This window comes from Podarcis melisellensis (assembly GCF_964234715.1).
Source record: "Podarcis melisellensis genome assembly, chromosome: 3".
NCBI classification, from domain to species: Eukaryota; Metazoa; Chordata; class Lepidosauria; order Squamata; family Lacertidae; genus Podarcis; species Podarcis melisellensis.
The window spans coordinates 47,654,935-47,798,361 of NC_138530.1; the positions used below are offsets into that span (position 1 = coordinate 47,654,935).

Sequence of the window (143,427 nt, forward strand, 5' to 3'; positions counted from 1 at the left end):
ACTGTTGTATTTTGATGGCCAGGGGCAGTGTGTGTGTGTGGAGGGAGAAGAGCTTTTCTGTCTCAGGTGCCAGAATACATAGGAACAGAGGAAGATGTCTTCTACTGAATCAAACCATTGGTCCATCTTGTTCAGTATTGTTTACACTGACTGGCAGTGACTCTCCAGGGTTGGAGGCAGGAGTCTCTCCCAGTGCTACCTGGACATGTCTGGGATTGAACCTGGGACCTTCTGCTTGCAAGACAGATGCTCTGCCACTGAGCTGTGGCCCTTCCCTGTCAAGAATAACTCGACTGGCCTTGAGCTGCTGGAAATTGGAGTGGGCGAGGTCTCTGATTCTTGCTGTACTTTAGACAGTCAAATGGAGACTGTTCCTGGGGAACCTGCGGCCCTCCAGAATAAAACCTTGTCAATGTTTCAATACCAGGAAAATATGTTTTTTTCCCCAGGAAATTGTGCAGCATCAGTGATATTGTTAAATCTGGTACAGTGGTACCTCGGTTCTTGAACGGCTTAGTTGTCAAACAAATTGGCTCTCGAACGCTACAAAACTGGAAGTGAGTGTTCCAGTTTGCGAAAGTTTTTTGGAAGCTGAACATCTGACACGGCTTCCACAGCTTCCGATTGAGTGCAGGAAGCTCCTGCAGCCTATCAGAAGCCACACCTTGGTTTTTGAACAGGTTTTGGGAGTCGAACGGACTCACCGAATGGATTAAGTTCAAGAACCAAAGTACCACTGTGTGTGTGTGTGTGTGTGTGTGTGTGTGTGTGTGTGTGTGTGTGTGTAGTGACTTAGGAGCCCTGCTGGATGAGGCCAGAGGCCCATCTAGGCCAGCACTCTGCTGTAACAGCAGCCAACCAGATACTGGTGGGAAATCTTCAAGCAGGACCTGAGCCCAGCAGCACTCCCCCCACTTGTGATTTGCAGGATACTGCTTCTGACAGTGGAGACAGAACACAACCATCATGGTCAGTAGCCATGAATAGCTTTATCCTTCATGAATTTGCCTCATCCTGTTTTAAGGTGCAGTGGGATTTAAGTTAATGGCAGCAAAGCTGTGTCATTAACTCAAATGGGATATAGTTCTGATTAGCTTTAGCTGAATAACAACTAATGTTTTGGCACTTTCCCTAAAATCTTCACTCCCCCCCCCCCACTAGGAACCCAATTATGAATAAATATTGAATTATATGAGGTTTTTACAACTTATTTAAATGCTCCTAAAGCTGAACAGCATCCATAACTAGACTTGTTGGGGCAAAATAACATCAGGGTAATATTATAGCTCATATTAGAATAATATGCTTGAGTATGTGTCAAGGATGAGCCCTAGACTAGATAGCTCTTAGAGGTGGACCTAGGAATTGCCCAGAACCTGGAAGACTTGGTTGCTCAGGCAAAGTTCCGGACCAATTAGAAAGCCTTTTATAGCCCTTTCTATGCAGAAAGGCCCAGTGGAATTCCTGGTCAACACCAATAATAGGATGAAATAATGCACTCCTGAGGTGATGCAATGGATGTTACCACTTCAGGCTGGAGGTGAGTCCCAAATTTCTGAAGGCTCCTTTATTTGTTTGTTTGTTTGTTTGCTTGTTTGTTTTTAAAAATTGTTCCCTACAAATGGAAGACTTGCAAAGTTCAGATCAGGCCTTTCCCCTGCTAGGCTGCTTTTGTTTCTGTTTTACAGCACCCCCACAGTCCACTCTGTTTTGAATCATGTGCAAAGTAATTGGAAGAATCCTCACAAAGAAGCAACAGCAAAAAGTGGAAGGCAAAGACCTCTTAGAGTTAAGGTCCATTCCTTTTCCTCCCCAACTATGGCAGTTTGTTAGACCCGTAGAGCCAAACACCCCATCTCCTAGGTGAAATCATTCTGCAGGAGAAAATAAGCACAGAGATCGTATTTCTCAGAGTCACACATTTCTTGGAAGGCTCAGTTAGCCATGTTAAGATTATATATTTGCCTGTGCTACCTTGCAGTCATTGCCCACACTGCCTGTTTGCAATCCTCCGGGATAAGAGATGACAACAGCTGGGCTGTGTGCTGCGTCGCGTGGGAGGGAGGGAGGCATGCAAATTTATGTGTCAGTGTGATTTTGTCAGCCGTAGGCTGCATCTCTGCCAGCGTCAGAAAGGGAAGGATGGTTGGCCTAAAATAGGGACTCCTGAATGACCCATTTGAAATATGTCCCAAGAGGGACAACAAATTGGCTTTATTAGGGCAATGGGGGTGGTGGCATTCAAAGGATGTTTGGTACACCCAAGTTCAGTTTAAATACAGTGGAACCTTGGTTTACAAACTTAATCTGTTCCTGAAGTCCGTTCTTAAACCAAATCTGTTCTTAAACTGAGGTGTGCTTTCCCTAATGAGGTCTGCCGCCGCCAGTGCCCTTCCACCGTCCAGCTTCCATGCATAGACTGAGGTAAAGTTTGCTAACCGGAACACTACTTCCAGTTTTCCGGAGTTTGTAAACCGAATAGTTCGTAAACAGGACTGTTCGTAAACCAAGGTAAAGGTAAAGGGACCCCTGACCATTAGGTCCTGTCATGGACAACTCTGGGGTTGCGACACTCATCTCGCTTTACTGGGCATGGAAGCCGTCGTACAGCTTCCGGGTCAAGTGGCCAGCATGATAAAGCTGCTTCTGGCGAACCAGAGTAGCGCACAGAAATGCCATTTACCTTACTGCCGGAGCGGTACCTATTTATCTACTTGCACTTCCTGCTTTCGAACTGCTAGGTTGGCAGGAGCTGGGACCGAGCAACGGGAGCTCACCCCATCATGGGGATTCAAACCACTGACCTTCTGATCGGCAAGCCCTAGGCTCTGTGGTTTAACCCACAGTGCCACCCACATCCACTGTACTATTAAACTTGAATGTTCAATTGATTTCAAAGGAAATATAATGTGCCACCTGTCTAAACCGGTGCTGTTCTAAGAATAGTCCTACGCAGATCCTTGAGTTCTGTCTGGATCATCTGCAGATGACCAACTGTTAGGCCCTGAAATTGTGTCCAACCCCTCTGGTGAAAATTGGAGCCCCCTCCCCTTGTATTTTTACTCTATCTACTTGGATATCTTTTCCACAAGCAGATGATTGGGACAGAATGCTCAATGGGCACAGAATGCTGATGGTCTGTTGCAGGGTATGCGAAGGATTAAAAACTGGGAGGGAGGAGATGGAATGGAAGGGGGTGGAACCTTGAACAGAAGAGTTCGACACTGCAAAACATTGTTGCAGCTCCCACTTGTACTATGACAGCTAGGAATAAAAGTGTTAGTGGGGTTCATAGTTTCTGTAGCAGTCCACTCTGTTGTCCCTGAATTGCCCCTTGTCTCTGAATTTCCCCACTGAAATGGAGTTCAAACAATATGGAACATTTTCTCCCAGTCTATTGTTGTTTCATCATATTGCTCTTTTGGTCAGTATCAAGAACAGCTTATTTACTAGGAATCCTTCCAAATGAATATGTATTGTGGGTTCAGTACTGCTTCTGTTTTCTCCAGCATCTATGGGACTTTATTTGCATCAAAATGCCAGTATATATTTTTTTTCACCAGTTAATCAGGATTTGCCCAGTCTGTGGAAAAGCTGGTAAGTTTTTGTTTTTTGTTTTTAAAGGCTGTTGCCAATGACCTGAGTATGATATCTGAATGACCTGTTGGCAGTCTTGGGCATCAGTCTGAAAGCACCCTGTCTAACGTGAATGAACTCAATAAAAACAGAGTATGGTTTCTAAATATAGCAACCATTTGTGTGTATTCTTTGCTCCGAAGGAAAGAGTAATCTCCTCTTTCATCTCGCCAAGTAAATTCCTGGAATGGATTATAAAAAGGCATAGAATACCTTGGTATAACAATAGCATGCAGCCTGCCAGTTGAGATTTTCCCTGCCTCTGGTGGAGATCTGCGCTTACGGATGCTTGAGATAGAAATACCAGAAGTAAACATTTCATTCCCCTCCTAGGGCAACATTTAATGAGTAGCAAAGACCTCTGTCCAGCTCAGAAGGTGACACTCAATCATAACAGGGTTTATAAACGGAATAAATGGATTTACATACTTTAATTTGTTCACCCTTGTCCTGAGTTCCATAACAACATTCCATAAGGTAATTGTTTGTAATTTCCTCAAGTTATCTGGAATTTAGGGAACTTGATTGCCCTTCAACTTGTAACAGGGGACTCCTTTAAAAAAAAGCACAATTTATATCCCATATTTCCTCCAGGGAGGCATACTTAATTCTCTCACTATCCATTTTTTTATCCTCACAACAACTGTTTGAGGTAGCTTAGGCTAAAAGACAGTGACTACCCCAAAATCACCCAGCAAGCTCCAGGGCCAAGTGCAGACCTGAATCCGAGTCTCCCAACCTAGTCCAATGACTACACCCAATTAGCATCACATCCAAGCCCTGGCCGGACAATACAAACATTCCCCAAGTGGCCATGTTTGTAGGTGTGCCAGTGAAGAAGCATGCAGTCCAGCAGGTGCAACTGAGGATCACTCAAATGGTCGCAAAAAACGCTGGAGCATAATTCTGGGATTGCATAGCACACGGTTGTGGCCTAGCAAAAGGGCCTTAGGGTACCTTTATGGGCAGTCCCAATCCCAGCTTCATGGCTTCACTCCACTTGTCCTCCAACATTCTAATCACCATACCCATTTCCTTTCTGGTGACCGTGATGTCAGTTGAACCCAAGGATCCTACCACCAGCACCTGCTTTCCTCTCCATTCTGGTACAACTTGAAAGCAGAGGTTCTTATTTATTTAAGAAGGCTGGACCAGATGGGCCATTGGCCTGATGCAGCAAGCTCTTCTTATTAATGTGACTATGGCCTGTAAGGTCTTCTGCCATAAGCCAAAACTTCAAACCCTCAGAAGTGTAGAGTCAGAAAAAGCAGGCGCTGCCGCAGTTAAAAGGAACATGGATCACTCTTTAGAGTTAAGTCATCCCTGCCCTTTTCCAGCACAGGCAACCTTGCAGTCTGGTTCTTTTTGGTCTGTATAACATCCAGCCATTCATCAGCGATGACCACAAATGTGGCACATCTGTTCCCTTCTGGGCTTGCGGCCTCAGTGCTCTGTAATGCTAAATGGCATCCCCCACTCAGCGTCTCTGTCTGATCAGCTGTCACGTATGGGACACCCCCTTATGAAGCTCACTCTGTATTCCCAAAATAGAAAAGCACTAATGGTAGCTCACAGTGAAGACAGATTCCCAGTAAATGTTCCCATTGTATTCCTTCACCTGGTGTGCTCCCTTCTAGCTATGGCCACCACCCCAATTTATCTTGGAGGTGGGGCTTGATGATGATAAAAACAACCTTTGCTGTTGTTAATCCAAGTGGAGTGGCTGAAATGTTGTTTTGTTACTGGGAAGAGTGCAAACCTTTCAGCTTCATGGGTTAGGCACCTCAAACAGCAATGTACACTTTTCTGATATAACTCCGCCAGGGCTAAAACTGGCGACTGAATCAAACAAGTATACATCATCAGGCATTAGCAATGGCACATACCTGCTTTCTTCCTTGACTTGCATGAACATGTACACAGACTCTTTGGTTCGGCCAATACATTTTTCTGCCCCAAGTAGCTGCATCAGATGAACTAACATATTGTTATAAATGGGGGTGGGTGGGCTGTATGCCTGAACCCCCTTCAAATTCCTGGATCTAGCACAGATTCAATTCTTGGGATAGCCCGGTTAGCTTCCTGATGAGTTAATGGCCTTAGTATGGTTAACAAAGGTACCTAAGAAACAAAGGATGTAGCCAGAAGACAAATGCTCCCCTCCTCCCCCAAAACTTGCTGGTACTTAGAAAGACAAAGGGCAGAGTTAAGGTGGGTGAGCTAGAAGCTAGAAGCAAAGGTGCAGGCTGGGAAGCCAGAGCGAGAGACAGAGCCATGCCTGATTTCTGCTTGAATCCAAGGTTGTAGCTATGGGAGAAGCAAGGCCATCTTGGGGTGTTAATGCCGTGAGCCCCTCCATTGTAGGCTCAAGTTGTATATATGTGTAAATAAACCATATATCATAAAGACACCACAGTCTCCGCTGCCCCTCATTCCAAAAGAAACACAGATTCTTGGTAAGTGCCTGGAACCCTTGAAATGGTGCCCCAGTTGGAAACGGGGGTGGTGTACAACATTATCATCTAGTTTGGCCCTGAAAGAGCAATCTACTATGAAGGCTAATGTCCTAGCATAAGGCAAATATCTTGGCTACTATATTTAAACTACTCTGAAATAAAAGTTTTGAGGCTGCCTCTATAACCTACAGAGCCTTATGGTAATCCAGTATGAACTGCAATGTTGCCAAAGGTCTACATGTAACGGAGAACTTCTGGTAATCCTCAGGTATCTTTTTTTGTTGTTGAAAGGTTTCAAGCCACAGAAATGTTCTCAACACTCAGATTCTCATCAACACAGTAACAGCTTGGTGGTCGCCCCAGGAGGGGGAAGTGATTTTCATATAGAATTCCCTTGTGCAAAGAAGACTTGAGACCTCCAGCTAAGCAGTGGCCCAGCAGAAAGTTCAGGAGCTTAGAGCCTTTGTATGTGGTAAATTCCTTTTTATTCAAGCTAATATCCCAGAAGAGCCTTAGATTTCAGCTTACGACCTATTGGTTTCCATAGAGGCTGTTTCCCTATCCTGGAGACTCAGGCTGCATATACGCACTATAACTTTAAAGCACATTCAAGAAACATTCCTCCCCTGCAAAGAATTCTGGGCACTGTAGCTTATTCCCCATAGAGCTACAATTCCCAGCATCCCTTAACAAACTGCCTTGGCAAACAAGAGAGGAGTGTGCCCAGTGCCCAGAATTCTCTGAGGTGGGCAGTGTGTTTCGACTAGACTTTAAAGGTATAGGGCCAGATTCGGCTACTCAGTTCCGTTAGTGAATGTTAGCCCAAGGACTGTTCCTAGCACAATGGAGCTTCCCCTCACTCTCCTCTCCCAGTGCAGCCGCACGCACGCCCCCCGATCTGCTCTGGAAGGTTGTGGGAACCCCCAGAACAGCGTGCAAGAGAGAGGAAAGGGGAGATCGTTTTGCCAGTCAAGCAGAATTCTTATGTTGACAGAACGTTCTCCTTAGTGCTACGCTGAATTCATCTGTAGTGCTTACACTGGCTCAGCGTGGGCTCTGGTTTGTTTCTAAATGGATCTTGTGACAGGCGATGTAATTTGCTCCTCCTGGTCCTGATAAAGCCAACTCTGATCATTTCAATTGGAGGTGTCAGAAGCTGAACTCAGGGCCTTCTGAATGCAAGTAGGTCCTTCTGCCACTGACCTGTGGACCCTCCATAAATGTTGCACGCAGTGCAAGCTGATCTATTCAGCCTCAGGCAACCCCAGCCCGCCTGCCTTCTTACACACAACGGTCCAAGGGGTGGCTCCTTCTTAGTCTCCAGATTTTCCTTGCAGAACACAGCATGGAGGAGCATGGGGACAAAAAACCCCCAGCACTGTTTTTTTTTTCAAGAAGAAAGGCACTGGGCTGAAGGCACCTTCCTTCCTTTCCATATATATCCCTTCAACCAGCAATGCCCTCCAGACTCAGGAAGGGTGATAGGAATAGCAGGGAGATTATGCAGCTCTATGGTCCACCAATAAGCACAGGTTGACTTCAAGGAAGTCTGGGGCCACAAGAAGGGGGCAAGCCAAACGGAGAGGGGCAAGCAGGGTCTGATTCTGGAGACATTGCTCCCTGAAATAGGATGGATTTACACGTGCGCTGGATGTACGGCAACTATCCGGATAATGTGAAGATTTGCACAATGAAATTTTGAAAGCAGGCGGCAGACAAGCAAGAAGCTCCTGGGCAGCTTTCCTTGGGAGCTGCATTTTATGGTCTGCAAGCCAGGCCTCTCTATTTTTAAAAGCCCTGCCGCCTTGCTATATCTGACTTGTGAAATAAGCATTCCGCATGTTGACGGGAAGCCGGTGGCATATATTTGCAAAGCACTCTTGGAATACTTTAGAGAAGAGCCCTACGGTCTGCAGGAGGGTTTCTCCTGCGTGTTCCAAAGATCCCAGAAGCAGGGCTGCCCCTGTTCTGTGGAATAGCAGGCCTGTCAACATACAACAGGTGCCCACTCTCTGCACATCCCCAGAAATAATTGAAAACATTTCTGTTTTTTGTTCCAAGCTGGATAAATAGGTCTTCACCAAGTTCAGCCTGTAAATTCTCTGAAGCCCAGGAAGAGACATTTGGCGCTCATATCAGCCCTGTGATATAGGAGAATGGGACACCCTAGTAAAACTCAGGAATAGTAGGAATAGTAACAGCAGTCATTATCGTTATATTTGTATAGAGCTTTCAAGTGTTCAAAGCACTTCCCATGCATTTTCTTCTTGCAATCCTTAAAAATTGCCCTGTATTATTGTAAAGCACCAAATTCCTCAGTTCTGCTCCCTTCCAGTTTGCCAAGGTCAGCTTGTCTGACGTACGTGTTGCCCGGTTAATAGAATCACATTCCATTATCTGTCACCGGCATCGGTTTACACTGTATGTTGCTTCCCAAGAATGCACAAACTTTTTCCCCAGCTGTGACCCTCCCAAATGTTCCCCTCTGACGCAACTGGGCTTGAAAACAGCCACCAGGAGTTTTTCTTTTTTCATTCTATTTTCAGCACTGGAGGGTTCCTCTTGAGCTCCACTCCCCCATTAAAATTCCTGCTGGCTCCAATGGGAAGCTGTTGTTTAAGCTAAATTGCCACGGGTTGGGGAAAGTAGGTCAGATGAGGAGGACCCATGGGCTAGATCTACTTATTTCACACCCACCCCAAGAATAAAGGACACAAGTCACTGGGAACATCTCCTGCATGCGTTTCAATGGAGGGGCTTTGCAGGGGTTTGGAACAGATGACACTTTGGGTCCCTTCCAACTCTCCACAATTCTATGAACTGCAGAAGAGGTCGGCTTTTGTTCTTGTTTCTTGCTCCTGAAGTTCTGTGTGGGGCTTGTACGGGAGGAATCCCGTCCAGCTTCTGCAACTGCTCCCACTGTTGCTGAAAAGAGAGCAAAAGGCGCACAGCCTTGCGAAAGTATCACCTTTCCCACCCTGTGTCATCGAGACATCTGTCATTTGCAGCATTTCCAGCAAGGCATCTGAGAAAGCTGGCTTGATTCATTACCAAGCCTGATGATCTGAGCTTGTTTTACTGAATGTGTCCTTGTGTTAGTCTCCTCTGGCAAGGGGCCTCTGGTCTGCACCTGCTCTCTGCTTTTGACATACAGTGGGGCTAAGCTGCCAGGGATCCCATCACCATGCAAGGACTGCCCACTTGCCCTGGAAGGAAGATGGGAGCAGGATTTCTGCGAAGGCTCTGCAAGTCTGGTTGCTCCCACCTGGGCTCAGTCCATCTTTGTGCTTCCTTGCGGATGCTTCAAAGCCTGTTTTACCTGCTTGGAAGATGCTAAAGTTAGTGATGGGCCCCAGCCATCTATGGATGGTCAGTCACAGATCCATGTGTGGGATGTGATTTGGGAAGCCAAGACAGGTTTAGATCATACCAGGCTTTGCCAAGAGGGGTGTGTGTGCAAGAGCGAGGTAGGTAGATGGGTGAGATGAAAAGGTACAAAGGACAGGCAAGTTTGCGCTGCCTCGGGGAGGATGGAAATGCTTCTAAGAATCCAGAGAATGGGAATGATGGAAATGGAGGGCTGGGCTGTCAGGTCAGGAAGGAGTTTCCCTTTAGTAAAGCCAAAAGTGCAAGTGATTTCCGTTTTAAACTCCTTTAGACTGCAGGTCTTCCAAACAGGAAATGGTTTTATGATACCACACTGTAACCTGCTCTGAGCCCTTGGGATGTGGCAGGCTTTTGGCTGAAGTAAAATGGACCAGATGACCTTCAGACTCTTTCCAACTGAGCCCAGAAAACATTAGCGAGAATCTAATGCAATTCCTTTAGAGGGAATGGTAAAGAAAAGAACAGCTGGGAGCTGCAAGTCCCTTTGCACACCAAGTGTGCTGTGCTAATCTGTCCTGCCCTCTGGGGTATTTTAGGTCCTTGGCTCAGTTAGGTTTGACACCCAGTAATTGAAGGAGCCATAGCTGAGTGGCACAGCACATGTTTTGCATATGTAATATCTCAGGTTTAATTCCAGGCATCTCTAGCTAAAGGATCTCGCATAGCAGGACTCTTGGACTGATCTTTGGTGGAAACTCTCCAGCAATACAGATAGGCAAGAATATGGGCCATTAGTCTGAATTAGTAATAAGGCAGTTGTGGATAGCCTTAAACAGTGCCTCTGAATTCTGCAGGAAAACAACTTTTATCTTGTTATGGAGTTTGTACAATGCAAGGAAACAACTGGGTCTGTTATGAATGTTATGCATCTTTGTAAAACTTGATTGTGAGGACAGAAACTAGGTTTCTTTAGAAACACAAGAATGCAACTGAAATTATTTTTCTTATTTAGAAAGGATTTCCTCTTTCCATCAACACTCCCGAGAGCCAGTGTGGTACAGACTGAGAGCATGAGATTTGAATATGAATTAAAATCTCTGCTTAGCTATCACTGGGTGACCTGGGGTTAATCACTCAGTCTGACCAAGCCATCTGTAATAGAAGCTCTGTGTATATTTTAAGCATACCCTCTTCACAGAAACTGTCTGTGTGGATTTCTGGAAATCAAAGTCTCTTTATAGAATCCCAAATCATTATCATATGGGTTCCCTTTTTAAAGCACCTCCCCATCCCATTTATGTATTGCAACTACTTGAAAGAAAAAAAAGCCAGAAGGCTTGAAATAGCACAACCCACAGCATTTGAGAGCAATAAATCACACGAAGCCAGCTGCATTGGGGCATGACAGAATGACTGATGATTTAATGCTTCTTGAAGTATTTTTTTGTTTTTGGTTTCCTTCCACAGGGCTTGGTTTGAAAAATAACAAAATGAGGTAAAATAAATTAATTTTATGTACACTTTACATACACTCAGTGTCACATGGCGTCTGCAGCAACAGCAACAAAGACATTGTTACAAAATAGAACGTTGAGGTGGCTGTTGCAGGTGTTCAACAGCCTGCAACTCACAATGTCGTCATCCTGAGAGTAGTAACCAAGTAATAATAATGATCCTTTTTTTTTTTTTTGTAAACATGTTTAGAAGCATTTACGGTGGACAATGGATGGGCCGGCTTCATCGTATTCCTGTTTTGTGATCCACATCTGTTGGAAGGTGGACAGGGAAGCCAGGATGGAGCCACCGATCCAGACGGAGTACTTACGCTCAGGTGGGGCAATGATCTGCAAGAAGAAAAGGAATGATTCAGTTGGCAAGCGGGGGGAGGGCGGGGGAGATACAGGAGTCCCTAGATAATGACAGAAGAACTCTGCAAAAGGTGTCCTAGACGGCAGCATCCTTTATAAGCAGTGGCACCACCTCCCACCATTTGGGTACTGGGAAGAGGTCTGCACCTGAAGTTATACAGGAATACTAATCCAGTCCTCATACAATAAGGCATGGCCCTCCACATTCCCAGATGTAGCTCCTAGCAACACCTCTAATACTGTATTAAAAATCCAGTTAATTAGGTGGCATCGTTTGTATTGTAATGATTGTACAAGCAGAGAACAGGGTGAGCCATGCAAGAGTGGCCCTCTCAAGGTGATTAAATTCTGTTCTCCTATTTCTCATGTTCTTGCATGGAGATGCCTTCGAAAGCACTATGATTAGAAGCGTGCAATTGCCCTAAGCATTAGGTCTCCCTCTCCTGCATGCCTAATGCATACGAGTTGTGATTCAGTAATGCATGGAATTAAGCCCACCTTGATCTTCATTGTGCTGGGAGCCAGAGCGGTGATTTCCTTCTGCATGCGGTCAGCAATACCGGGATACATGGTGGTACCACCAGACATGACATTGTTGGCGTACAGGTCCTTTCTGATGTCAATATCGCACTTCATGATGCTGTTGTAGGTTGTCTCATGAATACCAGCGGATTCCATACCTGGTAGCATAGGGAAGGTGAAGGAAAAGTGAAGAAAGCCACTCGCGCCACAGGCACACAAAGAATTCTTTGTAGAAGAGAGGTCAGTGAGGAGGACACTCAACAGAGAGATACATACCAATGAAAGATGGCTGGAAAAGGGTTTCTGGGCAACGGAAACGTTCATTGCCAATGGTGATGACCTGCCCATCAGGCAATTCATAGCTCTTTTCCAGGGAGGAGGAGGAGGCAGCGGTAGCCATCTCATTCTCAAAGTCCAGAGCCACATAGCACAGCTTTTCCTTGATGTCACGGACAATCTCACGCTCAGCTAGCAAGAGAGAAGAGGAAGAATTTAGAAGCCTGCCAAAGGAGAATCCCACCCAGGAGGGGAGAACAGCCAATAGGCACATAATAAAATTATGGGCACGGCACCTTGTACATCAAACTGAAGCTCAGTTTTTAAATGTTTAAAAATCCGCCACTAGAGGGAGAACATGGGCTAGAAACTCTAGCCTACACTTTTTATGAATGAGGCCAATAACATAAGATAGGCAGGCTGTGGATTTTAAAGTTATGGTTCCACCGAACCTGGCATCAGCCTCCAAGCTCATCCTCTACTTGATGACCAGACGCAAAGCTCAGCTTCCTAGAAATTACTCAAAGGCCTCTGCTAGTGTATTAAGGAGCCAAGGGCCTGTCGGAGCAAAGGGCATTGATGGTTCTAAATCAGGGTGAGGAGGTGTAAGTCAACGCTAGCGCAAAGGCTGAGGGCTGGAGAGGCTGCGCTCCTTACCGGTGGTGACGAAAGAGTAGCCTCTCTCAGTCAGGATCTTCATCAGGTAGTCAGTGAGGTCCCGGCCAGCCAGGTCCAAACGCATGATGGCATGGGGCAGAGCATAACCCTCATAGATGGGCACGTTGTGGGTGACACCATCGCCGGAGTCCAGCACAATACCTACAGAAACAAGAAATGGATGCGAAAGTTAGCAAAGGAGGCTGCAACACCTGCTTGCTGTGTCAGGTTGATACGGGACACACAGGCAAGGGAGGAATGGGACCTTGCTGACATCTAGATGAGAAATTGCCAGGCATCACAGGCAGTGCTAGCAGACAAGTGTTCTCCCTCCTTAGTGGGCATCCTAGCTAATGGCTGGGTGTGTAGGGGGCCTCCATCACTGAACAGTTCATGCCAGTGGCTAGGTTCTTCCTTTTCTTGACGGTCTTAGTGCCAGTAAAGGCATGTAGGAGACTCAGCAGCAGACTACTGTAGCAGCAGACTACTGTACAATGACTGTTATCCTGATGCCAGTCTATGTAAGAACATCAAGAGAGCTCTGTTGGATCAGGCCAAAGGCCCATCTGGTCCAGCATCTTGTTCTCACAGATGATACTAACCGAGAAGAGCTAGTGGCACAAGGCAGTTTCCTGTGTACCTAAACCCACATCAGTGGCTGGGCACCCCCTATTGTAGTTGGATTACAAGTATCTGTCTCTCTCTCTCCCCCTCTGCTTGGACTCGCAGTGTTCCCTGGACATCCTTCCTTTTCTCTTCTCCATTTCTGGTCCTGTCACTCACCAGTGGTACGGCCAGAAGCGTAGAGGGACAGCACAGCCTGGATAGCCACATACATGGCAGGGACGTTGAAGGTCTCAAACATGATTTGGGTCATCTTTTCACGGTTGGCCTTGGGGTTGAGGGGGGCCTCAGTGAGCAGGGTGGGGTGCTCCTCAGGGGCCACACGGAGCTCATTGTAGAAGGTGTGATGCCAGATCTTCTCCATGTCATCCCAGTTGGTGATGATGCCATGCTCAATGGGGTACTTCAGGGTCAGGATACCTCTCTTGCTCTGAGCTTCATCCCCTACGTAGGAGTCTTTTTGACCCATACCCACCATGACACCCTAGGAAGGAAGTGGGAAAAGCTCTCAGCATCTTGTTGCTGTCCTCTACACTAAGCAAAGAGCTATAAGCTATTCCTACCAAGGCCCTAAGACTTTTCCTTCATAACAGAGAATAAAGTACAAGGTGCAGGAAGGAAACACCCAGCAGCAGCTGTATAGAATATATTTAGGGGAACAACAAACAAAACTCTATCCTTTTTTTAGGAAAATGGGGAACATTGTAACAGACTGCTAAGAACAGCTGATTTCCTCTTAATGTATTCCTATTCTGTTTCAGAGATAGTATAAACTCATAGGCTATGATGGACACACCCCACATTTCAAATAAAAAATGCTTACTAGGGCAATCATTTTGTTGATATCCCTATTTCAAAAGACATGCCCCTGGGAAGTCCATAAACTGAATGCCACAGCTCTATTGACATTTGTATTCTGTAGAATTCTGTGGTACATACACCCAAGTAAGAATTAACAGAATTGTAGACTTAATCTTTCTAATCCTAGGAAGTCCAATTGGGAGTGGGGGAAAGAAAAGAGAAATGCTGTGGCCCATCTCACATATATATTATTTCCTCAGTCCCACTCAGGGTCCAGTAGAATGGGAATTTTTCTAACAGATGTTGCCATGTCTCAACCTGCCTATAGCTGGAGAGGGGCATGGCTGGCAGAAGAGGCTAAAATACCTGATGACGTGGGCGGCCAACAATGGAGGGGAACACAGCCCTGGGGGCATCGTCCCCGGCGAAGCCAGCCTTCACCAGGCCGGAGCCGTTGTCGCATACGAGCGCGGTGGTCTCATCCTCATCACACATGGTGTCGGCTTTCTAGAGATGAAGCAGAAGCAAGAAGAGTTCACAAGAGGCAACCAGGCAGCAGGCATCCACTCACAAAAGCTTAGAGGCTACAGGCAGAATTCTTATCTATGGAAGTCTGACAGGGGGGTCTCCCCCATGGTGGGGGAGTATAGGCCATCAATCTGGAGAAAGCAGTTCTTACGCTGGCCACAAAGTAGATTATTTTCTGTTCCCCTTCTACCTGCTTACTTTATTGTTAATAAAGATCTGCAAACTAAAACACCAAGTAACAGCTGAATCTTCAGCACAGTTAGATGAACTTATTGGGGTCGAGAAACTGAATCACATTTACTTAGGATGAAGTCCCATTTGTCTCCAGTGACTTCCAGAGTAATAGGTTAGGCTTTACAATGCAACTCAACACATTTTGAATAAGGAAGCTCTACTGAATTCAGTGGTACTTGGTCTATAGTAAATGTGGTTAGGGTTGGAGCTGTACACTTTGAAAAATCAAATTTAAATCAAACTCCCTCTTAAAACATGTGCAGGCCACCCACTTCTACATCCCCATATTAAGACGCTAATTACAAGGTATTATGCTCTTGTACCTGGAATTAGAAGTATGCTGAAGAGCTTTAGCAAAGGCATCACCCCCAAACTTTTGACACATGTCTAAAGTGACTAGCACTTTCAGAGAGTGACAAAGTTGAATAAAGTTGGTCCATTTTACATCTCAATGGAGATAACCCAAACCTTGTCACACAATCTGAACAGCACAACACAGCGTGCAACAGCTCACAAAATAGGGGATATTTTCCCTTGTGGAATATACGGTTTGCAAGGAAAAGCTTGAAGGCTTGCTTCCTTGAGAAACCTTCTGGGCATACCTGTACTTCCAGGCAGCACTAACCACTCTGAGCTGTAGTGCTGCTAATGAAGGATTGTCCTTTGTCCTGGGGACAAGGGGACCCCTGACTTTCTTCAGGACTAGCTACACCCTACAGAATCCGGCTTGGTGTAACAGAGGCTTCCAACTGGGTAAGCCCTTTCTCTGTGTATGAAACCTTCAGGAATTAGGGAAGCAAAGGATGAAAAAAGAATAACCAAAATCATCCTTCAAATAAAACGGTTCCTGTCCTTTGTAGCTCAACACCCTGTGCCTAACACACAGTAAAATTACCATTCATTCAGTAATATAAAACACGGTAACAAAAGGTCTGGATCCTTCAAAGCCCTTCTAATTTAATGATAAATACCAATGGAACCAGTTATGTTCCAAGTGAGAAGTGGATTTGTTCATCCCACGCAATTTATAACTTGGCAGCTGTCAGTTCTAGCCTCCCCTCTCCTTCAGAGTCCCCTCCAAGTGGCCAGCAGCGACTTGTTGAAAGTCACAAGAGTTCCGTGGGTGGCAGAGTCAAACCCTGAGCCCGCATCTCAGAGATCCTTGCCGTGGGACTCTGCAGACTACGGATAATTCCATTTTACAATATGAGCGTGTGTGTCAGAATCTTCACAAGTCTCAGTAGCAGCCTAAGCCAAGTGAGAGATTATGCATAAATTGAAAGCTTGCTCCCGGGTTGGTTTAAACTAAGGCTGGATGCAGGCAGGATCTCTTTTATAATTTAATGTAAAAAAACTTTTTTTTAAAAAAAAATAGCAGTGGCAATTGAAGAACGCCAGGCGGAGAAGGCTGGATGCAGCTGTTTTCTGCTCCCCGTTGCCCATTTCTGCTTTGCACCGGAGAGGAGTTGGAAGGCTCCCTCCTTTCCGGGCTGGCTTTGCGATGTCTCCACCTTCCCTCTCCCGGGTATCCCCCGGGCCGCGTGGCTGGGAGTTCCCCCCACATCATGTGGTCCTGCCCGGATCCATCCCCCTTGCCCGCCCGCTCCTCACCTTCGGGTTGGTTCCTGGCTCTTAGCTCCGGTTGCTGCTTCTCCCAGCTCTTACTGCTCGGTGGGCTTGCGAGGAAGCCCGGTGGGTTTTATATAGGCTCCCGGCCGGGCTCTTCCCTCCCTTGCCGCCGACCCACAGGAATGTCTCCATATTTGGGTGTCGGGCACCGAGCGAGCCCGGGCGGCCTGGCCGGAGCCCCCCAGGCCCCTTGCGCTGCCGCGGGGCTGCCCAAAGAAGGAGCGCCTGGCCCGCGCCCAGGTAACACGGGCCGGGCCGTATAAGGAGTGTCTGCCGGCCGGGACCTCCTCCGCCCCCCGGGCCAGGAGGGCTCCTGTCCCAAATAGTCCCCCGAGCCGCCATGCCCTGAAAGGAGAAAGAAGCCCCCGGCTCGGGGAGGGGGGTGCCGGGCAGGCAGGCCCCGGGAAGGAAGGAAGGAAGGAAGGAAAATGGGGAGGAAGGAAGCGGCCCGGGGCTGAGGGCGGGAGGGGAGGCGAGGCTGCGGCCTACGCGCCTGTCCAGCCCGCCGCGTTTCCCTCTCGGCCGCGCCGGGAAGGAGCTGGCCAGCAGCGGCTCTGGGACCCCCCTCGCTCAGCCTCGTCCCGCCTGCGGAGCGGGAAGGGGAATTGGCCAGCAAACAGGCCTGCTTTGTTCAATAGGCTTTACTCCCAGGTAAGTCAGGGCGGGCCAGGACTCGGAGCAGGGCCGCCTTAGCTGTTCAGGGAGCCCAAGATAGGTTTGGACCCGTGCTAAACCCAAGTACTTTTTACTGTAAGGGTGTTCACAGTTGCATTCAATGAGTGCGTAACCTGCATACGGAAACAGTTGTACCGAATTGTTCACGTGTACATTCTTTCACATACGCTTGTACCTGTGTTTGGTGCAAGGTGTGAACAAGGCTGGGGTCAACTTGTGCATGCTTACTCGGAAGGAACTCATTCCCTGGTTAGTGTGATAGGATTACAGCCTTAAGGAGTGTAACTTTGGTTTTTTCGTTTTCTTAAATCCGGCCGCTAACACATCTCTCCTGTCTGAAACCACATAAACAAGCACACCCTTTTTTCTCAGACTAATGCTACTTTTTAGAGCTCTTGTATCATATCCCTTCATTCAGGATCAATTATTGTGGTCTAGGGCTCATTCATAAGATCACACGCTTTTGTTGTGGGTTAATTTTAATCCGATGTAGGGCACATTTCATAAACTCGCATTCTTCCAGTATAGGATTCTAAGATCACATTGGGAACAGGAATGGAAACAAATGGGTTTATTGTACAGGAAAGTGTTTAAAATTGGATTAGGACACATACAGAAAATCTCTTTTGATCTGTTCTGTCTACCCCAGAATTACTGTACCTCTTGTGTTTGCAGTGGCAAACAATGCCACGTTACTAACAAAGACATCAGATGGATGTTTTTTTACTGAAATCAGTGATTTGCTTCTAAGTATTAGGATCAGGGAGGTATCACAGGAAAAACATATTAATTAGCAGGCTGGTTCAAGGTGTTAATCAGTTGCTAATCAGTTGGACCACATTCACAAAATACAATATATAGTATACATTGAAGGGAATAAGTTTAAAACCATTTTATAACTCTATCCTCACTGGACTGTGTGGATATTGAAATGTGATCTTTCACTGCAAGTTTTGTATAGATTGCCATGTCTAATCTGTACTAATTAACAGTTTATTAAACTCCAGCTGTATGAACTAAATCAATATTTACCAACGTTTACATATGAAGAACAGTTTTACATGAGGAATTAGGATGTGCCCTAGACAATCATGGCCGAACTGGGCTGATAACCTAGGCCTCTCCCTTCTGGCTGGCAACACCAGTTCTCAAGATATATGCCATTTAAATGGGGCTGTCAGGTAGACTGGAGTGCAGTGAAGTCTATTTCCATGCAAGATTGTATGAGAAAGGCTTATTGAAAGCCTTGTACAAGATCAGCTCTGAAACATATCAGGAGAGACGTCAAAGGAATTTGTTATTGGGGTAGGGGAGCTTCTAACCTTTTTCTCTACAATTCAAGATGCTGTGCAAAATCAGTTTTATATATAGAGGATGATAAATATCTAAGGGTCTGGCTAGCTGCCAGACTACACTGAACAGTTACCATACACCATGGGCCCTGCCGCACTTTAGGCTATTTATACCGCTTGGGTACACTGACTTTAAAAAAAAAATCTAAAGAGATTCATATCTAGTTATGGTCATGGAGGTGGTTAATGGCAGTTTTGGGATTGGAGAAAGGGTGGAAGTCCAGTCCCCTTTAGGATGAGCCAGGGCACCAGCCACTTATGGAGAGGACTGGACTGAACAGATACCTTAGGAGGACAGTACAAACACCCTGCCAGAAGTAAGAGGAAGTAACAGCTATACTTGCAGCCCTTCGAATAGACGCTGATTATTTTCAAGAACTTTGCAGGCAGGATTGAACCAACTCAATACTGTAACTTTAAATTATGTAAAAATAAATGCATTTGTCTAATTTATCCAGGTCTTGCTAACCATGGGAATATTGCAATCATCACCAGCATTTATTTGTCACTTTCTACACAAAGAGTGACTCAAAGCAAGAAAATTAACAAGCATTTAAAAAAACAAATACATCAAGAAAATGCAACAAAAGTGCACATTTTATGTAAAAAGTATTCATCCAACAATACTGCTGGGACAAAACCTACCCTTCCAAATAAAACCCCTAAATCAGACTCTAAGTATGATCCTATTTAACAAAAGCCTAGGTGAACAACAATGCTTTGCCTAGCTTCTGAAAGTTGACAATGACAGTGCCAGACATGTTTCCCTGGAAAACACATTATACAAATGGCGACAACACAGGACAAGCCCATTCTTTTAAAATAATTTTAATTGAGTTTTGCTTTACATACATACACAGAAAAATTCTTGCCTTGCCACCTACCACACCTCTTGTGGTAGAGGAGAGGTTAGGCACACAGAGACGGACCTCTGATGGTATTAGCAGGATCTGGGTAGGTTCTGATGGAGAGATGCAGTCCTTAAGATATTGGGGTCCCAAACTGACAGCCAATGCAGTTGGACTAGAACTGTGTTGTATGCTTTGACCACCTGGTTCCAGTCAACAATTGGCTGCTGAATTCTGCACTAGCTGTAGTTTCTGAACGCTTTTCAAAGGAAGCCCCAAGTGTAACGTGTTGCAGCAATCAGAGGTTTGCTGAGAGGGTAACAGCATCTGTATAGCAGAGGTTGGCAGGTTGTAGGCAACAAGTGAAATGCAATAAGGAACACTGAAGCCTAGTCCCTTGCCTCCATTGCAACTACTAAGCTCCCCCTGCAGCACATCTAGTTGGAGATTTCACCAGCCGTTGTGCATATGCCTGTTTAAACTTGTTTTCACAATCATAAAGACTCACTAGGAAATTGGTATGGAATCATAGCCTTATAGAGTTGTAAGGCACCTTAGAGATCTTATAGTCCTACTGTCTGCTCAATGCAATCTTGCAACTGCAGTATCCCTACACACCACAGTAGGCTAGTCTCTACACACAGACACACAGACACAGACACAGACACAGACACACCTCTGTTCTCCATGCAGGCAAGCAAAAGGTGTTATTGGAGTTCAAGGCAAAAACACTTGAGGGTGCCAAGCAGGACATGCGAGGGACAGTCTTAGTGGGGAGGGCATTTGGGGGGGGAGAGATCAGATAGAAAAACTTGGAGGGCTGCATTGGGACGCTGTCCCTGCAGTCCCCCACCCCAATATGAAAGATTTAAAGACACCATAATCTCATTGAAATTATGCCATGGCCTAATTTGATATGTGCACATTGCATGGTTAGTTGTGCTTGTGTTAGGCAAAATAGTAGTAATTCAGGATTTCCCATGCGTCTTTTAGAACGGAAATGCACATATATATACTTTTGCATTTTCAAAGTGAAGGAAGTATGGGACTTTGGACCTTCATCCCCTTCAACCTTACTGAAGACATTCATTCTCTATTAAAAAACCCAACACTTTATTTGTAGTTCCGGTTAGAAAGTGAGGCCATCTGTGTCCCAGATAATACCCCAAACTGCTTTAAACAACAATATACACTAATTAGGTTGGATTATGTATCTGAATTGCATTCCACTGTGATGCTATGATCCACTGCACTTCAGTTGTGTTAATCTGTATGTAAAATAGACACTTATTTCTAAATGTTCACATCTGGAAACATTTAAATAGGGTTGTATCCTACAAAGTCTTTTTGCTGGTGCTGGAACTTCCACTTGTGTAACAGAACTTCCTCCCTCCAATCCCCGTGTGCTTCCCAAATCTGTTTTGGGGAGTTCCCTTGATCCTATGGAGCATATTAAGAGTGCACAGTGAGAGAAGAGGAAGGGGAAATCTCATGGTGGGAATAAGTCCTGGTGGGAACAGGATGACCTGGATACAATCCACAGTTCTTGAGCCATACCACTAAAAGCAGTAAATTTTTCCCATGTGTTTTATTACATATCATTCCAGAACATGATTTTGGGAAGCATCTATATCTCGAGAGTAGGGAATAGGTGATAAAACCTGCAGCAATCACATAGTCTGTGTGTCAAAAATTTGTTAAATTACTAACAGTGCCATCCAATATATATCTACACAGAATATTTTTATACCCACTGAATTAAATGGGGTCTATTCTCTAGAGAGTGGGTATAAAACTGCAGCCTGGTGGAACTCTTTACTGTATGTTTTGATATAGTTATTTGAAACATCCCAACCAGCATTCTGTGCAAACTTACTTTATATTAACAGCATTAATGCGAATCTCACAAGAAACCTCTAAATTTCAGTTGTTAAGAGATTACAGTTACCTTTTTCTGAACGTATCTAGTCTTACAAGTTTGTCATAATACATGTCAGTGCATGCATGCTCAAACTTCAAGCAGACACATTTGGGCAGCTCAAACTGGTGCATTATTAATTTCTACAGAACTATGCTTGAGAGTGGCTTGTGCATTGGTTCATATGCTGCCTCCTCTTCTACTCTGCTGGACATGTAGATGTATGGTGCAGGGGTGACCGAAAGCTAAGTTTGGGGTGCACAATCCCAATTTTGTTCATTTATGCATGTTTTGGGTGTTCTTGGCAACACCTGCAAGTGTCTTGCACCCAGAGCACACTACTGAGGTGTCTTACAGATGCAACTCCCCTGGAGTTTTGGATTCATGATGTGGGATGGCCCGAGCTTATCATGATGCATAAATCCCCTGTTGTGTATTGAATTCTAATCTTAAGATTGTAAACTTGCAGGGAGGTTCTCAGTTCTATATTCTATACAGCCTCTTATTACGCCCCCGCCCCCAAGCACTTAAGAATGAATGAACATGTGGAGCCTGCAACAAGTGGAATCTGTTGCAGTGGAAAGTGTTGCTGTCTAGGGTTCCAGCCGTGCCTTCTTCTCAGACACCCCATTCCCTGTTCCATTCGTTTCCCACAAGTCAGCCAGCATCCTGTGGCTACTGTCCATGCTCAGAGCTTTATTGAGTCCCATTTTTATATTTTGGCAAGCCATGGGATTTTCCCAAGCTGGCTGATAATGCCTTTCTTCAGCATGGGTGATGACATTTTACTGGACAGGGATCCACACTCAGAAAATGAGGTTGCTATTAACATACAGGATTACAGGCAACCTCCCATTTACACACCTTCAATATGTCACAGCTGTGCATGTGTATTGGACTGAACCTGGAAGTGACCAAAAAACATCACAAAAAGGGATGGGGGCGGAATGGGGTGTTTGCAGGCTTTTCCGATGGCATTTCAAATATACACTATTTCACTTAAACGTGCGGTGCCTTGGAACATAACCCTTGCATAAATGGGGAGTTGCCTGTATTATAATTTGTTACCTGCACTCAGATTGTTAACGTTGATCATACCAACCAAGCTACAGAACATAAAAGCAGACTTTGTGATCTTCAGAGTTATGCAAACTTCTGACACATTGTTGCCTTATGAGGCATGTCCTTTTACAAATATCCATGCCAACAGTATATAAACTAAATGCAAAAAATGACTAAACATCAGTTTTTCTGCTCTCTCCAAGCAAGTGGTCATTTCCGTTGTAAACATTCTTAGGGATTAGGATGTAGGAAGATAGGCATGAAGGATTAAACTAATATTTTGTTAGTACTCAGCTATAACAGAGACAAGGCAGGTCAAATTCCAGCAACGAGAGCTGGTGTAAGAGTAAAGCCGATCTCCATAGGAGAAATTGCTGTATGTTCTCAAGTCTATCTAGATGAAAGTAACAACTTTACACTCTTGCCTCTTGCTTTAAATCATAGGATGTTTTCAGAAGAGTCATTTGTAAGGTGCAACATTAAAACAAACTGCCACGTTTGATAGTTATCTCACATACTAATCCAACTTTTCCACTCCGCTAAAGAATTTATCGATTGAAACATCCTATAGAAATGAAATTCCCCAATTCAGTAGAGCTGATCAGTATAATGTGCTGCAAATGTTGCCCTTTTTTGTAATATCAGTGGATTGACATTGAAGGAATACATATAATGTCCAGTAAGAGGAATTCATATTATTGATAAATCTTCCAAAAGTATTCTGTGGGTATATTCAGATGACCCATTTTATCATCACATAGTGACTTCTTGCAATTGCTATTCACTAGATTCATGCTTACAGAAGCCAAACCCTAAAACAAAATCCACTCCCTAGCCCTGCGGTCTTTAAGCAAGGTGACTCCCCACTGGAATCATTGTACAGTGATGCACTAAAACATAATGGAATTACTCTTCCTGATTTCACACTTGTGAAGACTGTAACCCTATGCACACCTTCATGGGAGTAAGCTCATGTGAGACTTGCTTTTAAGTAAACTTGCAGAGGATGGGACTGCCTATCTCTTACGAAAACTATGAGCAACATACTCTCACCAAATGTATTTTGGTCAATAAACAGTGACATGGGATGGCGGAACCTCCAATTGACTCCGAGGTCTTCAGACAGCAGTAACAGAATTTCCAGCAGATGAGGGTTAAGCAGCACTCGTCAGTGTTAAATACAACAAAGCAAGCTAAGTGGGTTTTAGAGACAACGGGAGGAAAATTCTAGCAGAACCTTCAGTCCATATTACTAGACACAAAGCCAAGCAGTAAAGTCTAGGCAGAGAAATGGCTTCATTTTATCACTATCCATTTTAAGTCATATTTTTAACTCCATTATTCTCTAGATAATACCCAAGATACGCTGCTTAATTCTTGCTATCAAGTACAGTGAGCCCCTCTCTGCTATGCAGAACTTTGGATCTATTTCCAGTGGTGCTAATGCATTTCTTTTCTACATTGGTTTGAACATGTCCAGATAAGTCTATTTTTCCGAACACATTCAGCTCCTCCACTCTTAGCGCCGTATTAGCACAGCAAGAAGGGAAGCCATGGAATGATAGCAGGGCTTTTAAAACTAGAAATTGGACTCTCTTCAACTGATTTAACTTATGACCTTCTCAGCTGTTGGATCAAGTTCTTCTAATAGGCATTTAGCCAAGGCATAAAGTAAAATGTGTGGGGAGGCAAGTTGCTTTGCAGTCAATCTGTGCATGCTTAGCAGTCTGTAAGAAAGATTCTCCGTGACATTTGTCAGATTAAAGCCACTAAGACTAATAAAGTTAGCTATCTACTCTTTTAAGCATTAGAATGTATAAATTCTGTGGATTGTACAGCAACCCAGCAATTCAAAACAGCCTGGTATAAAACAGAGAAGAGACTCTTCCAAGAGAGGCAGGCAGAGAACAGCTTTCTAGTCTTCATGCCATTACCTAGATGGTAGTAGAACGTGATACCGCAATGTGGTGAGCACCAAAACTTTCATTATTTATGTATAAAATAATCTGTGGGCCTGCAGTGTGTTTGTAACTGAATAAAAAGCATTCTTCAGGATAAGATTGAAAATGGGATGGATTATATTCATTTACTTACAGAAGTAGAGCACAAGTCAGAAGTTGGACTACTGAAGCAAGAGGAGATGTCTGTTCCAAACCATGTTTTAAAGCTTATCTTGAGAGTGCACAGAACAGTTTTCTTAAGCTTTGTAATTTTTTGTCTTTGTCAGATGGAAAGGCTACCAAACCTTCTAGATACTTAATGAATTCTTTACCATTTTAAAGACGGACATGTTCTTAGTTAACAAAGATTTTATTGCCAAAAAAAAAAAAAGTGTACAAAAAGTTCATTCTTTAGAAATGGTCTTTCTAAAATTCAGAATTCTCTCAGGTCTGCCTATAGACATAAAGTTCGTAATTTGCTTTAAGTACAAATTCTAAGTACGGTTTGCATGTTAAGTGTTCAAGTTCATCTGCTTGCATTAAGTCTTTTACCCCAGGTAGATATTCGCTGAGCTGAATTCCTAAAACAGAAAGAAGTTATTAGCTACTGTAAACTGCAAACATTGAGTGATCATTGAAATGCGTACCTACATTTCAGAATAACTTGTCTAGGCCCGGGATACAGTGATAATTTTTCGAAGCACTATCATCAATGGGTAAGTTTTATTTTCAAACCACATTTGGCAAATCCCTTCTGCCCTTAGCAAACCATGCCTTATTTTCAATTTTGCCTGCTGTATTTATATCTTGACTACTAATGATATTAACGCCATTTGATGTAAATATATGTAAAGCAGAGAACTCACAAAAACCTATTTCTGAGCATATTTCACACAATAATATCTACCTTCTTTGAACAGCTTTTGTAGAATTTTCACAAATATGCTGTCTTTAGATGCTTCAATTGGATCATCTTTGCCTTCTGAACTACACCACCTGTAACCAAAAAATAAAAGTTAGTACAAATAGAATATATATATTAAAAAACAAATATATACAGTATTAAATCAGAATCCCCAGTGTCACTTTGTGTGTATTTTGATTATTTGTGTATCCTTTACTCAATTTCACATCTTTCAAGGCCGTACAGTATTAAGAATGCTAAAATGTATACGCTACTTGACAAAGATTAAAGTAAAAAATAATAATTATATGTGCCTCACTATGGATAATTTTTATTTTTTACAACTAATAAGCTACACTTCCAAACACTGCAGGATATATACATAGAGGTGTTAGTACTGGGCTGTCCCCTGTAGTGGGATTAGCAAACAATTTTTCAGAGTGACCTATGCCACAGAAAGAGACTTATCAAGTATTAGAAATGGTGTGCAACCAGCTTTTTATTTCAATATACCTTCCGATTCGGTGTTGTTGCATTATGCAAACAGCATCCATGCTCCAAAACATTGTCAACAGAGGAAATGTCCTATTAGCAGATTAACTCAACTATCAGCCTTAATTTGCCCTATAAGCAGGTTTTCAGAAGTGTCTCATTTGCAGGATGCTGGACCAAGAGAACTCTGAAATCATGTTTAGAGTTCCATTTCAATACAATCAATAAATCCATTTAGCATGTCTTTCAGTAATGCATTTTTAAAAGCATTGTCAAAAGAAGACCTTCCGTAATTTCCCTTGCCACTACCATTTACTTCAAGAATTTCCTAGGCAGGTGAAAATGGATGCGTTAAACAACTATGCATGCTGGGAAAAGGATCTATTTCCCTACAACTTCCTTTGCATTTCTATTCGCTACTTCACCTTCATCAGGAGGGCACAAAATGTAAGAGAGAAACACAGTCCACTACCATATAAGGAAGTCACCAAGTGTTCCCCACAAGCCTCAGGGTACTACCCAAGAATTCAGTTGCCATATATAGCTATGAAGCAGGGATGCATAAAGGATTATGCACAATTATGCACATTCCTGAAGAACAGGTAGTTCAAAGTGTCCAATGCAATGATTTGAAGATGCATCAAAACTCAAGATGACATATTCTCATGAATAAGGATTATTCCTGCATAGCTATTTTATCTAAAGCTCAATCAATTGGGCATATCTATTGAAATGCTAAACATGCTATTCAAATGAAGATCAGTTTCCAACAAATGTTTCGGCTGCCAACTTGGATATCAAACCTTGACAGATTTATATTTAACTTGGTTCGCTCAGAGTTTATATACTATTTGTGCATAGTGATCCCTGTTCAGTGAATCCTTAAATTGTTCTTAGTATAGTAGGAGAAATAATAAACTCCAAAATCCTAAACATTCCATGTCACCACCTGACACAAATACAAAAAAAACACCTTCAACTATCTCTTGATTTAGAGCCAATAACATTTAGTTCAAATGCTATTGTAACTGCAGGCAATTCCTTAAATGGAACATGTAGAATGGGCACACACAGCCTCCTGGGGCACTCTCTTTGGCCCACTGGCCTCTCCTCCCATGCCCTGCCCACACTGCAGCGCCATTTCCCCACTACTTGGTTGTTTCTGCCAACCAGCTAAGTAGTGAGGTGTGGCAGGTCATGAAACCCAGGTTCTCACCCCTGGTGCCCAAGTGATCAGTGACGGCTGAGTTGCAGGAAAGGGGGGGGGAACTGCTGCAGAGGCCTGCTGCTGAGGGAGAAATAAATCTCTCTCTCTATCGGAAGCCTGCTGTGTTTCCATGTTGTGCCCTTAGAGAAAGAAGCCTATTTCGAAGCATGTAGTATGGAACACAAGCAAGCTGTCAATGGAGAAAGATATTTTGACCCCGCCCACTACTGGCCTGTGGTTCCTCCAGATTCCCCCATGATGGAAAGTGCCTCTAGGGCTGGGAAAGGTTTACTACCCATAATGTAGCATATTACCATGAAGAAAATGAAATCATCAATCATCGGAAGTGTAAAAGAAATGTACCACTGCTGTGCCGTTGGCCAGAGAACCAAAAAAAGCTGGCTTGGCATAATAGTTAGGAGATTCTAGTTGCCCACAGTTCAAGTCTCATCCCTGCCAAAACCTGTTGGGGATCCTTAGGTAATCTTAATTTAGCCCCCCCATCTGTAACAGGGGGGAATTATTAGCTTCTCTGAGGGCTACTGAGGATGACCAGGTTCACACATCATATTAAACTATGGTTTACTGTGAATGTGTAGTGTGCACTTGCATACTACTGAAGTTGCAGTCTTTCTGCTTCCTGCTTCCTGCTGGGAAACAAACTATGGCCTGGCTTGTCACCTTGTCCAAACCCAGGCTGATGGTTTGTTCACCCCAACCAACCAGGAGTAGTAAAACGTAAGGACAAAATTTGTTTGGAGAGACACAAATCATGAGCCGACACAGACAACCTATTATGGATGTGTTTTCAATAGAGAACAGTTGTGTCTAAAGTGCATCTTCCCCGTAGCTATACAACCTGCTAGTATAATTTGAGAGGCACCACACCCCATATTAACTTGTTCTTTATCATCATTTACCAAGACCCTTTGACATGCACCTCCTCAATTAAACGTAAGCTCATCAAGGGACAGTCTCGGCATTCTTTGCAGTGATGCCCTGGTTGTGGAATGCTCTCCCTTAAGAATTTTGCCTGGCACCCACACTGCTATGATTTACTGATTTAACCAATAATATTGTAGTCACTTAAAAGTTTTATCTGCTATCTTGTTTTATGCTGTACACCAGGGGTGGGCAGAAGGTAGACCAGAATTTTCTGGTAGATCTCTGGGTGATCTGCAATAGATTAGCAAGGATTTTTGACTCCAACCTGTTTAACAATAACACAACAAAATAACCCCCTGGGGGGGGGAACCTTGGTAACTAGGAATAGATTTTTGTATGGAAAGATTGTGAGCTCAGCCTCACTTCTAATACTCAAATCCCTGTCCTCAACAGCTGCTTGGAGGCAATGTATTCTTCAATTCTAAACTCATGTCTTTTACACCTTGTTCCGGTCGGTGGATCTCAGGGTTCCAGTAACACACAAAGTAGATCCTGCAAGCCTCAAGTCTGCCCTCCCCTGCTGTGCAACACCCTGAAATCTGATATGATAAAGTGTGACATAAATATGTTTCGAAGAAAATATTCAATCTGGTACAAGCAGCTGGGAAAACTACAAATTTTAACAGAATATTAAGTGTACTAATAAGTTTTTATACAATGGCTACAGAAAAAAGGGAGAGATAGGAAGAAGGACCACTTAATCAGCTCTTCTATTTGAGTTCTATTTTTCTCCTCTCCCTAATTGTTTCCATTCAAGCTGGTTTGATTGTTATAAAATAGTTGTTGTAAATTAAAGACCTGAGTTTGCTTATTTTCCCCTTCCTCTGTCATCACATTTTCCTTTTGTGTTATGTCTTTTAGACTGTAAGCCTACATGTAGGACCTGTCTTTGTTATTGAGTTTATGTGAGCTGCATTCTTTACAGCCAAAAAGTGGGGACAAAAATGCTTTAAACAAACAAATAAATAGATTGCTTACCTATCTCTTAAAAGAGCTTTGCAAAGTATTTTAAGTTTAAGATCATTTATGTCCACTTCCTCATCCTTCATTGAAAGGAAAAAAAGAAAGAAAATAAATATTAAATTGCATTGGAGATTTTAGAGAAACACACATTATGCATTGTGATTATATCTAAATTCAATAGTTCACAAGCTAAAAACATGACCAGAAGTAAGAAAGAGGGACAATTTTCAAGGGTATGGGCCAGAAAATAGCTTTTTGAAGTATGTCTGAAAATGGATTATGACTTGATGGGGAAAGGAGGGGAATCTACATAAAAAAGACTTCATTTATGCCTTTTATTTATTAAAATATGCCTTTTATTCCAGCATAGCCAAGCATATAGAGACTTTGCACAAGAGTCTCTTAAGAACAAGAATAAAAAATGTTTTTCCTCTTGGCCACAGACAGAAATACCAGACTGGGAAAACTGTGGCAGGATGAAGTGGGCAAGCAAGAAGATGCAAAGCCATGTGCTTTCTAAACAAGAACAGATCAGAAAGAACAATGGACCTTCAGAGAGGTTCTCAGTTTTGCATGACCCACAATGTCCATACAGATATGTAATCATACATGTAAGCTCTTCTAAGGTGATCAGTATATTATTGTGCTTAGGGAAATGAGCAGACCTGGTCTGATGCCACAGAATGTGACCCAGAGCACTTAACAGTTTGCAGTTCAGTTTTTGTGAGAGGGAAAGTGTCAATTTGGCTGGGATCAAGTGATACAGAATGGGTCAGAAATATTTTAATAGAAATATTAATAAAATAAAACCTAACACAGGGGCAGGCGGAGGACTGAGAAGAGGTCCTGGGACATTACTATATCATGAATCTAGATCCCGACAAGGATACCAGTTGGGGTAGCGACATCAATAACTAAAAAGAAGGTAGGTGGGAAATGATCAATTTCTCATTCTGATACGAACTGATATTTGACTGATGGCATCACTAAAACTGAGTCACAGTCTTCAGTTTTTATGTTTTCACAGGTTTAGCCCTCCATTATTGTTTTAAAAGATGGCCAATAAGTCACGCAGTTGGTATTAGATGGGACTTTAGTATTTTGGTAGCTGAGAAATAAGAGGTTATGTTTGTTTATTTTTTTACAGGTGGGGGAGGGGACTTCAGTTAGACTGAAAAACATCCTGGTTCAGAGATCACCAAAACTCATTCATTTTCATACCTCATCAATATACTCCAGCAGATCGAGTGCCTTCTTGAAGTCATATTCATTAGCCCTTCTGTTCTCAGGGGATATGTACAACTATTGTATGAAAGATGGAAGGACAACATTATTTTTAGACTCCAAAACAGTGTAACTGATCTTGTTAAGAACTCCTTGTGGGAAGACCACCCTGGATTCTAACTCATGTGACTGTTGACTGAAATATGCCTTCATTCAGCTGTAGGCATTTTTATAGTAAGGAAGAGAGTCGGGGTTTTAGAAAGGCATTCCACCAATATTACAATGGAAAGATTACACTGCCTATAAGGTTGCTATATGATAGGCTCAAATTTACAAACCATTTAAGGCTTTGACATTCCTAGCCTATTGTGGTAGGAACATAGTTCCACAAATAAGTACTCTGTTATAGAAGAGCTCAGTGGCAAAGCATCTGTTTGGGCCGCAGGAGGCTCGAGGTCCAATCCCAGCATTTCCAGGCAGGGCTGGGAAAGACCTCTGTCTGAAAACAATGAGCTAGACGGACCGAGGGTCTAATTCAGTACAAGACAGCTTCCTATGTGCAAAAAATAAAAATAAAAAATCATCTGCAATATTCTGGAAAGATAAATACCTGCAAAGGAGACATGCATATTTACTTTAATAGAGTAAGCCCTCAACTGACATGGGGGTTACGTTCTGGGGATCACACCTAAAGCCAAAATTGCTTATAATCACAAAACATTGGGTGCAATGGTGGGTGGGATTGCCAAAGACTCCCCCACCCCCCGTCTATTTATTATTATTATTTGCCAAGAACATAAAGCTGGATGTACACGAGCTAAATGTCTGTAAGTTGTGGGACTGTATGAAATAAGATCCAAAAGTATGGTTGCGGTCACACAAGTTAAGCTATGGTTCAGCACAATCAGCAGCTTTGTTCAGATTATAGCTGTTTCTTTAAAAAAAAAAAATTCTAAACTTGAATGACACCAGGGCAGAAAGGAAAGGCCTTGCTGATAGAAGAAATTAAAAGCAGGGTGTGGCAGTGATCCAGGCTGGAAGATTATTAGGGGGCATCAGAGCTGCCTGGCTTTAGCACAGCTGTTAAAGAAACTCCTCCCCCCTTTCTGCTTACAGAGACTTCTTCTGTAATACCATTGTAATGCCTAAACACCAAAACATTTGGACTCCTGTTTGCCTCCCAGGATGGACTTCGTGGAAAGCGGAGGCAGAAAAGGAAAAAAGCCCTTATATATGTAATACTTTTACTAGGGGTTTTCATTCATAAAAACATATGCAGACAATTTGCCACACCTGTCTATCCTTCTGGTTTCCTTCATTCAAGGGACTAAAAAGTGTATTTACCAAGAAACTTGTTTATAAGCTTAGGTCAATGGTGTCCCAGTCTCCGACTATCATCAAGAAAGTGTAAGTGGATTTGCTGAACATTCCTAGTCACAGATCTTGCCACAAAGCAAGCAGAGATTAGTGCTCTAATAACCCATGAACTGTGTGTATAATCAAAACCCACTGCATAAGGCATCTGGATATGGTGGCAGAGGACAACGTCTATGGAAGAGTACAACCAACTCATCTGAAACAGGATACGTTCCTGGTAATTGAGGCACAAAATAATTTAACCCAAACACCACCATTCATCCAAGGAGCTGAGAGCATTATACATGGTTTGCTCCCCATTTCATCACAGCAAACATATGAGGTATGTTGGCCCTGAAAATTAACTCTTTTGACTCAAACTGCACAGCAGACTCCCTACCAAAATTTCCTGAATTTATTTTGATTGTGTTGGCGAGGTCACTAAGATTTGTAATACAAAGAAGTCAGGACAGACTCAGGGCAGCTTCATTGGGCTGTATCTAATAGTGACTCTGTGGCAGCAGAAAGCACTCAAGCAAGGCGGGGCACTCAGTATCTATCACAAGAACAGTATCTAACACACGAATTTTCTAGCCATCCCTCCCTCCCTGGGGTGTGGAAGTTCCAGCACATGGGCCAATCTGGGCCTGCCAGGGGGTCGAATTTGAGCCAAGAGCCCATTTTCTCCAAACCATGCCCATCTACTGCCATCACTAGTGATGTCATCTGATAGACAGGACCTTCTTGGACAGCCCACCTCCACTGATTCCTTCAATCTCTAAAAAAGCTCAGCCTTGAGCAGGCAGTGAAAGCACTGCTGCACAATGGAGCAGTCCCTGCCAGAGCTGATGTCTGCTTTATGGAGACATCGGCTCTGAAAGACTGCTCCATCACACAGTGATGAAGAAAGACTGCTGCAAAGAGCACTGTAAGCACAAGTGATTTTGACCGGTGAGCGTGGCAATTCACCCGTCAATTGTGATGCCACAGTGATGCCATGGGGCTACCGAGTTGTCTGCTGGGGTCAGACCCATTTTCATCCAGTCATTTTACCCAATATTATTCAGGAACACAAAACCACATTAGAGAAGAGTCTTTCGACAGAGTAGCTCAGAAATTCAATACTGGTAGGACACTTAATAGTACATACCTCAATCAGCTGTGGAGCACTTAACACTGGCATTTCATTGAGATTAAATTTTTTCTCATCCAGCAGCTGCTCAGGTAGAGTCTCTTGGTGTAGCAGAAAACGCTCTTGTTCAGTAATTTCTTGTATACATGAAATAAAAAGCATAGCACAAACGACTATAATTCCCGAGTACAAAGAAAGTATTATTTACCTAATTATGAATATTCCATCACGCTCAAGGTTTTCAGTGAGCCTGAAGACCAGTAACTCTACCTCCACCTGTAACCTGCCAGTATGTTTAGTAGCCAGACAGACAGACCACTTGCTACAAATTCCCTTCACTTCTTGGCAAACAACTGGATGGCTGGTTGGAGGGAGGATTTTGACAAGAAGCTTTTATTTTCTGACCTCTAGCATAGAACATAAAGGCCACCACCACCCCTAAAAGTGGTGGGAAGTTTACCTACAAGATCCCAAGGGAGGGAATTCTGTCCATGTATTCAGAAAGACTTGTAAATGACAGCCCTTGCCATGTGCTACCTCCCAAGTTATTGATAATCATGTTGAAAGCAGGCAGCAAAAATGACACGTTTTTATGACAGCGGACCTGCTCCCCCCCCACATTTCTGCACCAAAGTTCTATGGAAAATTCCTTAATATCCTAGTGATCATTCTCAACGTTGTTTAAAAAGCAAATATACACATTATAGTTACATTACAAGGTGGTGTCATCTACTAGCTAAGCATCATCACCCACTGAATTAACCCGTTACTTCAAGTGCTGCACACCTTACTGGAGCAACATCAGAAAGATGGAAAACTTTTACATTCCAACCACAACAGTAATCGTTCATAGATACCTGTATTAATTTGTTGTGTGTGGCAGCCAAGAATTTCAGTGGGGAATTGACAAACTGCTTTGGAAACTAAAGCTCTGTCATTGGTGTCTCAACCACCAAACTGCTGGGATCACAACTGACCTTGTAGATCTAATAAATTAAGGGGTATCTCCATATAAAGAAAGCTTACTTTAAACTTTACAATGGAAAAAATAGTACCTTCAATTTTCTCGTTCTGCATCACTTCTGATACATCAGAAGCCAGTAGAGACAGTTTACACAGGCCAAGAAGAGTTTTCTTCTTTGCAAAGTACCGAGTTTCTGTATTTGCTAAATTCTGCAGTGTTCGGTTAGCCTAACATTGACAAAAAATACTTTTAATATTTCAAGTGACATAAAGCTCAACATGTAAGTTTATTTACACACACACACACACACACACACACACACACACAAAACAGGGACATTAGTAATTTGCATGATGATTATATATTGTTATTATTTCATAAACATGTTCAAATTCTGATATGGCCAAGGAGAATTTTCTTCTACAGTGAACAATTTTACATAACTCTGAGAATAACAACATGCAAAAGGCAAGATAGGGAAGATGTTAAACAGCTGCACTACAGGACACACGTTAAAAGTCACTGATAATAGAAATGGTATCAAAGCAAGTCTATTATGAAGAAATTGTATTTTAGGAATACATTGATTTCAGGTAAATATTTCTATTATGTTTCTTCAAACAAAGCTCTAAAGAGAATTCACACCCCAGTATTGTGAATGGTGGTGACCATTTTAGGCACATCCAATTGACATGCAATCACCAATGTGTGAGTCCTTTTGGACCAGGAAGAAGGCAGAATGGGGGTGTATTGGGGCAGGTTGATGCTCATTCCACTGGCTCTCATGGGGACCAGGAGTAGAAACCCTGTACGAAATGGTCGCCTCCTGAAATTATAATGCTAAGAAAGAAGAGAAACTCACTAAAATAGTGACTGGATCTACCAGAATAAGAAAAAGGAAAAGAGGAAAGATATTACAAAAACAGTTGCTTGCTAAAATATCTGATTTTATAACTTGTCCAGTATTTAGGCTGGGAAGATTTTTTTTTAAAAAAAAGTTAAGTTATATTTTGCACTTCTTAACAAATAAAACAAAACAAAGACATTCATTTGTCTAACTTGGACCCAACAGCTTAATATTTACAAAGCTATCAGAATAACCTCAGTGAAGAAAGAAAACTACAGAATGCTAGGTCAATTAAGTTCTAGAAATATTTGATGAGATTACAAATTACCTCTGTGTCAAGATTTCAAAGAACAGAATTGCCTCCTATGCATATTATTTTTACTCTACATGGGGTAAGAGCCAGAGATACACAGGAACAGAATAAAACTCTGATAACAGTGTTGTTCTACAAACTGTTGTGGAAAAACTATTGGAAAACTCAGCACAACACAGCAGAAGGCAAAAGGATATGCAATGCATTGTGCTAGCACACATTGTGGGAAGCGGTGCAGGTCTTCGTACGAGATGCTGAACAAAGCTATGCACTATCAGAGGCACACTGCTGAATTTCAGTTTTATTTTGTTGTGCATGTAACTTGCGCCAAGTCAGGAAAAGCTGTTCTGCTTGCAGAATCCCACTAAAATGGTAGTTGCAAATACATAGAGGTCTCCACTTGTTCCTTAGATTAACAAAGTGGGGTACCTGTGTACAGTCAGTCACATTCTCTAGCTCTGCAAGGGGTCTCTACCGAGGACAGAGCAACTACCCATTACAAATACTTTGCTTTTTTTTATAAAGCCTTACCTTTTCAAAATCATTGCTGTTGATGTCGTGTAGCCAGCTGAGTTGCTCATGAGCTTGTAAGAAGCTAGCCAACTGGCCATGCTGAGCAATGGGCTGTGATAACAGCTTTCCCCGTTTTCCTTTTTCCAAATACCAACGGAAGAGGAAATCTGAAAAATTCTAAAAGTAGCAAGAATGCGGTCAAGCTTGCAAGACTGCAACTTGTGTTAAAAATAATAATCTAAAAATGTAAACATCTTTACCAAATGGGACAAGTTTAAACATTCCAGCATAGAAAAGATTTATAAAAGTTCTATCACTTGTTTCGCACATCCGTGAAGAAATAGCTGTTTACAATGGGGTCCCCTTCACCATTCCATATACCAAAGTTGACCAGATTGACAGATGAAACTCACTGCAACACATAAGCCATGGAGCACCCAGAGTTCTGTTCTCCAACAACTCAATTCTCCCCCAGCGTCTGTTGCCTGATGCAGCCACCTAATGGCTAAGCCTGGTTATTTTCTCTGTAACTTATGAGGCTCTTGGATAGTCACTATCTGTATGTGTAATAAGATAGCTGCTTAACAGAAAAAGAAATCTGTACTAACATAATTCTGAAAAATAACCCAACAGCAATTCTGAGCTTTCTCCTACAATATAAACTTACTTAACAGCCTGTTGTTTGGAGTAAATAAAGAACATTACCTGATCAGCAAACTGTGTCATGTAACGTTGCAATCTGGTCTGGTTATCAGTCTGCTCACACAATTGTACCAATATGTCAAAGTCACAGTATTTTTCTGCTAGAGCGGCAGCCAGCTGGTACTGTCCAAGAGAAACTGAAGAAAAACAAACAAGGAAAAACGCCCACAATAAAAACATGGCCATTAAAAAAAAAAAAGATCAATGAGTGTGGCTTTCAAGGGCATTTTGCCTCTAGATAATTGTTTTCAAAAACTATAAAGAAGTTAGAGCAATTTGCAAGGGGTATACTCCACATGCCATTAGAAAGATCATAGGCTCTGTATTATTAAGTTGAAAGACTATGCTACATCAAAGAGTCAGTGGGGGGACAATTTGATTCAACCAATAGGATTTGGTTCCTGTGAGTGAAGGTGGGTACTGTATTCTCCCCAGCAACAAATAATGGAGTAGCAGGACAATACAATTTTTCTCCTACAGAAGAGCTTTGAACCACCAGGGACCACCGTATTGCCCGCTGTGTTTTCCACCTGCATGGATGCAGGATCAAGACCTCAGTAAGCAGAGCTTGCTGCTGGAGAATGGCTGGGAAGCAAGCCTGCAGTCAGACAAAACACACCATTTCTCCTGCCTGCAGTGGAGCCTGCTAAGACAGATGAGGAACAACCTAGGGAGACACAGCTTTTGGCAGGGGGGCTTCAAAGTTCCTTATAACTGAGGAGTAAGGGAAAAGTTAATGTTAGGGCAGAGGGGGCCCGACTAATTCCTGACAAGCCAAACTCTAGCATGGAGAAGGTGCCAGGGAAGAACTCCTAAGCAAAGGATTAGGTTCTGACAATAATACAAGCACACGTTCATTCATTAATAATTCCTTGAAAATTATCTTCCCCTTAAGAAAAAGCAACTCAACATTGCCTAGAATCGAAAAACTAAGAACCTAACGGCACACTGTGAAATGTTGTTGAAATATTCTAATCCACATTTTTGACTTGACATTACAAAGAAAACTCTGCTCTGAAAGCAAAAAATAGGCAAACATTATTGGAAAGAAGAAAAGAAAGGAGAAGAGCATTTCCTTATTCCCCTGCTTTCCTACACCCATGGCAGAGACTTAAATGGCACCCTGTATAATAACCTCAGCACTTACGTAGTGGTGACAACAGTTCAGATCTTTTCTGCATGTATTCCATTTCCAGACTGTTATAGCGTTCTTGGTACTCTGGCCGGTCCACAGATTTAAGCTGAGAAACGTAACCATCCAGAAAGCAATCTAGAAGTGCCACCAGCTGTTCTGTCACTATGCTACGAAGCTTACTGTTAACCTGAGGATAGACCTTCTTCAGAATGATTTCATGTTGCTGTATTATAGTCGTTCGCACACCAACGGATGCTTGAGAAGACCGGAAAATGAAATATTAAGGCATATTATATTTGGCATATGGAATTTGAAAAATGACATATGATAGTATACCAAGGGGAAGTTAGACACAAGAGGCTGTTAAAAAGTAAACGTATCTACTTTCCATAGCAAAGCAGCAACCCCCAGCCATAGTCTTAGTGGAACAGCAGCACTGCACAGCAGAAAAAGAAAAGTGTCCACATTAACAATCCTAGCAGAGCCAAGGCTATGGCTGAGAAGAAAAGACAACTGCTTGAGCTCAGTGTCAAGTATGCCCTCATGCCTACCTTTCCCCTCATGAAATAATCTGAAAACTTTTGAAACAATAGGATAAAATCACAATTTAATTCAAGTAAGTTTTGACATCAGTTTCCCGGGCAACCATCTTAAAGGTTAACAGCACTACTAGCCTCCTAATGTTATCTGCACCAGTAAATAAATGCTTATGTTTGAATGCACAGACAGCAGTAATGGCCTTACATAAGCCATAATGATGATAAGCAGGCAAGCATGTTAGCCCAGACATTCAGGATGAGGATATAATAAACAGAAATATTTAAACACTAAAAATGTAACATTTATGTTCAAGAAAACCAGTGAGGTATTTATGAAACATGGCACTATTGAGTTAGAAATTTAAGAGCAAGGGCAACAATTTGAAAGGCTAATAAAGTACTCTTCAGTGGATTTTATGTAGAAAGAGAAATACTGTGTTACAAAACCATTTATATAAGATTTTCTCTATTCTCACCTGTCCATGGAACATATTCTGGTTCCATTTCGGGAGGCTCTCTTATTTTATATAAAGCAGCTTTGGACTGGCGATCTTGGATAGCAGCTTGCAGCATATCCTAGAGAATATTGACACAGAAAACATAGGACGTTACCAAATGTCAGGACTGGTCGTTGTCCTCTTCAGATCACCACACAAACGCTTCTTGTTCTTTTATAACTTTTTATTGCGTATTAACAAAATAATCTTATAAACAGTTCTTAACTATTATTCCTCAGAGTCACTTCTTTCAGATACCTTCTGAGCTCTGCTTCTCCGTAACCAGCCACCCTCAAAATGGCGAAGGCGCCCTTCCCTTCGCTTTCCCGCTCTTTTTCCTACCCTCCTGGCTAGAGCTGGCCTGTATCTCCCCTTCTCTGAATCTGAGCTAGAACTTAACCCTTGCCTTTCCTGTGAACAGCCTGTCCCTCCCTGTTGTTCCTCTTGCTCCCTTCTATTAGCTTCACTGCTCTCCTTCCCCCCTTGGGGAATGCTTTCTCCCTCTGATAAACTGAAAACTTCTAACTCTTCCCTGACACCAAACACAGGATTTTGAGGGAGTGTCATCTATATATTAGCATTCATCATTTTTTAGTATTATTACATTTTACATTTCTGTATGCTGTATTATGATTCCAAGCCACCCTGTATTTTCCCCTCCTTTATTCTGGGTAGTTTCCTATGGGTAGTGAGAATAACCAGTTATTTTACTGTTACTGCAATTTTCTGTTTTCATCTGATGGGAAGATATTTTGGGAAATCAACAATACTGTCCTTCATTTTCATTTTACTGCAACATGTAATCTAAAGCTGTCCAACCTCCCACTTCTTATTAAAACCCTAAATTAGTGTATGATCTCCTTTTCAAATTTCATTTATTGTAATTAGAAGGATTTAAGCTATGAAATCAAATGGGGCTTTAAAACATTTAGCTGAGTGCATTACATCCAGTTTCCTAGGTCGTGGACTTTTTACCGTTACTTAATTTTTGAAATGTAATACCTTTATGATATTGTTTACATTGACGACTATTTCAGACCATTCCTCAGATTGAACTGACATATCCTTCAAGACTTGCTTCTCCTTTTCCAGTAAGCATTCAAAAATGGTATCTATCTGTGACACCTGAAAAACAGAAAAGAAGGAGGAACACTGACAATTAACACTGCTGATCAGGTATAAAAGCAATGATTCAGCCTGATATTTTATGCACTGACCAGTTTAAGTGTTTCACTTAGCACGTTAAAAGCACATTCATACACCCAACCAAACACCCTGATGCTGAAGGCTGGGGATACAATGATCTACTAGCTATCACAGGAAGCTACCACAGGCACTAGAAGTGCTAGCCTGGAGCTGGAAAAACAAAACCTCTCCTCCTGCCATGTGTGAGCAGAAAGGCTTCAGGTGTGGTGGTAGAGCATCTGCTCTCAGCCGGGAGCTTAGATTGCTCTGTGAATCTCATAAATGGCTTTTCTGCCATTTAATTTTCATTCTTAAAATGGATCCATAAGCATGGGAGATTTTCATCAGGCACTTTCCTAAAAGTATTCATGTTCCCACCCCCGTCCCAAAGTATGGATCTAAAAGAAGAAATCTAGAATGTTGCATGGATTCTCATGCATTTTATTAGGAAATGCCATTCACACAGAAAACGAGAGATGTGGTTGTAGATAAATTATTTCTTTATATCACCTCTCTGAAGAAAACATCTGCAGGAGTTAGACTTGACGGAACGTCGTCTTCTCTTTTCATCAAAGCGGTCTCTATTGCAGCATTGACCACATCTGGCAATCTGTAGTGATGGTTCTTGAGAGCAATGGCTGCCGCTAACTTTTCTGCATGTTCACAGAGTAACCACCGAGTTGCCATTGGTATGCCTCGTACTTGGAAATTGCCCAGGCGACCAAATAGACCCACCTTGGATAGAGATAAATGTACATAAAAATACTCTTGTGCCACATGCTATATTGCCACATTTACACAAGAACATTAGGAACCTACCTGACGAAGAAAGTCAATGAACAGAGAATGGGCCTTTGTCTTATTTTCCAGCTGATGAAGAAGAATGATGGAAGAATTTGGAAAACTAGCTGCTTTGGTACAAAAAAAGTGAAAAGGAAAGGAGTTTAAAAGTTAGTATAACTAACAGTCTTACTTTCTTAAGGCTGTACATTCAGAATGTCCATTTTACACATGAGACTTCTCACCTTCAGGTACTGATTCAGCCCATCGTGGGTCAGATGTAGGATAATCATCCACCAAATTCTCACTAATTTGAAACACAGCTCTGTCTAGGTCTGCATCAGGGTATGCATCTCCGTGCTGTGGAAAGAGCTCAGCAACGATGATTTGTGCACCTTTCATATTATTACTGAAATGAAGGGAAACACTTGGTGAGTCGACTCTTAGAATGGAACACTGGTCCTCCCTGGGAATGTTGCTTTTAACTGCACATCTGAGGGTGTCCAAGTGGGTCATACTCCCTCCAACTGCTTGGAAGACAGGAAGCTTATGATTGCATCCCTCCTGCCCATATTCAAGAAAGCCCCTTTTGCTTGCTCTTCAGTTCTGTTCTGTAGCTAAGCTACTGTACGATGACATCAGGAATCAGGAAGAACATCCATAAAAGGACTGGGGCTGGGGAGGGGCAGAAGGAAACATAGCCAAGGCTAGCTGTGTGTGCACTGAAACTGGATGCTCAAGACCAAAAAAACCTTCAGGTGATTGGTATGTGCAGACAGCTAAGTGGGTGGCATTGGCACCTGCTAATGCTCAACTGGAAGCCACATTCATAATAAAGACTGTGGTTCTGGGCTACCTTGGGCATGGGATGTGAGTCAGGTGGAATGCATCAAAACTGCTGTCTTGTGGGTGCGATCAGGTGGCTGCATGGTGAAATGGGAGCATGTGCCGCAGCACTCATCTTCCCCAAAGCAGCTACTACTGATGCAAGCAGGTCTGAGTTGTATGAAACGGTGTGCGAAAGTGCTTGCTGAGGACCATGCAGCCACTTCTGGTGGGAAACCTGCCCTCAGGAGAATGCTCTGTTCAGTTTTCAAACAATTAGCTAGAGGCGGGTCAGGTCTGGCTGCAATAGGGGTCTCTGTGTGAGTAGGTATGGCTTGAGTGGCAGGAACTACGGTGGATACTCTACCAGCTAGAGAATTTTGGAAAACCAAGACTGGCTGTGCCAGCAGAGAGCCACTGGGACTACCTAAACCCTGTCCAACTGAATTTTGTGAACAACGTGTGACAGTAGGGGAGTTGAAGGGCATGATGTTATGAGGGCATTCACAGCTTTTGCCCTCTGGATCAGGAACCTTTTGACGTATCTCTTGGTCTGGTGGCTGGTCTCTAAGGCAAAGGGGTAATCTATCATGCTGTCAACTTTACACAGGCTGAGGGTAGGGTACATGCAATAGTGTTCTTCTATGAAAGTGCTTACTAGTGAGCTCATAGGGTCAGGAGATTCCTCTGCAGATGGTGCTGAGAAATTACAGAATCTGGGGTGGACTGACTATTAAAAACAACGACAACAACAAAAACTTCTGGGTTTCACTTAAAGGATGGCCCTCAAGAGCAGGAGAGGGTCCTAGATACTCTTAAAACTGCTTATTGGGAACTAGCTCTTTAGCTGTATCTGCCACAACAGCCTCTTCAATCTTGAGGACAAATTGGGTCCTCAATACAAAACAGGAAAAACTGCCGGGCAGGGCACTAGATGAGAGGTACCTAAGACCAATCAGCTGGATCCACAGCAGCAGGTTGTAGATGCTGATGCTGTATTCAAAATATTGCCTCTTTCTTCAAGTTCTCTAAGTATTTCATGGTTATCTTCTGCCCTCTGGGGGACCACATCTGGTACTGCAGCACTACTGTGGGAGAATGATATTGACATCGGATGGGGAACAGGCAGAAGCTGCCATAGGTGCTGTAAGGAGAGGAACTGTGACTGTCTTTACTGGAGAGGTGCATGAAAGGAGACTAAAAACCCAGTCACAGCTTCAGCTGGTAGTGCTCTATCTGCTTCCTGTGAACTTGTGCCGTGATGGAAGAGGAGGACGGTGGTGTAATTTGTCTTGTGGTTGAAGCAGGGGTGGGCAGTAATCATCTAACCACCGTGATATGCTTAATCCTGGGAGGTGGTTTTAAAGGAGAAGATTAGCACACTGAAGGAGGAACAAATGGATTCTGCTCCAAATGAAGGAAGACAAGAAACAAATTGAAGGACCAGCAAAGGGAGAGGGTTTCCAAGCAACAGGAGGGATTACAGACTACTTGGACAGAAAGGAGCACAAGATCTTTTGATAGTCTGCAAAACCCAATTGTTTGTTATCTCATAGAACATAAAGCCATCTATTTTTACAGATTTTGAAAGCGCACAAATGGCTGCAGGGAAGAGAGGAAGAAAACCCAGGGCATACTTATTTGTATTATGTTGGCTTACATTCTCTATAAAAGGTAATGCTAAAATGTTAATATTTATCTTCAGTTTTACAAACCCACAATGCTCCCAGAATGAAATATACTGTATATGAAACATGACATAATTTTATACCTGCAAAACTGTAAGAAAGCAGATTTTAACATTTTGGTCTTATCCTCTTGCGCTATAATATCCATCCTGGAAGCAGCATCAAATGCAATGCTCTAAAATAAAATTGAAAAAGAGAGAAAAATGTAAAGGTAGGAATAATGCTTCCACAAAAAAGTAGTTTGAAATAGTAAAAATGCTAACTTTGAAATAACTAAATTATCTAAGAAAATCCATTGCAAGAATATACATCTTTACTGTTAAGACAATTAAGACAATGCTTTCCCTCCTTACCTCATCATTTGTCTCAGCTATAGATGAGGCTAAAGAATCCTCAATATCTTCAGGAAGCACAGTCATGTTTTCCCTGGAATGTATGGCCACGAGCCCACTTTTTCTAGTGAAAAAAATTGGAAGTCCAGCACAGGAACCTGCTCCTAAAATTCTATCACCTAAGGTAGGAAATAAACACAACACAATACAACTTCAACACCATTAATGAATGTCAAACTGTGGGCTTAAGTTTGATTTGCTAAGCTATGTTATAAGCACAAGTTAAAAGGCTGTATCAAGTGAAAAAGTAACAAGACAGCATTTATTTCCTATGCCTACAATAATAATTCTACATAACAAATTGGGATTGTTCTTAAATCTGAGATTTCACTGTTAGGCCTGTAACTGCTTAAGCCATTGAGACTTCAATTCTATACACACTTACCTGGAAGTAAGGCCAATTGATCTCAATGGGACTTATTTCCGAGTAGACATGTATAGGATTGTACTGTGAGTCAATGGCAAGATGAATAATCACTGCTATATCTATACCACTGCTATACCTATGACCATTTCCATAAAAAGTAAATACAGCAAATTTTAAAAGCAAAATCGTTCTGAAGAGACACTATAAACACCCTCATTGGCTTATTAAGAGTTCCGGCTTCTTTAGGTTCTGACCTTGAATACTGAATATCATTTTCTCCTGGGGCAAAGAAATTCTTCCTGTTCCTGTTGAGCAAGCAAATACCTCCTCTTCTGTGTAAAGACAGGCAGCATGGCTGGAGAAATTTGGGACTACTAAACGACACATCAGTTCTTCAGGCTGAAATATGTTTCATTAAGGGTTAACACCAACATTTATAAAAGCATATTACCCTCAACCTGTTAGCATGACACCTATGCGTTTGTATGAAGCCTAACGGCTTGATCCCAAAGGGGCAGGGAAAACAGGCTGAAAGTGACACATTTGTGGTTGGTGTTGCCAACTCCACAGTTTTCCATAATAGTATAATATGTTTAGGCTGATATCCGCCTCTAGGCTGCTAACATAAGTGTTCATGTATAAAATAAATGGTTGTTGTTCTTATTTTACACCCACCTTTCCCCCCTTAATGCAACAGGTGAACCCAGTCAGCATGATGTATTTCCAACAGTGTGTTTAGGATCAAGCCCTAATAGCTAATAAGGCACAAAAAACCCTGTAATGTATAAGGTCAGTTACCTGAAATGGTGGATTATACTGGGTGACTTCCACAATAACATTATCACATGTGGGGTAACCATTATCCTCTACTGTTATTAAAGTATAGTAGATGAGGCATGGACTGTCACCAAGATGCCAGGCTGCAGCTAAAATCACCAATCCATCACTATTTATTGGAAGACAAAAGAGATAAGCATTTGCCTTGCAAAACTGTGATCAGAAATACCAAGAAGCAAAACAAAGTTTACTAATTATCTGACAGCATTCACTTTGCTTTTCTTAGAAAATAGTATCTTAAGAATATGTACACATGCATCTTTTTACATGCTGCATGTAAGCAAATTCATTACATTTATATGCTAAGCCTTTGCATATTCCTTGGCTTTTGAAGGGAGGAGAAACCACAGCATTTCACAGAAGATCCGTGATTAAATTACAAAAATTGGCATCTTATTCTGGGTGGAGAACTTCTAAAACAAGGACAACTCATGCTAGACTTAAAAACCAAGAAGAAATTAAGTATTTTCTAAAATGTCGATTCTCGTAACAGTTCTGCAGCTTGAAATAACTGACCCTGACACAAAAGGACAATGTATACACTAGTTCATAATAGATTCCTCACTTTCTCATAAGAACTCACCGATTTTGCTGCAAATCCAAATACTGCACATTGACATCTCCTTTAATTTCCTCATAGTTGCTTTCAGAACCCTGTTATTAAATAATAGTTATTAAATATGCTAGCAAGAAAGCAAACATTTGTTTTACATTCCAAATGTACTGCCTCTTACCCATATTGATTCCATGACGTTTTCTTTAAGTATTCTGTTTACATCCCAGCTGACAACTTGACGCTCTGTAGTATCATCTATTTCCCATTTGTAAAGATTTAAGCTGGTCAAAGCATAAAAACGTGAACCGTTTTTGTCCCAAAGAACACTAGAAAGCTGCATTAAACATAAATTATAGGGGATTAGTGTTTGATACAATAAAGTTCTCTATTTAAAGTTTTAAAGAATAAAACAGAACTGTTTAATGCCACATCTCAAAAACTAAAAACAAGTTTCTCTGTGCTTTGCTGAGATTGGTCAGATTGGCTTTAGTGTTTCACAAATGTGAGAATTTCGAGCTAGATCAAAAACCAGTTCTGGAAGACACAAGCGCTAACTGATAAGACTAAAGTCCATCAGTATCATGGTCAGATATTGGATACTTTTTGTAATTCTATTACTTTTTAAAGCTGATGTTGTAAGATGCTTCCCTCATATGAAAGAAACTAAAAAATCCAAATACAGCATCATAATTAAGTTTAAACTATTTTAAAGACTTACTGCTACATCATTGCTGGGAGACAAGATTCCCAGCAGAGAAGAAACTCTTCGGCCTATTCCAGAAAACATGCCTTGTCCTTGTGGTAGGCCATGCTGATAAATCTTGCCACTACTGTCTGGTGTCAGTCGAATAAAATGGCTCCTTGAAGATGATAAAATAAAGCTTCCACCCTAAAAGAAAAGAAACCCCAATTTAATCCTGTCAGCTTTTTGTTGCTACTGCATTATTATTCAGTTTTTAAAAAGAGAGTACAGACTTGCTAATCCAACTCAGAGCAACATTTTATTCTGTTTTACATATACACTGTGAGAAAAAAAGGTATTTCATCACTTATGGACAATGGTCAGTGACAGGACACAATCCAGATTTCCCAGAGTTGTTAACAATGCCCCATAAAATGCATGCTCATACTTAAGTTTCTATTTTACCTTTACAGCTGTTAGAAAACTGCAGAGAGCACCTCCAAAGTCCGTATGGGTCTCAGTAAAAGAGCTTTCATGAACAAAGCTGGGCCAATAGCGTATTAATCCTTCACAGGTGGCAACCATGATTGACAGAGACTTGCAAACACAGCAAATAAAAAAATGGTTAAGTATTTATTCAGAATCTGAGCAACTAATTTACACCAGTTTCAAGCTTCTCATGTTATGGTTTCTAGACAAGCAGCTCTAGAAACTAATTGTGTGAAGGAACAAAAACTCATTTGTGAGGCTGTTGAAGAATGTAAAGTTATTTCAAGCTTTTTAAAATATGTAGTGCAGTGTAGTAAGATAAACAGACTCATACAATTTATGCAGTACAAGCTACAGCCTAATTTTCTATTTATTCATTCATAAGTAAATTGTAAACAAGATCCATTTGTAAAAGTAATACTATCAGCTCTAGCAAACTGAACATTGGATTACATCATGAGTGTAATTTCTACATAATCTCCAGCTATGTCGGTCTTCTGGAAATACTGAATTGAAAAACTTTCTTCTGTAAATTAATCTAATTTGCATAGGAAATTTTTCAGTTTGCATTGCATGCCTAAGACAATAATTTAATTTACCATGTTCATTTTACTTGTATTTCATTTTTTAAGCTTTTTTTAAAAGCTTGAAACTGCAGTTTGCCTAATATTGTACTTGAAATTAGCATCCATTGATTGTTACAAATGAACTTAAAATATGCTCCACATCACTTGTGATCCTGCAACAAAAGATGGGATTCATTACTTTCCTAAATGATATTCCCAAAATAAATGTCAAGTTTCTCACCTGTAAAGAAGGTGCTTCACCAGAGGCATTAAGAGACGATATTGCCACTAAGCTTGAATTCCACAGATAGTCGCTAGGTGGTAACTGAAGTTCCTTACATGCAGACAACTGCAAAAAACACACATTTTATAATGCTTCTTTTATGAGTTTCTTGAACAAAATGAATAATGGTCTATATTAACAGTTCAGTGTCTACTAAAGGCACTTTGGAAACAGCAATGGTGCAGAAGTAACAGGAAGTGGAAATTTCTGCCACAGCTGAAATGCAGTTTTTGCATTCATGAGCTAGCACAAATGTTCTGTTTTGGATGCAATGGAAAAGCATGCGAAAAAGAAGCCACATGCTTTGTACTTCCTCCTGCATCACCAACACATCAAAGTTGCACTAAGGCCTAGTTCTCGTATACAGCATATGAGATGGCATATGAAATGTAGATTTGACTGTACTCATGGGTAAATGGTTGAAAGCAGGAAATATCACCACTAGAGTATATTGCTAGTTTCTGACAAAATATTAGGGCTCCAATCCTAATCACACTTACCTGGAAGCTCCACTGAACTCAAAACAGTCTTTTGAGGCTACTTAAAGACTCAGTGAGACAACAGAAAATAAGAAACTTATTAAGGTGAACACTAGTTTTTACTTTAGCAGAGCTACCAACTCATGTAAGGTCTTAACTTTTTGCAGAGAGGACTTTAAATATGGCAACACAGACTTCCGGGTTGGCGCCATCGCCGAATGGCGGGCTCCCTCCGAGCTCCGGAGGGAGCCTGCTCGGCAGGGGCTGGGTCCTACCGCACCGGCGATGCGGGGACCCTTAAAAACCACGGCCACGGAGGCCGTGGACATGGAGACTCGGCTGGCACCGCTAGCGCCCTCCCGACTCGTGAAGGAGCCTTTTTAAAGGCTACGGATCGGGTGCCGGGGAGAAGCGTGGTGCTTTGAGTCCACCGCTATCCCTGCCGAGCGAAGCCACATGCCATCCGGCGGAGAGCGCTGACTTCTTCCATTGAGAATTCAGACTTTCAATAATAACCCGTGAGTAATTTGGAAACCAGGTTTAAAAGGAAGTCAGTCCCCCTCCCTATTGTAAATCTTCCAAAACAAGGACTGGGAGACCAAGGTCCAAAAAGAATTGTATCGCTGACAAAAACTAAGAATTCCACGATGGGAAATCATAAGAACTGTGCTGGAGGAAGAATTGAGGGAGAAGGAAATGTAACCCCCCCCCCGGGAACCGGGGTGATTGAGGAGAGAGTATTGAGGAGAGAGCCTGGCGAAAAGTGAAGGAGATTTTTGACAGCTGTCAAAGTAACTGTCAAAGTTGGAAATTCAAAGAGGACTTTATTATGAGGACCTTGCTGGTTAATCTTGTTATAATTTGTTACAATCCGCTAAAAATTGGATACAAAATGGCGAAAATATGGACAACAATCGGACTTTTGGACTAGAGAAAACAAAGTTACAACAATCCCCCTAGAGGAGTTTCGGGACATTACAAAGAAGATCGCAAGTGGAAAAATACCATCGGAATTTTACAGGACTGGTTATCTCCTGGGAAAACTGCAAAACGGAAACAATATTGTGTCTACAGGGTGTTTAACTAAAGGAGACAATAGAATTTTCTATTGAAGAAAGAAAGGGACTGAACGCAAGTTTTTGTTCCTGAATAACAATAATCCTGCAGACTTATTAAATTTCTGAACTAGAACGTTTTAGCAGTGGAACAAGAGGAAACCGGACTACAATTTGGAAAGAACAATGGGGGGAGTTTTATTAAAGATTTGAAGTTTAATGGTTTAAAAATAATTTTAAAAATAATTATAAATTTGCTTTCAGGTTATGTATGGTGTAAAAATAATTGTAAGAAGAAAAAGCCAGCAAGGAGTTGGGGGGAAAAAAATATATAATGTGATTTATGGACTTTAAGAATTCCAGGCAGACAACATGGATTGGTGGTCAGGGGGAAATTAGACCGGGGATGGGGGGGGGGGAGAACTAGAATCCAAAGGCTTGTTAATTATTTTTTGAATTGGTTTTCTTTCATCTATTATATTTCTTATTTCTTATTTCTTATATTTCTATTGTGTGGGGTGTCTTTATCATTAAAAAAAAAAAGGGGGAAATTGTGGAATGGAAAGGCGGTGGGTCCTAGGGAGAAAATTTTTGTTTCTTATTAAGGGTATTGATGAGGATTGTATAAATTTAAATTTAAATTTGAAGAATGGTTTATAACAAATTAAGTTTTAATTAGAATCGAGAGCTTGTGGAGCCAACAATATGATAGGGGAATATGGTAGGGGTGGGGGAAGGAGGGAGCCCTGGAAAGCGGGTGTATGAAAATAAGGCCTTGAATGTATCCTAATCTTTTCTTTCTGTATTCTTAAAAACTTTAATAAATATTATTTTAAAAAATAAATAAATGTGGCAACACAGAAGTACCCTAAGTTGATGAGGCTCATAGCAATGTCACTGTTTTGAGGTTGCTCATTTGCTACGACACTTTATTTTGAAGATGTACATTACAACAAAAATCTACAATTCTATATTTGATGTACTATTATCTTACCTTAGCAACCGGAGATTGGCCAATCTTCCAAATAATCAGTCTGTCTCTGTAGACTAGCCAAGCCCATCCACTTTCATCTAGATGCACATTCAAATGGTCCTCAGCTACAAGAATGAACAAAGTTTTAAATTTATCATACCTGACGCATAGCAGAATAAGATACCCAAGTGTACATTTGAAGCCCTATACATTTTATTGAATGGCACCTACTTTATCCAGTGTTGTTTGGGGACATAGCCTACTTAAAACCATTACCATTATGATGACTTGCTAGAATAGGCCCTTTACAGTTTGTGGGTAACGTTAAATAAAAAGCAACAATGCTAGCAGATGACTTACATGTATTTAGGTGATGTTTACCCCACCTTTTGCAAAGCAGTTCCAAAGAACTTTACAATAAAAACTAATAATAAATAAAAACATCAGCATATAAAACAATAAACAAGGCTAATTAAATCAGCAGCTGAAATAAAAATAAAACAGCTGATTTTCAGTTTTCCAACTCAATGAATGCTTCCTCTCATACATCACCTGGGTTTCTGTTCCATCCCCACAGTCAACTTGCATTTCATGGCCATTGAGAAGTTCTCTTTTTGGGGTTCCCCCTTTCTTTCTAAATTTTTAATATCTACAAACCTCGGGGTTTCCCTGAGTCTGTTCTTCCCTTATGTGTGGGTGATGCCATTTTGGCAACAGAAGCAACAGCTTTCACAGCCTGAAAATCAGAATTAGAGGGGTTGATGATGACTGTGCACCAGATAAATATGCCTGGGAAGAGAGTTCCATGACCTGGACATCACCACACCAGGGTGTGGCGAGGACCCTCTCTTTGGTGGCCTAAACTTTAAAGTAGGGGCATCTGAATATAGATCTTATGTGAAAGATCTTAACTGTGTGGGAGAAATTATTCTGACTATCCAGACCATTTAGGGGTTTGATGGTCAAAACCAGGAACTGAATTTAGCCTGGAATCACACTGGCAATCAGTGAAGATCTTCCAACATTGGTGTATTATGGTGATGGTAATCAGTCAGTTATCACTCTGGCAACTGTATTCTGAACCCATTGCTTCTGGATGTTTTTAAAAGGCAGCCCCATGTTCAGTGCATTACATTAACCTGACATAGATGTTATCAGAACATGGACAACTTTGGGCAGACTATTTCTCTCCAGGCAGAATGAAGCTTGCACACTGACTGAAGTTAGAAAAGGCATGACATATTTCTGAAGCATCTGCACAATGATGGATCTAAGAACACCCTCAAACTTTGATTCCCCTCCCATTAAGTGGGAGTGCAAACCCATCTAAAGCAGGCTAAATTTCACATCTTTGGTTTGTTAAGCCATTACCCCATACCATCAATTCCTTGTCTGGAATAAGCAATATCTCATGTATGAGTACAAGGGCTAATTTGCATCTTTATATTTTAAACTTAACTGCATGCTGATTGAAACATTTATCTAGTCTAGGAACATTAGAAGGAATTAAACTACTTACCATCAGCCATTCTCAATGCCTCCATAACCTTTACTGGCAGAGGTGAACCAAAGCTTTTCACATCATAGTTGATGGTTTCACTTCCTGATGGATGATGTACAACTTTTGTGGGTGTACCTCTAAGCAAAAAGATGTATGTAATGTCATAAACATCCCCAATATTTCAGTTTCAATTGAGTAAATTGCATTAATCCAATACCATGTTGTGTTTTTCATTTTCTTGTAATTGTTTGAACAAATGTGTACCCTTTTTAAGCTATTCAACCAAATGTTTCTTCAGTTTATAGAAGCTTCCACATTTAACTTCACTTCTGCGTTGTTTCTGTTGTGCAAGGGAGTGGTGCCTGCTGCCTTGAAAAAGATGGTGGCACAACCACTCCTAAAGAAACTGGCCTTGGACCCCGTGGATTGGAATACAGTGGTGCCCCGCAAGACGAACGCCTCGCAAGACGGAAAACCCGCTAGACGAAAGGGTTTTCCGTTTTGGAGGCGCTTCGCAAAACGAATTTCCCTATGGGCTTGCTTCGCAAGACGAAAATGTCTTGCGAGTTCCTGCGGGGTTTTTTTCCCTCCCCCCCCTTTTCCTAAGCCACTAAGCCGCTTATCAGCTGATCCGCTGATAAGCCGCTTAACAGCTGATCGCTAAAAGCCGCTAAACCGCTAATAGCGCTAATCCGCTAAGCTGTCAATGGGCTTGCTTCGCAAGACGAAAAAACCGCTATACGAAGAGCCTCACGGAATGGATTAATTTCGTCTTGCGAGGCACCACTGTAACTACTAAACAATCACAAAAGCCGGCTCCTTGGGGCAGGTGATGTAGAAAGCTGTGATGGTGCACCTGCAGGCATTCTTGGATGACAGATTATTTAGATCCATTCCAGTCTGTTTCCAGGCATGGTCATGACACAAGAGCTGGCCTTGGTTACCCCCCCCCCCACGATAGATAAGTTTCACAGATAGCGGAACAGAAAGAGTGCAACCTACTTCCTGCCCTCTCTGTGGCATCTGATACCACTGACCATGGCAGCCTCCTGAACTGGCTCTGTGGCATGGGAAACAGGGGCACTATGCCACAGCAGTTCTTGTCCTACTTTCTGGACCATGAATAGAATTGGGAGAGTGCTTTTCAGCCCTCTGGCAGTTACGGTAGGGTGTACTGCAGTTTATCCCCAATGCAATTTAATAGGCGGCAGTTATATGACACTTAAGCATTCGTCTTGCTTCCATCCCAATTTGTTTATATCTCTTCCCATCAAGTCATTTGTTCATCCCATAATTTGCAGTGAATTTCCTCTTCACTGGTAAAAAGTCAAGTTCTTTTTTAACAGTGGATTTGCTGCCCTAGGGCGACACAGCCTTTTATTCCACCTCCAGCTCAGCAAACATAGTCCCGGGATGCGCTTAAATCCCTCCCACAAAACAGCGAGGCGCCCTTCAAGAGGAAAACCAACGCGCGAGACGGGCAGCCGATGTCCTGACCAGGGAAGGGAAGGCTCCCTACCGCGGCCGGGCTGAGCAGGGCGGGCCCGGCCTCCTCACTCACCGCGCAGACAGAGAACTGACGCTCCTCCTGGCCACCGGCGAGAATAAAGCCGGGGAACTGAGGGACGAGGTCGCGAAGGCCTGCTGGCCCTTCCGGCTTCCACTCCGGAGGCCTCTCCGGCCCGACCCGCCGCCCGCCGCCGTGTGAGGCGAGCCGGGGGTTGAAGGGAACATCGCGAGCTCAGCAAGAAGAGCCCGAAGGCTTCGCAAAACACAGCGGCTGCGGCAGCGCTCAGGGAACTCGCGCGCTGCGGGCGCCCCCGTTTGACTTAGCTTGCTGGCGCGTCGGATTTGCGTCATCCATGCCCCCACAACGAAGGGGATTGGCTGAAGAGCCCTTTTTTTTCTTCGCGTCCTGATTGGCTCAGAAAGGCGGGAAGTTCCGTTATTTACGTATGGGAGAAAGCGGAGGGAGGAATCACGTGGGTAGTATGAAAAGCGTTTATTCGCGGGCGGGGACTCGAGAATATTTTTAAACGCCCGTTCTCTCAGTGCTGTGCTGATCACTTTATTTAAAAGTTTTATGCCCCACATCTTCATTCTAAGACTTAGGTTTGCATGGCAAGTAGCAAGGCAAATCAGAGGAATGTGGGTGCATTTAGCGGGTGGGGGTTGAAACGGGTAATTTTAAACTATTTTAGCATTTTTACTTGTGTATGTTTTATAGTTATGATTCCCCCCCCCCTTGATTTTACTGTATTTATTTTACAATCAAGCCTTGTACAGAATTTATTAAATAAATAAATAATAAGGAAAAGTTAAAAGATTGCAGAAGAGGGAAGACAAAGAATCAAGGAAGAAGGGGGGAAGAAAAGTTGGTGACTTAGAGAGAGGTAGCAGATTCACTCTAGAATAGCATTGTAAGGGCCTGTGCTAGTGCCTCTGTGTTTTCTTTTTAAAATAAAAGCACTCCTAATTTGACATTCTGGATAAAACTACAAATTATGGAAGACCTTGTGATGTTACCAAAAAAATTGGCATTTCTCTATTGGGTTCACTCCCGTGGCATGTTGTATCACATCCTGTACCTTGTAATGTCATAAACTGGGTTTGCTTAATGGAAGAAAGTTAAGTGATGTGGAGCTGGGGTGGAGCCACACAAATCTTTGGCAGCCCCTTGGAAATGTGTAGTTCAGCCCTGAGAGGAGGATATAAATAAGCAATAAAAATAATGATCCAAAAATGCATGGTATCATTAAAAAGAAAGGTAAGTTACATAAAACCACAGCTCATGGTTTATCAATGTATTTTAATCCATAATAGAAAATATTACTGACAAGCAGATAGTGTTGAAAATATCAAAGAATGTAGAAAAAAACTTTTTTTTACTTGAAGTCAGGTATACAGAAGATAGACAAACATGTTTTAGACTCTAAACTGTCAAATGCTTTACTTAATTATAAAACTGTTACATCCAGAGACCCCTGAATTACAGATAGTAATAGCTATATAGTTGTTTGCAGTTCTAGGAGGCTGTGCTCTTGTGCTCCATTGTTAAAACTTGCATGAAATGAACTTCAAAGTTACAAAGCTAGTAAGCAACATCATACAATGCACGCTACTCCTAAGGACATTTGAAGGTAAACCATTTAGAAGTTGGTGTAGTCATTATGAAACATTGCAGCAGCCTATGTACAATAGCTTGTCATTTAGATCCCCCCCGATTTCAAATATAGTAATAATAGTAAGATTTTGTAATAATTTATAGTTTGCTGATTTGAAATTGACAGCATTATTCGCTCCTTGCAGTATATCAATTTGTGAGAATTAATTGCTATTTATATGCCAATGTAGTAAAGACACTGTGAGACTTCTATGTTGTCCTAATAAGCACTGTTGGATTTTATAGTGTTATTTGCAAACTGCAATATAAAATCATCTCAAGAACTCAAATACAGAAAAAGGTCAGGGCTTGTCTCAGAGATACCGTGCAAATGCATGTTATGTGAAGTACTTTGATCAATATGTATCCATGTTCAAAAGCAGATAACCATGGCTTCTAAATATGGTTTGATTTCCCCATTCCTTTCACATAGGCCAAAATGCTTCTAGGTCATCTCATTTTCCTATTACAGACAGTAGAAAGCACTGTACGTTTGTACAGTACATACATGTGAAAAACTATTAGACAGGCACACACTGCTGTAGATGACAATCCCAACTAATGGGTTATAACAAAATTAACCCACAGCAAGTGTGTGGCACAGGCCCTGGAGAAGGCACCACAAGTGCTCTTCTGAGGGAATAATGTTTCCAATAAAGCTGCATAAGGTGCAAAAATATATGGAGATGGAAACTTTTATAGGTGCTGAGCTAGTCCTGGGTGCCCTTCATTATCTCCCCTACCATGTCTGTTCCCAACATGGAAATGAAATGCCATCTGTTTAATATAGAAAGAGGACTTTTAGATTTTCAACTTGCTTTGTTCATATGTACAGTTCTGAGAGGTCCACCTCGGATGAAGGAAGAAAATGGACTGAGTGAGGACATGAAGTAGCTGCATAGTTCTCAACTCTGAACATTTCCTGCCTTGGACACTAGGTGACAATGAACTCATGTGATGACTGGACATCCATCTAAATCAGTGGTCGGTAAACTTTTCCAGCAGGGGGCCAATCCACTGTCCCTCAGAACTTGTGGGGGGCCGAACTATATTTATTTTTTTGGGGGGGATTAATGAATTCTTATGCCCCACAAATGACCCAGAGATGCATTTTAAATAAAAGCACACATTCTACTCATGTAAAAACACCAGGCAGGCCCCACACATAACCCAGAGATGCATTTTAAATAAAAGAACACATTCTACTCATATAAAAACATGCTGATTCCCAGACCGTCTGTGGGCTGGATTTAGAAGGCGATTGGGCCTGATCCAGCCCCTGGGCCTTAGTTTGCCTACCCATGATCTAAATCACCTTTCAGGTGAGACCAACAATTTGGTTCCCATAAGATTTTTTGAAACAAACAAGACAATTCCTATGAAAAAGAAGCAAACCATTACTGTAGTATCAGTAAGAATGGGGACAATATTTGGCATGAAAGCTGGACACAGAGCTCACATATCAGCAGTTAAAAGAGAAGCATTAAATCCATGAGAAATTATTGAAAAACTTCCCTGTTGTCACGTTACAGATGTATGTTACGAAATGCTCTAACAAGAATAAATAAATCTCTCATCTTGAAGAAGCTTTAAAATACTGTGTAGCTGATCAGAAAGGCAGCAGTTCCAAATACATTTACTTACAAGCTATTCTACAAAGCTGCAGTGGAATTCACTTTCAGTATTACGTAGAACTTTGTCAAAGGCTCTTACATTAGACTAAAGGTTTGTTTAAAATGCTCCTTTTCAAAAGTTGAAATATGCAGCAATGCATTAAGTTCTAAACCAAGAAGTGAGTTAACTGACAGTTCAATTATGTTTCACCAGTGTGTGATGTATACAGTTTTATGTAATCTGATAAAATTTGCAAAGTTAGAAAAAGGACTGTTTACTAATATTTTAATAATGTTGTTGTTTAGTCATTTAATCGTGTCCGACTCTTTGTGACTCCATGGACCAGAGCACGCCAGGCACTCCTGTCTATTTTAATAATAAAAATCAAAGAAGTCAAATCCTATGCTTTTGTTTATTTTTTTGTAGTTTTTAGAATGCATAGTATTATTAATTTTGTTCTCTTTACTTTGACAATCTAAGGCTGCAAGCCTAATCCCATTTACCTGGGAATAAGCCCCATGGAATTCAATAAGGTTTACAACCGAGTAAATATAGTTTTCCTCATGAAAGTTTCCAATATTTAACACACACCTAAGCATAAACATGTTTGCTAAGTTATACCCATTTTATATTTCATAACATATTTCCAGTTTTGATTCAATATAACAGATGGTGGGTAACAGTAAAGTAGCTATGACTGCAATCCCATGCACAGTAAACTGGTTTTATTTATTTATACAGTTTTATTCTGTGTGACTTAAACATATCTTTATAAACATATGAACAAATGAAGCTGCCTTATATGAAATGAGCCTACATTAAGATACTTTTGGGCCAAGTGAATACTCTTCCCACCCCGGACTTTTTTGGTGCCAGGTGAATGCTTCCCTGCCCTGGACTATTTTGAATGTTTTTTTTTATGGGGGTGGGGCACTTTGGAACAGATAATGTACACTGGGTTTTAAATGCGGCTTGTTCTGCTTTTTAAGCAAGTGACAGAATGATTTTTAGAGTGCAATCCTAAAGTGGAGAGATTACAAAGGCAGTTTAAATTGTCATCCAATGTCCTGTTGGCATCAGGACAGAACTGAAGACAGAGGCTAATCAGTTACTAGCCTCAGGATTTAATTAAAAAAATATTATCCAATTGGGAAGAGTGAAAGTTTTAGATACACTCAAGAACATGTCTAAATCCTGTCAGTAGGGCAAATATTCTAAAAAAACCAAAAACAAACACTTGAACAGGTTAGGATAGAATTTCTGCCTTCCCCATTTTGTTGGGCTTTTGACCCCTATCAGTTCTAGCCAGGATGACCAATGGCTAGGGATGACAGGAATTTTAGTCCAACAACATGTGGAAAGCCACAATTCCCCCATCTCTGTCATAGGTTTCTGTCTTCCAGCCCAAGTAGTAGCAGCTTTTCTATGATTCCCCCTTCAGCTTCCTGTGCTACATCTTATACTGTACCAGAGGGTTCTCCAACTCCCCGGAACAAATTTGGAGGATGCATGGGTCAATGGTGGGAACAGGGAACTGGTGAAACTTTTCCTATGCTCCGATCCACTTTGTTCAATGAATGGATCTCTGTTTCCAACCCCATAACTTTAAAAAAATTCAGAACTAAATGTTGTTTTAATTTCCAACAATGGAAAAATCTGTGTGCTGCCATAACTTAAAAGCAATGAACATCCATATGATAGTCATCAATCAAAATACAAAGAATTTACAACCTGAAAACAGCTCAGTATTGGGTATCTTCAGAATATAGTTAGTAGTTCTGAATAAAAAGTTTAGCACAATCAAGTTTTAAAATATTTGAAACGCGCTGAAAAAATATATATAACATTTATTGTACATAAACTGAAACATAATTTAAAATTCTTGGAAATGTGATACATTTCGATACTCTCATAATTTTAAAAAATATTTTTCTTTCAGGATTTCACATTTAATGCAAAACTTTCAGGAGCCTGGATAAAAGACTGTTTCTTCATTAGTTTGCTGAAAAGTCCATCTGGGTTTGCAAGCAGTGTTTCATGCTTTCCACACTCAATAATTCTACCTTGGTCAAGAACTGCAACAGAATTAGCATTCTGAATGGTGGACAGACGATGAGCAATAATGAGGACAGTTCTCCCTTCCATGAGCCGATCCAGTGCTTCTTGGACAAGATATTCATTTTCAGCATCCAAAGCACTAATTCAGGAATAGATTGAAGGAAAAAGATGTGATATATTCCCCCACTACACTCTGAGAGCTATTACTTTAGTACAGACTAGTTGTCTAACCAGCTTGCTTTCATTTCATTTAAAAATCTGCCACAAATACACTTAAAATATTGTTATTTCACAAAGTCCACATTCTGTGGACAAAATATCCCATTATTTATTGGAAAAGATAATCTTAACCCATTTTGTCTTCAGCAACACAAAGCACCTTTTGACAGATCAGTTCCTACTGAAATTTAATTGTGTTCATTTTTAATCAAATTTATTTTTAATCAAGTTTCAAAATGCAAGGAGCACATCCGAATGGGAGCTTCCCAGTAGGAGAGAAGGAAGTGTCCCAGAAAGAAAGACAGCTCCTCTCATTGTACAAATGAGCACAGCTTATCCTGCGCTGATTTTTGTTATCTCCTGGTCTGGACTTGCTGAAGCATTCCACAGAGGTGGTCAGAAACTGTTGGAAACATCAAGTCATAGTTCCTTCCAAACTGCTTTGAGGAAAAATACATGGCCTGCTCTGGCATAAGGTGAGTAGTATAGAAGTATTAAAAGGTCAGTAGTAGAGAAGAAATGATCACTTCTGGGGGAAATGTTTTACTTACCTTGTTGCTTCATCAAGAAGAAGAATTTTTGGATTCTACAGAACAAAATGAACTTGGTTTTACTTTGACAGTTTTTTTAGTTGAAGGTTGCATTAATGTACATACAATGGAAAAATAACTGGAACATTAGGGAGAATACTTCAGATCTCTCTTCCTCTATACAAGTGGAAAGCAACTATGAAGTCACCTTTATTAACAATGAACTTATCACTGGTTTCTGGTGGAATTGCTACATAAGCATAGATATGAAGCAGCTAAGTTTGCTGCTCCAATTACACGAAGAATATATGGAAGAAGCAAACACATTCAGAAGAGCAGCATGCCAATGTCATTCTATGCAAAAATTTGAAATTCCTTGGAGAGCTGACATAAACAATACATATTTACGTAGAAGGATGAACTGGAGTAAACATGGTAGCTTTTAATATGCACCACTAGATTATTAAGATTCCTCTAAAGCACAATTGCAAAAATGGCAATGTATTAGTACTCAGTACTAAAACAACAAAAATGTTTTATCACATACTAGGAAAAAAAGATTCTGCTATAAAAGTCCTTTCCTCAAACTTTTTTTTATTTTTATGTAGAGACTGGAGTTTGTATCTAACTAAATTAAGAGCTATTACCAACAAACAGAAGGCATTTTACATTATTCTAAAGTAACCTGCAAGCTAACCCTCTTAAAGTGCTAAGCAAAGGTACTACACCTTTGACACCTTAATCAAAATTACTACCTTCCCAGAGCAAAAATGTTGCTCCTGGAAGAGCAATTTATTCCAGACAAACCTGTAGAGCAGGTTTCAGATGGAAAAGTAGCACCGGACAATTTGACTCTATAGTAAGCATCATATAATTCCACAACTGTAACACATTTCCTATTCCTACTACCTCAGTTAAGAAAAGTCTATTTGACACATGTTTTCGCTTGTTCTTCTTTCAAGATATGGATATGAGAAAAGCCAATTGGTTTCTGTCTTACCTTGAGAAGAGCTCGAGCAATTGCAATCCGTTGCTTCTGCCCACCTGTTAAAAAATGTAACATTAAAATATTTTTTTTTCTGTTTTTTCTCTTTATGAAAATTCTTAATTAAACGCAGGAGGATTAATTGCTCTCCACTGATTCTGCAAGAAGAACTACATTTTAAAGTTTTCCAGCGGAGTAGCTGTATGAGTGAGTTGCAGCAAAAACAACAGTCTTGTGACACCTTAGAGCAGGGGTTAGCAAACTTTTTTAGCAGGGGGTCGGTCCACTGTCCCTCAGACCTTGTGTGTGTGTTTGTGGGTCAGGCTATTTTGAAGGGGGGGAATGAATGAATTCCTATGCCCCACAAATAACCCAGAGATGCATTTTAAATAAAAGCACACATTCTACTCATGTAAAAACACGCTGATTCCCGGACCATCCTCGGGCCGGATTTAGAAGGCGATTGTGCCAGATCCGGCTCTTGGGCCTTAGGTTGCCTACCCATGCCTTAGAGCAGTGGTGGCCAAACTTGGCCCTCCAGCTGTTTTGGGACTACAATTCCCATCATCCCTAACCACTGGTCCTGTTAGCTAGGGATGATGGGAGTTGTAGTTCCAAAACAGCTGGAGGGCCAAGTTTGGCCATCATTGCCTTAGAGATTAACAAATTTATAAAAGCCTAAGTTTTGGGGACTAGGGTTCACTTCATCATTTAATGTAAGTGAATCGTAGAATCATAGAGTTGGAAGGGACCCTGAGGATCATCTAGTCCAACCCCCTGCATTGCAGGAATATACAGCTGTCCTTTAAGGGGACTGAACCTGCAACCTTGGCATTATCAGCACTATGCTCTAACCAGCTAAGCTATCCTGCTATAATAATAATTTATTCCTTTGTTTATAATATAGTGCTATTCTAAGTTGCAGGTTGGATAAAGGGAGGTTTGTAAACCGTCAGGTCAGAGAGAAATAGAATGTGTAAAGTACAGACAGTGGCCTGGTTTGTCACGCTAAGCCAAATTATCAGTCAGTGCAAATGTGTAAGCGTGTGGACCCATGGAGAGGAGATCATGGCCTCTTTGCTCCTCCCTGGGATATTAACAAAATTAAAATTATATTTTAAAAGCACATATATTACACAATGCATTTTGAAAAGTTCGAAGTCATACCTGAAAGAAGAACACCTTTCTCCCCCACTAACGTGTGGAATCCGTTTGGAAAGTTTTGGATAAAACTAGCAGCATTTGCTATCTCAGCAACTCTCTCAATTTCTTCAGTAGTTACTGTAGAAGGGTCCTCTGCACCATAGGCAATGTTTTCAGCAATAGAGCATGAGAAAAGAACTGGTTCCTAACGTGTAAAATATAACATTATTATATGAGATATTTTTTTTAATATCCGAAGTCTTAATATTTCCTACCAATTGCAGTGGTTAAACATTTTGTACAGCAGTGGATCTATTCGCTCTATAGGAATATAGAAGGAAGTATTCCTATATTCCATAGTAATACAGAAGAAAGTTCTCAAACTTTTGTCCAAAGCTTCGAATGGAGCATTGCAATAAGAATATTCCTTTCACAAGGAGTGCAAGAATTAAGATAAATATACAAAGAATCAGTGCTTCTCTTCTTACCTGACTTACTGTTCCGATTCTATTCCTGAACCAGAGTGGATTTAACTGACGAACATCAACACCATCAACAGTGATGCTTCCTTGAACAAGAGAAGGTTGTTAGATAATATTCTAGGAACAGAGGGAGAAATAGGAGGCTCAGGAGAATGAGAAATAATAGCAGAGAGAATGCTTAAGTGCCACAGAAGTGAAGTGCCACAGAGGTTACTATATGCATGGTCTTCTTGGCAATTGTATCGTGACTGGAACTGTCTCTTCCTGTCACCTACTAAAATCACATTTATTTGCCTATGCTTTGGAAGTCTTGGATAAGGTTGCTCTGGATCTTAATAATTTGTAATAGTCTGAAGACCCAGGAGGCCGCCACCTTGCTGAAGCAAAGCAAACTCTGCACATTGTATTCTGAATGCAAAACTGCATCCACACAATTGCTGACCTAGTACACCCTCATTCTTACCTGAGATTGGATCATAAAGCCTTAGCAGGAGAGAGACAACAGTCGATTTGCCAGAGCCACTTGGGCCGACCAATGCCATCACAGAGCCCGATGGGATGCTAAGGGTAAAGTCCTGAAAAACCAATGCTTCTGGACGAGCTGGATATGCAAACTGGATATTTCTGAACTCCAGAGCACCTTTGAAAGCATCCTGGTTTAATACCATTCCCTCTAAAAAAAAAAATTAAAATTGCAGTAATATAAACACATTTATGACAGAAGAGGAACCCAAAATTTGTCCAAGTAAGATGCAGCTATGTGCATTACATTCAGTCGCGCCATCAAAAAAATCAAAATAAGGGGCACAGGTTATCTACTGTGATTCTTCAGAGTTCTACAGATCTGCTCATTTTTAAATGTTATCTATAAGGCAACCTGGACCAGTCTGATCAGAGGAATTGGGCACAAGCCTTAGCTGTGTTATTTCTGGGAATTAAGTACCTTAGCATTTGCACATTCTGAAAATCCCCAGTGGCTTATTCTGCTTATGGCCTAGCTGGACTAGGTAGTTATTCCCACTTTCTCTGAAGGGAATAGCAGCACCAATAGCAGCACCAAAGACAGAGAATGGGTCACACAATAGGAACAGAAGACCTGGGCTGATATGCTTGGTTCATTCTCATATATTTGGAGGGATGAGAGACAATACAGGCATGGGTGGGGAAAATGCCTTCAAATTTCATGTGTGGGGGGGCTTCCCTTACTATATACACGACATAGCTAAGGATTTTCTGTTTTTTTACCTTTTTGAAAAGGATCTCACTGATCACAGTTGGCAAGACTTTTGCATGTTTTCCTATAGCATATCCTCTTCCCATCTGTGCCAGATCCCTATGGAAACACATAGTGTTGTTTCTATAGGGATGTGGCACAGGCAGGAAGAGAAAACATGGCTAGAAAATTTAGGAGTTTTGCAGGCTGCAGTCAGAAGCCAGTAAGGCTTTTTTTTAAAGTGTGAAACACAGAAGACAAACCACAGACACCTTGTCTTAGAGTAAGGAAAACACACACATATTAATACATTTGCAGGAATTGCTCTTGCCTCTCCCTGAAAGCAACTGAAAACCCACCCTTTTTTTAGAGGTGGGGTTCAAATAGCTCCGAAAAAATGTGGAGGGAATTTCAGCCCCCCACTAAATGGAACAAACAGACCAAGGGAAAAAGGAGCATACAGAGTCAGGCTAGAGGTAATCAGCAACATCCCTGGGCAAGTCACAGAATTATAGAGTTGCAAGAGACCCGCGGGTCATCTATATATATGCCTGAAAACCAGCCTTGATGGGAACTTCAGCTGTAAGATGGTGTTCTGGGTTAGAGAGCTCACACCACAGCTTAAACATTTATGAAACAGAGAACCTACCATTAAAAGGAAGTTGTGGCTTTCGATCCATAAGTTCCCACAGACGCCCTCCTGCACCTAATCCTTTCATAAGCTCAGAATAGAAAGAGCTTAAACCTAAACAAGAAAAAGTATTGTTATGTACAAACAGGAACATGTAGGACAGGTAGTTTGTCTTGAAATAGAGTGGCATAACATCCATGCCTAAATCCTTATTCTAACTGCTTCATGGCTGCTCAGCCTGAAAAACAAGTTTTGCATGTTTGACAGAATAAACTCTGCCAACCTGCTTCTAAACAGGAGATTTTAAATAGCTAGCATGTACAGTACACTTAAATAAATTAAAATCTTAAGACTAGGGTGTTTTTGGCAGAGAGCAGTCATTCTGCAAGGGCACTGCCTTTCCCTGTCTTTTGAATATGGTACACCAGCACTGGAAAACTATTTTTTCCTTTTAAGTAAAGTATACTTTAAAGAATACTTTAAAGGACTTGTCAAAAGAATCACCCTGCTGGATCAGGCCGAGCATCCATCTAGCAGGACGTGAGAGCAATTCTTGCTATTCCCCAACAGTTGGTGTTTCGTAACTTACTCTGTCTGATCATGGAGGTTGCATAGAGTTAACATGACTAGTAGTCCTTGACAGACACATTCTCCATGGATTTGTTTCAACTGGTGGCCATCACTATGTTTTGTGGCAGCAAAATTTGATAAATTACTTGTGTGTTATGGAAATAAGTGCTTTCCTTTGTCTTTCTTGAATGTCCTGCCAATAAGTTCCATTGGATAACCCCAAGTTCTGGTATGGTGAGGGATAAACACTATTCTTTACCCACTTCCTTAACACCATGAATGATTTTATAAACACTTATCATGTCTCTCCTTCTAAACTGAAGCTTGCCTATAATATTTCTAACTCATTATTTTTAAGCATATATTTTATGATCCATACCTCCAATGCTTATGCCAACCCAGAAGGCGTACATTAAGAAAGAAGACAGTTCACCAATAGTCATGTGGGCACTGCCCATCAGTAATCCTCCTTTGTACAGAACAGAGAGCACAATCAAATTCCCAGATAGCCCAGTCTGAAAAAGAAAAAGTAACGTATCTTCCAAGATAATCCAAACCTTCATAGCAGCATCTTCTAAAATTCTCTCATGTTTGAGAACATATATCTAAAATCTTAAAATAAAGTCATTTACTGTATTGGGGTGGGGAAGCATCCTCGGTACCCATATTGCCAAAATTAAAAAAGCGAAGACATAAATTCTTTCATCACATTCTTCTAAGAGAATCAACTGGACACACAACATTCAGTACAGCATTCAGTACATGAGGTCTATTACGTTTGGAGTGCATCTTTAGGACTGCAACTATTATCTTCAGTACTTCCAAACTTTTCAGAAGGTCTCCAAAGAAAGCCAAATAAATATTAACTTTGAGCCAAAGGAGCCCCTGCGCTCCCAGATGGCACTTCCACTCATGCAAAGGATTCCCTGTTTTCCCCCACTGCAGTGCTATGTCTATTCTTCTTGAAGTTGTCTGGACTTGTTGCAGGAAGAGTTTGGTGAGAAGGACCACGTATCAGTGGCAGAACATCTACCTTGCACAGAGAAGGTCCAACATGTCTCCTGACATGCCTCAGAAAAGCTCCTGCCTAAAATCCTGGAGCTGCTGCCAGTCAGTGTAGGAAGCACAGAGTTAGATGGACCAACTGTCTGGCTCACAAGGCAGCTTCTTATGATCCAATCCATTGCCTGCTCTACCCACCCTGGGACTACGTCTTCTCTTATCAGATAGGAAAACATAACCCATGTAAATGTCTTCAACCAATTTTCTTAGGAAATACTGTATATCTGTAGTCCCTGTTTACATTACACGAACAAGGAAGCTCATGACAGGCAGAAAGGTAGTTTAAAGGGGAAATGCTGCCATACTCATGCAGCATATATCCTGAATTTCCACTGAATGAGCTCTGATATCCACTCCCCCCCCCCCCCGGTTCCTATTAAAATCAGGGTAGATTGGAAATTCTCTAGAGCAGCTAGTGGCAGAGGTCTCCAAAAAGTGCCTTGGTCACAGTTAATGCTAACAAGGAAAGCTTCTGTAAACAGAACAGAACAAAACAAAAAAGTGACACATGGGCTGAGGTGCAACTCCCAGCTACACGTGCAAATAATTTTCTGCATGGGTGTTGTGATACGCTATTTACAGATAGAAAATCCGAGAATGAAGGTGCCTATATCAAAGTAGCAGTGTAAATATTCAAGAGAAACCCAGAGACATTACAGAAACATTGTGGATTCCTCACCTTCTTCATATACTTACTGCTCCAAAGAATCCTGCTCGAGCTAACGCTTCCTTTTTGGCTAACTGTAACACATGGTCAACTTTGCTCCTGTATTTCTCCATTTCTTTCAATTCTTGCCCAAAAGCTCGAACTGTTCTCAAATTTCCAATCCGTTCTTCTGCTAACTGCAGTTAACATTTAAAATATATAGAGCATTTAAAATATATAATCCAGGAGCCTTGAATTTCATGTGCCCCAACCAAAATAATAGTAAATGTGATCCCTCTAATTCTGTGGTTCCCAACATGAGCTACACGCCCCACAGGGGGGCAATTTGATTTTTAAGGGGGGGCAATTCAATAATTAGTTATTAACAGTGAATGGCCTTTTAGACTTCCTCCACATGAATAGAAATTCACTTTTTGAATAATAAGAATTATATGTCGGGGGGGGGGTGTCCACCAGGATTTTAGAGATGCTTAGGTGCGGCATGGCCAAAAAAAAGGTTGGGAACCATTGCTTTAATTGCTTTTAAGTACTAGACTAAGGTACTAGACATATGCCAGAAGCATTTAGCATGTGATACCATGGTTTAAAAAAGACATACCTGAACTTTTGCCCCTTTGTGTTCCTGTGTAAAAGGGAGCTGGAACATGATCTAAGGCTAAGCCCCAGTACCATATGGGGCTTGGGAAAAAGCACTGTAGCACAGGCCACAGAGGGCAGCTATACATTGGCCTAGTTCATATTAAGCTATAGTTTAAAATAGGTTAACAAGAACAAGTAGTGAGCTGCTGCCCCCTGCTCAATAGTGTCTGCTTTGCTCCTCCCCTGCTTCTGGCTTTGCCATCCCACAAGGGAAGCAAACCAGAGGCTGGTTTTGCATTATGTGTGAACCAGCACTGATAAGTTTCTCCCCAAACAAGCCACAGGTATAGGTGTCAAATGAGCCAAGCAGGCACTACTGAGCAGTATTTACCAGCATGCTGCTTGTTTTTATTAAGCCATCCTTTATTTTCAACTATAGTTTAACATGGCATCTGAAACAGGCCAACAACACAAGCTCAGTGCAGATCCAGCCACACAAAATGTTGATGCAGGCCTTCATTTGCTTAACCTCGTTGTTACGAGGCAATATACACAAACCCTACCATGACACCTACAAAGAAACGTTACATAGAAAACTGTGGTATACCATAATAAGAAAAAAGACTTCACTCTCAGTTAAAAAGGGGAATAGAAAGCTTGCAACATCCCTGTTGCTTCATCTTCCACAATCCATGCCTGATGTTACCTCATTTTCCTTAACTGAACCTTTATCAGGAGACAGCTGAAAATGAGTGGGAAATGTACTGAAAAATGGCAAAGTTCAGAGTGATATAACCTCAACACTAACTTTCAGTATTTTTATTTTAACATGTTGTAACTGACCTGTGTTGATTCTGCAAGGGAATCCTGTGTCATTCTAGTCAGTTTTCGTAAATATCTTCCGTAAATAACAGCCACAAAAGCCAGAGGTGGCACGACACTCAGAACAAATGTGGCAAGTTTGGGAGACACAAAAAACTAGAAGGAAAAGAAGTAACCTTGAATCAATATTTTAGTACAATTAAATAGACTGCTAGATCTATAAATTAAAGACATGTTAACACAATGAGATTTCCTTTGAACATTTTGCTCCCCCCATTTCACTGCACTCACTCTACTACAGCAACAGATGAATTACGGTATGTCCACTCCAAAAAGAAATATAGATTATTCACAAGCAAGATGGGGAACAACTGAAGGGAAATACTTCAATCCCTGCTGTTCAGGGATACATTTGGAGCCGTACTGAACTGTTATCACTCACTACAGGCAAATGACTCAAACCCGACCCAAGTTGCATGATCCATTTGCATCACAAGTCACAATAGAAGGTAGAATTACCTAACAAACAAACAAAAAATATCACCAGATATATTTAAAGGCATTCTTAGTACAGTGTATGTGTCCTGTATCAAACAAAACAGCTTCACAGGTGGACTCCTGATCTTTGCAACCTCATCCTAAACACACTGAGCCGGCAGAATACACACACACACAGAGACAGAGAAATAAACAGAGAGACAGAGAAAGAAACAAGAGGCACATACCATCATCCCAACTGCAACTGAAGCCTGAGCGCCAGCTCTTAGCCCATCAGAAAGGTTTTCGGTGACTGAACGACCCAAGAGTGCAGTGTCTGAAGATAAGCGATTAATCAGCTCTCCAGTTCTGGTTTTGTCAAAAAAAGCTACTTCTTGTTTCAAGAGAGAGGAAAACATTGTTGCTCTCAGCCGTTTCACAATTCTTTGTCCTAGGAGGGTCAAGAGGTATGACAATTCACTGAAAAGATTTCACATATAAAAAAACAAATTAGCAGCTTCACTAATTGCAAGTCATTTTGCAGCAGATCTTGTATAATGAGGAGAAAATGTGCTTGGACGGATTCGGGTGCTTGTGTGTGTGCATATAGGGAGAAGGGAGGATATGGGTTGTATTGTTTGCTATTGTTAAATATTTGGATCAAAAATGAATATTCAATTAGAAGATGAAGTAGTTTTTGCATAACTTAGGAAAAGAAGCTTATATTTAGGCAGGGAAAGGCAATTCATACTATTACAATGTTCTAAAGAAATTTAATTGTGCATTTCAGAGTACTGTACATTGTGAAAAGCAAAGGCAGTTCTACTGAAATCTCCAAAACCTATACTGTAGTTGGGTTGGGCAAAACCTTTACTGGCACCAACAGAAAGACCGTGGATTCATCAATGGCCCTGCTCTGCTTCCACCCTACAATGCCCTGTTTGGAGGCCTTACATTGGCTGCTTCCAAACCGCCAATCCTTGGGGCTGGCTTGGATGAACCCAGGGGAGAGAGACCTCCGACTGTTCCTAACTCCTTCCAGTGGAGGATAGCAGGTTTCCAGACTGGATGCTGTCCAACAGCTGTTTTCATACCCTGGAGCATATACATTTTCAGTTCTTATAATAGGAAAGGAACCCAGAGACCAAAGGGTGGGGAATCTGTGGCCCTCCAAATGTTTCTGGCTTACAACTCCCCCCAGCCCTAACCATTGGCTTTTAAATATGCAACTATTATTCTGGAGCTTCTTTCAGCCACTTGTTCCATTTACCAGAAGAGCATTTTAGGTATTCATTCCCATTACCTGCAATCTGCATGAGGTAGACACGGATTGCATTGGCAGCAGCACCACATAAAAATATTCCACTCAGCAAGGCACAGAGGTTGGTTAGGTTGTCAGCAAGTTCACCAGTGGGATTTGTGTAGATGACATCAATTACTTTCCCCAAGAAAAAAGGGGCAGACATTGTGATGACACTGGAAACTGTCAGAAAGCCAACAGCAGCTAGGGGAAAATATAAGCTGTTTAATAAATGGGAAAAAATGATGCAAGGATTATAAAGTTAACATTTTATAAAATACTTCAGCTTCTTATATTTTAGCAGTCTAACTGGAGAATTCAGACCAACTGCTCATCTAATCTAGCATCCTGTCCTCACAGTAGCCAACCAAATGCCTGTGGGAAACCTGAGCACAAGAGCCCTCCCATCTCCCGGAGTTTCCAGAAACTGGTACTCAGAAGCATTCTGTCCACAATAAACACGGATACTTTGTGAAATACTTATATGAGACATCAGCTTAACATCAGGTGCATTTCACAGGGCCTAATTTAAAGGGAATCTGTATGGCAGACATAAATTAAGATAAAGTCGCCTTTGAAAGGGTTTCCTCATAGTTAACCCTGATGGACCATAGCCAATCCAGGATAACATGTAACAACATGTCACTGCATGATATAATCACTCAGGCTACACAGTATTATGTTGCACCGACACTCACGGCCAGACTTTGGTAATATGGCACCCTGAGAAAGGACATTTTGCGCCCCCTCAGCTTTGAGTAAAGGTAAAGGGACCCCTGACCATTAGGTCCAGTCGTGACCGACTTGGGGGTTGTGGCGCTCATATTGCTTTATTGGCTGAGGGAGCCGGCGTACAGCTTCCAGGTCATGTAGCCAGCATGACTACGCCACTTCTGGCGAACCAGAGCAGCACACGGAAACGCCATTTACCTTCCCGCCGGAGCGGTACCTATTTATCTACTTGCACTTTGACGTGCTTTCAAACTGCTAGGTTGGCAGGAGCAGGGACGGAGCAACGGGAACTCAACCATCACGGGGATTCAAACTGCCGACCTTCTGATCAGCAAGTCCTAGGCTCTGTGGTTTAACCCACAGCGCCACCCACGTCCCCTAGCTTTGAGTAGGTACCCATATAAATATAGGTTGTTGTTGTTGCTATAGTTCCCCCTTGGCTTGGCACCCTGTGCTGGGGAACTGCCCGCACCACTCTAAATCCAGTGCTGCTCACACTGAAGGTGGGGAGAGGCAATACAATGTCGCTGCCTAGACAACAGGGCCGACATTCTCTGCCTTCCTACAGCATATTGCAGAGTACATTGCCCACTTGTGATGCATGGCAAAACTTCTGCATTGATCCAATTTTTGTAGCATGCACTTTTGCATCACCACTTGGAACAGAATATGGACACACAGAAGTATGTTCCACTAAAAGTAATGTAGTATTCAGATGTTCATCCCGTGGCACGCTATACTTTTAAAGCATCTTCAGAACACATTCTTTCCCTCAAGGAATACTGAGCACTGTAGTTTACCCCTCACAGAATTCCCCGCCTCCCTTTGCAAAGCGTCCCAAACTACAGCATCTGGAACCTTTGAGGAACAGACCGTGCTTTGCATGCGCTCTAAAGGCATCATGCGTATGCAGCCATGGTGGAAGAAAGAGAATGAGGACAGCTCACTGTTGTAGGATGGCCAGCTAATATAGAAGTGGATCGACCCAGCTTCCTGCATTTCTGGACTCTCCCTGGGTGCATGGCTAGAGGGGCTGTCACAATGCGCTCCTGCACATCAAAATTTACCACCACATCCTTATGGATGTGTCAGAAAGGGAAAGAGAACAAAACTGTAGGACCTGTGGAGTGGGGGAAGAAAGATTAAGCTCCAGAAGTCCGGCGTTTGGGAGAGATAAAAAGCTGCATAGAGTCAGTTCTTTATAGTGGGCATTTGTGGGGTGGAGCAAAGGTGCAACCAGGGGGTAGAAGAGAACGACCTCATGGGAGGGGGGAAAGCATTTTCTCAACTCTCAGCCATTTAGTGGGTGGAGGCGAATGAAGTGGGAGAAAAAGAGAAAACAGAGAGAAAAGCCAACGAAGCCTGGCAGGGCATGGTAGTAGCACGGCGCGCCCTTGGCTCCCCAGAGCCCTCCGGGAGGCGAGCAGGAAGACGTTCCCGGGGCGGCAGAGGAGGAGGTACCTGTCAGTCTCCAGCGCTCGGGATATGCCAAGGCCAGGAGCCTCTTGGCGTCCGAGACCTCGGCGGCGGGCCCGGCAGCCGGGGGCAGCGCGGCTCCCGAGGGGTCGCCCGCCTTCTTCCGCGAGGTCCCCGCCGAGGCCGCCCACGAGGACGCGGCGGAGCGGGGAGCCGAGCGCAGGGAGCCGAGCGAAGGAACAGCAGCGTCCCGCCACCTGCCCGCCGAGGGCGACGCGGCCCACCCGCCGCCGCCACCGGCCGCCGCCGCGCCTCTGAGAGGAGCCGGAGTCCAGGGCCAGCAGTGCAGGCGCCGGCGCCGCTGCTGGCGCCACAGCAGCAGCAGAGGGAGGCGGGGAAGCAAGCCTGCCATGGAGCAAATGGCCGGTGGCCGCGCGGAGGTGGCGGCTGCTTGCTGCTGCTGCTTCCTTGCTGCGGGAGAGAGCAAAGCAGCGCCTCCTCACAGGCTGCGCCGCCGGCGCTGCCCCATAGAGCGCGGCCCGCCTAAACGGGGCCCAGCCCGGCCCCTCCTGCTTCTGCTGGGCGCTGATAAGGCTCTCAGCTGAGGCGGCCTCCCACCATCCCCAGCCGGCAGAAGCGACCCGCCCGAGCGATCGGGGCGTCCGGCGGCGCCCTCTACCGCTCGCGGCCCGGACCAGGGCGTAGAGGCCGCTGCTAGTCCAGCCTGTGCCGCGAGGACAGGGAGCCTCCCTGAGAAGCCCGCCTCCCGCGCCCCACGATCACCACGCTGATAACGAAAGTGGGAAAACAACAACACCACACTATCACTCTGCCAGGTTTTCAGTTAAGGTTCCTGAAAGACGCTAAGTGGCTCACCCCCCCCCCCAAAGCTTGTTGGAACATGTGCAGGGTGCTGCTCTCCCCGGAACTACACTAAACCAGGTTTTGGACTTGTGGCTGCAAGCCTATGTACACTTGGAAGTGAGAGAGTCCAGGGAATAAAACTGATCTGCAGAGCGATCTCGGCCCTGAATGGGAAACCTGGACTTTGAAAGTCATCTAATCTTCCTTGCTGTATTATATTATATTGTTTTAATTAGTGTTTTTATAGTTGTTCTGATTTTGAGTGGAGTGCCCTATCTGGGTGGATGGAGCAGCCAAGTAATTTCGTTGTCCCTGAGAGGGGGCAATGACAATAAATATATTATTATTATTATTATTATTATTATTATTATTATTATTATTATTATTATCATTACTTTTATTTATTTTTTACACACACCTAATTTGAGGAGGAGGGGAGGGTTTATTGGTTTGTTTTTTTCTTTCTTGTTTTTATTACGTATTTTGTATTCCTATCTCTACTTTCCAGTGAACTCGGTAAGCATACATGGGTTGTAAAAGCCAAGGAGTTTCCAGTCACTGTGTACAACTTCCAGGTAAGTCTGTGTCTAAGGTAAGGTTCCTTTTTAGGAATGTCCTGTCATTTTGGCTCAGATCTTCAACTCAGCCATATGGCTCACTGGGTGATGATCTTGGACCAACCACTACTACTAAGCCTACCCTACTTGGTGGGTTTGTTGTGAAAACACCAAGCAGGTGCATAAGTACCATGCTTATCCATGTATGCTGCCTTGAATTCCTTGCAGAAAAAGCGAGATATAAATGTGGTAAATAAAGTTATCTCTATTTGGTACAGTGGTACCTCAGTTCTCGAATGTAATCTGTTCCGGAAGACCATTCGAGTTCCAAAACATTCAAGAACTGAAAACTTAATGCGGAAGCCTCTGTTCAACTGAGAAAACTAAAAAACATGCAGTGGAAGCTGTTTGACTTCCAAGGCGAGTTCAAAAACAGAAGTATTTATTTCTGGGTTTTCGGCGTTTGGGTTACGAAACATTTGTCAACAGAGACATTCAAGAACCGAGGTACCACTGTATGTAACTTGTTCAGTGTTCTGATGCCTGCAACCTAAGAACTGGCTGATTAATTCAGATCAATACAGAAGATTCATAGAATTGTAAAGTTGGAAGGGACCCTGCAACACCCTGCAATGAAGGAATCTCAACTAAAGCATCCACAGCAGAGGACCATCCAACCCCTACTTAAACACCTCCAAAGAAGGAGAGTATCACCTTCTAGGGGAGTCGGTTCCACTGTCAAACAGCTCTTACAGTCATAAAATTCTTCCTGATGTTTAGTCAGAATCTCCTTTCTTGTAACCTGAATCCATTGCTTCGGGTCCTAAACTCTAGAGCAGGAGAAAACAAGCTTGCTCCATCTTCCATGAGACAGCCCTTTAGATATTTGAAGATGGCTACTGTATCTCCTCTCAGTCTCTTCTTATCCAGGCCCTTATTCAGTTCTTCCTCAGTTCAGTACTTAAGGCTGGCGAGTCACAGAAATTTTAATTGCCATTTTGACAGTCCATTTTTATCCATGTTTATTGGGAAGCAAGGTATGCAGAGGATTGCAGCCCTCAGAGTACAAGAGCCTCCTGTCAAAGTATGAAATGGGCATCTGGGCCCACCTCTGAACCTAAAGCCTTGGGCAGGTTTCACCAACCTGGTCCCCTCCAGATGTTTTGGACTACAGTACAACTCCTCACTTCCAGCCAGCCCCTAGGCAATTTAAAAGATGGAAATTGTAATTAAAGAGAAGCATACAGCAGGCTCAAGTTAACCTTCATGCCCTGCTTTTCTGAACTTTTCAGAAACATCTGTCTAGTTACTGTTAGAAACAGGATGCTAACTAAATGGCCGCTCTGTTCGAGACAGCTGGGCTGTCATATTTTGAAGATTTTATACAGCCTCTGTTTTAGGCTAGCCCCTCCTTTCTAAAACTCTCTGTCTTCTCTGATCTCTGCCAGCAAGTTCCCAGAACGAACTTTTCTAAGGCTACGACTTGGTGCTATTAGGATAAGAAAGGATTTCCAGTGTATAAACTGGGTTCATTGTAGAGAAGACAATAATTAATTTTCAAAGAGAAATAGAGAACCACAGAGCCTAACTTTATATAAAAATAAAAAAAGATTGCATTCCTTGCATGCACCATTATTTATTTCTGATAAATACTAGTGTTAAGCAGCATTGTCCTTTTTTGTGGGGGGAGGCAGAAGGCGTGATTATTTCAAAACACCGCAGCAAAGGTGTACTTCTAATCTTGCCTGTTTTCTTTGTTCCTCTGTATGCCTGCACCACTCTCATTCCATGCATGGAAAATTCATTCAACTAGAATCAGGAAACAGAAATGCTCTTAGAGCCTTTACCCCTTGTTAGTGCATTTTTGTGTGTGCTTTCCCCCCTTTGGAAGAGTAAGATGCAGCCAATTGATAATTCAAATAAAGAAATCACAACCCTGTTGAAGCTGGAAATGGGAGGTCTTAATTCAAAGCATCTGGACAGGAAGGGACAAACCAAAAATCTGGCACATTTCCCTTTTCTTTCTGAAATATTGCCAATATCATAGTAATAAAGAGTAAGGCCTGTGGAAGAAAGCACTAGATTAGGCTCCACTGATTAAAAAACCCCCCACTAGTCTATTATAATTGAGATATATCTTTGAATACAATTCTAGTAGCTTTTCCCTTCTATGCTTTTAAGGATATTTTCTGGACTCTGTAAATTATTTCAATATGCTGTTTGTCTTCTGAGCATATATGGGGTTCCCTCCAAGGAGAACAGGTCTTTCAAAACGGAGGTCCTGCTGACATGCTCCTTTGTGAAGAGAATCATGTAGCAACAACCAGTCCTTTCCCCCTAAAAATGTTTAGGGGTACACTCATTTTGACTCAAGAAAATCACCATTTTATAGTTCAGATCAGGAAACATAAAAACAGTAAATGGACAAAAGTACAAAGATTCACAAAATGTTTAGGGGTATGCGTACCCCTGCATTCCCCCAGAAAAAATCACTGGCCACAGCCCATTTATGAAGCCCACAGGGGGCAATTCAGTTGTGTCCATCATTTTTTAAAAGGGGTTTTAAAAAACACGTTATCCTGATGATTTGTTTTGCTGCATCAGCATTTATATGTGCCAACAAATCACTGTCTTCCATCTTAAGAGTAGTGCCAAAATTATGTTTGGACCTAAGACATGTTCAAACATGATGCCCCCATGCCAATAATAGCCAATGTGGGTAGAAATGAAGGAACTAGAGGTGTGCATGTCACAATATGCTTGGGGTCACCCGTGACAGAGTCTTGCATCCAAAGCAAACAAAGCAGGTATCTTCAACTTTTCCGGATCCACGACCCACTTTTAACCCATATATTTGTACAATGGTAGGGCTCCAGTTGCAACCCACCTTAGGTCAAGCTACAACCCACTAATGTGTTCTGACCCACCAGATGAAGACCAGTGTCATAGAGAACATTCTCCTGAAGTTCCAGTTACAGATAGGTAGCCGTGTTGGTCTGCCATAGTCAAAACAAAAAAAATTCCTTCCAGTAGCACCTTAAAGACCAACTAAGTTAGTTCTTGGTATGAGCTTTCGTGTGCATGCACACTTCTTCAGATACCTGAAGAAGTGTGCATGCACACGAAAGCTCATACCAAGAACTTAGTTGGTCTTTAAGGTGCTACTGGAAGGAATTTTTTTTGTTTATTCTCCTGAAGGTGAATGTATGCTTTGGGAAGCCAGGAAGATTGTTGTTATGGCCTGGCTTGGCTTTCGTATTATCAGTGGTAACAGCACATACTGTCATTCTGAAAGCACAGTTGCATAACTCAGTACGCAACATGCATAATAAATCAAGCCCTATAAAAGCACATTTGCAATTAACAGCTTGACTTTCTTTTTTTGGGGTGTGTGTTGCACCTTCTAATCAGGAAAACTAGATGGCAAAGACTTGGCAGTGGCTGTAAAATTATGTTTGGTTAACAACCCTACTTTCAATCTACTGTAAGGACACCAACACCTCCCCACCCCCACCCCCCATATTGCAATTAAAAATTCTAGTGATATTTTTTTTAATATAAACTCTACAATAAATTAAAACAGATAATGCAAAGATGCATGACTTACATAGTATTGAATGGAGTTTGGTCCCAAGGCTTGGTTGTTGTAAATTGGTACGAAGGTAACAAAATTGTGCAACTGTCGACCTACGCCAGCTACAACAGCAGATTTTGCAAGGCGTTAACTTGTGTATGTATAAAGCATAGTACGTTATACAGTGGTATCTTGGGTTAAGTACTTAATTTGTTCCGGAGGCCCGTACTTAACCTATAACTGTTCTTAACCTGAAGCACCACTTTAGCTAATGGGGCCTCCTGCTGACGCGGCGCCACCAGAGCATGATTTCTGTTCTCATCCTGAAGCAAAGTTCTTAACCTGAAGCACTATTTCTGGGTTAGCGGAGTCTGTAACCTGAAGCGTATGCAACCTGAAGCATATGTAACCCAAGGTACCACTGTACAGATTTAAGAACAGTTATAAAGCCCCTTAGCTTAGAATTGCTTTCTTCTTTTGCTTGAAAGTCTTAGGTAGACCACAGACTGTTCAGCACCTGAAAATGCCAGGTGTTTTCCTAATGGATCAACCAATACATTATTTTTTACATGTGATAACTAAAAGGGAAAAGAAATCGATTTCCTACCTACAAAGCCTATTGAAAAATGCTTACCTTGCTCCACAAATCTTCGCATGCAACCAAGGGATATGCATGTAGTACTCTATTCAAAACAGGTGATCAGCATGATGGGAAATCATAATTGGCATAGAGACTTGGCTTAAACATTTCTTATCAGTATAAATATATTCAACCTCAACTACTGAGGAGTTTCTGTACCTGGAGGGCTATTAGTTGGTGAGTAAGCTGAGAGCCATTCCTACGATGTGTGGCTTCTATCCAAAAACATTTTTTTAATTGCAGCTGAAGAGTAGTTTGGTGGGACAGACCCTGGCAGAGATTATTTATGCATTTAATGACACCATCACACAGGAGTTCCGTAATAGTACAGTTTTAGAGCTTGGCTCAGTACAAGCAATGTGACATCCAATACAATGGCAGCCATTTTATGTGCCTTTAAAAAAAAAGCATTAGCAACCCAGCTGCAATGGGGTTAAATTACGCCCTAAATAGTTTGAGAATGTTTTCTCCAAGAAACAGAACATGAAGCTTAATATCCAAAAAAGGTATATCTTGAATGTGACGAACATATATTTGTGTGTGTGAGAGAGGTGGGTGGGGAAGAAAATACAGTTTTTTCTGTGTATAAGATGCAGCCATGTATAAGACGACCCCTATTTTTTGAGCCCCAAATTAAGAAATAAATATTTTAAACATTCCATGTATAAGACGACCCCCAATTTTAAACTTAAAAAAATTGGGGGGAAATATAGTCTTATACCTGGAAAAATACAGTACTTTATTCATTAGGTCGATACAAGATTGACTACCCAGAGAGACAATGTCCCTGTGACCCGGGACAAATAGAAATGGTAGAGCAGGCTTAAGCAACCTTGGCCCTCCAGATGTTTTGGGACTACAACTCCCATGACCCCTAGTTAACAGGACCAGTGGTCAGGGATGATGGGAATTGTAGCCTCAAACCATCTGGAGGGCCGAGTTTGCCTATGCCTGCGGTAGAGCATGTCCTTCTCCTGTGCCTGCATTACAGAGACATTTGTATTAGCCTGATTTCCCCACTACAGTGGTACCACGGGTTACATACGCTTCAGGTTAGACTCTGCTTACCCAGAAATAGTACCTTGGGTTAAGAACTTTGCTTCAGGATGAGAACAGAAATTGTGCTCTGGCAGCGCGAGACCCCATTAGCTAAAGTGGTGCTTCAGGTTAAGAACAGACCTCCGGAATGAATTAAGTACTTAACCCGAGGTATCACTGTACTTTGTAAGTATCCAGGGCACACAGGGCAATTCTATACCTCCCTGCTGCTCTCAGATACCAATCATGCTACAACATACGATGTTGCACAGCAGCACTCAAAATTTGTCAGAGGATGACCTGTGCCACAAACCAGATTTAAAGAACAGAGTGCTCTGTAGATTGTCTTTTATATATCAACCTTTTATGCTCCTCCACACCCACCCAATGCTCCTATTCCTTCTTTTAGACTCTTTTAAATTCTTATAGATTTTTATATTTACCTTCTGTTTTAATACCTTTTAGCTTTCCAAAACGCTTTTCAGATTTTAAATGACTGTATTCCACCCTTTTATGCTGGTCTATGACCGTAATAAAGATTTGTATTGTACTGAAAATATTTTAACATAATTTGGAAATGTCACAAACAGTAGTCTAACTTTACAGAGGGTTGTAGGGATCTGATGAGGGAGGGCATTGCTGAAGATGCCCTCATTTCTATTGACAGAAGCCTGCTGTTAGAGGAGCAGCAGTTGGATACAACCCAGTAACTTTTGCATGATCCCTTCTATCAGAAGTTAGGAATAATGTGATGCAATTTATATTGTTGTTTCTTTTCTTAAAGCCAGCAACCAAAGAAATTAATTTTTAAACTTTAGTAGTGGCTTGCAAGCTTTGAACCGGCTTGCTTCTTAGTGCCAAACAGGGAAGCAAACACCAACATACTGCTAACCAACCTTATTGTTAAGAGCTGGGTGATATGCTATGGTTGAGACCTGGGTAATTCTTATCCCTGCTATGGCACTCTGACCTCCCCATTCCATGTGCCACAAAAAGGAAGACTGCACCCCTAACCAAGTGGGCTGGGTATGCCTGGAAATAGAGGGGCCACAGCTTGGATTAGGCCTGTGTGTTTGCCCACCACCAAGTTAAAAGGTTGTGTTTTATCAGGTTTCCGCTTCTGGTTTCCCCCCACATTTTAACAGTAAGTATTTTTCCCCCCTGTGGTACTTCAATTGTAAATTCTTGTAAACTGCCCTGAGTAGGGCATAGGCACTAGAAAGGTGGTACATAAATGTTTATATAAGAAAATACAATAAATGTAGACCATTTGATCAAAATTTGATTTTGAACAGAAACACTCTAGGCTGAAATTTTAACTCAAGTACCTATTTTTTTGGTGTCCACTGAGAACTTGGTTTTAACATTCTAAGAATGGGGACTGAATGTCTGGCTCTAACTCATTCATGTGTTAAGAGTACCACTTACCTGCTATTTACATTATGCTTGAGCCTGTAGACAGATACTGCTTCTGTAAAAACCCAGGGGACTGAGAACATCTGTATCATGCACCTGCAGGAGAGCTCACCTGCCTGGCTCATGCAGCAGACAGGTGCAACCCACAAGGTAAAAACTTTTTATCTGTTTATGGAAGTCTAAAGCCCACTCAGTTCCACGCAGAGATACTCAACCTCTTTAAACTAAATGCTTTAATAGAAAAAAAACAAAAATACAAAATCTCTTTCCGGAAAGCAGAAATATTCAGTCTTCTTAGAATGACAAAATTTAAGAGTATGCTTTCTCCAACACCAGGTTTTGCATGCTCACACACTTGTATGAAAACTTCATGAAACAACTTAATAGTTCAGTAATCAGTGGAAAACATTGGAAGTTGGCAAAGCATCTTCTCACGATTAATAATTTAGTAATACTATTTTTTTCACATCGTCTGCACACCTTTGCCCATATTTATCTGCAGAAAGTATTTTTGGTGAGGTGAAATGTGTCCCTTTCTATTAGGAGTCCAAACATGCTACTATAAAGTCAGCCATATTTTGCTAGTTCTTTTTGGAAGGCAAGCTAGTAGTTATCACCCCAGCCATCTAGTATTGTGAATCACCATCACAGTACAACCAGTTTTTTGGGGGAAACCCACAAATTTCTGATCAAGAAAGAGCTAAAAACATTATATCTAATGGAAGATACCAAATCCAAATTGCATCTTTTTGCAGCCACTGTCACATTCAAATCACGTTTTTATAATTCAACGATAAAAATTAAAATACTATGCCTTTTATATTAGCAAGCTGGAAACCTGCCTCAATGTTATTTTAAACATTATTGTAATGTTACTTATGTTTGGGAGCAACCCTATAAGAAAATACATTTTTCTTTCCAAGATGATGGCAAAGATTCTTGTGCCACAGAAACTTCGGTGGGTAAGTAGGTGGAGCTGAATAGCTAAAAGACAGACATATAAACTCCCGGTAACAGTTAAGCAGGACATGCCCATTAATTGCAAAACATTCAAGTCAATGATCTGAGTTGCTTGGACTGAGTTTTGGCTATCCCTTCAGAAAAATATTATGTGTAGTTGGTTCCCACCCCCACCCCCCAATAGCTTCCTGCCCTTGCAGTGAAGTTCTCCTGTTGTTCTCCCTTTCCTATCTTTTTTTTGCAACAATACAGGACATCTTCAAGTACAGTATTTCCATCATTCTGGACATGTCCACCAATGGGAAAGAAAACATTTTTTTTCACAGTCAATTATATATAATCTTAGTTTATAATAGACTCTGGATTTCAACAACACACCCATTTTTTTTTGTTTTTCTTTTTTAAAAAAGGTTAATGTTCCTGATTCTCTTGTGCAATTCCAGTCACTAAAAGGAGGTTACAGGCCATGAACTGTACACTCAGTACATTATTTATCTGTCCAGTATATACACCAACCAGTTCACTGGAAGAACCATCGACGGGAGCATTGCAGTAAGTGTTTCGAATATCCCAAACCCGAACAGAATTATCCATTGATGCAGAAGCAATCAAGCTACTGTCCGGACTGAAAGTAAGGCTGGTGATATTATCCGTGTGCCCTCTTAGTTCTTTGTAAAGCGTGCCAGATGCCAGGTCCCACAACTTTAACCGCTGGTCTTCACCTGCTGAAGCCAAATACTTACCATTTGGAGAAAATGCAAGCGACAACACAGGGCCCCGGTGACCTGTAAACAGGCGCACTGTGTTTCCTTGCTGTGTGCTCCAGAGACGTACTGTTTTATCTGTGGATCCTGTTGCCAAGTAGTTAGAATTGGGGTGAAACTTAATGCAGTCCACATCTGCCAAATGGCCTGCATATATCCTCAGTGGGTACGTCCGATCAAATGACCAGAGTCTTCCTGTGCGGTCATGGGAGCCGCTGGCAAAATACAAGCTACAAGGGCTAATGTCCAGATCCCACACAGGATAGGCGTGCCCTTGGTACAACACAGTGTTTGTGAAACATCCAAGGTCCCAGTATCGGATGGATGTGTCTTCGGAACATGACAGCAGTCCTGAACTGTCCGACAGAAACCTTGTGCTATACACTGGTCCGCAGTGCCCTCTTAGTATCTTCATCTCTGTTCCCACATTATTATCGTCATCTTCACCCTGCAAGGAGGAATAAAGTAGTCAAGTCTGTCCATCTGTCCAGAGGACATATTGGTGAACATTTGAGATCTACACTCAAAAGCAGCAATAAGAACATACAAGTCAATGGAGGAAAAATTTCTGGGAGCCCCAAGGTTTCACCAGCTTTAAGGGCAGCAGCAAACTATAGAATAGGAAACAAATTGGAATTGCAATATTTAGATGTTTAGGACTACCTATTTACCCAAGATGGTAAATATTCTATTGCAAGTAATGAAAGAAGGGCAAACTTACTGCAAGATGGTATAGACGGCAAAAGATACCAGTTAAAATCAACAGCAGTGCAAATCAGTGCCACTAAAATTGGTGGATTGTAGACTGGTGCCACTCAGTGAACTACTGGCTGCTGGTCCCTGCCAACTCTGCCACGACCCACCCATCATCTTAGTAGTTGCTTTTATAACAAAACTAACTAAAAGTGGCAAATTTTCTGGGACTGCTCTACACTGTTCCCAGTCTGCAGAAAAGAAGGAACAGGACCAGATAAGACCCAATTAATATTTTAATGGACAATGGAAGGCTTGCAGTCCTGCTTATTATACAAGCAGTCTAGGATCTGAAACCTCCCTTTAGGTATTAATGGGGTCCCCAACCCCGTGAACAACTGCAGAAGCACCTAAAATCAGTGGTTATAGTAGTTTTACCACCAGCGCTGTTGCTCTAAAAATGTTTTTAAAACTTTTCTAAGAGACATCTCAGATTGCTGCAGCCTTCTTACTCCATCCACAAAAGCTGCAGCTGGTATTCACTGAGAACTGTGTACAAAAAGCAGTAAGCAACTAATATTCTGCTTCTGGATTAGATTAGCAGCTGGATGAATAGGCATTAAATTACATTCAGAATGGCAATAGGTTTGAGTCCCGTATCTTTGCCTGTAGATTCTGGCTGGAAATACTATGGCAGAAAAATGTTATTTACTTAATGTTTCTGCAATTTCATCTTTTCAGAATAAGATTTGTAAATAGTGAAAGCACCAGCTAACCGAAGCTTTGCAGCAGTCAGGGTGAAATAAAATATCCCTTTACTTTCAGTGATTTTTCAAAACAGCAGATACTGTACAACTGGTGGAAAAACTACATATCACCAAACATTGAGTGTAACTGTCTTCTATAGTTACTGTCTTCTATAGTTACTGTGGCTCAGTTATTTTTCTTAGCTTCAGAGTTAATGGTTTAAATTTATAATACTATTGTTAGTTATTTTATAATGCTGTATCATTTAAAAGGGACCGCGGGTGGTACTGTGGGTTAAACCATGGAGCCTAGGACTTGCCGATCGGAAGGTCGGCGGTTCGAATCCCCGTGACAGGGTGAGCTCCCGTTGTTCGGTCCCAGCTCCTGTCAACCTAGCAGTTCGAAAGCACCTCAAAGTGCGAGTAGATAAATAGGGACCGCTCTCCGGCGGGAAGGTAAACGGCGTTTCCGTGTGCTGCTCTGGTCCGCCAGAAGCGGCTTAGTCACGCTGGCCACGTGACCCGGAAGCTGTACGCCGGCTCCCTCGGCCAATAAAGCAATATGAGCACCACAACCCCCAAGTCGGTCACGACTGGACCTAATGGTCAGGGGTCCCTTTACCTTTATCATTTAAAAATTAGAAAGGTGCAAATTGATAAATCTGTTAAAAATGGTAAAGTCTTAACTTGACTGCAGGCACTGCATTCTAATTATAATTTTAGAAATGTACTCCTTACTGATCAAAAGGAAAAAATCTCTCTGTCTCTCTTTGTCTCTCCCTCACACACACAATCCCTATTCAAACTAGGTAGAAACGCATCACAGTGAATTATTATTATTATTGGATCCAAAGCCCTTCTATTCTGCTAACCTTCCAAGGGAGGAAAATTGGGGGTTGTACCCAAAGCTAGTCATCCTCAGAGGAGAACCACTGAAATTAATGGACACTGCCATCATAGGTCTATTAACTGCAATGCATCCACAGTGAGTAGAATTTACTTGCCCTTTGTCCATGCGGTGGTCTTCTCCAAACTACAGCTGTCCCACACTTTCCCCTTCCATAGATTTGGAGACTCCCATGCTTTGAAAATCCAAATGCTACATCAATTGCACAGAGAATCTCTGGATTTAGGGAGGAGAAACTGTAGGACAGCAGCAGTTGGAGAAAACGGTAATTAAAGCATACACAAGGGGTTCACAATCTGCATTAAGCCAAGGTATCAAGTGGGCCACAGTTCACATTCCTCTGCCTGGGAGCAATGGGAGAGAACTATTTTTAAAACAACAACAACAAATGGCTATAGAAAGCCAAAGGTAAAAAGCTGGGCCACTCCACCTTTTGACCTGCTGGCAGGAAACAGAAAAATGTGGTTTATCCCTGCCCTATCACTTACAGCATCCATTAGCTATCATTAGAGGCTTATATGCACTTACATACAGTTTTCTCCTTGCCTCATGCAGTTTGAACCCCATGATTACACACCTTGGAAGTCAGGATGCATTAATGTACGTGCATTAAGGATGAAGCAGCGGTCCATAGGAAGGCCCTGGAAATTCCTAGCAAAGACGTAAATACATGTTCATTATAATAATAGCTGTCAACTTTTCCCTTTTCTTGTGAGTAATCCTATTTGGAATAAGAGAATATCCCTTAAAAAAAGGGAAACGTTGACAGCTATGATTCTAATGGTAAGAAGCAACCAAGGGCTGATCTGTCACATTGCAATCAGCACAAGAAAGAATAGCGACTAACCCTTGCCTGAATCTTTACCCAGCAAAAGTTGTTGCTCCTTATCACTTTCACCTAGCAGTTACAGCTGATGGGCAGAAGGAGGTGGTGTGTTTTTTTTCCTGGCTGGAGGCTACAGCAAGCTTTGAGGATCTCTCATGTAAAAAAATCATTGTAATAAGAACATAAACCAACTCCACCCAAACGTATACTGATAGCAAGATACTCTGACCTCCTCATCCAAGATATCACAAGCCAGGTGGATTCGGGAGACGTCTACCAGATGGGGCTCAGATTTCAGCTTCTTGGACCGCAAGCTCCACAGCTTTACACAGGAATTGTCAAAGCCAGCTGCAAGCAGCTTGCTATCTGGCGAGATCTCTGCAGTGTTCAGCAACTGTTCAGTGTTATAGAACGCATAGAAACAGATGGTGGTGAGTGAGGGCGGTCCATCTTTGACTCTTTTAATGCTATCCTGCAGGATGTCCAAGGCGGCCTCGTTTTGCAGGATGGAAGCAGGCATGTCGGTGGGCTCCAGGCCATTGCTCTCACTGCGTGAAGAGCCACCACTACCATACAGCTGGTAGTCCATCCTCTTGGCTGGCTGCACATCTAAGTGAATGTGCAAGGAGAGGACTTTGCAAAGAGCATTGTTATCGTCACTCTGGAGGTAGCGAAGGAGGAAGTTGTAGCTGTCTTCTTGAAGGCGGATGACGTATTTGTTGTCTAGAAATGCCCGGAGTTGGAAGTTGGATAGGATGTCTTGCATGGTTAGTGTGGTCTGTAGCTGCTCAATGATCTCTTTTTGGCTGGCATTTTGCAAGAACATCCCATGAAAGCGACTATAGAAGCTGTCCACTGTGCTCTTTAGGCCATTTTGGACCATGTTAAGATGGAGGTAGACAAAGAGGGGATACAGAAGAGGCATCACTTCATGGCTGTGCTGGGAATCTGAATCTAAACATACAGAAAGAGAGAGAGAGAGAGTTCACTTTCTCAGCAGATATTTTTATGAAAGCAAGATAAAACATATTCTAAAGGCACTTGTGGCTTCTCTTTCTGTGTTTTAAAAATGCACATCGCATGCCATTCAGTGCAATTTTCACCTCATCAAAGGATATCCAGCTGCTCTGAAAGTCCTAAAAGTCCGCATTTGTTTTGCTAAGCCACACTTCATTTTTAATTAGGCATGGGGCTCTCCATCAAAGAAGAGCTTTAGAATGCAACTAGCCCATTTCTGTTGATGCATCATTTAGGAACACACACATTTAGGGACATGGTGTTGACCTGGGAGTGGAGGAATACACAGTTTGATGTATCACAGTATTTTAATATTCTTTTGGAAGCTGCCCAGAGTGGCTGGAGAAGCCCAGTCAGATGGGCGGGGTATAAATAAATTATTATTATTATTATTATTATTATTATTATTATTATTAACCAGCAGTTTGGAAAGTATCATAAAATGCTATGCTCTCTCTTCTTCTTTTTTGTATTGGCTTGCTTGTTTTCTGCTTTTTGGCCAAATTGAATCCCAATGGTAATTTCAAGAGTACATTTGGATATATTATTCCATGGCATATGTAAAACTACCATACCCCATTCGGCCACATTCCTGGAGCCATTTTCCAACTCTGTTCAGGAATAACCATCAGGGCCAGCATAGCCCATTCATGAGAGTGAACATCAGGCACTATATGTACAAAATGGGAGCCTCTCTCCCTTTGTTACATGCACCAAGGATGCAGAATTTGTAGCTTCACAAATGATGACGCAAAAGCCATTTGAAAAGACCCAGTGAGGGTCAGGGGAGATATGGCACATATGTTTATGAAACTCACCTGTAAGAAAGTTGCGTAATCGCCCAAACTGTACTTCATATTGTTGTGGCTCTGCTAGGCAGGGTGCAGCAGAGATAATGTTGGCACTACCTGATTCAGACTGAACTAAGGGAACAAACGAAGGTTTTAAAAATAGTTTCTATAAAGCACTGGAAGCTGCAATACAACACACCGATTGTTCTTACATTGAAACACACAATTGACAGATAAGTTTTTAAAAAGTGCCAAATCACCTACATCATTAGAGCAAACAAAATGTTTGTGCTAAATGACACAAAGTAATCCTACACTTGCTGCACATATATTAACTTTTACATTCAAGACAAGATTTGTGAAGTCACTGAAGCAGTCTAGTACTGCTTGCCTCCTTCCCTCCCATAGACATCTTGTTGGCCAGTGCGAGAACAGAATGCTGGACTAGATGGGTTACTGGTTTTATCCAGCAGGATTTTATTATGTTAAGTATTATTCCTCCATCAGTGAATGATGGAGATGAACCACTTGTTCATCTCAATACCACAAGCAATAGGGCTACAGCTGCTCAAATATTTTATGCTTGTGACAAAGGCATTTCTAGACAAATATCTTCCCTTTTAAATCACACACGGGAAATGGGGATACAAGTGAATATGTTGCCATTCTACTTGCATTTTGCTGCGACAGGAGTGAATTCATTACCCGTAGGTGAAATCACAAACCAATGCCACAGAAATTTTGTATCACCTGACATCACTTCAAAAAACACTTTATTTCAGACTTTGTTCACTAGTAAGTCCAGCGAAGATAAAGTTTTTGATTATGGAGAAATCAAACATACAATGCCACCGACTGGCATGAATCAGACCTTCCGACTCTTAAAAAAATAAATAAATCCAGCACAGAATACTTCTCTTAATTGTGATGTTTTCCCCACACTTGCACCTTTTTTCAGTGCAATTTCAGTTCTCAGCAATCGTAGACCAGCACCACCGCAAGTCACTTAAGCTTTAGAGGTCTGGAGTGGTTATTGATTTCACTGTTAAGTCATAAGCATTCTAGGGATCTAAAGGATTCTGAAGCGAACTTTTGAGGCAAAGCTACTTAAAAGCTGGCAAGAATGGAAAAGACTCAAAGCGTATTACCAGTGAGCCTGCTACCAGTAACTTGGCACTACATTTTAGAATCTGAGAATTTTATTCATTAAGTCAGTTAGTATTTTACAATTCGCATCAATATAGCCAACATTTTGCATGGTGATTCCAAAGGCACATGCCCAAGCCTCATGTGATGTAGAGGCAGCTGGTTGGGCATTTCTTTCATGGAAACATAATACACAGTTCAGCATAACTCCCAAGGAGGAAGCAGTATGAGAACCTACTTCTATAGAATGTCAGAATCCTGAATTACCAGACCAACAGTGCAATCATATGCTGGTCTGCTCAGAAGTTCTATGGAACATGGTTATAGAATTGTAGCCTTAGCGCTTTAACGCTACATTCTGTATGGACAATTGTGCTTTGAGGTATTAGGTACTTCTAAAGTTATTTGTATTAAATATAAATTCTAAACAGTTCAGTTATGACATGTCTCTGTGGGTCTCCCCTGAATTGATTAACTTTAACTGGGCTTTCAATTAGTCGAAACCCCCCGCTAAAAATAACACACTGCTCTGGTGTAAAACATCTAGAACCACAAAAAAGTGTCAGGGCTGTAGAGTTCTATATATAAAAGTTGAATTCATTATTTAGCAGTTATAGTTCTCGTCTTGGCAGAGATGAGCTAGAGAATTTTAGCGTCATCTCAGTGAAAAGGCCGTTCTCCTTAAAAAGCCCAAATTTACTTACTTTAACATAATTTGTCCGTTAAAAACACTTCCCAAACATATTTGGCAGCCAAATCATTTCAAAATATTTGGAAATGGCAGCATTCCTGCTGAACATTTCATTTTGATTTGTCTTATTTGGTAAATTACCAAATCACCTCCTTGCTTGCTTATTTATTTGCTTCCCAGCCTTTGGACACAAGTGGGTGTTACAGTATCATGAAGCCCTTCATGCTTCAGTCTGTCCCCAATTGATTGCTTAGAAGTTTCACTCTTTAGTAACTAGAGATTTGCACTTTACTATAAACCAGAGATAGCCAGCAGGGTGTCTTACCAATGTTGTTGGACTACAGCCCTGCCAGCAAGGACAACTTTTAAGGATGATAGGTTTGTAATCCAATAATATCTGGAGGGCACCATGTTGGCGACACCTGCAATAAACTCATTAAGAAACTTTAAGTAGGTACCTGTTAGATTAGCTGCCATTTCCTCTGCAGTCTGGCATAAGCGAAGCCCTTGTTTCAGAGGACCTTCCGAGTCTACATACTGCCTGCGTTTGAGGTAGCAGGAAGCTGCCATCTGAATCTGTTCTGTGCGTACACGTTTCATGACCTCCAAAAGAAAAGGAAGCACATTTCTTAAAACATGATTGTTGAATGAGAAACCTGTGGGAAACTGACACTCATTACGCATTCCAAAAGCTGATACAGTAGAAAATGCACACCTTACTTATTCAATGAAATATCAGCTTATCACTCAGACCATAAAGCATCAAAGCACAGAAGTTTGCAAGGTCTGAGGTTCTTTTAGGATTGCAGAAGTTTAGGTGAAAATGGTGCATATTTCACTAGTGGCAACTTCAGGGTTCTAATGGCTGCTCTTCTCCTTCACTTTTTCTATTTTTATTCCCAAGCAAAACAGCAGTGTTTTTAAATATTTTACACTTAAGCCCACTGGAGAGGCACTATGCCATCCTGCATAGAACCCTATTAGTGATTAGTGTACTGCAGTTAATAATCAAATGTGATTTTATAAAATTCTACTCTGCACTCTTAATACTATTTTCTCTGTCAAACATATGAAAAATCAAAAATTAGTTTCAGTTTTGCTTCATTTTCCCTAGTTAGCTGTCAAAGGTCAGCTTGCTTAAGGTTTCTATTTCCAGATCATTATTTTATTTGACACTCTGCCCCACCTTTATACTTAATAGTGCATAACAGCAGTCATTCCTGTTGAATGGAACATTAGTGTACTGTAGAACCTTAACTTTTGCCTCAAGCATGGTAGAGTAAAAGTCAAAAAAGTGCGTAAGTGAAATAGAAAAGCATTCTGGGTGTTTGTTACCTGCTAAAATCTCTGCTCACTCACAGTGATTTATTACATGCATATCTTGCATTTTCTTTAGGAAGATCAAGGCAGCATCCCATCGAAGCACAACAGACCCAAACCTGCCTAATTTCAGAAAGGCATCTGCATTACATATGTACATTTGGATCATGGTTCTAATGTAAAAGAGGAAAACACAGAAATGCTAAGGGTTTGTTAGCCCCATTGGGAGCAAATCTGATTTCAAGTAATAGCTTGTAAATTATTGAACAAAGCTGAAGTTCCAATGAAATAACTTCAATAGAACTCATCTCCCCCCTTTTTTTTACTACTACTAGTTGATCTTCCCAATGTATTTTAAAAGCATCACCATTATGTGGTTCCTTGAAGCTTTTCATGCAAAATCAATTAATCTGGAGAATTCTGATGTTCACTTTGGTTCCACACAAATGATTTACTACTCTACCAACTGTATTACAGGGGAGGAAAAGAAACCCCATGAGAGGTATAATTATGCCTTCAACACTCCCCTACAAAAGGCAAAAGAGATTTTAGGCTGAATTTGCAATAATTAAGAAAATACAGTCTGTTCCCTTTGAGGATTTGAAAAATACATGCAATTTTGGAAATGTAAAACAAAAATATTTGTCCACCAAAGTGTGTATTTGCTACCAAGTGAGTTATAATTCTCTGATTACTACCAGAGACAAGTCAGCAATGACTGACATTCTCCTTCAGAGATATGGTATAATACCAGCTGTATTTTTAAAATGATGTTTCAATTGTGCACTTTCAAAGGTGGCACAACATTTGCTCATACAGTATACCATAGTTGCTATAACCACTGCCGATGATTGCTGTAGTACATAGCTATTTCATTTGTAAACTCTGCATGGAAAGGATGGCTATATCTTGCTTATCCAGCCTGGTGAAAAATTCTGGAGAACTTGAAAGCTTGTAACATTTGGGATTTCTTTTTCTTTTTTTAAATTCTCATGGACCAAACTACCTTGTGTATTAGCCTGTATAGCACTGATATCCAATCGATGCCACAACGGTGAAGCAAACTAAAACTATTCAGAGTAACTCAGTGCAGGACGCCTCACTCTAAAACGGAGCCACGCGTTTCAAGGACTCGAAGTCCCCTTTTGCTCCAAACTTTACCCCATCCAAGCTGCATTCGGCCCCAACCCCGCTCTTCCCATTTCTGCCAGGGGGGGAGAAGGGAGGCGAATGGGAAGCTGAGGAGGAAGGATGCACCGAGGCAGATGGAGCCTCAGGTCTTCCTGCCGGCAGCTGTATGGGAAAGGCAGTAGCGGCGTGGGGATGGGTGGGGGGGGGGAGTGGAGAGGGAAGGAAGAGGAGAGAAGACGACGGCGACGCCTCCACCCAGGGAGGGCCCTTCCGCGCGCCACACTTGGCGTAGCCCGTCCTGCCGCTCCACCCGCCCGGGAAAAGGAGCCCGCCGCTGTTTGTTTGCTGCATGCCGGGGAAGTGGGGCCGGTGGGGGGGGGGGGTTTGAAAGAAGCACTCACTGAAGCATCGCAGGCAGAGGCACAGAGAGAGAGGCGCTGCGTACGCGCGCGTGCGTGCCTGTGCGTTTGAGCGACTCCCAGTGCAGGCACGAGACGGAATTCCTGGGCTCGCGCCGTCAGTCACTTGCTCCCAGTGGCGCGAGACGCCGCCGCCGCTCGTGCGGACCCCGGCGCGCGCGCCTGCAGCACCTCCTCGCTGCTGGGTCTTCCGCCAAGGAGGCTGCCTTGGGCGTCCCGGGCCAATAGCGCTGGGGTTGCTCCTGTTATTGCCGCCGCCGCTGCTCCTGCTGCTGCCGCCGCGGCTCGAAGGAGCCGCTCCATGACTGACGGCACTGACACAGAGAAGGAGGAGAGCGGGGCCGGGGGAGGAAGGCGAGCGCGCAGGCGCGGCCTGCCAGCCAATGGGGAGGCTGGCCCTGTCGGCGCTCGGCTAGTTACGCCTGCGGAGCTCTTTTCGCTCTCGCTCTCTGGCTCCTGCAACTCGCTGGTTCGGGGAAAGGTGACGCCGAAGGAGGAGGGGGGGGGAGTCTGAGGATGTGCCGGAAGAAGCAGCACGTGCGTGGAGGGACCGGGAGAGGGGGCGGGGCCAGGGCCAGAGCGTGGTGCTGAGCTTAAGAAGCGTCGCCATCGGCACGTAAGTCCCGGGCGAGGGGGAGTTTTTCGTCCGCGTGGTGCTTTTCGGCGCAAGATGCGTGTCTGAGCGAACGGGGACGAGAGGGAGCGATCCTCTGCGTGCGTTGTTGCTATGGCTGTTTAAATAAGCAATTCTCATTGAGTTGAGTTTAGTGAGACACGTTTTTTTTGCTGCTGCTGCTACTCTTATTTTTAAAGGGAGAGGTTGGGGGCAAGCGAAAAGAAGGACCAGATTGCAAGTGAAATATCTTTCATATACCGAGCCTGAGACTCTACTGAATGGGCTTCACTGTTAAGAAAGCTTGCGACCTTAATAGCACGTGTGGGATCTGCGTCAAAGTATTTAGGATCTTTTTTTGAACGAGAGGTGCCAAATTTTCAAGTTTCCCCGGAAGTCCTGTCATTGCCTGCATGAAAGATTTTTCATACGGTACGGGCAGGATGTGGTTTCTTGGTGGTGAGGGCTGGATCTGCATTGAAGTCCGGATGTTAATGGTGACCCTTTTGTAGTTGCTCCTTGAGAACCATAAGCAACCCATAACCTGTTCGGAGTGTTGCTTCTGTGATCCTGGGGAATGAAAGGCAATCTGGCTAGCAGTTGCTATGTTTGGGGAAGATGTTGCGGTTAGTGACATCTAAGCAGGCTGCAATGTGAAATAGGAACTTCCTGGTTCACAGCTCACACTCTTAACCCGACATTAGCTCACTCTTCATTGATGGCACAAACCAGAATGAACACAGAGAACCTGCGTTAAGGAAGTGCACCTGTATAAAATAATAAATTGTGGACTAGTAGTGCAATTAATGCATACTTCAAGTGTTCCTTCTCAAAATCTTTTTATTTTATTTTAGATACTATCTTCATGGCTGCAATTTACTCTGGCATTCACCTGAAGCTAAAAAGTGCAAAGACATCATGGGAAGACAAAATCAAGTTGGCTCAGTTTGCATGGATTTCTCACCAGTGCTTTCTTCCAAACAAAGAACAAGTAATGTGTTTTCATAAATGTAACCCCTCCCAAATGATGTTCCAAATTAATTTTGTATATAGAATGCCTTGGTTCAACACAGATAATGTTATTCAAACCATTTTTTCATATCTAGCTAATACCCATCTCTAACTGGAAGTGGCAGGGAATACTTTGGTATTTAATTTTGTTCAGTTTTTCATAAAGGCTGCTGCTGTTATTTATTACCTGCCCTTTACCCTAAGGTTCAGGGCAGGTTAGAACATTAAAAACAGTTTAATCAACTTACAAATAAGATTTATTACAAGATAGAAGATTTATTACAAGAATGCCATCTTTGGCATTTACATTGCTGTAAATGTGTTTATTCTCTCAAGGAAATCTGGGTTTCAGTAAATATGTAACACCTAGTTTTTGTAGTAACTGTACTGTCTTGCTTTTCCAAATGTTTCATACACGTCACAATGGGGGTACATTCTACATTTGGATTTCCAGGGTATTAGCACGCCTTGATTGCTATTTTATTTCCTAAAAGCCCCAGTTTAGACATCCTTCTGATCTCAGTGGGAGAGTTAAGCTCGTGCTCAATTCTCTTGCACCGAAACCAGTGGGACTTGAAGATAACTTTACTGCTCCTGAATAGTGCTTTGAGACATCAAAATCCATGAACCCTCAGAGTTTATACCAGGCTCATTGTGCGCAAGCAGAAGTTGCTGCCCAGTCATTGCTGACAGGACTTGTTAAGTGAATCCTACCCATAGTTCTGGAGCATATGCAGATTTCCAGCTGAACTTGAACTTCTTGGAATCTTCCATGAAACTCCAGAGTAGCTTACACATGGTTTCTAGGCATTTTAAAAAAATATGTAGAATGGCTATTATTAGTGTATAAATCTATTTGTGAACACAGGTATTGCTGGATTGGGTGTGCCATACCCTGGTTTCCTGTTCCAACAAGAAACTTGAATTGCCCAATGAAATTGTTCAGAAGCTTTGGACGTACCTGGACAGCATCCTTCATAGCAGGAAGCTGCAGAGTCTCTTCAAGGATGGAAAGACAATCACCCTACGTTTTTCAATTGCACAGGTAACTTGATGTGTAGATATGTACAGGACAGTATGACCCTGTTTATCAGTGGGTAGTGTATAGTCCATGCTGGGCCTTTCTGACTGTCTCACCTCTTCCATCATAAGTTCCCCTCTAATTTTCTCTGGTAACCTCCGCTAACTGTTAGCAGCTGTTGCTCACCTTGACTGCCGTATTCCTCTAATATTGCAAATGTGCCTGCTATATTTATACGTATTGACTGCAGCTTGTATGTATATATAATCCTCATGTGCATGCGAGAAACTTGGTGTGGCTTCCAGTGAGGTCACAACTGCTTTGTTCCTCCCTGGTCTTTTAAAATCCTGTTTTGTGACAGGGCCTAGGACTTCCCGATCAGAAGGTTGGCGGTTCAAATTCCCGCGATGGAGTGAGCTCCCGTTGCTCGGTCCTTGCTCCTGCCAACCTAGCAGTTTGAAAGCACGTCAAAGTGCAAGTAGATAAATAGGTACCACTCCTGCGGGAAGGTAAACGGCGTTTCCATGTGCTGCTCTGGTTCGCCAGAAGCGGCTTAGTCATGCTGGCCACATGACCTGGAAGCTGTACGCCGGCTCCCTTGGGCCAATAAAGCGAGATGAGCGCCGCAACCCCAGAGTCAGTCATGACTGGACCTAATGGTCAGGGGTCCCTTTACCTTTACCTTTAAGACAAGGTTTGACCTATCATGTTGTCTCTCCTTATGAACCACAAGCTGTAGCCCAAGATTCAATCTTACCTTGATGTGTAAACAAGGCCATCTTGTGTATATTTATTCAGAAGCAAATCCCACTGAATACATTGGGATTTAACTCCCAGTACAATAGGGTTTAACTCCCAATAACTGGTTTTATGATTATAACTGTATAACAGATAGTTTTAGGCTGTAGCCCTAACTTATCTTGGGAGTAAGCCCAAGGGAAGTCAATAGGATTAGCTACTGACTAGGTTAGCACTGTGCTGTCAGTCTTTTATTGCCCAATAAATTCTGCAATCATTCAGGAAAATTAGCTCTGTAATTTTTTGAGATCATACTGCTTTGAACAATTTAGAACAAACACATTTAGGGCATTAAAATATAGAATGTTTATAAGAACAAAATCTTTTCTGGTCACTTTTGAAGAACCTAATCTAAAAAGTCACTGAAACAGGATATGCTGCAGAACAGCTTAGATGATGTTTAGAAAAGAGATTTTTTCGTTCTGCAGAAGCACAATGCAGCTTTTAGAGTCAGTGTCACATATGACTTTTAGAAAGACTGCATACTATGGTATCCCCCTCATCCACATGTTAGGGGTCTTTAGTTTGGCTGTCAGCAGGTCCTGGCCCCTCTTTGGTCAGGATCTAAGCTCTATCCTTACAAGGAGCCTCAGTGGATTATTTGTCTTGGAGGCAACAATATTTTTGTTGGAAGGGAGAACAATACCGATGGCAGAGAGAAAGAGGCAAAGAATAATAATAGGTGATTTATTACATGATACATAAGCTGCAGTAAATACCTGTAACTCTAACCAAACATCATGTAAGAAGGCACTAGATGGAGAGCTTCTGACCTTAAGCTCTCCTAGTTATTGACCATTAGAGTATCATTTCCATATAGAAGATTGACCGTGAATTGTCTTTGCTTCCTGTTTAATCTCCAGGTCATGAATGAAAAGCTTTCCACCTCTTATGCCCAAAAAACCTTGAAGGACGTTGGCACTGTGCTAAGTTGCTGTAGAGGCATCCTGTCTGTGCCCCCTCTCTCGATAGTTTACACTGCAAAATTTGAGCTCCTGGTGGACCTTCTGAGCAAGTTGTCCTGTCTGGCGTGTTGGCAGTTGTCATCGGAAGAGGCTGTGTCACCCCAGTTGCTCGAAGTCCTCCAGCTGACTTTCCAGCAGTACCTCCTGATTCAGAGGCAGCAGGCCAATGCGAACCGCGTATTTGGGCAAGTGACTAAGCAGCTGCTTCAGCCGTGCCTGTTCCTGAGGCATTTGCTCACTAGCGGGGCATGGACGCAGGCGGAAGACGGCCATCTGCGTCAGCATCAGAGCAAGGAGATCCGGAACAGCATAGAAGCCCTGCTGGCGGCTGGTATTTTCCGGCCAGAACTCTTGGCGTCTTACAGTGAAGAGTTGCTGCCAGAGAAGGAGGCTCCCGCCGTAAGAAAAGGGGGTTTGAAACATCTCCTGCTGCCGGCCAGCACAATCCAGGCTAGATTAGAAGATGCTAGTTTTTGTCCTCCGGCTCTTCATGGGAAAGTGGTAGCAAACTCTGTGCCTCTCCTCTTTAAGCTGTTCCTAGAATCCTACAATAAGGCTGAAAACCACCTTGTCTGCTTCCACATGCTCACCAGGCTTTATCGCTGTCTAAGGATTTCCAGGCTTCAAGAGGATCTTTGGAACAGCCAGTTTTCTCCGTCAGAATGGACCTCGGAGCTCCTGGCCATGGAGCAGCTTTTGAACTCGGTGCTGAGCAACGGCATCTATAACGTTGCCGCGGATAGGATTCGGCACAAAGAAGTGCAGTTTCACTTTTACCGCCAGCTGGCACAGATTCTGGTGAGTCATTCCCAGCCTGCCATCCCTGCCTGGTTCAGGTGTCTCAAGGCCTTGATCTCCTTAAATCATTTGATTGTGGAGCCTGATTTGGACGACTTGGTGGCCTCTGCTTGGATTGATGCAGAGGTCTCTGAGCCGCGTACAAAAAAGGCCCAGGAGACCCTCGTCGCGACTCTCTTCCACACTTACGCCAAGCTGCGCCAGTTCCAAAAGCTCTTTGAAGAGGTTCTGTCTGTCATCTGCCGTCCTGCTGCAGAGGAGCTGAGGCTCCCAGTTCTTCCTGCAGGCATCCGGGCCAAGCTCTGCGAGTGCCTCCTCAATCTGCCACCCAATCAGATCCTGGACATTGTGGCGCTCATACTGGAGAAGTGCCAGACTTTCCTTATACCTGATGTCAGAGGAGACTCTGACGTGGCCTCGAAGCTCCAGTCCATGAGCTCATTGCTGCACTCTGTTCTGTTCCATATGAGGAGCTTAGATGATTCCACCCCGTTGCCTGTTGTGCGTCGGACTCAGACTCTGATGGAGACGATGCAGAGGGAGATGATCCGAGCTTTGTTTGACCTGCTGACAGATTGCCAGGCAGAAGAAACAGAGCTGGAGCTTTGGGTAGAGAAAGCTGGTGGCTCTGCTCTCCTCCTTGCTTGCACTTGGGTAGCGGTCAATACTCTTTTCAGTTTAAATTGCCCAAAGTATGCCTCCCTGGTAGGCAAAACAACCTTGGCTCTTACTGATTCCACCGTAGGCAACTGGGACTTCTCGGCTGTCCTCCCTGGTTTGGATACGCAGTGCTGGGAGAAGATCACAAAGCTCTTAAGCTGTTCCTGCTCAGGGAGCAGATACTGTACAGAATGGCTGGTGCTTCAGAAAATGAAGATGATGCTGATGCAATCCAGCTCTCAGACCGAGGCATCCCACCAGGCTTTGCAGTGTGCTGGAGCTTTCATCCTTCAGTCTGGAAGATGTTGCACGAATGGAGAAGAGTCAGAGCCCTGGGATGGCAATGCAGGTGCAATAACTAGCCTCACTTACCCTACCGCTCATTGGCACCTCCTAGTCTCCAACCTTCCCATCCTGGCCCCCTATCTATCAATGAGTGATACATGGTACGTTGCAGGTGTGCTCCTGAAAACGCTGTTGGCGAACCAGACACAGGCGGCCCCTGATGGTGACGGCAGCTCCTTAATCACCGTTGGAAAGGTATCTACAGATTTGCTGCATAGTCCTCTTCTTCCAGAACTGCGGGCGCTACACTCCTCTTTCCTAAGCCACATAGTTCAGCACTGTGCGAGCATCGTTGCCAACCAGCCTCTTCAACAGCTGTCTGCAGAAGATGTGCCATGGTGTGAGTTTGACCCTTCTGGTCGCGGTGCCAGCACAGGGCCTAGCAGCGAACCTTCCATGTCCTGGACAGCAATGGAGAAAGCTGCTCAGGTTATACTATCATCAGCAAAGGGGAGGGATTATGTGACCTTGGAAGAAGAGCACCTCAATAGGCTTTTGGGTTTGCTGGATATAATTTCGGCGTTGAATCTGGACAGCCTCTTTCCTCTGGGCCACACGCGGTGCTTCCTTTTGCTGCTATCTTTGGCTGCCAACACCAAGGCAAGCGTTGCTTGCAGCGAGGCCTTGTCTCTGAAGTTCAGGACAACCTGCTACCATCTCCTGGCCTGCCTGCAGACGGGCAGGAACGCCAATTCGTCCTTCAAGGTCCTGCATGCCAGCGATGTTCTCGAAGCCGCCCTCTCCTCTGCATTTGCAGCGTGCAAGACTTCGGCCGGCGTTTCAGCAGCTGCTCCGTGGGATGAATTTCTGTGTGGCATCCAGGTCTTTTTGGAGCACTACCTTCAGTTCACTCTCGAGAGGCGGCAAAGTGTGAAGCTGAACCTGGAAAAGTTCATGTCGTTCCTAGCCACTTGCAAGCCGTGTGCAGCCAGCAGCGAACATGCTGTGAGTTGGAGCCCTGCTGCTGACCAGCTCCTCTTGGTGGCAGTAACAGCACAGTGTCAAGTTCTAACTTTGCACCTCCAGCACCTCCAGCAGCAGGGGAACCATCAGGCTTCAGGAACACTGCCTGTTTTGCTGGAACAGGCAGTGCTGCAGACAGGAGCAACCATCCAGCTCTGCCTTAGAAATCACACAAAAGGCCAGCCGTTGCCTTTGGTGTTCCTGCCGTGCATTACGACCCTTCTGAAAGCAGATTCTTTCCTTGCCCAGTCGGTGACGGGGGAGAACGCGCAAAAAAGCCCCGCGCAGCCGAGCAAATGCCAGCAGCTGTCTCACCGCGAATTGTACCAACGTTTCTACATTCAGCTCTTGAGAGAACTTGACTTGGCTGGCGGCAACGTCCAGTTCCTTCGCTCCGCGCTGCAGTTCCTAACTGCCTTCTGCTCCATGCCGGAACTGTATCCTGCCCAAGCAACTTCCATTGCTGCATTTCACTCCATCGGAAAACTACTTGCAGGTAACAACTGGTTATCCCTCCTACTCTCTCAACCCTTTGTTACACATGGAAGCCTTAAGGGAGTCTGTGAGTTACAATGTTGGTACAGACATCCAGCTCAGGAATGGGGAATCCTGAGCCTTCCAAAAGTAGATGGACTACAGCTCCCCTCAGCTCCAGCCACTGTGGCTTACAGTCAGTAATGATGGGAGTCGTAGTCCAGCAGCATCGAAGGGCCACAGGCTCCCTGCCTGGCTGATAGCTGCTGCTTAATAGCACAGCCTTACTTGCTGTTGTGCATTGTACCACCCACCCTGTCCTATAGCCACTTCACTCTGCAAGATCACACCTCTTTGTTGTACTAGGCAAGGAAAATCATGATGATGTTCCCTTAGAGAGTTCAGAATCAAGGTCATGTGTCAGGAGAAGGCCAGGCCACCCGTTCTTCTCCTTAGCCTCAGGCTTTTGAAAGGAATAGGGATCCTACCCACATAACAAGCACTTACCCTCTTTGATGGAAGCTTGTGGTGATGAAAGAAACAAAGAAAAGGCTAAGGAGCAAACCCTACACAAATAGTGGAGTCCCTAAGAGGGTTGGATGGCGCCTTGTACTCCTCCTTCCAGCAGCTCCTGCAACCAAGCTGGCGCCAAATATATTGTTCTGCTTTCCTTTGGACCATATCAGTGAGGCTGAGGGGAGTCTTGCCATCTGAGCAGCCCAGGACCTCCATATACACTGCCCAGGCTTGCGTCCTAGAGAGATCATTTTGGTGTGTTGCTAATGCAGCAAAAACAATGCAGGAGGCAGCAGTTACGGGTCTCTGCAACCACAGCAGGTACAGTGATTCTCCATTCATTTCACCCTCAGAGAGGCACTCCATTGTCTCTCGAGACAGATGGATGCCAAGAACTTCAGTAGAAGTTCAGAAAAGTGTTACGATTCATGCAAACCCATTTTGTGAATTGTTCTTAAAATGATCCATAACCCAGCAGCCTCCAGCGGGCCTGCAGTTTGGATGATAGTGTTGTCTTTCATTATTGCAGGTCCTGGAGTCACCGTCCAAGTGATTCGAGATCTGGAAGTGCAGCTGACAGAACTGATGGCCCAGCTGGTGGAGAATTGTACCCCCGACGACTTTTGTGCCATGTTGAGGGTGGTGCTTGAGGGATTAGATGTTCGCAATATTTGGAAACAAAATCATGAAGTAGGGGGGAAATGATTTACTTATGTTTTAAACTTCTCATATGCATCACAAGTGGTCGTTGCCCATCCTACTCCTTGCTATGACATTACATAGCAACCATATGACAGCAAGCACTTTTTTTACTACTCTTATATGGAAAGGAGGTATCAGAATGTGTAGCGTTGAAACTGACAAGTTTGGGCATCTTAGACTGGCTTCTACAGAATCAAACTATTTAATCTCAGGATGAGGAACAACCTCTGGACTTACAGATATTGTTGCTCTCTAACTTCCCTTGGTATTGGGGATGATAGGAGTTGTAGTTAACAAACATCTGGCAGGCCAATTCCTGATTTAACCAGTGTTGCCTATTCTGTGTGGCCCTGGCTCTCCCAAGATCTCAGGTTGAGATCTTTTCTCAGATCTACTGCCTGATGTTTGCTTTCTTTGGAGATGCTGGAAATTGATCCTGGGACCTGCTCAGGACGACATGTATGTTCTGCCCATTGAGTTATGGCCCTTTCCCAAAAGTGCTTTAGCCTTGCATTTGTAAATACTGTAAATGGGGGAATTGGACCTCTAGTACAGATCCTACTCTGGTTACTTGCTAATATCTTGAAGTCTTGAAATGCTTGTCCTTGCATTACTAAAACCACATGTACAAGAAAAGTATTGGCAGAGTTGGGGGTAACCTGTGGGGGTTGCAGAAATAAACATATATTTAGGGAAAGGAATAATGCCCTCAAAGAGCCCAGTAAGGACAGTGTTCAGTGGCCACAGAAGGAAAAGCCTGAAAACCAGTGTGTCTGTGTGGAGAAAGATAGGGGGAAATGGAAATGGAAAAAGGAGGTCTGAGGAAGAGACATATTAAAAAATATTTTACATGTCTAGAAAAAAATGTATAACGCAGAGTCTGAACTCTTATTTTGATGGACTTAAATTTTATTCATTTCCATGGAACTGTGATTGTACCTAACTTTCCTGGAGTTGCACCCTTTCACTTTCACATCTCCTGTTTGAAATGTTTGTTTTTCTTTTCTGCAGGAAGCATTGTCGGCTGTTACTCTAGTCAAAGTGCTGCTTGGCTGCCCTTTAAGCAGAGAGAAAGAGAAAGCGTTCTGGTTTTCCAGTCCCCGGATAATCACTGCTTTAGTTGTGAGTATCTCTGCAGCCAGAACTGTGGTGCTTCAGAGCCTATCGGTGCTACTGACACTAATGCGCTCCCCACATGTCTTTTATTCCCAAGGAGCATGTGGTGGGGAGCTGGTGTTGTTGATCGGACTCCAACTCCCATCATTGGCCAAGCTGGCTGGGGCTGATGGGAGCCGGAGTTCGGCAGTGTCTGGAGCCGAACAGGTTCCCCACTCCGATGTGTACAGGAGTAGATGGAAAGTGAGGAGCTACACTTGTTGGGCCCTGTCCACACTTTAGTTTTGCAACATGGCTAGGATTTGTACTCTTCTGTATGGGAGTGATAGCACTCCAAAGAGTCATAAAGGGAGGGGGAATTGTTTCTCCAAATGGGGACTGGATGAGTGTTCCAGACTTAGGGTTACACAGTGGGAGAATATGAAGCCACTCTGGACATTGGAGTGTGTTCAAGTAGCACTAAGGGGACATTCTGTCAGCTCAATGATTTCTCCTTGTGCAAAGGAATCTTCACCCCCTCTCCCCACACAACTTTGTTCTGTGTGTCTCCCACTCAACCCTCAGGAGCAGAGCAGTTTTGGGCACAGGGCAGGATACGTGTCAAGGGAGGAGAAGGGGGAAATTATATTGTGTATGCAATGAATATATATATGAATTGATGCAGCAGTTGCAATTCCAGCAGAAAATAGTAACCCTCCTCCTTTTCACTAAAAAAAATAAATAAAAATCAAATGGTTCAAGTGCCCCAGAACTACGATACCATAACAGGGGAGTGCATAGCCATCAGTAACAGAAACCAAAAATGGAAAAAGTTAAGTATTTACAAAGTGGTACAGAGGGGAGGGGAATTGCTGGCTGCATCAGAGTTGTTCAATAGGTTCCTGTGATGCAGGTACAAATAGAAGTTGCAGGAGCGATGAAATGTCCCTTCTGGGGAAACATCATCTTTCCGAATTTCAGAACATCACTCATCCAGCGCTAGGGAGATGTAGCATCCCAGCAGGTGATGTGCAGCCTTGAGAAGCTTGGTGTGTGTGTGTGTGCAGAAAACAGAGTTACAGTGGTACCTCGGGTTACATACGCTTCAGGTTACATATGCTTCAGGTTACAGACTCCGCTAATCCAGAAATATTACCTCGGGTTAAGAACTTTGTTTCAGGATGAGAACAGAAATCGTGCTCCGGCGGCCCGGCGGCCGCAGGGGGCCCCATTAGCTAAAGTGGTGCTTCAGGTTAAGAACAGTTTCAGGTTAAGAATGGACCTCCAGAACGAATTAAGTACTTAACCTGAGGTACCACTGTACCTCTATTGAGCTAGAAAGAAATGGTAGCACAGAAGGGCCGTCGATTTCTGCCTGTATTGCTTTGTACGTCCTTCTGCTGTAAACGTACATCAACTTTTACAAAGTCAGATTTCGGGTGTCTTGGATACAGAACTATGGATCTGCATTCACGTACCAGTGTTACTCCTGTTGGAGAAAACCACATGTGCCTCCGGAAGCTCTGCTTCATTGTTTGATGGCAGCAGAAGCTTGCCAGGAAAGGACACGGTAGAGAAACAGGGGCACACATCCTTTCCTACAGCTGCTGCTTCTTTCCTTCCTTTTTGACTCAGATGCAAATGAAAGAGGCATCTCAAGATCCAAAGCGCATATCCATCCTCGTCGTACCTATACTGGAGACAGTGGCAGCCCTCCTAAGGCAAGGAGAAGGCGTTCTCTCTAACCCGCATCACGTCACCCTGGTGTTCAATATTCTTCTGACTGTCCCTCTCGACCAAAGGGAGTATGGGAACATCTTCCTGGGAATTCACGAGGTTCTCTTTTCCATCCTGCAGTGTCATCCTAAGGTAACGAAGTGGGCAGAGTTCGTATGTTGATTTTGATGTGTTTTTATCCTTTTTCCTAAGGTCTAGAAGTTGCCGGGCAATAACTCCCATCATTATGAATTTATTTATTAATTCCATTTCTAGCCCCCCTTTTCCCATAAGGAGATCAAAGTGGCATGCATAGCATTCGTCCCCATTTTATCCTCACAACCACCTACGAGGTAGCTTCGCCTAAGAGAGTGTGATTAGTCCCAGGTCACCCCTTGAGCTTTGTGACCGGCTTGTGTACTGAGAGGGGCAGGTGGAGGGATGTTGCATCCAAAACTGGATTGTGAGTTTTAGGCCCCGTTAAATATTTTTACGGTTGATTTTCTAGTAGCTTGTCACCCGCCCTGTGATCATATTGCGATGGAAGGGTGGGAGATAAATTTAGCAAATAAATCTGTTTTGAAGTTAAAACACGGATTGCCTTTTGTTCCAGTGCTTCAGTGTTGTATTTAATTGGTTTGCAGGTGATGCTCAAAGCAGCTCCATCTTTCTTGAGCAGTTTCCACAGACTGGTTATTTCAGTTATGCACGAGGGGAAACAGAAAGGAGACAGAGGTCTGGTATTTTATTTGTATCCCATTTATTCCCACCTTGTGATCCTGACCTATGCATAAAAACACTTTTGCATAGCGGATCCAGCTACATCTTGCAAGATTTGAAGTTTAGCAGCACAAACTGGAAAACGTTTATTCCAAAATATGTCTTGTTTTTGCTCAGTAGGGCTTACATCCTAAAAAGTGTGCATCCTAAATTAACTAGGGCCGTGCAGTGGCTTTGTGTGAGAGAGTGCTCATTTATGGAAAGGTGAATCATATTCGGTAGTGGGTGGAGGCAATGATCACACCAAGAACCAGTAAGACCTCACTCCTTGAGGTGGAAGCCTATCCCAACGACCACAACATAGAGAGAAGGGATGGTACATCAAACTTTGTCTCTGGTCTCTCATTGGCTCTTCCTGATTGGTCAGTCACCTTCCATTGGAAGAAAGCTTGCCTGCCCCTGGTGTATGGAACTGCAGCCAAAGTACTTCAGTGAACATGCAAGGTCATGTTTCTTTCTATTCTGCTTCACAGCACTAAAATTTGCCCTGCACAGGTCAGGAGGGAGTTCCTGTTACACAGTCTCATTGTTTTCATATGCATACATTCTGTTCAGCCCCTTATTTCCCTCATTTTGTTAACAGTTTATAACAGGCTGCAGAAACGGTTGTGTTTGGTTGATTTTTGGTTTGTTCCTGTATTTTACAGGGGGGCAGGTGGGAGAATCACGAAAGGATTAAAAAATAAAACTCTGACTTTAAGCTTTGCTTTCCAAGGGATCACAGATGAATTTGAAGTTATACTGAAGTGTGCCCACTTGGTGGAGCGTATGTATTCTTATATTGCTGCAAAAACAGAAGAATTCACTGTGTTATCTTCCTTCATTGTGGCCCAGTATGTAATTGAACTGCAGAAGGTAATTATCAGCTATTTACTATTTATTTGTAAGAATGGAAAAGAGGGGAGTATAATGATTATATGTTCCTTGTGCATCAAACGCCATAAATAGATTGCAAAAAAGATTCTGGAGCATTAAGAGATGCTTGCAATTAAGGTAGGTTTTTAATTAGAATTTGGAAACTAGCCACCAGCCATGACGGCTGCCTAGTACCACCAGTAATGGAGGTGGTCAGGGGTTGGCACCGTGAGAACAGGATGATGGGATAGATGGGCATTTGGCCTGATCCATCAGGGCCTTTTCTTACGTTCTTAAACCTCAGTTTAAAGTGGGGTTTCTGATTCTGGTTTGGAGGTGAACTATGGTGTGCACTTACCATAGTTTGACTGCTGGGAGTCGCTCAGAGTGGCTGGGAAAACCCAGCTAGATATGTGGGGTATGTATGTATGTACAGTGGTACCTTGGGTTAAGTACTTAATTCGTTCCGGATATCGGTTCTTAACCTGAAACTGTTCTTAACCTGAAGCATCACTTTAGCTAATGGGGCCTCCTGCAGCCGCTGTGCTGCCGGAGCACAATTTCTGTTCTCATCCTGAAGCAAGGTTCTTAACCGGAAGCACTATTTCTGGGGTAGCGGAGTCTGTAACCTGAAGTGTATGTAACCTGAAACGTATGTAACCTGAGGTACCACTGTATGTATAAATAATAAAGATTATTATTATTATTATTATTTATTATGAGAGGGGGTGAAAGCAGAGAAAGAAAGACAACAGAGAACCTGCCGAGAAGCAGACCCAAAAAACAGCTAGTATATCAGCAACAAAGACACAGGTTCCGATGTCAGGAACAGGCTTCAGCCTTGCAGGGTCTTGATTCCCTTCCCTGCACTGTCTGGGTTTGCTGTAACCACACTTTGCCAAGGTCCTGAACCAGAATATTAAAAACATGATAAAACATCAAACGTTTTAAAACTTCCCTATACAGGGCTGCCTTCAGATGTCTTCAAAAAGTTGGATAGTTGTTTATTTCCTTGACATCTGATGGGAGGGCATTCCACGGGGCGGGTGCCACTACCGAGAAGGCCCTCTGCCGGTTCCCTGGAACTCTCGCAGGGAGGGAATCGCCAGAAGGCCCTCGGAGCTGGACCATGGGGGTGGAGACGCTCCTTCAGTTATACTGGGCTGAGGCCATTTAGGGCTTTAAACGTCAGCACCAGCACTTTAAAATGTGCTTGGAAACGTACCAGGAGCCAATGTAGGTCTTTCAGGGCCGATGTTAAATGGTCTCGGCGGCTGCTCCCAGTCACCAGTCTAGCTGCTGCATTCTGGATTAGTTGTAGTTTCCAGGTCACCTTCAAAGGTAGAGCACATTGCAGTACACATTTGCAGCTACTACAAAAAAAATCCCATCCCTTTTAACATACAGTTCATTAACCAGGTGTTTCATCCCTAGTTTACATACTAATTTGAGCATCCATTTTTCCAGTTCAGGGAATAATAAGTGAAGGAGGATTCTGAATTTTGTGTGGAAGCAAGCTCTCCCCCCCCCAGTTCCCCCTCCCCCATTTATTTTTATTTAAAATATTTCTATACTGCTCTTATTAAATGTTGCCAGGATAGTCCACAGCAATGCAACAAAATTCTATTGAAAATATTATAATATACATCAGAATCCATGGAACACAAGCTGAATAGCACTTAGGCTCAGCATTCATAACCTGCTAGCACCTGGGTGAACTGAAATGCCCTTAGCAACCATCGGAAGAAGATGGCACTTGCTTTATTCCAGACAGGGGTCAGTTCCGCAATTTGGGTGCCATAGTGGAAAAGGCCGTCCCTCTGGGTTGTGTCGGGATAGACCTCAGCAAGTCATGGTGCAACAAGGTGAGCGTAACTAAAAGTTCTTGGCATACGGGCAGCTCTCTGTTGGAAAAGGAGTTCCTTCAGATATCAAAGTCCCAAGCTGTTTAGGGCTCCATCCATCAACACAAGAACCTTAGATCTGCCTCAGCAGCAAATTGGCAGCCCGTGCAGGTTTTGTCCCCCCCCCCCAAAAAAAGCACGTCACATGCTCATCTTAGGTTGCCCTGCTCAGCAACCTCACCACTAGCCACAGCTGCTGAAACAGTTTTAAGGGCAGCCCCTCCCCATGGACATTGTAATCATTTATTCGATTTCTTTCTTGCCTTTCACCATAAAGTCCAAGGGCTGGTGACAGCAATTTAAAATGCAGTCTGCTCTGCGAATGTTAAGCATCAGCATGGCAGCTTGCTGCAGTTTTTCCAGCTTTAGGGGGAGCTTTTTCAGCGGGATGTTGTACTTCAGGTGCAAAATCAAGGCCAGTTGTTGGCTGCTGGAACCCCATTAAACAGGTACATATAAAGATGAACGGTTTTTCTTGGTAATAATGACTCCCCGGCCGTCTCGGATGATGCGCGTTGGTCATTTTGTTCTTCGAAGGCAGCTTCCACTTCTCCAGCACTGCTGAAGCTGCATGAACTGTCACAGCGATTAGAAGTTCACTTCATTAGGAAAGAGTTTATTACTTGCCTGGGGAAGAGAAGGGAAGCCTGGATTTTAATGACAGCCTCTAGTTTAATTTCCATTATTCTAGGAACTTAGTGCGACAGGTCTGGAAGCATGAAGCTAATTTGGGCTTTTGGCGCATGGAGGGAGGAAAGGAGAGGATCTCTCTGTGGCAGAAAATAGCACAATCTCCCCTTGGGGCTAGAAATCTTGGCAGCAAGATGCTTCCAGGGTGACATTTGAGTGCAGAGATTGTGCCAGTTGTGGGGAAGGCTGGAAGGGAACAGCCAGCGCTCAGGTGTGGAAGATTTTTATAGCCAGTTCTGATGATTGACAGGCTTAGAAGTGCTTAAGAGGATAATAGATAATGAGTGCATATCCTGCCTGAGGAGGTGACAGTGGAAGAAAAGTGTGTTTGTGTGTGTTTATGTGCATCATCACTTTCAGGGCTAGAAACGTCATAAAGCAAAGCTGGTTTAATGAAGTGAATGGTCTCTTCTGCATCTACTGTCTTCTCTATAAAGGACGGCTGTGTTCTCAATTTTCTATTATTCGTTACATACTGGTGAACTGCATGTTTTGGTTATATTGTTTTGAATTTGAAGGATGATTTCAAAAACAATATACCACTGAGTGAAACCAACATCACGGCCTGCTCCTCATAGCGGTCCTGGGCGATATATCAACATATCACCCAGGCCTATTGCTGAGGAGCTGCCCCAACTGGCTGTGATTTCGCGGCTCACCTGGCCTGCTTCCACTGTAGTTCACAGCGCCACCTGTTGTCAGCTAAGCAAACTGCTACATGACAGTGGCCTTAGGGAAGTACCGTATTTTTCGCTCTATAGGACGGACTTTTTCCCCTCCAAAAATGAAGGGGAAATGTGTGTGCGTCCTATGGAGCAAATGCAGGCTCCCTGGCTTCAGCGATAGCAAGGCAAAACCTCCGAAGCCTGCGCTACAGAGGCTTCGCATTGCTTCCGCTGAAGCCAGGAGAGTCTGCTCTTTGAGGCTGGCGGTGGGGAAAGCAGCGCTTCCCCCATCGCCAGCCCCAGAGGATGGGGGGCAGCAGGAAGGCGCGCGACGCCTTCCCGCTACTCTCCAACCCGGGTTTGAGGCTGGCGGGGGGGGGAAAGCAGCGCTTCCCCCATCGCCAGCCCCAGAGGATGGGGGCAGCAGGAAGGCGCGCGACGCCTTCCCGCTACTCTCCAACCCTCCTGTGGGCTTTTGCGGGAGATGGGGGAATTCCCCCACCTCCCGCAAAAGCAGGCAAAAGCCGTGTGCTCTTTAAAGAGGCTCCGTGGCTTCTGCAGGCTTTTCTAGGAGGTGGGGGAATTCCCCCACCTCCTAGAAAAGCCCGCAGGAGCCGCGCACCCTTTAAAGAGCGCGCGGCTCTTGGGGGCTTTTCCCCAAGGACGGAGAAGGGACTGACTGGCCGAGTCAGTCCCTTCTCCCTCCTGCGGGCTTTTGCGGGAGATGGGGGAATTCCCCCACCTCCCGCAAAAGCAGGCAAAAGCCGTGCGCTCTTTAAAGGGGCTGCACGGCTTTGCTGGCTTTTCCAGGAGGTGGGGGAATTCCCCCACCTCGCAGAAAAGCCTGCAAGAGCCGCGCAGCCTTTAAAGAGCGCGCAGCTCTTGGGGGCTTTTCCCCAAGGAGGGAGAAGGGACTGACTGGCCGAGTCAGTCCCTTCTCCCTCCTGCGGGCTTTTGCAGGAGATGGGGGAATTCCCCCACCTCCCGCAAAAGCAGGCAAAAGCCGTGCGCTCTTTAAAGGGGCTGCACGGCTTTGCTGGCTTTTCCAGGAGGTGGGGGAATTCCCCCACCTCGCAGAAAAGCCTGCAAGAGCCGCGCAGCCTTTAAAGAGCGCGCAGCTCTTTGGGGCTTTTGCCCAAGGAGGGAGAAGGGACTGACTGGCCGTTTCAGTCCCTTCTCCCTCCTGGTCGAAAAGCCCGCAGGAGTCAAGCGGGGCTCCTGTGGGCTTTTGCGGGAGGTGGGGGAATTCCGCCACCTCCCGCAAAAGCAGGGAGAAGGTCTTGGAGTAGCGCACAGGCTGCGTGCAACCTGTCCACTGCTCCCAGAGCTGCGGGGGGGGGGGGAATCATATTTTTTCCTTGATTTCCCCCCCTGAAAACTAAGTGCGTCCTATGGTCCGGTGCGTCCAATCGTGCGAAAAATACGGTATATCATAGGAGAGGTACGTGCTAGGTTAACAAAGTTGTCAGGGTGGCTTACAATAAGGAATAAAAGCAATTTTAAATTCAATGGCAAGAACGCATGCAACAATAAAAGTGTATTACATTTTAGTGTTGAGATTTTTCAGCAGGTCTTACAAAATTTCAGGTTGTGTTTTTGTACATCAGGTAACCTGCTGGACAGATAATAAGCTACTGTATTGCCTCAGAGCTTTTACTTATGAGTGTTGTGTGTGTTTAATAACACGTTTTAATGAGTCATTGTGTTCCTTCTAGGTGACTTTGCACCCAGCTGTAAAGAAACATCTAACTGAGGGGATTTATCACATCCTAGATCTTTGTGTGGAGCGTGATATCAAGTTCTTAAATGCGTCCTTACCAGTGGGAGTGAGAGAAGTTTTCAAGGAACTGTATCACGATTATTCTCACTACCACAAAGCTCTAAAGCAAGGGGATGAAAAGTACACAGCATGAGCTACCTATTGTCTACCTGCTACTTTGAAATCTCACAGAGGACTGTCTTTCAAGGTGTTGAACACTTGCTGTTCTTAAGGTTTGTGTACTTAGTATCTGAAATCTAGAGGCTGTGTTCATCTGGACAGGTGCCCATAGCAACTTCTGCGTAGGTGACTGACAGATGTATGCTTTCCTAATGATTGCAAGCATGTTTTGAAGAAGAAATTGCTTACTTGGTAAAGAGATGGTGGAGTCAGAACCTTCAAGAGACAATGCAGTCGTCTTTTGTTGTAGGCAATAGGTATTCATGTAGAACAACACGTGGAAATAAATCATGTTTTTGGTTTATATGTTTTTTATATTGAGACCAAGAAAACTACTCCCCGCATTGTGCTGTAATTGTGAGAGCTTGTTAATTAATTTAATTAATTAATAAACCTAATAATTCTTCCTTTTTTAAAAAATTAAGAGTTGTGGCTCTTCAATACACTTGACACGGCTCTTAATATTTCTGATGTTATTTGCTGTCTACATGCAATTTTGCCACTGGCCTGTAGTGAGCAGCAGTTGTTCTCTGATAAACAGGACTCTCAGACTGGTGTGCCACCCAGGGAACATAGCTCTGTGGTGGCTGCACCTTCAGAATCTCCCAGGTAGGAAAGTCACCTTTCTTAGTCTTTCTGCATATCCCTCAGCATTCATGGTAATGATGTTTCTACACAGCTCCACAGTCTAACCATCTGTGCATGCCAGAGATACTAATCTTCTTCATGCTTCCATATCTGATTATTCTTGGATAGGACATGAGTCAAGAATGCTTGGATTTAACAAAGGCTTGCCCTCTCCTTCAGCATTTGAGTCATCCCCTCAATATATAAGCAAATCAGAGAACTGACGTGAGTCAGGAGGTTGCTGTCTCACCAGCCTAACACACCCCAAGGGTTCAAGGAAAAAGGGCAGCTGAAGGAGAAATAAATATAGCCTTACACAGTATAACGTCTGAGGCAAATATATTCGTTGTTGTTTAGTTGTTTAATCGCCGAAGAATGGATGCTTTTGAATTATGGTGCTGGAGGAGATGCTTGAGAGTCCCATGGACTGCAAGAAGATGAAACCTATCCATTCTTAAGGAAATCAGCCCTGAGTGCTCACTGGAAGGACAGATTGTGAAACTGAGGCTCCAATACTTTGGCCACCTCATGAGAAGAGAAGACTCCCTGGAAAAGACCCTGATGTTGGGAAAGATGGAGGTCACAAGGAGAAGGGGACGACAGTGGACAAGATGGTTGGACAGTGTTCTCGAAGCTACCAGCATGAGTTTGACCAAACTGCGGGAGGCGGTGGAAGACAGGAGTGCCTGGCGTGCTCTGGTCCATGGGGTCACGAAGAGTCGGACACGACTGAACGACTAAACAACAACAACAGCTTCAAGCATGTGGTCATCAAGTGCTGATGCATAGAGTGCTGGCAACATCCTGACCCAGGATGTTGGTCTTTGTCAGTCTGATGGGAAGGCCGAATTCCATGCAGGCTTGGGCAAAATGGCTGGTGAGTCTTTGTGGAGCTTTCTTGGAGTGCTGTGTCAAGGGTGCGTCATCTGCAAAACAGCATCTCTTGGATAAGAACCTGCTGCACTTGTCTTGCCATGGAGACGTGCCAAGTCGAACAGACCCTCATTGCTCCTTGAAGGCATGGAGAGCAACAGGAAGAAGAAGGTGCCAAATACAGCTGAGAACACAACCCTGTTTCACACTGCTCTTTATAGGGGAGACATCCGAGGATGAACCATCATACTGGATGGTGCTGTGCATGTTCTCATCTTGTGGATACACAGGAGAGCACTCATTCATTCCAGTCCACTCTGAGCTTGTGTTATGGGCTACCTCACTGCAGTCTTCATCACGTTACTGTTTTTAATTTGGTGATGTTGTGCAATAGCAATATGGTTTGCTGGCTACCTTGAGGTGGCATACAGTCACTTTAGCTGTTCTGTGATCAAATTCTGGGACCTGTTGGCATCGACTTGTAGGGAAAATTAATTCCTACATCTTTGTGTGGGTAATGGAGAACTACAGAAGACTGGCAGAGGACCATAGAGGGGCTGTTCTAGGACAACACATGGCAAATGGAAACAAAACACACACAGCTGATATTTCCTGTTCTGTAGAACCTTCATGTTGGGTGGCCTTTGCAATATAGCAATTTTATCACAAGAGGGAGCCATTGTCAAAAGTTCACTGTCCGGCTGCAGCCTTACAGCACCAAAGGACATTTCTTTTTTTTTGTCCTTAAAAAAGCACACACACATTTGTTCTTAAAACATCAAGGGGCTAATAGATGACCCGATTTTGTTTAATCATTCCCTAAAATTCCAGCTGAATGACAATACCCATTTGAAGGGACTTTGAAAGGGGGTTTGTGTGTGGTACATTTGGATAAATCTGGCAAAACAGCCATGCTTTCCCTCCCGGATTTCAACTCATGTGAGCGGTGGCGGCATGTGACTCTTTTAAGTGTTCAAGAATTCCTTTCACAGGCAGATTTCTTTGAAGTTGTGGTTAGGTTGCTCTGCGGAGAAAGGCAATTGCTTCTTCACTGAGAAGCAGTGACTGGGAAATTGTGGCTATGGGCCTCAAGTATGAGCCAGAAAATCCCTGGCTGAAACCTGGCCTGTGTCACAAGCTCACAAAGTGTCCTTAGGCAAGCTGCTGTCATCTTGGCCTCGGCTCCATATCAACAAGAAGAGGATAATGTTTTGGATTTTTAAAGTTTACAATCCACATTTCTTTCAGTAAGGGCTAACAACATAAAAACAGAAAACAAGACTGCTTTGTCAAGGGGTTCTTCTCAGATTTCTGTGAGTAGGTCTGTCCCTTTGGGTTGCCATGAAGAACATTTTCACCCTTCATTAAACCCTTTTCTGCGCTTTTTCACACACCACTCTGAAAGGCTTCAAAATGCTTCACAGATATATTTTTTTGGGGGGGGGGGAGAAGAGGACTGCATCCTTGTAGGTGAGGGTCTAAACCACTGAGCCTCTTGGGCTTGCCAATCAGAAGGTTGGTGGTTCGAATCCCTGCAACAGGGTGAGCTCCTGTTGCTCTGTCCCAGCTCCTGCCAACCTAGCAGTTTGAAAGCACACCAGTGCAAGTAGATAAATAGGTACTACTGTGGCAGGAAGGTAAACTGCGTTTCCAGGCACTCTGGTTTCCGTCAGTGTTTTGTTGCACCAGAAAGGATTCAGTCATGCTGGCCACATGACCCGGAAAGCTGTCTGTGGACAAACGCCGGCTCCCTCAGCCTGAAAGCAGGATGAGAGTCGCAATCCCATAGTTGCCTTTGACTGGGCTTAACCGTCCAGGGGTCCTTTACCTTTGCCTTTACCTAGGTGAGGGGGCTGGACCAATTCCCATAATCACCCAGTGATTCTGTGCAGTTGATTAGTTGGGCAGGATGTGGACAGTGGCATGTGTCCGAGCAGAGATCCTCTTGGAAGTCATACAAGTGTATGACATCTGGAGCCTTGTGTTCTTAACACACAATGCTGTAGGCCAAGGTCACCAACCCTTTGGAAACTGGAAAAACTGTTGTGGGCACCACACATACGTACACCACACAACCAAGCACACGTGACAACCTATTCTACTGGGTACACTAACATGCTGTGTCTGTGGGCATCAAGCTGTCCATGTTGTATGTGGTGACAATTGTGGTGGTTTCCCCAACTGCAGCCACTTTCCCCCAGTCCCTAAATAAGTGGAGTGAGGAGAAATGGTTTGGACTTGGAGAAAATTGCTGGAAGACCATGAGTACTCCTTTCCAAGCATCATCCTAGGTAGTCAACACCTCTTGAATGCTGCAGTTTTGACTGCCTGCGTTGCCTGTTGAACTAAGCTAGCCTTGACGAAGAGGGCTGCTTTGGCAATTTAGCCTGCAGCCACAGGGACCCAACCAAGAGAAGGCTCACAGTACAGGCAAAAGGTTTTTTAATATAAAACCCCCCTCACACAACCAGCATGCTGGGTTCCTGATCTCCTCGCTGGCTACGTTTAACACCAAAACCAAAGCAGCACTTAAAGGGCAAAGCTACATGACCCACAACATCTTGTGTAGTTTAGTGGATTGCAGATTCCTTCCCTGTAGCACTGATGGGTGTGTGTGTGGCCTTTTTAGGTCCACAAGAGAGCAGACGGAGGGAGAAGAAAGGGACCTTTTTCATGTTGTCAGTGTGTGTTGACTCCTTATACAGCCAGCCCTGGAGTGAGAGAGGCAACGTGAGATGGGTTTTGCGAGGGAGTTTTCAAGTGACAAGTGTGAGTGGTTACCCATTTTGGATTCTTATACCCAGATGAACAGTGGGTGTTCCATGGGCAAGGAGGCAGAGAAAAACAAGCCACTTGAACCGGAAAAATACAAAACAAATCCATGGCACAGCTGCTCAGCTAGAAAAATATAGGGAGCCCAGGCTCATTTGAGACCCCATCTGCACTATACATATAATAACAATAACAATAATAATAATACTTCTTTTATTTGTATCCCACCCTCCCTGGCCGAGGCCGGGCTCAGAGCAGCTAACATCATAAAAACAACACAATATGCATAAAAACAGACATCAATTAATTAAAATACATCTTAAAATTAATTCAGACAAGTTAAAATCTGGGCAGGTGGCAGTATCACACCTCTCTAAATGGCCATGACTTCTCCCAAAGAATCATAGGAACTGTAGTTTGTTATGGCTGCCAAGAGTTGCTAGGAGACCTATATTCCCCTTTAAATGTATAGCGCAGATGGGACCTGACTGGAGCAGTCTGTGTTGTTTTAAGACTGTGTAGAATTTGCAGATAATGGCCAATGCCTAGTTTAGGCAAGCAGCTGACTTCCAAATCATATGAACTAGAGAAATCTATTTCCTTGCCTACTATGCCCATTGGGGATGGGTTTCACCTACGGAGTGGAGTGAAATTTGTCTGATCTGGTGTACCGCTGCTCTGCACGAGGTGCAGTTATAAGTAACCAAATGTGGGTATCAAATGCACTTGTGCACAAAATTCTGGGCCAATTCAAAGTGCTGTTTTCTGAGAGCAACACTAGACCAGGACCTGAAGATTATCATCCCAAGCACCCAGCATACCAAACTGACATCTTAAGGGGGAGATTCATGAAACCACCATTTTGTTTTTATCTGCAAGATGGCAATTTGGTATTTGTTTTATTAAGGCTCTAGGATTTGTGCACTGAAGCACACAAAGAGCTTGTTCCCGAACTGCCTGTACAGTATTTGTTTTAGTTACAGATAGGTAGCCGTGTTGGTCTGCCATAGTCAAAACAAAAAAAAATTCCTTCCAGTAGCACCTTAAAGACCAACTAAGTTAGTTCTTGGTATGAGCTTTCGTGTGCATGCACACTTCTTCAGATACCAATCAGATACTTCAGTATTTGTTTTGTTTTGTTGAATTTATATACTGTGGTACCTCTGGTTAAGTACTTAATTTGTTCCGGAGGTCTGTTCTTAACCTGAAGCACCACCTTAGCTAATGGGGCCTGCTGCTGCTGCGCTGCCGGAGCACGATTTCTGTTCTCATCCTGAAGCAAAGTTCTTAACCCGAGGTACTATTTCTGGGTTAGCGGAGTCTGTAACCTGAAGTGTATGTAACCTGAAGCGTATGTAACCCGAGGTACCACTCTACTGCCCTTTACCCAGAGATCTCAGGGCGTTTCACGGAACAAAACCAAAATATAAAACCACAAAATATATAATTAAAAGAAAACGAACAACCCAATAACAAAACAAATAAGATTATTCCAAAGCAGGTTGGGCATTTGTCCTTTAGACTTCACCTCTGTTGTGTAAGTTATATCCTGGGCAGACTGCTAGTCTCCATCTAGTTCAGCACTGCACTAGGTGGCTAGCCATACCCCTCTGAGGGTGCCTCAAGACCCCACCTATCTTGCCAAGCCACGCCCACTGCATCTTCCCTTGGCTCCACCCATCCGAACTTCCTATTGCTTGCTATATCCAGGCTCAGGATGTAAGGTTCTGGGATAAAAAGCATCTGCATAATTCAGCCTTCCTGATCTTCCAGGGCTCTAAATTGTGTGGGGCACCTTCAGAAGCAGAGAAGGCTTCCTGCTGCAAAAGTTCACCTTCGCAACATATGGAGGGTGTCAGGGCATTGATGGCGAGCCATGGGGCAATGTGGAGAACGTCTAAATAGGGCTAGTAAGGTTATCAGCAGAAGGTAGATGAGCTAGAGCTTTCAGTGACTGTGCGGTGTTTGAACTACCAGAAACACTACTTTGGGTGTAAATCACCAGGTTTTCATGGATGTACACACTTGTTCCACGGTACCTCTGTCCACTGCACTTGTATTGCTTTTACAGAGTTCCCCACACCCAGAGTGTTGGCAATGGCCAAGCAGGGGCCCCAGCACACATCCTTTCTCAAGTTTCCTACCTCACGTTTTCTCATTAAAATGCATTCACTGACTCCTTGCCCTCCTCGACATGCGCATTCATCTTCCCACTTACTTAAAGCTGCCTTAGCCTCTGGCTGAGGCCTTTCGAGAACGTGCGAGTGTTTCCAAGGGAGGACAGGTATGCAGATGAGAATAGCTATTAGCTAATTTCCATATGCTGACATTTTCAACTTTGGCAACTAATTATTTAATAGCCTAACGCAGAGAGGAGAAGATACAGTGTGTGCCTCTCGGGGATGCATCTTAGGGAATAAGCACACAAGTGCACACACACGTGTGCGCACACATACACACACAATGCCAATTGCATTGTGGTGAGCCATGCTGTAATGTCAGAGAGATTTTTAAAGCCCATTTGTTTTCTTTCCCTGTTTTAAAACAAGTTCTTTTGCTGCTGCTTTGGGGCATATCAGGTCTTTACACCTCCGTCTATTTTTGGATCATGTCTGCACAAGGTATTTTTCTTCTCGCATGTGTGGGGTTTTTGTTTAGGCGTACTCTACAACCAGACTCCAGCATGAGGCATGCAAAAGCTATTATGCAGTCTCCTAATAGAAGAGAACCATGTGGAGTCTGCAAAACCTCCATACCACTTTGCTCTGAAACAGCAGTCATCGTCTTTTGCCTACTCTGCTGCTTATTGACCATGATTCACAATCAGTTGGCATCAGTTGCCTGGAAGATGTTCCAGCTAATCTGCCAAGATAAACAGGTCCAGAAGCTTTGTGGGATTCCCCAGTAGATGCTGCTTGCTTTGGGAGAGGAAACTGCTTGAGGAAGGCAGACAGCACTGTCCATTGAGATCCCTCATCCAAAAGGAAATGTGCGGACGAAAACCACATAAAACATCTGCAAAAAGCAATAAAGAGAATTAACCCAGAGGAGATACCCCACAGGCTGCTTGATTGGGTGGTGCAGTAACATAATTCAGAGTTTCATCGAGAGAAGTGGGTTAACATAAGAAATTTCTGAATAGTTATGTGACTTTGTAATTTGCCCATTTCTGCTTGACGACACCACTGGCAACCCTCAAAAGTCTAAATTCTTGGGCTACTTGGGAAGTCTTATCACCTGGACACCAAAACCAGACAATATTTATTTATTAATTAACTACTACTTCTTTTTTTAAAAGAAAGCAACAGCCCCAAATCAACCCTCCCCCCTGCTGTTGAAGACACTGCCGGTTTAGACATTCCTTCACTCTGAGGCGTGAGTCTTAAGGAACATCACCATAAATTAAAAGCAAGCTCTGCTGCTGGCTTCCATCAACTTCTAAGGCCAGAATTTCACCCTTGGCTCTTGTGGCCTTTTTAATCTTCAAAGTGCTTACAAACATTAATGGCATTAATTAAACGCTCTCTCCTTCCTTCCTGCTAACAAGGTTTATTAAGCCGAACACATTTTTTCTCTCCTGTGGGCATCTCTGATGAGCAATCAAATGAATAAATTTATTTCTAAATTTAATAGCTGAGTTGCAAAGAGGAGCAGGAGCTGACAGGAAGAGGCGAAGACAAATGACAATCGTCTGCTGTCGGAGAAGTTCCTGGGCTGCCCTTGTTACCCTTCTGTCATCCAACCCCATTAATCCTATGCATTTTCAGAAGCAAATCCAACCCTACTCTGTGGGGTTTTCTCCTAGATTAAGGTCCCACCTGCACTGTATATTTAAAGCAGCATCAGGACACTTTAAACAGCCATGGCTTCTCCCAAAGATTCTTGGGAGCTGTAGTTTAAAGGTGCTGAGGGTTGTTAGATTCCTATTCCCTCACAGAATTACATGTTGGCAACTAAAAGCAGGAATTTCCAGGTGAACGAAAGGAGTGTTCTTTTCCTCATTAGAAGGGTGCTTGGCTCTTGGTGGGTAAGTTTCAGGACTAGCCGGTAGGATGTTGCCTTGATTCTATTAGCATACGGGGATTTTTTTTGGCTACTGTCCTTCCAAGAGCTCCTTAACCAGAGACCTAGAGGGCCAGGATGTTGTTACGGGTGATGTTTGATCCTGCAAACGCACCCTGTCCAGCTGTTCATGTGCACAACTCCCTATATAACTTTGCTATATTTGGAAATCAATAAATCATACAAGGGGCAGGCTGCTGCTATCTGGGTGCAACCAAACCATAGCATAGTTCATGTGTTCAAATTTAAGCTGTGAAGAAGAAGAAGAAGAGGAGTTTGGATTTGATATCCCGCTTTATCACAACCTGAAGGAGTCTCAAAGCGGCTAACATTCTCCTTTCCCTTCCTCCTCCGCAACAACAACTCCGTGAGGTGAGTGAGGCTGAGAGACTTCAGAGAAGTGTGACTGGCCCAAGCTCACCCAGCAGCTGCATGTGGAGGAGCGGAGACGCGAACCCGGTTCCCCAGATTACGAGTCTACCGCTCTTAACCACTACACCACACTGGCTCTCAGGGTGAACTTCAGGGTTTGTTTGTTTTTTGAAGTTCACACATCTTTCCAGTTTTCTGTATTTCCCATTATCTGGATTTTTGTGTCCCCTCTCCTTGGACAAGTTTATTTGTAATGTTTTGACTACCTGCCAAAGAAGCACAAAATGTAAATGAAAGCAGATCACCTGCTATTTGTACGATGTTTGTGCCTGCAGAGGTCTTTGTTGGCCTGTGAAGTGGTGTATTTGTTCCTCACTCTGAGCAATACTGTTAGGCATCCGCCTGTGATGACAAAGGTAACTGCATTTTTTTATTTAATGACGGGTGAAGTGATTGCTGTTTACACTCTATAACATTCAGGCTCTTGTGGGTTGGAAGATGCTATTAAATGCAAGGTTTTATTATCAAGATTCTTAATTACAAGCCAAATCTGAAAACCAATATTTACTTCCTAGCTTTTCACGATATAATAACCTGCCATGGTGCTCTCCTACTTGTCAGGGGTTGTAAGACACTGTCAAAAGTTGAACTGTGAGTACTGCCAAACAGGCATATTTCCCATTACCTGTACTCAATAGCACTACTACTGGTGGTATGAAGCAACTGCAGGTAGTTCAAGCTGGGATATCGACACCATAGAGCCGAGTCCTCCTGGTTGCAGAAATCAGGAGAGCCGATCACGTTGCCCGCTATAAAACAGGCCTCAACAGTTTGTGACTCTCCAGACTGAAAGTACTTCACCAGTGATGCATGGCGGTTTGCCAGATGCCTGTTAACGCCGCCACCCCTACAAGCAATCAGTGAAAACAGGAGGTTCATTAGGTCCACACAGGGTTGGCAGACGACTGCAAGAAAAATGTGGTTGTGGATTGCAAATGCCGTAGTGCAGCTGATCCCACCAGGGCTTGCTGTCAGACCATTTAGCTGACTGGTAGCTGACAGCAAGCATCACTTTCTAAGCAACATTTGGGAGTGTGCTTTAAGGCTCCCAATCGCTCCTTTGCAGCCATATCTCTACATGCCATACACTTGACACTGCAGATGTCAGGTGGGTATGGCTGGCTCTACCATTAGGAAGAGTGGAGCAACTGCCTCAGGCAACAGATGCTGGAAGGCAGCAGCAGCAGCAGCAGCAGCAGCTTCCCCCTCCCTTCCCTTCCCTTCTCTTGACCCCCTGGATATTCCATTCTGCTGGTGATCAAAGCTATGTGTACCACAGGCCTGTCATATGCCCCCTTAAACTAACCTGCTGCAAGATTCAACTGCCATTCCACTCAGTTTCTGTACATGGCATGGCAGGGGCCATCTTGTCCTTTGCCTCAGGCAGCAAAAGGTCTTGAGCCAGCCCTGTAGGTGTGAGGAAGTAAAAGCGGTTTGAGGAAACAGCCTTATGGGACAACTGAGACCTCTGTCTCGCCTAATTTGGCCTGTGGGCTGGAGATTCCACACCTCTGCCATAGGAGTAGGTAAGGAAGATGGCTAAAGAGAAGCTGAGAGTTCTAGAAGCCAGGGTTTTGGCTCATCCCCCCCTTTTTTGAGAGAGTGGAAAGGCACCGATGGGTCTGAATGGTTGGCCTAAGGAAGTGGCCAGAGATTCATTCTGGAAGAGGCTGGTTTGTCTTTCTTCCCCCTGACTGGAGAGGATATAATCTGGGTGTCTGGATTCAAAGAACAACAGAATGGCAGGTTTGGGAGACACATAGAAAGCCTGAGCTTTAGACTCTGGAAACTAAGAACATTTGGGAGGCTGACCTTGTGTCCCCCTGGAAATCTGATGTACATTCGGGACACCTGTTGGACTTAAATTGCATGACCCGCCTCTACATCTTGGTACAACAAAGGAAGTTTGTATCATAAACACCAGTGACCTCATTCAAAGGGAACCCACCCAGGTTCTGCCCTGGAACTCCTGAAACCTCTCAACCCTCAGAGACTGGTTTGTGTGCAACAGTATGAGTCACATGAGACAGAAATACTTTTATCTAATAATCTGGCCGAACAGTCTTGGCTACATTTAAATCAGTGATCATGTTTCCACCGAGATCTCTAATTCACATGGGCTTAGTCAATTTCCTCTGTACACATAATCTGGTGCTAAAAGGCTGCTATCCAACTCAAGTAGAGAGACATTCAACAGCCAGGGCATATCCATTTAGCTGACCATAGCACAGAAACAAAGGTGCTCCCTGTTAAGTGGAGGTGCACAGAATCATGGGAACTGTAGTTTACTCCTCATATAGCTACACATCCCCGCTCCCTTAACAAACTACAGTTCCCAGGGTTTTTTGGATGAAGCCATTTGCCTTAAATGTATGGTGTGTACACAGGCATCATTAAAAGGGGTTGGGGTAATAGTAGGGAAATAGGAGACATGAAGCTTTGTTTTTTTTCTGAATCAGGGTTCTATTTTGGATCCTGAGCTGAATCAGGCAGCCTCTGAAGTGCTTTAAACTGAGTCATACTCTTTTCCAAAGCCCTGAATCAGGGTCCAGGGTCCACATCTTGGGTCAATGCATGCTCCTACCATCGCCCCATGCTACAGACAGGACTACAGTTCCTGTCACCACAGAATTGTAGATTTGGAAATGACCTCGAGGGTCATCTAGTCCAACTCTCTGCAATGTAAGAATCCTGCCTGCAGCTGTCCCTGGGTGGGCTCAAACCACCAACCTTCTGGTTAACAGCCAAACGCACTGACCCATTGCACCACCGCCCTGACCATTGGTCATCCTGGCTGGAGCCGATGGGAGCAGGAAGGCACCAGGTCAGGGATCATAGGAGAAATATGTTCATGTCGGAGCCTGCAATCAACAGCGAGGCAAAAGAGAGGCATCCCTGCAGATAAGACTGCTGTGTTCTGCAGAGAGACTGAAGCTATCTGGTGCTAAGCCAGCAAGGCAGACAGATTGTAAAGATGAAGGCCCTTCCTTCTCTCTCCCTCCACTCCTTGGCTTGCCTGAGAAAGAAAACCAGCTGTGGAATGAGCAAGAGCAATGAATGCCCTGGCAGACAGTCAAGGCTGCCTGCTCCAAGAATCGCCCCGCAGACAGTAGAGCTTTCATAGCATTGTAGGAACTAGGAGCACACTGAGTGCAAAGGTCGAATCAGCAGGCATTAGCATCTCACCAGAAAAGAAATGCTAACATACAAACAAAGATGGCACTCAGAGAGCACACAGGTATTTTCCTTCTAGAACAGGAATTTTGGGCACTGATGCCAGGAGTGGCCAGGGCAGGGCTGGGCTGGACTTTCTTGAAAAGTTTCAGTTACTGTATACGGCATTAGTCTTTATTTTGATTCAGTCAGTCCCGTGATCAGCTTCACGTCCCTACAGCTTGACTGTGCCCTCCCCTTTTCAATGTTTACCTCAACCACCAGCTTGCCAGGTGGTCTGAGACAAACTACTATTTTCTCCTCCTTGGTTTTTCCATCTGCAAAATGGGAATAGTAAGAGCCCAATAAGCCATTATTCTAAGCATGCACCTGCCACCATATTGGCTCCCCTTGCCCCCATCATGTCTCTAGCATACTTCTTGCGGTTTTGTGGCATTATTCCCCACCACAAGCGGCCCATGATGCAGGCAGGTGGCAGGAAAACACAGAACACTGTGTTGAAAAGCCTTAGCTCAGTGACAGATCATCTGCCCTTACGTGCAAAAGGTCCCTGGTTCATTCCTCGGCATCACCAGTTAAGGCTGAGAAGGACTTCTGTCTCAAACCCGGGAAACCCTGAGCTAGACAGACCAATGTTCTGACTCCATATAAGACAGCTTTCTATGTCAGGGAAATGGGTTCACAGCAGGGAACTTGCATTGCTTTTGTTTGCACTGGCATTTTTATTCTTTCATATTTTAGAGGCGGTTGCAATTTTATTCTTCGCTTATCCCGCCCTGGAACCTTTTTGCGACCTGGCTGGGGTGGGAGGAACACATATTCCTAATAATCAAAGAATAAAAATGCAGTTGCCATTTGGGGGTCCAATATCTCCTTTCCGGGCTGCTGTTAAGATCCCAGAGAGAATGCATAAGGAGCATTGCGGGGCATGATGTGCACTACATAAATGCTGCATTTTGTTGCTGTCAAGCTGCAGAGTGAAATGAAATTGCCTTTGTGATGTGCTCTTTGGTGACATCCATCCAAGTCAGAAAGAAAATCCATATGTTGCATTGCTAAGCAGGCAGGAGAAGCCCAAGAGAGCCCTGGCGGGAAGGAGGGACACATGGGTGTAGCCAAGGGGGGCAGGGGAGGCAGCTGCCCCCCCAAATCAAATAAATCAATAAAAATACTTGACTGAGGTTCTGCCCCCCCCAACATGAAGCCTGGCTATGCCCATGGAGGGACACCCCATAAGAGGGGGATGGGTTGGAGTCAGGCCCAGGGAGGAGGGGAGACTGCCTGTCTCGGTTGAGGGGGGCGGTGTGCCCAAACGTTTAACACATCTTTTATATCTAGATACTGTTTTAATTCCAGTAATCTTCAAATGTTTTTTTTTTAATGTTTCCCCCCCCCCTATAATCTATAAGCTGCCTTGAGTCCCTGTCAGTGAAAAAAAAGCAGGATACAGAGAAACAGATAATAACAATCAAATATTTAGGTGTAGTGTTGAAAGCATATGGTAACATATCTTAATCCTATTCTTTTGAGATTCGTATCTTTTAAATATGGAAACAGTAAGAGCTTTGGTATGAGCAGTTTCTCTTCTACTACTTTGTCCAAAGGAAGGGCAAGAAATACCATTAAGAAGTGTAGAGGGAGGGAAACCACACCAATGAAATACTGTGGCAACTTGCCTCTGACTAGAAATGTGCTCAATAATAAAACAGATGAAGATACATGCAGTAAAAGCAGGAATTTCCACATCCCATCAGTCCATTGTATTATATTCTAGTAGGCCATCTTATTTTATGATGGCAATTGCCTGGCTGTTCTCCTGAATTTCCTATTATGTACAGTATGGCTCCACCTTCCCTTTCTAAGCATAGGATAAAACTGTTTTATGAAATGTTGGAGGGGGGGAAAGAGAGGCAGGATCAGACACCCACTGAACTGTTGCCAGCTCGGCATAAGCACATATATAAATTAATCAGTTTTTCGGGCTGATTGCAGCACATGTGCGGTTTTGATTAGAGCCTGGATTTAAGACTCGGCTGCCAAAAAGTCTTTTACAAGGAGAGGCTTAAGGCCTGCTCCAAAGAGAAAGAAAAAGTTCAAATAACTGGAAGACTGACAGAACAGTGCTGTTTGCTTTGAAAGCTATGTATTAAAAGGAAAAAAAATAAGGGGGGGGAGAGGTAGTAGTTGATAATGGGGCAGAATTGCCTGGTTAGAACGTGCCCTTGAACTCCATTCATTCTTCTTGCATGCCTAGACAGGGGATGGACTGGGATGTTTGAGTTTGTGTAGAAATGAGCCCACTGTACAATGCCCAAATTCACATTCAATCCTCTATCTGCTCTTGCTTCTGGCCCCACCCATCACCAGTATGTGGACCGTGGAAAGTTGTCTAGAAGGGAATATAGCCCTCAGGCTGAAAAAATGATCACCACCCCTGCTTTAGCAGCTGGTTTCTGTGTGTGATCAGGGCCATGGCATGTGGCGGAGGGGCCACTCCCATGACAGAGGTTGCATACCCCTCAACTGTCCCGATTAAATTGGGGCATCCTGTTTTTGGACTCTGTGTTCTCACGGTGCCCCAAAACATGTGTGACTCCTCCAGGAGTGCGGCCCAGAAGACAAGTGCCCCAGTTTTTGGTTGCAACGTTTTTGGAAGGTATACAGTCCTGCCCACCTCCAGCTGCTATTTGGCACTGTTAAGGTTGTAGCACAGGAGGAAAGGGTTAACTCCCCTCAATTCAAACATGGTCCTGATCCTATTCGGTACCCACCGACCCACCCTGCCCCATTAGCAACTATTTTAAATCAATAAAAAGAATCACACTGTGCCAAGTTATGTCTTTAACCTAAAATGTAGTTTGGCCAATGTCTTGATGGTGAATCTATTGCCTGCAAAGCACTTTTGCTGCAATTATCAAAGGAACTTTTGTACAGTGATACTTCGGGTTAAGAACTTAATTCGTTCCGGAGGTCCATTCTTAACCTGAAACTGTTCTTAACCTGAGGTGTGCTTTTGCTAATGGGGTCTCCTTCTGCCGACGCACCACCGGCGCACGATTTCCATTCTCATCCTGAGGTGAAGTTCTCAACCCAAGGTACTACGTCCGGGTGAGCGGAGTTTGTAACCTGAAGTGTCTGTAACCCGAGGTACCACTGTATTCCCACAAAAGCCCTATGAGTACAGCCAATTTACAAGAGGCCAACTAAGGCTGAGGGAGTGTTGCTTGCTCAAGTCTACCCAGAATGAGAATTTATAAATTGAGCATGAATTTGGGCTCCTGATCTTTGTGGTCCACTTTGTTAATTAGACCCACAACTGTTTGTAGAACTGTAATTGACAAATGCTGGGGAGTGAGTGGTGGGTGAGTGTGCCAGAGGTTCAAAAATTACATCATGTTTTTTGAATGAATGCTACAGCTCTCTGTTCCTTTACCTCATTATCCATTTTAAATATGTTTGCTTGCAGCTGGTAGCTCTGCAATCTTAGCCCCAGATTTGCATTTCCATAGAAACAATCTTCCTCCTCCCTGGGTTCCTCTTCTTAGCAAGTCCTATTTTGCTTATCCTCTTCATCTATTCATTTACTACTTACCTACCTTGCTTCTTATTATGCTGTTCCAATTCCCCTGCCTTTTTCCTGTGCCACCACAGCAAAATATTTCTTCTATAATCCTATTCCACTTATAGTCTTTATCTTTGTAACTGTCAGAATCCCCTGGCGACTTGTCCTTCTGAAACAGGGAGGGAGGGGAACAGAAATGGATGTTGCAAACATTTCATTCCCTGTGAAATGTGCCCCCAATTTGGTGGTCTTTTTTCCTTTTCTTCTGTTTTTTGCACTCTTTCGCTCTAAAAGGTGTAAAACTGCTTGCAAGGATGTGCATGTCATGAGGAAGAGGGAAAACTCCAATTGAATCACGAAGGGTTGACAAGTTGGAGCAGAATGGGTTTGCACACCTGAATGTTGAACAGCTGCACTGCATTTTTCTCACTGGGATGTTTTCTTGGGTGCACATTCACATCTCCACCTGCTTTCTTTCCCAACTAGCTATGCAAAACTCACACAATCAGAGTTCAAACCATGCTCAAGGTGGCCTACAACACACATGCAAAAATACATATCTGCAACGTAAGAAAAGTAGTCATAAACAATAAATGAAACATCAGAAATATACAACCAAACTGAACTACAGTGGTACCTCGGGTTACATACGCTTCAGGTTACAGACTCAGCTAACCCAGAAATAGTGCTTCAGGTTAAGAACTTTGCTTCAGGATGAGAACAGAAATTGTGCTCTGGCGGCGCGGCGGCAGCAGGAGGCCCCATTAGCTAAAGTGGTGCTTCTGGTTAAGAACAATTTCAGGTTAAGTACGGACCTCCGGAAAGAATTAAGTACTTAACCCGAGGTACCACTGTACTTCCACATAAAACACAACATCTAAAATAAAGTTACAAAAAACCAACAGCAACAACTCTCCCGCAAACCCGCACAAACAACACCCCAGGCTACAGACACACAAGGACACACTTTGTTTTGCTGGGTAAAAGTCAGATCCAGCAGAATTAAAATGGATCCTTTCTAGTTTTCATGTTTTTTACATGGCATCTTCCCCAAAATCCATCAAATTAAAGCTTACATCACAGGGCTGGGGCATGGCAGTACCACAGAAACATTGACCCAAAGCACAGGTCCTCATGGGTCTTTTTTGATTTTTACATATGATGACTGACCAAACAAAAAACAAATCAGTGAATCACAGAACACATCTACGGACATAGAAGCAACTTTGATTATGGCTTTGAGGGGATCCTTTCTAAAAATTATCCAGCATAGCTGTGAGGGGTTTGGATGCTTTCATTTCCATTTTAGATTAACCACAGCTTTTATGACAATCGAACCCCAAATTTGGAATGTGGTTTATATACGGTAGTTGCCTTGTTAACCACAGTTTAGGGCATGGTTGTAAGACTAAACAAGAAACTGATTAATTGAAATTGAAAGTTTGTCTTCCTCAAGACTGCACTGGGGAGAAGAGGGGAAGTGGACTTTGCTAGCCCAGGGGTGCTAAGGCTGCTTCCCGTCACAATAAACTATAGTCTATGATGATGTCTGAACACAACCGTTGTCTTTTATACATGTCTGGAAGCACAATACCCAAAAGAGAAAGATGTATCTATTGGCCACGTGCATAATACTCCCCTTAAATTTTAGTTGATATTTCATGACTGGGAGGGGCCCTTGGGCTGTGTTTACAGCATATATTTAACAACCCTCCCCCCCACAATCCTCTGTGAGGGGTAAACTACAGTGCCCAGAATTCTTTTGCAGAAGGGAAATGTGCTTTAAATATATGCTCTGTAAACAGCCTTTTTAAGCCAAAGTGGTATGTAATTCTGCAGAGAGGATCCAGATCATTATGCATTCTGTTCCCTCTTCAAAAACATAAACTGCAGTACAGATCTGAATCATTGTAAAATTGGTTTATTTTTCTATCATGCCCTTTCCCCCCAAAAACACAGACTTCTTCACATATTAACACAAATCTGACTCACTGTTGCACATACAATTGAATTAATTGCAAAACAATTTGCCCAATTAATCTGCCACATTTTTTGGGTGGGGAATGGGTGGCAAAATCCAATGAACAAACACAGCTACAAACCTGCTATAACACTTAATTTTTAGTGAGTGGGAAATCAGATATATTAACCATATCTTCTAGGCATGGTCAATTTGGTGGCCAATTATGCATTTTCATCACCAAAAAGAGAACAAATGAGGACACCAATTCAAATTTCAAATTGCATATTATAAATGCAACTTTACAAATACATCCTACTATTTTTTATATTGTTTTTCTTTAATGAAATCTGCAAATACAATTGTAATTCCTACTAGTTAAACAGAAATGAAATACATCTCACCATCGTGGGGAAAACGACAGATGACTTCTCCACCTGCTGAACAGGTGCTACTAGCTGTTAATGGACAACCTTCCTCAAGGCTCCTGCTTTCGCTTGTTATGGCCCAGTATTCCTGAAGGAGCATCTCCACCACCATCATTCAGCATGGACTCTGAGGTTCAGCTCCGAGGGCCTTCTGGCGGTTCCCTCCCGGCGAGAAGTGAGGTTACAGGGAACCAGGCAGAGGGCCTTCTCGGTAGTGGCACCTGCCCTGTGGAATGCCCTCCCATCAGATGTCAAGGAAATAAGCAATTATCTGACTTTTAAAAGACATCTGAAGGCAGCCATGTTTAAGGAAGTTTTTAATGCTTGATGCTTTATCATGTTTTTAATATTCTGCTGGGAGAACACCCAGATTGACTGGGGAAACCCAGCCAGATGGGGGGAGGTATAAATAATAAATTTGTTATTGTTGTTATTGTTATTGTTATATTTTAACGAGACTTGGATTAACAACCCTCAAACACTTTCCAATGGAGGACTGCCTTTTGACAGCCCTTGAGAATAGAGGACCGTGCTCTGTAAAGTAGGGTGCGTGGCCACGCAACTCTGCACAGCAACCCATAGTTAGGAAGCTGCCTTATTTCAAACAGCTGCCTATTTCTCCACTTAGTCCAGCATTGTCTACTCTGGCTGGAAATGATTCTCCAGAGTTTCAAGGGAACAGATCGCCTCCATCACCTCCTCTCTGATTCTTTCAACTGGAGAGGGCTGGGATTGAACCTGAGAGCGTCTGCGTGAAAATCAGGTCCCAGGTTCAATCCTCAGCATCTCTGGGTAGGACTGGGGGAGAAACCTTGCCTGATCTGTTCAAGAGCCACTGCCAGCCAGTGTATCCAACACAAAGGTAAATGGGCAGATTGTCTGATGCAGTACAAGGCAGCTGTTAAGTTGTGGGTGAACATATCAGATGACACAGCGATTCTTCAAACAGCTCTTGTTTATTCACAGGCCAGAACAGAACTGAACTGAAGGGTTCAGCCAGCCTTCTTAAAAAGAGCTCCACTAGAACGCAACAGTAACCATTTTCTGTAACTATCCAATCACTGAACGTCATTTTCAATCCCTTATTTGCATATATGGACCTGAGTGAAAACTATCTACAGTATCCCCCTGCTGGCCCAGGGTGAGAACTTCAGTACATAACAGCAGCTTCCTATGTACAGAAAACTCCACATGACACCATCTCTCCCCCACCCCCTGGCTGCCCAGCACCGCTTCTTCCTGTTCTGTAGATTAGCTAAATGGGGAACTGGGTAGCATGCAAGCCTTTTGGATTCGCCTGTAAAAAATGCAACACACAATAGCAAAACCTTTTACATGGCTTTTGCTCACCCAATCATAAAAATGAGAGGGGAACATCCTCATTACAGTAACCGCATTAATAAATATTTTCAGAAACCCCAAGTGCAATAAATTTGCTTTCAACACTAATGTTGAATTCATGCACACTCTGTTTATGGCTTGATCAATATTTGAACAAAACGTGCTAGGAAATTTTGCCACTTCTTTTTGCCTACATCTGTGTAACTCCATTGATTTCAGTGCAATGACTCCCTCAGCGCCTTAGTGTAGTGAGAAAAGAATTTTATGTCCAGTATTATCTGTGATATATATAGGTCTAAGCATTATGTAGAAGCCAAGTCTTACCAAGCAAATTTTGCTTTAAGAAGGTTTATATATTCTTTGGGAGTTTCCAGAGCTCAGTGATAAAAGGTGATTTATCCTTAAAATATTCATGCTTCCTTTTTCAGGCTCCAAGTCAGCATCTTTTGTGCATTATCCTAAGGCAGTTTCTGCTGTGGTAAAAATGTGTGGGTCAGTTTCTCGCTGATGTACAAATCAACCTATCTGATCTGCAGTGCGCCATTGAATAGTTTTGGATCAGATGTTTGTGCACAGCCTTCACCCCAGCTTTGTGTGAATGTCCTCATGTGTTAAGATCTCTATTGACATTAGAAAGTCTAAGGCCATGTTCTTCCTCATTTAAGAGAGATGTTTGCCACAGCCCTCCTTCCACAGTGGACCTGTGGGAACCACTAGTTCAGAACAGCCCAACAAAGCACAGACATTCCTTATTATCATTTTTTTCCTGTGTGCATTGCTTAAAATAGGTAACCTTCACCTCAGATACCGCTTTGATGTTTGGCCATTGGTTCCCCTCAAACCAAATACTTTCCCAGATGCTCAGCTGTTGCACTGGGCCTGCTAGAATTGCTTCCAGGATCATACACATTAAAGGCCAAGGTCTGCATTAGAGGCAGGCGCCAAAGACCCTAGATTCAATCTCCAACACCTTCAGTGAAAGGATCTCTCAGACACTTGTGATTTGGGGAAGTTTCTCCTTGTTGTGGCAGGCTTAGAAGACATAACTCAGAAAGCTGGACTAGAACTTCACAGTCCCCATAAAACAAGAACAGAAAAGTAACAAGAAACTCCTGACTCCATCCAGATCAGTCCAGTGACACCATCGCCCAGGGATGTTTTTTAGACGGAACTTGCCGGACTCAGTTCTGGCACCTCTCAGGTGGGCACCATTGACTTTATAAGAGAACAAGGGAGGCATTTATGGTGAGTTCCAGCACCTCTTTTTCAAGAAAAATAGCACTGCCATCGCCACATGCCTGCCCTTCTTTATTTACTTAGTCTACTTCTAAACAGTCCTTCATTCTGTTGGCTCCCAGGGAAATAAACAGAGCAAAAGTTAAAGCCAGACATCAGAACACTAAAACATATTTTAATAGGTTTTGAAACACAACAACAAGCAGAGCGCCAGACATTTGTGGCTTTATAATAATAATACGTATCTAAAATACAGTAAGCCTGCAACTTGTGTGCATTCAGCTTTACGTGCTTGACAAATTAAAAAAGAGGGCAGAAAGGGAACAAGGACTTTGGCAATCCCACCTGCCATTGAACCCAATGAGTTTTGATTATGGGCAATTTTGGCTTTAGATGCAATACATGTGACCCTCACCTGTTCCAAGCCTACTTCAGTTGAGGAATCACACACCTCCTCCCAGAGCTAGCGAGCCCCACCTGGTCAGCTAGGGAGCTGGGCTGTGGACCCTCGCCTGCCTCAGCCTCATGGAGCGCCCCGTCCACCGCTCCCTATGTCTCAGAGCCCATTGTGTTTGTGGAGATAGGGGCCCCTCTGGCTATGGTGATGGGTCCTGAGCTCTGGGTCCTGTGCACTGACCCTCATCCCCTCATCATGCTCCGTCATCCCGCGAGTACTTCCGACACTAACCTCTCCATCCCCATTCCCAGCTACAACACTCACCTGAATCCACTTCCTCCTCACTGTAGTCCTGTCAGTTCATAACATCTGTAATGATGCTCATCCACAGTTACCTTTCCGCCTGTGCTTCCCCCTGGAAAACCTGCTCTTTAATGCTGAACCGTAACAAGTGTCGATTCTGGTTTTCTTTGGATTGCCATTTGCTCCAATTCAACGGTAAAGAGCAGTTTTTTATGGGGAAAGCACTGGTGTGTGTGGGGGGGTCATTTTAAAGCACCAACCTGTGCCTAGAAACACAGCAAAAAAGGAAGTCTGGATGAGCTCTTTAAATCTCAAAGATTTTTGAATAACTAGACCACAGAGAGTAACAAGAAGAATAAAGGAGAAGCCACTGTAGAAAAAAAGAAAAGAAAAGGTGACATGATCATAACAGTGAATGGAATAGATTAAGCAAATTGAAGAATTCATAGCAAAGGAAAGAAAAGAGACAGGAAGGCTGATCAAATTAAAAAGTGCTTCAGTTTTGAAGGTGGGGGAAAAATGAGAAATGCACCTTCTTCAGTGCTATTCCCCCCCCCCCAGGGGTACTCAAGGGTACGCAGTCTTTATAAATGACTTGGATGATAGAACCGAGGTGATGATCACCGAATTTGAACATGACACCAAACTAATGGGTTGCTGATGCTGCAGAGGACAAAATTGGGATTCCAGATTACGTTAACCAATTGGAGAACTGGGTCAAAACTAACAAAAAGAATTTCAATAGGGACAAATGTAAGGTTCTGTACTTAGGCAGGAATAACCAGTTGCATAAATATTGTTAAGTATAGTTGTACATTGAAATGGAACTGCCCAGCTAAGAGATATTTACAGGAGGCCTGTCCATTGGGGCACTGTGCTGCAATTTAGCTATTCTGCTGGTATAGCTTTTTGGTAGAGCAGTGGAGTTTTCTGCCAGCGTCTCCAAATTGTTATCCCAGCTTGTTTGTCATGGTGCTAGCTGTTCTCCTGGTGTCATGGGACTTCCATCAAATCTTAGAGCCTGTAATTAAAGAATAGGATTCTTCTCTTATTCTGGCTTCTAACCACCCCAAGTTTCATTCAGATGCAAACCACTCTCCCATCTCTAACCCTTGGATTTGGAGAAACCGGCTGTGATCGTGAAGCGGGGTTATGCATTCTAAATGAACCGTTGATCCACCCTATCACATCTTTCCAATTTTGTCCAAAGGAAAGTGAGTCAGAAAAGAATCAAACCTATGATGGCTATTAGCCAAGTCTTTAAATGTGTTTCTATTATCAGGTGCTCCTATTATATCGCTATGATTCGAATGCCGTCGTGGGACCTGGAGACAATAGACACAAGATTTGCTGATCGCTGGTGCTGATGCTGCTGTATACATAAGTAATCGCACAAATGAGTTAAGAGAAACCATTTCAAAAGAAAGCGCTGCCAGGTACTTCAGCTGCCACATCTTTGATCAGCGACACTTGTCTGACATTGAATAACTTGAAACGAACGGCGTGTTGAATGGAATACATTAAATTTTGTTAGTTTGAGGAGGGCAGAAGAATGATATTAGCAGACAGCAAGCAGAAAGGGAGACGTCAAAAGCACCCCATGGAAAACATAAGAAGAACTGTGTTACATCAAGGCAAAAGACGCATCCAGAACAGCTTCCTGTTCTCCAAGTAATCTACAGATGCAACCCTACAGCAAGGATCTAAATAGTCCTGCAGTTTAATGGGCCTTTCTTAAAATTCCACTGGCTTTTTAATAAGGAAAACCTATTGATAAGGTTTACTTAGAGTAGACCCATTTAAATTAACGAACATGACTAAGTTAGGGCCATCAATTTCAACCGGTGTACTCCAAATAAAACGTGGCTGAATGTCACCCATAATTGCTAAGTTCTTTTGAACACAGCAAGCTGCCTTTTCCTGAGTTTTACAGACCCTGGGTCTGGCTAGCTCAGTGCTGTTCCCCCCGAGTGGCCATGGCCAAAGGCACCAATTCCTAGGGGGTCAGGTCCCTTCATCCCCCCTAAAATATTTGAGCCCCCCCCCCAGTTGATAGGCTTTGCTACCTTTCTTTCTTTTCCACATTTGGACTTCATTTCCCAACGAGCACTGTAAATGAACTTGTAAAAGGGTTGCTGGATGGCAAGAGAGCTGGGACTGGGCAAGAAAAGGCAACATCATTTCTTACAGCCCTTGCAATTGGAGGAGAGAGAGAGAGAGAGAGAGAGAGAGAGAGAGAGAGAGAGAGAGAGAATGCAAACTGCTTGCCCCATGGGGTGAGTTCACAGAGGTTGAAGGTCCCAGGTTTCATCCCTGACCTCTCCAGGTAGGAATGGGAATGTATGCTGTCCGAAACCCTGAAGAGCTCCTTCCAATTAATGTTCATAACACTGAGCTAAATGAACCAGTTGTCTGACTTCCAATGTTTCATGCCCCTGTGTTCCACCTGCATGGGAGCATCTCCTGGGGTTGTTGGCCCAATCATGAGCTGAGCTGAAAGCTCCATCTCGGATACAAGAGAATGGCTTGGGATTTAGGAGCAGCAAATTTTGCCTGAAAGGTGTCAGCCCTGGGGCTTAACCTCACCAGTGTCAGCCTCTTGTCCTGGAAAACAGCTTCTTGCGCTACCCAATTAATGTGTGGTATTTCAAGCAGAGTGAGGAGATGGATTTTCCCAACACACGACTACAGCAGAGGCCTCCAGAGAACTGTTGCAAATCTGTGTCTTTAATTCCACCTTTAAGTGGCTTTTTGATACAGAAGCACATATTAGCATATTCTGCTTCTCTCCTTCTTAAATATCCTTTGTGTCACATCACACTTAAAAACTTCCTTGCATTTCTGCTTGAACTGAGTTTAAAGTGCCTATTTTAGCCAGTTAAAATTAAGGATCTTTTGGCTCCACTGATTTCAGTGGGTGAGATTGACTCTCCCGTTGAAACAAATGGGTCTTTTAACTTTGGTTGGATCATTCCCAGGGTTCCCCCTGCCCAACTCCTGGTCATATACTCTTGCCAAGCCTTTGCCTTGGAAAAAACCTTGCCTTTGAAAAGGAATGTCAACTCTAGCCCATTTTCTGCGTAACCTATTAGCTGACTGAAAGCTTCACCACCTCCATTTTTACTTCTCTCTTCATTTATGGCATGTATGTACAGATGTAAAACATATGGATTGCAAAAAGAAAGAAAGAAAATACTCCACAAAACCAAACATATGGGATCATTATGGATTATATGGACAGATTTATGGCCCTTGGATTGAATAATAGGCACTGACCTTGTGGATATATCATTTTTAATCTGAGTAAGTGTTAGTGGATTGCCCTTGGAAAAACTGTTACCCTTATGAAGGGGATGGCATAGTTATTTTGGGTGAAATTCTGATTTCATTGGCAGATGTTAATTCCAGTGGTGATGACAATCAACGACCGTAGTGGAATGAGCATTTAGTCATTCCCAAGATGAGGAGGAGGACTTTGGTTTATGCATTACCTTAACGGCAATGCTGGACGTTAAAAAAAAGGAATGTTATTCACTTTTATATATTTAAATATTCCCCATCGAAATCAATGCACCTTTGAAGTGTAACAGCTGGATTGTGCCCCAATATAATATACAAGAGCTTCGTTATTCCGTATGGCTTTTGTGACAAAGTGCAGGCTCAAAAAAGCCTCTTTGCCTTTTACCTTCAACCCCTTGCACAGAAGTTGGAGAATTTTGGAGGGAAAATCTTTTATGGTGAGATCTCCACATCCACTTTGAAGAATGGGTGGCTGACTGGGAACATTTATTTTTTAATGGATAAAAGAAAAAGAAGACTTGCATTGGTCTGCAGGATGTCAAGTCTGTCTCAAAGAAATTGGTTGCCTTTTAGCATACCTGGATAGTTTCTTGCATACTCTATGCTGCTGAGCCATTCTAAAGCATCTCAGAGTTGGTTTGGCCCAGTATTGGTTACTGTACACAAATATACTCATGAAGATAAAGCAAGCTGGATCTCAAGGAAAATTTTCCTGAGTGGATGATCAATTTTTGAAAAAGTGACATGACTGTTTCATCCTCTACATGGTACCCCATACTGTTCCAGAGAGACCTCTAACCTTCAAGCACTGTTTACCTTGGAGGAGACCATATGAGGCTACAGTGGGTGGGAAGTATGAGTAGATAGGAACATAGACATCTTCTCTGGCTTTCATTCTGCTGCTGGGCCCATTTCAAAGTGCTGGTATTAAGCTTTAAAGCTCTCCTGTGATGGCTTGCGTACTTGAAGGATATATTTCTTCTCCATATACCTGTATGGACCATAAGATCTTCTTCAGAGCATCTTCTCCAGGTTCCTCTGCCAAGGGAGATGAGGTTGATGGCCACTAGGAAGAAGGCCTATTGAATGGTTGGAGCCCCAGCTGTGGAATACCCTTCCCGGTGGCTGCATTCATCATTGCATAAAGTCTTCCAGTCTTGCTTCTGTTGCTTTTTTTGCATAAGGTTAGCACAAATGTGACAGAAATGGCAGGAAAGAAGTCCATCATCGTAAGAACTTGCTTCTGTGCTTCATGCTGCCCGTGATTCTGTTTCATTTCACTAGTCTGGCAGCTACCTGCCAAAAGTCAGGCCCACGGATTCAGTGAACATGCTGCAAAATAAGCATATATAGATTGACAACTTCACTCTTCTTTCTGCGTGAGGCTACTTTCTGGATTGTAACCCTGGTCTGCCAGATCTCATTTCCTTTGGCTACCCCACACTGTATCTTTTGGGCTCATCCACTAGGAAAACCCACTGTTTATTGGTAAATCAGAACGAACGTCTATTGTTTCTTCTGCGGGTTGGCATTTGTTCCAATTCAGTGTTAAGCAGTGGGTTTCTGCAGGGAAAGCAGCTGAACAAACAAAAAATTGCTCGAATCCATGCCTACAAAGCATGGCACAGGCGGAAGTGTGGATGAGCCCTTTGACTTTTGACCTTTTCTCCTGCTAGGAGGTTTTCAATAGGATGAATCACCAGCATGAAAGTTTGTGAATCAAGAGGTGTGTGAGGCACCCCCTTTTTTTGGTCTTTGAGGTTCTTCAGTTCCAGGCAAGAACATAGTAAGAAAATCACCTTGAGGCCTCTCAAAAAGGACATCTAAGAGATTTAGGTACTGCATCACCCTTGCTATTTTCATTGACTAGCCTAGGAGACACTGACTTCTCTGTCACTAGGGCATACCAAAGCTTGCCTGCCAGATCAATTCAGCAATGTGCCAGTCACTTGTCCAAAAGGCAGGCTTTCTGCTGGTTCTCTGATGTGCTGTGCATTCTAATAATGGCCTGCAATAAAATGGCGTACTTATATGGCTGGCTGAGCAGAGCAAAGAAAAACAGCCTTTCTTGGGTACCTTCACTAGAGTGGTGCTATCTTACATGTCCTTGTACAGAGGACAGGTGTACATCAGGTTTTAGATGGTTCCTGAATCAAGAGCTGAAGAGAACATGTTTGAGAGATTTGGGACTGGTCGGAGGCAAAGTGGGATCATTCTGCAGCACCCTGAGATGAAGTGGGGCGATTTGGATCTTATGTTTGCCACTCATTTGGTGGACAAAGTCTCAAACAAAGATGTGCTCTCCCAAGCCCACATTCCCAGCATGTTTGTCACAGTGACAACTACACTGACTTGGTTGTGTACACAGAAGATGGCAGGATCCCCAAGGATATGCTCTACAGGGAGCTGGCTTCAGGCACTAGGCCTGTTGGCCGATCAACTCTACATTGCAAAGATGTCTGCAAATGTGACATGAAAGCTGGCAGCATTAACCCCGCTGTATGGGAATCCCTTGCAGACAATCGCAGTGCCTGGAGACAGAAAGTCATGTATACACAGCAGTGACCAGAGAAGGAATGATAGCTGGGAGGATCGCAGAGAGAAGAAATGCTATGGTGAATCTGTAGCAACAAAACCAGACACCTTCATCTTCTCCACCTATAATAAAACATGTCTCATGTTTGACTTTACCTCTGAAGGCACACTCTTCCATTGTCTCCCAAGACAGACGGATCCCAACAATATTTTTGTTACGTACTGAAGTTCTCACCCTGGGCCAGCAGGGTAGATAGTTATGCAAATAAGGGATCGAAAGTGACGTTCAGTGATTGGATAGTTTTAGAAAATTGTTACAGTTACATTGTACTGGAGCTCTATATAAACAGGCTGACCGAACCCTTCAGTTCAGTTCTGTCCTGTCCTGTCCTGTGAATAAACAAGAGCTGTTTGAAGAATCGCTGTGTCGTCTGATATGTTTCCCCAAAACTTAACATTTTTTTGCCAATTGAACAGAGCACAAGTCTTACAAATTCACCATAACTCCCTAACCCTTACACCGAACCTTCAGAAATTTGGCACTATACTTTTCTAAGGTCATCTGCATTATGTATGGCATTTCCACAATGACCTCTAAGGCATATTACCCACAAAACCACAGAGCACAAAAAAAAACACCCTACACCAATTTGTTTATAATTTGTTAAGTTTATTACCTGGGGCACCTAACTGATATATTCTATTTTCATATAAACAATAGGGGAGATTAAGTTAATCCATTTTTACCCACCCACAAGCCAGTAAGTGCTGCCCATGAGCAAGAACCACGATTGCCAAACTCTGGAAAGTTTTTAACATTACAAACCTTGAGTACTGGTATCAAAAGTATTGGCTGTTAGAAAAACTTACTCAGAACTTGAAATGAGCAAGAGGATGAAGTATGGGAGGCACTTACAGTGCAGAAAGGTTCAGAATTATTGAGTATGCATGCTAGTAACATGGTAGAGCCCCGCTTTTGGCTTTTGCTCATTTACAGTTGGCAGTGAGCAGAAGCTTTATTTTAGATTGCTGCAGGGTATAATCCTGATGCCTTGAAAAGAAGAGAGAAAGATTTAATCTAGTAGAAGAAAATGGCTTGATCCTTACCTGTAAATCCTTAAGCTCTCTGTAGAAAAAGTGGGATATTATGCACTGAGACTGTAATCCTGCTGACCTCTGTAATGGATATTGTTTGGGATGTTGTAGGCATTGCTTGTATTATTTTCATTTGTTTTGCATCACTTCCGAAATTATTAAAAAATTAAAAAGGAGGGGGGGGAATCGATCCTATGCTAAAGTGCATAATATGTGTGAATGAGTACCATAGGCCTTACTGCCAGTGACATTACTGCAAGGTCAGAAATTCCTCCTGTACCTATCCATGGAATTTGCAATCCTCCTCCCTTTTCAAAAAAAATAACCTTTGACGGTTGCTATTATTCACAGGCTGCTCATGTAATAGAACACACATCTCCTATGGCATGACAAAACAACAGGAAACAGTCCCTAAATCTAGCTTAGCCACCAGGTTTGTCTTTAGAGCTCAATATACGGGACCCTCTGATCTTTTGGGATTTTTCTACTGAAGATGCAATGGAGAGTTGCAAAGTGCTGAGTGCTCTTGAAGGACTTCAGCCACATCTCCCGAAGAGCGCCAAAGTTTCTTGGAATACAGTCCTGCCGACATATGTGGAGTTTTTGAAAACCTGCCCATGTGACTCTGGTGTTTTGCATACATTGGACAGCATCACTGGGAAGCCTTGCTCATGTAGCTGCTTTTTCCTGAAGCAGGCTGCTGTGCTCTTCCTTTTAACTATCAGTGGAGCTGTGCATTTTATACTAAAGGGTGTGAAGAATCAAAGATGGCGCCGAGGTAAGACGCTCTTATCGGAGCTCAAAGAGATCTTTTAACTAAATGTTGCTGGCTCTCCTCCTTCCTTTGGATTTTATTTCCTTTCATTATTTCGCTGTGCTCTTGAACATCTTATCTTATCCTCCTCGGTGCCGGGACTTAATGAAGTAAATGAAGTTTTAACGAAGGCTCTCAGACATTCCCTCCCGGGCATTAAGGCACTCCCTCCTAGTTTCTCGTTGACTCCTCGTGACAAACTTATTCCAAGGATCTTTAAGGACTTCCAATGGGCTTTTAATCTACAAATTCATAAAACCACAAATTTCTCCCACCACCTCTAACTTCGTGGACCCCCAAACATCTCAGTCGTTTTAACAAACAGAGAAGAAGGGGGGGGGTACTCCAAAGGAGTGCTATAATTGGACTCAGTTTTAAACTCCTCGCAGCAGCCCAGCCAGGACTGAACGAGAATTAAACGAGATTGCGACCTGAGAACTTTAGCGCTTTATCATTCTATTTAGAAGTCTGATCTCATTGACTTAAGAAGAATCTAGCAATGAGAAGAGCCAAAAGACTCAGGTGTCTTGATACAGAAACTGACACAGAGCCCTCTGGTTTCAAACAGAGTAATCTAGATAATTACCTGCTACCTCAAAAACAGCACGCATCTCCTCCTAAAACCTTCCTCAACTCTTTACGTGGAAAGACAACTGAAGAGATATCCCTAGGAATAAATGAGGACAAGGCTACTACTCCCATAACCGAGGCACAAGCACTAATTGATAGAAAGGTGGAGCTGCTGGAGGAATGCTGCCTATTGACTGCTCAAACAGTTCAAAAAATCTTTGAACAATTACAAAACAACTCCAAGAAGCTGGATAACCCAGATGAAAGGAGGCAACTCACTCCCTTCTTGCCATCCTTAACAAGCCCTGGAGATAAACAGAACAAATACAAATTTATACCTCTAAACCAGCCGAAAACCAGAGGAAGCCCCCCTCACTCAATCAACCTGATACTGAGACCATGTGAGATTGTTCTCCACATTTTTCCATATAGAGGGCCTCTACCTTACTGGGAGTCATCTTTCTGGGCCAGACATCATCTAAATCTGCTCCTAGGCCTTGAGGGTGGAAGCATTGACTTAAAAGCAGTCAAGAGGCTCACTAACGATGGATATTCCAAAAAAATACTACTAAGATTTGGTAGTCATAGAATTCCAACTAAAATCTTAAGGGAAAAGACTCATTTAGCCCAGAAAGGAATTATTCCGCGTCGACACTTTGAAGATACATCACCCAGACCATTGATTGCATCTAAAAGACAGAACAAGATGAACAAGGCCATTCCACCAGAAGCCGACATCTGCCCTACTCCCGTGGAAGAACCCAGTAGATGGGAGAAACCGCAGCCAGCTATCCGGGAAATCACGCAAGAAAAATCCAAGCTCCCAAACCATGCGACTGTAGCATCAAATAACAACCTCGCCCTTGACACAATAGACTGGACAGTCCCAGAAGAAGAAGATCTGCTGAGTAACTTTACCAAGTTACCAGATAAAGAACAAATAAACATACTCAGTAAATTGACGAAACTACAGGCCAGATTGACCGAAATTCACCAACAAGGTCAACAAAATGCAGTAGAAACAATATACAATCAAACTTTACACTTACCAGCCCTTTCCCCAAAATGCATAGTCAAAAAGAGAGCTACTAATGGAACTTTCAAATGTATAGATGCAGAGCTTCAAATCCAGCCGCCTTTAGAATATGAAATGGCAAGGAAAAACTCCAGTAATGAGACCACAAATTCCTGGCTGAGATATCAAATACTAGCTCCAAACGAAATAGGTACCCCTTATTTAAGCACTACAAAGGACTCTAACATTGCCGAACAAAAGATGACCTCCAACAGACCTGACACACTGAGCTCAACACCAAATGAGGCCAAAGAAATGGAAGTAGAGACTGAAAACAGTCCTACTGTCCATAATAGTCCACCAACCACAGAAATTTCTCAGGAACAAGGAACAGTTAAGGAAGAAAATCAAGAAAGGGAGGAAATCTTAATTCCCCGCACTTTAAAAAAGAATCTAAAAGATCCATCATTATGTTCCCCACCGAAAGCAGCGACAAATGGCTGTATCTGCACAAGACAAAATCCCTCGCTGGACTCAATGACAGAACTAGAATGACTAAATGCTGTCAACCAGCCACCAACTCAAAAACGGATCCTACGCTTACTGTCCTGGAATATCGCAGGGTGGGGAAACAAAGACGGAGACCCAGACCTAATGAAATTCTTTAAAGATTTTGAATTAATACTTCTACAAGAAACATGGTCAACTAGAGATATTAAAATCAATGGATTCACCTCCTATACGAAACCCGCATTGAAAACAAACGCGAAGGGTCGGCCGAAAGCAGGGTTCTGTTGTATGATCAAAGACAACTTAGGGTTTGAAATCAAGCAACTAGAAAAATGCTTACCACTTGCACAAGCTCTACTTTTAACCCAAAAAAACGATACCTTGCTACTTGTAAATGTCTATATCCCCCCAACCAAAAACAACAGCAGCAGTGAAAATTGGTCACAACTAACCCTTTATATAGAAAATCTGACCGATAAATACCCAAATGCCTCACTGATAATAGCAGGTGATTTTAATGCCAGAGTGGGAACCAACAATGAACAACTATGTAGCAAACTAAATTGGAATACTGATAATGATATCGCACATGCCCTGAAAATAGGACGATTCTCCAGAGACAGGGTTGTAAACAACGAAGGCTTACGCCTACTTGAATTATGTAACAACTTTAATTTACAGATTGTGAATGGTTCAACAAAAGGCGATAGAAGTGGGGAGTTTACATACTTCTCCCCCCGAGGATGCAGTGTCATCGACTATATTCTTGTCCCTTATAATATCATAAATTCGATCATGGACCTCAAAATTGGAACGCGCACCGAAAGCGACCATCAGCCATTATCGTTGTCTATTAACTTAAAGGACGAAACCAAAATAACTAAGCACAATATCATAGAACCTTCTCAATACAAACAAATGACCCAATTAAAATGGTCCCAGGAAATGAGTGCAGCAGTGGGGCAAAAACTTACAGCCAACCTGAGAAAACAAGTACTATCCAACTTAAAGACCACTAATTTCTACAGTGATATACCGAAAATTTATAATGAAACCTTCCAAATGTTCGTAGAGCTTAGTACTCCACCTAAAGTTTGGGTACTTAAACATAGCGCTAGCCCTTGGTTTGATGATGAATGTTTCCAGCTAAAAAGAAAACTGCGCCAAACATTTAAAAATAATCGCACTAAACTAGAGCCCTCTTATCTTGATGAAAAAAGAAAATATCATTACATTCTGGCCGAAAAGAAACAGAAATACGCAACCCAAAAATGGCTACAATTATTCGACTCAATTCAGAGTAAAAACAACAAAGCGTTCTGGAACTTAGTGTACGGAGGATTGAAAGCCGAAAATCAACTAACTCTACCACCAATTGAAGAATCCAAATGGTCCCAATACTTTACATCTGTATTTAACAATCTACACAGTGAACTTAAAGGAAATGAAACCACTAAAAATAAAATTAATAAACTCCAGGAGTGGCCAAGGGTAGAGGAAGAGGAAATTAGAGAGATAGTTAAAAATCTCAAATCGGGGAAATCTCCTGGGCCAGATGGTCTACCAATAGAATTATTTAAGACCTATATAGATTGGTGGGCAGAACCCTTAGCTCAACTGTTTACTCTCATAGATAAATATGGGATCATACCTGAGATATGGTTAAGATCAATAATTATTCCAATCTTTAAAAATGGCGACCCAAAAGAACCAAGGAATTATAGACCGATAAGCCTATTATCAGTGATAGGGAAAATCTACGCCAAGCACCTCTTATCTAAACTCCTTACCTGGATGAAAAATCTAAATTTACCAGGGAAAGAACAAATAGGTTTCTCCAAAGGTTGCTCTACACTAGACCACTGTCTTATACTTATGCACTTGGTTGAAAAATACAGATCCCAAAGGCAATCTAAGATATATGCTGCTTTTGTAGATTTTCGTGGTGCATTCGACTCAATTGACCGCCCAAAGTTGTGGAGGAAACTCGCAGAATTAAAAATTGATCAGCGCTTATTGATTCTAATGCAAAATCTGCACTCTTCCAATACCTGTCAAGTCAAACTTAACACCAAAGGTCACCTTTCATCAGACATCCCTATCTCGAAAGGGGTAAAACAAGGGTGTATCCTTGCCCCCTTTCTATTTAATTTATTTCTATCAGACTTGCCAGATTACCTTCAAAAAATAGAATCACATGCCCCTAAACTTAATCAGAAACCAGTTCCTCTCTTATTATACGCAGACGATGCTGTCCTACTATCATTAACGAGCTTGGGTCTGAAGCGTCTTATATCTTCACTGATCCTTTACTGCGAATGCAACAAACTCTCTATAAATTATGAGAAGACAAAAATTTTGGTCTTCTCGAATGGTTGGAAATTAGAGAAATGGAAAATAAGAGGGCAAGAAATCCAACAAGTGAAAATCTATAGGTATCTGGGAATCTTATTCCAGAGCAATTTAGGGTGGGCAACCCATCGCACAAACGCCATAAAACAGGCAAAGTGCACCTCATCAGCAGTTGCCCGTTTTTACTATCAGAAAGGTAATCAATTTATTCCTGCGGCCAACCAGATATTTCAAACAAAAGTGCAATCCCAGATATTCTATGGAATCCCGCTATGGGTCCAAGCATATAACAGTGATTTAAAAAAGATTCACTCCAGCTTTCTGAGACGTATTCTTGGACTCCCAGCTATGATCAAATATGAAACAATGTGTGCAGAAATAGGCATACACACAATGGAATATTGGGCATGGTCCACCTCAATAAAGTACTGGTTACGCTGCCATTTTCGCTGCCCTCCATCAAGTCTGCTCGCTGATTTGCTCAATGACTCCTATAAATCAAGATGGTATCAGCACCTCGAAAAAAAGATTGAATCTTTAGGCATCGAGCTGGAGCCCCTGTACAATTCTAATGAGCAATACATTTTCCATAATATCCTAACTAGACTAAAGGATGTCGAGAGACAAAATATTATGGCAGCTGTAAACAAAATTTGCTCCCCCATATTCTATGATTTAAATATCTTAGATAGCAGACCCAATTACGTCACTAAATTAATAATCCCAGCCCAACGTAGGGCTTTTATGCTGGCCCGTTTGAATGTTTTTCCCTCAGCATTTGTCAGGGGAAGATATCAAAACATTCCTAGAATGAAAGGATGTTATGAAACCTATTCTGTTTGTTAAATATGTATCTGTAAAAAATCTTAATAAAAATTTTTATAAAAAAAAAATATATATATATATTTCAAGGCCTTTATATGTTATTCTCTCTTTTATGGTTTTATTCGCATAATGCCTAATAAAGGTTTGATAAGTAAGTACTAAAGGGTGTGATCACAAAGGTGTGATCTTTTTAATAAAGAAAAGGAGGTGATTAAATTGTGGGGGCAGTGCCACAAGGAGGGGAACTGCCTAGATAGTATGTCTGTCTGTCTGTCTGTCTGTCTGTCTGTCTAGCTATTTATCTAGCTATTGTTTCATTTAAATGGCTAAATGGAGTGTGCCATAGTTGTACAGCAGGGAAGTGCTCAAAATCCAATGATTAAAGTAACAACAATACCCCTATGACAAAAAATAAAATAAAAAGTGCTGGGAAATGCGATTTCTTCAAAATGAGAAACTCTGTGATGGGGAAAGATCTTACTGGGATCACCAGAAAAACTATAAAAACAGTTTACTGCACAGATAAGAGACTCAGCTTATACAGCTGCAAATAAAACGTTTTAAGTGTGTTGCAAAGTGCAATATACAAATGTGACACTAGATGGCAACAGTGAGCTAAGGCAAATTTAATATATTTTTCAAAAGGTTTTTTTTTAAAAAGCATTTTCACAGCGTTTTTTATATGTGTGTAGATTCCACTGAGTGCCATTTTTAAAGTGCTCATGGTGGTGGTGTAGGTTTATTAGCCTCAGCACTGCTAACAGATGGATACGTAAGGCTCACTTATACTGGAAGATAGGGACATACAAATATATGGCATGACCAGT

The 143,427-nt window shown here is 43.0% G+C and overlaps 5 protein-coding genes and 1 long non-coding RNA gene across 8 annotated transcripts; 2 read left to right on the forward strand and 4 right to left on the reverse strand.

The window, feature by feature from the left end:
• Positions 1–10,813: 10,813 nt before the first annotated feature.
• On the reverse strand, positions 10,814–16,700 carry ACTA1 (actin alpha 1, skeletal muscle). The gene is made up of 7 exons (XM_081906916.1): positions 16,541–16,700; positions 14,534–14,674; positions 13,526–13,850; positions 12,743–12,904; positions 12,086–12,277; positions 11,786–11,967; positions 10,814–11,263 (listed from the first exon to the last, which is right to left on the reverse strand). The coding sequence occupies exons 2-7, from the start codon at positions 14,660–14,662 to the stop codon at positions 11,120–11,122; spliced, it is 1,134 nt and encodes a 377-aa protein (XP_081763042.1). The 5' UTR covers positions 14,663–14,674; positions 16,541–16,700; the 3' UTR covers positions 10,814–11,119.
• An 8,067-nt stretch (positions 16,701–24,767) lies between these two features.
• Positions 24,768–52,565, reverse strand: NUP133 (nucleoporin 133). 2 transcript variants are annotated; one of them, XM_081906810.1, is made up of 26 exons: positions 52,306–52,565; positions 50,763–50,881; positions 49,265–49,368; positions 46,695–46,802; positions 45,864–45,995; positions 45,435–45,605; positions 44,895–45,050; positions 44,744–44,814; positions 44,122–44,269; positions 43,578–43,722; positions 42,918–43,075; positions 42,648–42,739; positions 40,297–40,460; positions 40,091–40,182; positions 39,782–40,006; positions 39,089–39,211; positions 38,066–38,165; positions 37,063–37,305; positions 35,919–36,052; positions 35,232–35,390; positions 33,632–33,767; positions 32,595–32,713; positions 30,086–30,166; positions 28,880–28,944; positions 25,261–25,349; positions 24,768–24,934 (listed from the first exon to the last, which is right to left on the reverse strand). In XM_081906810.1, exons 1-26 carry the CDS (start codon positions 52,476–52,478, stop codon positions 24,798–24,800), a joined length of 3,444 nt encoding a protein of 1,147 aa, XP_081762936.1. In that variant the 5' UTR covers positions 52,479–52,565; the 3' UTR covers positions 24,768–24,797. The 2 variants fall into 2 exon arrangements, with proteins under 2 accessions (XP_081762936.1, XP_081762937.1); XM_081906811.1 differs by having other exon boundaries at positions 40,091–40,179; positions 52,306–52,564.
• A 3,679-nt stretch (positions 52,566–56,244) lies between these two features.
• On the reverse strand, positions 56,245–71,085 carry ABCB10 (ATP binding cassette subfamily B member 10). 2 transcript variants are annotated; one of them, XM_081906849.1, is made up of 13 exons: positions 70,453–71,085; positions 68,263–68,463; positions 67,208–67,410; positions 66,504–66,638; positions 65,111–65,257; positions 63,732–63,867; positions 62,801–62,896; positions 61,402–61,611; positions 60,945–61,024; positions 60,481–60,661; positions 59,329–59,372; positions 58,350–58,384; positions 56,245–57,718 (listed from the first exon to the last, which is right to left on the reverse strand). In XM_081906849.1, exons 1-13 carry the CDS (start codon positions 70,817–70,819, stop codon positions 57,457–57,459), a joined length of 2,097 nt encoding a protein of 698 aa, XP_081762975.1. In that variant the 5' UTR covers positions 70,820–71,085; the 3' UTR covers positions 56,245–57,456. The 2 variants fall into 2 exon arrangements, with proteins under 2 accessions (XP_081762975.1, XP_081762976.1); XM_081906850.1 differs by lacking the exon at positions 70,453–71,085 and adding an exon at positions 69,939–70,408.
• Positions 71,086–71,734: 649 nt separating this feature from the next.
• LOC309367561 lies at positions 71,735–80,001 on the forward strand. The gene is made up of 3 exons (XR_014167216.1): positions 71,735–71,846; positions 78,532–78,646; positions 79,867–80,001. It is a non-coding gene; the product is annotated as an uncharacterized lncRNA (long non-coding RNA).
• Positions 78,715–90,042, reverse strand: TAF5L (TATA-box binding protein associated factor 5 like). The gene is made up of 5 exons (XM_081906875.1): positions 89,890–90,042; positions 87,496–87,640; positions 85,228–85,332; positions 83,622–84,346; positions 78,715–80,668 (listed from the first exon to the last, which is right to left on the reverse strand). The coding sequence occupies exons 2-5, from the start codon at positions 87,635–87,637 to the stop codon at positions 79,868–79,870; spliced, it is 1,773 nt and encodes a 590-aa protein (XP_081763001.1). The 5' UTR covers positions 87,638–87,640; positions 89,890–90,042; the 3' UTR covers positions 78,715–79,867.
• A 353-nt stretch (positions 90,043–90,395) lies between these two features.
• Positions 90,396–109,365, forward strand: URB2 (URB2 ribosome biogenesis homolog). The gene is made up of 10 exons (XM_081906778.1): positions 90,396–90,523; positions 91,375–91,511; positions 92,400–92,576; positions 94,214–97,577; positions 98,601–98,761; positions 99,785–99,895; positions 101,504–101,737; positions 102,229–102,319; positions 103,080–103,219; positions 108,194–109,365. The coding sequence occupies exons 2-10, from the start codon at positions 91,386–91,388 to the stop codon at positions 108,389–108,391; spliced, it is 4,602 nt and encodes a 1,533-aa protein (XP_081762904.1). The 5' UTR covers positions 90,396–90,523; positions 91,375–91,385; the 3' UTR covers positions 108,392–109,365.
• Positions 109,366–143,427: the final 34,062 nt, after the last annotated feature.

Excerpts from the sequence above, each read along its gene's own strand:
- ACTA1 (XM_081906916.1), bottom strand. The coding sequence starts at position 14,662 with ATGTGTGATGAGGATGAGACCACCGCGCTCGTATGCGACAACGGCTCC. Across the intron at positions 12,905-13,525 it reads CGCTTCTGGCCGTACCACTG|GTATTGTGCTGGACTCCGGC; the intron begins GTGAGTGACAGG and ends TTGTTTCTGTAG. Across the intron at positions 12,278-12,742 it reads CTACTCTTTCGTCACCACCG|CTGAGCGTGAGATTGTCCGT; the intron begins GTAAGGAGCGCA and ends CTCTCTTGCTAG.
- NUP133 (XM_081906810.1), bottom strand. The coding sequence starts at position 52,478 with ATGTTCCCTTCAACCCCCGGCTCGCCTCACACGGCGGCGGGCGGCGGG. Across the intron at positions 45,051-45,434 it reads CTCCCAGCAATGATGTAGCA|CTTTCTAGTGTTCTTTGGGA; the intron begins GTAAGTCTTTAA and ends TGTTTAATGCAG. Across the intron at positions 44,815-44,894 it reads ACGTCATGGAATCAATATGG|GGTTCTGAAAGCAACTATGA; the intron begins GTAAGAGGCAGT and ends ATTTAATAACAG.
- ABCB10 (XM_081906849.1), bottom strand. The coding sequence starts at position 70,819 with ATGGCAGGCTTGCTTCCCCGCCTCCCTCTGCTGCTGCTGTGGCGCCAG. Across the intron at positions 62,897-63,731 it reads GGTTGGCATAAGCATTGGAG|GTTTAAGCTCTTTCTATTCT; the intron begins GTATGGATCATA and ends TTTCTTGTTTAG. Across the intron at positions 58,385-59,328 it reads TTGCTCGAGCTCTTCTCAAG|AATCCAAAAATTCTTCTTCT; the intron begins GTAAGACAGAAA and ends TTTGTTCTGTAG.
- TAF5L (XM_081906875.1), bottom strand. The coding sequence starts at position 87,637 with ATGAAACGTGTACGCACAGAACAGATTCAGATGGCAGCTTCCTGCTAC. Across the intron at positions 85,333-87,495 it reads AATGGCAGCTAATCTAACAG|TTCAGTCTGAATCAGGTAGT; the intron begins GTACCTACTTAA and ends TTGTTCCCTTAG. Across the intron at positions 80,669-83,621 it reads GTGATATCTTGGATGAGGAG|GGTGAAGATGACGATAATAA; the intron begins GTCAGAGTATCT and ends TCCTCCTTGCAG.
- URB2 (XM_081906778.1), top strand. The coding sequence starts at position 91,386 with ATGGCTGCAATTTACTCTGGCATTCACCTGAAGCTAAAAAGTGCAAAG. Across the intron at positions 98,762-99,784 it reads TTTGGAAACAAAATCATGAA|GAAGCATTGTCGGCTGTTAC; the intron begins GTAGGGGGGAAA and ends TCTTTTCTGCAG. Across the intron at positions 101,738-102,228 it reads TCCTGCAGTGTCATCCTAAG|GTGATGCTCAAAGCAGCTCC; the intron begins GTAACGAAGTGG and ends ATTGGTTTGCAG.